The sequence below is a fragment of the Tachypleus tridentatus genome, chromosome 1, assembly GCF_004210375.1.
Source record: "Tachypleus tridentatus isolate NWPU-2018 chromosome 1, ASM421037v1, whole genome shotgun sequence".
Taxonomy (NCBI): domain Eukaryota; kingdom Metazoa; phylum Arthropoda; class Merostomata; order Xiphosura; family Limulidae; genus Tachypleus; species Tachypleus tridentatus.
Genome location: NC_134825.1, coordinates 17,046,825 through 17,191,003, shown reverse-complemented (window position 1 = coordinate 17,191,003; position 144,179 = coordinate 17,046,825). Strand labels below are relative to the sequence as shown.

Genomic DNA, 144,179 nt, shown 5'->3' with positions numbered 1-144,179 from the left:
TTTAAGAGAGATGGTATAACTTTAAACACTTGAAACTGCAATCACAAGCTACTCAGGATATCGAATTATTCAGTATGAGTAAATACCATACTGCACCAGTACATAATGAAAACCATAACATTAATTTTTGATGGAAAAATAGATGGTTTAAACACTTTTCTGTTATGAAAGAATAAGCAGGTGTATGTTTACTCCACCCAATGGTAAGTTCTAATGTAATGTGAGAAATGTACCCAATGGTAAGTTCTAATGTAATGTGAGAAATGTACCCAATGGTAAGTTCTAATGTAATGTGAGAAATGTACTACTGGATGAAATAGTTTAAAACTTCAAAACTGTTTCAAAGATTACTTAGTTTCTAAAAAAAATATATTATTCCTAAATGTGATATTTATAGTTCTTAGCTTATAAATTTCAGAAATGTATCATTGTGATATGTTTTTTAAAGAAACTATTAAAATTACTTACTTTTTTGTTAATTGTAATTAGGAATTTTTATTTTTCTAAGTTATCCTAAACTTCCCTTTTAACTTTTTATTTTATAAAACTATAATTTTAATTTTTGTTTTGATTCAGAAAACTCACTATGTAGTTTCATTGTGTTACAATTAATGGCATGCAGTACAAATAACATTTTCACCATACCAGAATTATTACCAAACAGGCATATTTAATTGTTAATCAAAAAAATTACAAGTATTTCAGTAGCATAAAACATCCAGTTTAACTAATATTGTCAATAAACTGTGAAGAATATGATGTATTTGACTGTATTTACTCAGTAGATTAAAAAACAAGTCAAGGCTGCATCAAGGTGTTGGTTGCTGAGTCAAAATATTTTTTGTCTTAGAATTGTCTTTCCAAAATTAGAGCACATCTTCCACAATGTAGTAATGTCTTACAAGGCATAAAATACAGTATAAATTTTGTTTTTTTACATTTCCCATTCAGGCAGTTCCTGAGGTTAATGGGGCTTAATGCAGTGGCTATGCTGGCAAATTTAAAATTGATGCAATTGAGTATAAAGTAATTTAAGTAAGCCTGTCTCATCTTACCTTGTAGGAATTTTTTTTTCTGTTGTACAGCAAGATCATAAATTAAGTATAATGTGATGAAGCAAGTTTTTTTTGCAATCCCAATATATACCAAGCTAAGCTTTTATCACTTTACTCTGACATCTACGTAGATCTTGGCTGAACTGAAAACTGTATTGATCCACATAGTTTGAAAGGAACAGAAATAAAAAGCTTTCATTACTTGTTAAGGTCACTAACCTGTGGCTTTTGTGAGGCTAAGTTAAAGGAAATTATGTCAGATGATGAAAACTAAGATTTAGAAACAGAGATTAACTACAGATGAATAAAAGTATACATGTATTCTAGTTGCAAAGTCAAATTAGACCAATTATCTTCTAAATTTTCCTTCTAGCTAAGTAGGATATGTGATGCAAAGCTACATAATAAACTATCTGTGCTCTGTCATTAGGGACCCAAGAGAACAACAGCCTAGACATAAGTATTACATTTTTGTTTCTTTATGTTTATTGTTTATTTACTGTTAATGCTAACTATGTAGATTCTTGCAAAGAAATTCACAAAACCTAACTTGTTTCAGAGCATGTTGACCCCTTGGTGTGGATTCCTGTAATTGGTGAGGGGACCTCCTAGGGAAGGTTCTGTTCTTTCAGTTTACCTCCTCTGGGTCCAAAAACAACCACTTATGTCTTGGCCGTGTGTGGCGACCTGTGAAGGAGAGGAGAGGATCCTGGTGGTTGATGAATCCAACCATAACACATCACTTTGCCCTTGAATTTCTGTAGATGGGCAGCCTTTGGGTAGCCCCCCTAGGGTCAATTGGCTGTTCCATTTGGGCTGAAGTCAACCAAGTACCAGTGTTGAATGTTCTCAACAGGTATTGTATCTGATGTTGATGTTTGGGTATAGTGCTCACGAAACCCTGGTGTTGCTGCAGTGTCCTTGTTTGTCATTGTAGTTTGTCCCTTCATAGTGTTTCATGGTGGGTGGGGTCAGTGAGCATCAAAATATTCCTTTTTTATTGTGGATCCTCCAAATAAAAACATAAATAAAATAGTGAAAAAACAGTCCATAGGTAAACGACCACGTCTTGAAGATTCTGAGCAGCAATCTTCAACATGTGTAACACCTGTACTTCATTTTCTTATACTACATTATCTTTCAGACAAATGTTTAGGGCAAATGTCTCCCTTTTTCACTCAGTTGATACAATGGAACTGTCAAGATTTACATTATAATCTGAATGACATGAAAGCACTGATTGCTTTCTACCATCCTGTACGTCTTTCCTTACATGAAATTTGTCAATACAGTCACCTTTTGACGGTTTTCTTTGTACAGAAATGACAGGCTGTGTGATGGAGGGGTAGCACTGTTGGTTGATCAGCATGTGCTCACCCTGTCTTTGGCATTCGACACACCCTTGGAAGCTGTAGTTATTTGTTTTTTTTGGGTCGTATCATCACCGTTTGTTCTCTCTACCTTTCACCTGAAGAGACCTATGATCAATCAGAACTTGATGCTCTCATTGAACAGTTGCTGTCTCCCTTTTTAATCCTGGGGGACTTTAATGGGGAAGTGCTGATATTGATGGGAGGAGTTGCTCTGTGGAGTGTATGCTCTCTGATCCCAATCCTTCTCTTTTCAGTAGTGGTTCTTATACTTTTCATGCACCTAGTCAGTCCTTTACTGCTATTGGTCTCACAGTTTGCTACCTTTCACTATTCTCCCATTTTTTTATGGAGGGTCAACAATAATCCACAAGGCAGTGATCATTTTCCTATTTTGAGAGACTGGCTGTGGTTGATGCCACCTGACCCCCGTGGCCTGGTGGAAGCTGGATCAAGCAAACTGGTCTTCTTTCACTGCTCTTGCAGAACTTGATCCTGCTATCCTCTGTAGGCCATCAATAGAGGAGTGTGTAGCAGCAGTAACTGACTCTATTATATAGGCAGCTGCTCAGTGTGTTCCTAAAACATTGACACATTTTCCACGGTATCCTCATTCATGGTGGAATCCTGCCTGCCACATGGGGCATGAAGGCTTAAAAATGGGCCTGGGATACCATCTGTAGGTATCCCACACTCTCGCATGGCATCACTTTCCAGCAGGCCTGTGCACATGCCTGGAGGAAAGATGTCAAAGCCAGCAGGATTTTTGGATTAAGTTCACAACCAGCACATCTTCTACCACCAGTTCCAAAGTCATATGGGACAAGATTCAAAAGGTCAGTGGGCAATATAATTGTCCTCCTCTCAATCGTGCTCTCTGATGGCCAGGAAGTAGCTGATACCTGGAGCATTGCTGATACTCTAGGTGAAAGCTTTTTCCAGGTACTGAGCACTTCTGCTTCTTCCTCCACCTTCTTAGCCATCAAGACTCGGGCAGAGCGGTCACCTCTTTCCTTTCTAGCTGATTGTCTTTATGACTGTAATCGTCCTTTTATACAGGTGAAACTCAAATTGGCCTTTCATCAGTCTGGCAGTACATTGGTTGGACCTGATGATGCGCACTATGAGATGCTGCACCATCTATCTCCTGCTTCTCTTTCTGTTCTTCTGATTGTTTTTAACTGGATCTTGCAAGGAGAATGTTTTTTCCTAATGTCTGGTGCTAGGCTATTGTCCTACCTTTCTCTAAGCCTGGGAAGGATCCCAAGATTCTTTCAAACTATCATTGAATTGGTTTAAAGAGATCTCTATGAGAACTTAGAGATGGTGGTTAATGCTTGTCTTGTGTGTTTCCTCAAATCAAACAACCTTCTCTCACCCATCCAGTGTGGGTTCCAACCACTTTGCTCCACCATGGACCACCTGATTCAACTTGAAACGTCAATCAGAGAAGCCTTTCTCAAATGACAACATCTTTTATCAGTATTCTTTGATAGTTAGAGGCTTATGATACAACAGGGAGGGTATGGCATTTTTCGAGACCTCCATATATATGGGTTAAGTGGCCATTTGCCCATCTTTATTAAACAATTTTTAATGGACAGGTGATTCCAAGTTGTGTGGGATTGACACTTTCCTGTTCTTTTCTACAGGAACTTCGAGTCCCTTAGAGCTGTGTTTTGAGTGTCTCACTTTTCAGTATAAAGACTAATGCCATTACTGAACAACACCCTCTTACTGTTGCAAATGGGCTCTATGTCACCAAATTTCACATCTCATGTCAGTAGTCAAATGTGAGGTATATTGAGCATCAGCTACAGACTGCCCTCAGTTGTTTGTTGAAGTGGACCACAGCAAACGCCTTTAACTTCTCTCTCTCTAAAGTCATTTGCATATACTTTTATTGCCAACAGGGTATCCATCCTGATTCTGAACTCTGTGTTGGTGAAGTTGTGCTGCTTGTGGTTCCTGAGACAAAGTTCTTGGGGCTTATTTTTGACAGTAAGCTGATCTTCACACCACACATCATGTAGCTACAGGTCAAATGTATAACAGCACTGAACATCCTCCGTGTCCTGTTTTCCACCACTTGGGGAGCAGATCGATGTTCTATGCTAAAGATATATTGTGCTCTTACTTGATCAAAACTAGACTGTGGATCACTGTTCTCTGTCTCTGCTAGGACTGCTGCCTTAAAGATGCTGGACCCCATTTATCATCATGGACTTCGGCTCTGCACCAAGGCTTTCTGCACTTTTCCAGTTTAGAGCTTATACACAGTCTCATGAACCTTCTTTGCACCTCTGCTGTTTGCAAATATACTATATGCTTTGAAACTTCGTTCCTTACCAAAGCATCACATCTGGGGTTGTGTTTTCCTTCCTTGGTAGGCCATTCTCTTTCAGAACAGATGATCTGCCATTGCTCTGACTTGCTTAATTCTCTGCTGACCCTGAAATCACTTCACATTAGTTCACACCCTGTTCTCACCAATATTCAAAACTGACTGGCCCATTTCTCTTTAACTTCTACTTCTCTGCAGGTTTTCTGGATCCTGGTCCAGGTTTGTGGGAATGAGCTTGCCGACACCGCAGCTAAATCTGTCTGTTTTGGCACTATCTCTGGTCCTGTATTCAAGGCTTGGCTCCAGAACAGTTGGCAGTTGATTATAAATGAGCAATGTGAAGCAAGCTTTTCCTAATAAAACCCTCTCTTAGACTTTAGCTGTCTTGCTTTTGTAAAGGTCAGAAAGAAGTTGTTCTAACTAGACTACACATTGGTCAGTTTTTTAACTCATTGTTTTCTTTTATCTGGGACTGATGCACCAGTGTGTTATCTGTGTAACATTCAGGTCACAATAAGCCATATTATACTATCTTGCTGTCATTACAACTCTGAACGACGGCACTATCTTAAACATGTTCTGTTCCAAGGTTTATCCATAACATTAGACAATGTTATTGGTGATGTTGAAATTGTCCACCTTAGAAATGGTTTTAGTTTTTTAAAGGTCATTAACCTTTTTAATGCTATTTAAGTTTTTAAATTTATATATTAGACCTTTTCTAATGTGATTCCCTTTTAAGAATTGAAGTACATCTATGATCCATGATGATGAGAAAACCCACTTGTAGACAAAAGTATATATTTAAAAATGGCTGGTATGGGTAGAGAAAGCACTAATATAGGAGCGGACAACATTTTGACCTTCTTTGGTCATCATCATCTATTAAATGAGTGAACCTGATAATGACCAAAGAATGTCAAAACATTGTTTGCTCCTCTGTTAATGCTTTCTCTACCCATGCCAGCTGTTTTTAAATGTATAAAGTACATCTAGTTCAGTTTGAAATTGGAAAATGGCTGTAGCTTTCTCTACTCAGGACTGGAAAGGCCAACATAGGTGACTAATGCTGCATTTTGAACTACCCATTAGTCATACTGGTGAGTTATAATTTAAAATTTTGCTACAAGTTTTAAAACCTTTATTACTCTTTGAAAATGGCCATAACTGCAAATAATGTAAAACCAGGACTGGAAAGGCTAATTTCAAGTGACTGACGGTGGTTTTGACCGTACATGTTAGTCTCCCTGGCAAGTTATGGTAATTACAGTTATGCAACAGAAAGTCCTTTACAACTTGTATTACTGTAGTTTTTCTCTTACTGCTGCAGACTAGATATAAAAATTAGGTTTAATGTTATTTATGTTTTTAATTCAAAAGTTAAAGTTTGTTTTGTTTTACCTTAATTTCTTTTATGTATTTTAATAATTTTACTTTAATATTAACTTTTTCCCAGATGTTTGGTGCAGATAGCCTAGTTGCATTGCACCATAAAACACAAACCAACCAACCAATCGGAGCATGTTGAAGTCGACCATAAATCAAAATTTGTAATTTTTGATGTTGTTATGTTTATATTGAAATGAAATTAAATAAATGAAACTTTATTGAATAAATTTTACTCCAAGAATATTTTCTTAAATATGTGGAAAAATGACTGTGAACTTATTTATAACTTTTAAAATTCTGTTGTGCAGTTTTTCTTTCATGCATTTGCATGGTTATCGTAGAATTAAAAATACTCGGATAATTACACCTTGGCCTGGACATTAGACCAACATGTTCAACAATATATCTTAACTAGTAACTGTTATAAGTAGCAAGAAAATGTAGGTTGATGTATTTCATAAAGATGTACACTAAGTTATTCCTAGTGTTCTTACTATTATTTATTTCCATGTTTCTGATATCTCAGTACATTAGCATTCAGTTATGTTTCTGCCTCTACAGGTTTTATCTGACCAACGTGTTGCAATTTTCCATTGTAAGAGGAGTTCTTTAAGTTCAAAATAATAGGAAACTTGATTGGAGTGACACATTGTGTGTGTGTGTGATAATTATTAGGGACTTGGGATGTAGACTTGAATGGATTATAAATATATTATGCACGTAACCTGTATTTTTTCTTGTTTTCAGGAACCGAGTCAGTGTTGTATGTAATTATGAATTTAAGTCGTAAGCTTGTAGTTTAACTAAAAATGTTCTTGCAGATATAAATGAACTGAACCTACCAAAAACATGTCAGATGGATTTTCCTGATCCAGATGACCTCCTTAGCTTTAAATTGATCATATCACCTGATGAGGTAAGTACACACATGTACATGTTATGTGTTATAATTTATCTTGGATGAGTATCCAATTTAGTATGTTACGTACATTACACATTACCATTTCAAATAGCTAGAAATTTTAATGTAGAAGTCAATTGAATGTCAGTGTGTATCAGTGATGATATTTGCCAACAAGATTGATACACATTTTTGTTTCTCAACACAAATATATTTTAATGTACAAACAACAATACAATTTAAATAATAGTTATTACACACAATAATTTATATACAAAAATTTTGCAAACTTATGAACAACATTGAGTCTTCTATTTGATCTGGAAATGAATACTTTGTTGACACTTCATGAGATGTAAGTTACTTTTGTGTTGATACAAAGACACACTTCACTTGATTGAAATACTATCTAGCTCCGTTCTTTGTGTGATTTTTTTCAAAATGACAGTATTTAATGTACAAAGTTATTTTCCTGAAGTTTGTAATGTTGGAAATATATAAATGTTACTGGCCAAATATATGTAATTTTTTCTGATTAGTAAGTAGTTGCAACAATTATACCTTCCAAGACTTATAGTATATTGGCTGTAATCACCAAACAATATTCTATTGCTGTCGTGCTGTAGCTACATTTTATACTCATTAAGCAAGACTCAAAAATTCACTTGGAAACTATATTTGAAGATTGATAGTGCTTTCATTAACCATATTGTTGATTCTTATGCTCGAGAATCTTCTACAAATTTAGAGAAGAAATGCAACTTGCACAATATACATTTAATATAGGTAATGTGTAATTCTAAATATATATTGAACTGAGTATTGGTACAAACATTGGTATTAAAATAAATGCATAATAGTAAATCCATTACAATACATAAAGATTATTTTTCTCACAAAGAAGAATTACAATAAAAATCCATTGTGTTACAATGTTGTATTCTTTCAACTGTGACAAAATATTTTACTTTATGATTTTTTTTCCTTGTTTTTCCACATGAAGGAAATTGTACTAATTAGCAACGTCAAGTCTCCTGCTGGTACAGCAGTAAGTTTATGGATTTACAACACTAAAATCAGGTGTTCAATTTCCTCTTGGTGGATGCAGTAGACAGCCCAATGTGGCTTTACTATAAGAAAAACCCAAAAACATAGCTATTGTACATCAAAGTAATATATCAGCTGAAACTAATTTGTTTGTTTATATATTTTTCCTCAAACAAAATGGATTTTAAGTGTTTATTAAAGGAAAATTTATAAATGTAAACATAACTTCAATTTTCATTCACATATTGTGTGTTAATTTAAATATGTATATTTATATGTGAGAATTAACCATGCTGCAGTAAATGTAAGTTAATTATTAGCTTGTGTATGATGACTGACTTCTGTAGATTTATTTATCTTACTTGGACTTTATGATTTCAAAAAAAAATTTTCAGGGATTTTACAGAGGAGGGCGATTTGTTTTTAGTTTTAAAGTTAGCCACAATTATCCTCATGAGCCTCCAAAAGTGAAGTGTGAAACCATGGTTTACCATCCAAATATTGATTTAGAAGGAAATGTCTGTTTGAACATCCTAAGGTAAGAACTTGTAGAAAAAACTGTTCTTTTTTTAATCTTCTCAGCTTACAAGTATGAAAAAAAACTAGAAATTTCATAAGTTTGAAAAGTTTTTGATTTAATCATGTGCATTTCAAAATTACCCAAAAAGAAAGAATGACATCTCTGTTTGCAAGTACTCATTCTGTTACATATTTGTACAAAAAAATCCTTACTTTTCTTTAATTTGAGTTTTTAAAATGTGGAAGTTTGGTTTACATATAAGTAAGTTTCTATTATAAAGCCCCACTAAATTTGAATTTTTGTAGACATGTTCTGATTTAAAAATATCTAAATGGGTTAGAATAACAGCTCACATCCAAAAACAAGAGAACATTTTGTTTAACTGATAAGCCAACAAAATAATTACAACAATTTTATTAAATAACTAGGCTTTAATAGTTTCATACTATAACCCTTGAAACTTAAATACCCATTGTCATTCTGGTTATTTCATCCCTCAAGCAGGCCTACAAGGACATCATTCAAGTCCATAATTTTAAACAGCTAAATTAAAATGTATGTTTACATTTTAATTCGTTTTCTTTAAACTTGTCTTTTTCTAACAACATTGTATACAGCATTCCAGATGATGAGTTACTAATGTTGTATACAAGTTTAGAACATGTTTTTTATAAATAAGATTTGTTAAAAAAAATATCCCCATATTCCAATAATTTCTTGACTTACAACTAATGGTTTCATCAATAATCTCAAGTAAATCACTTTCTTTTTCCATAATGCTGGCATTCTTCAGGTGCAGGAACAACATCAATACACTTATTTTATTCTTATAAATGTCTATGAACTTGCTTCAAAATCCTGTACTTATTACCTCTCATGTTCAGTTACATTACCATTCTCATTATTATAAGAGTGAAAAGGAGGGAATCAATCAGGTAGTATTTCTTAATTTTTCATTATTCATATCCAATAAAAAGGAAAAGGAACTTAATCTTTTGATCCTATTCTGGCTGGTTAAATTTTTTATATAATAGACATTATCTAGGTAGCTCTTCTTTAGGTCTTGTTGAGAGGTTAACACTCATAAGAATGGATCAGATGCTGCAAATGAGGCATCTTGGAAACCTTCTAAACTACTGAATTGTTCTTGAGTTTTATTATACTCAAATTGTTGTGAAAACATAAAGGTCATGTGATTTATAATGATAGAATAACTTTATTAAATTCTGAGAATAATAATATTAACAGAATTGTTCATTAGGTAGATGAGGGAGGTAATGGGACCTTGTCTAGCCCTTACTTTAGCAACAACTTTAGTTATAATGAAAGGAAGTGGTATATTTATGACACTTTTGTTTAGTTTAATAACCACAATGAAACCAATTCCTATCAAGTATACTTTAATAATTATTCTCACAATATGAAATTTACCATTGAATTGGGAGGTGGATTTAAATTTTATCTTCTAGATACCCTTCTTGAATAAAATTTATCTGGTTTTCATGCTAGTTGCTTTCATATTTAGACTTATATGGGGCTTTATGATGATTTTGAAAGTTTTATATCTAAATTCTTTAAAAGGAATTTCAGTTTTATTTTCACTAAGCATGCACAACATATTTATAGTAATCTTCCCATTTTCAAATATTTGGTGAATATTAAACTTGTTGCAAAAAATTGGTTTCCATTTAACCCTTTAATGTTGGGTAAGGTTAAAGCGTGCATGTCACAACCTCCTGCAAAGCTATATTCATAATATGATTGTATAACTTTATTTTCAATGTATGTTAATAAGCTTAGCATCAGAATGTAGTTTATGATTTAAATTTGTAATATGAATATTATATAAGGATTAACTTCTTTATTTCAGAAGTAAATATAAAAATAAATTGTCTTCTCATCACACTCCTTTACTCCAAATTGTCTATTATATTTGTGTGTGTGTGTGTATATTCTATCTAGACCTCTGGGAGCATCACAAGTTACATGCCTCTATCACATCTTGCATTTCAAACAATATCTGTAATTCTTTCTGACATATGCTATTGGGAATGTTAATAACCATTAGAAAGAGGATTTTTATTTACTGAATTGTTTTTGAGCCTACCTTCTTCTGACAGCAGGTTTTAATTAATTTTACCTTGGTTTCTTTCTTTTCCATTTTAGTGTTCACATCAAATATCTAATGGAATTTATTAAGTCTACTTATTGCTTAATTAAACTTTTATGTTCTTAATTGGATATTTAAAATAAATAAAAAATTTATATTAAATATTACTACCAGTGTTACAAACTAAAGTAGTTTTAAATTTCATCAGGGACCAGAGAACAAATCAACAACAGCCCAGACATAAATACTAAAGTTTTATTTTTTTATGCTTATATTTTATTCACTCTAAATGTAAAAATTAGAAACATTTTATACTAAATAAGAAAACTTTAATGAAAAAATTAAGTAAGCAAAGTACTCATAAAGCACACATTGTGAAAATAAGTTATGTGTAATTGTATGTTTCAGAAAGGTTAATTTAGAGGTATTCCTTATTGTTCAACTTTGTACTTTACCATTCATTGTTGATTTTGTTACAACTAGTGATATAGGGTAAAGAAAATAACAAAATATAAAATGTCTGAAAAATTATTATATTCATTTAAGAGGTTCTAGAGGCCATTTATTTATAAATACAACAATCCTTTATGTTTTTAAAGCCATATTGTGTTTACAATTAAGTACCTCCAAGAAGGGATATTTAGATGTGCATCTTTCTCTAATTATGATAACATGAATTTAGGCATACTCAAGATGAACATGATTTTGTTGTTCTGACAAAGAAGTTTTTTTATATTCTGATGAATTAATTCTTAGTTTACAAGGTATTGGCTATCATGGCCTACCAACCAGAACTGAACCAAATTGATAGTTCCACTAATCTTAGAGTTTAATAAATAATTAATGTCTATACTTCTTGTTTTTAAAATGGTGCAATGAGAATTATCTTTGAATCTTAGAAAACATAACACAGTGCTATGCCACTAACATGAAAATTAAGGTCATAAGATTAAGTTTTAGGCAGTTGAAGTATAGTGGATGAACCATATGATTCAAAGTTACACTCTGAAATTGTCATTTATTTAAATTTAATATATTAACATATATATCAACTTATTGCAGTAGTAGATTTTTGCAGTAGAACATTTGTTAATATACTTTCATGTTTTAAAAATAAAATAATTTGTTGCTTAATTTTAGGCCATTTTAGTACATGTAGAACTGATTTAAAACTAAAATATTGTCAATTGTTTAAGAAGTGCATCTCTCATACATTTAATAATGTTAAAAAGTAGCATTGGAATACAAATTTTCTCAGCCCACTTAATGTGTCCTGTTAAATATATATGTAGAATCACAAACGAAACGCTCACTTTTGTGCTTGTCACAAACTTTTCACACCACACCTACTTTAAACCAGCTCACTTTCAACTAATTAACATCATCAAACTTATAAAACAAAAGGTTCAACTGCAACTTACCCGTTTAGCTGAATTATTCATCATACTTCTATATTAGCTACAGCAAAGTTGAAAGCTGCAAGTAAAAGCAAAAAAAATTCTTTGAGGAATGAGCTTATTAATATGATTTACTTTTATCAGTGAACAGGTATAAAATTCATGGTTATCTATTATACTGTATGGTTCTTTTTTTTAAATTTTAAGTTCTGTATAAGGCAAAAGTAGTTATAATTTCATTGTGGAGGTGATTATTTAGACCACATTAGAAGAATTATGCCCAGTCTTGAACTGCTAACCTGAGGCTGGACATCAAATTTTTGGAAAGGGTTCAAAAGAGGACTACTAGGATGATAATGGATATGGAATGTTTGTCATACAAAAACCTGTTAAGGTTGCTGGAATTGATTTCTTTTTAAAAAGAAGAGTTAAAGAGGATTAACTTCACTCCCAAATTCAAAAAATGTACTGATAACAAAATATGTGCCAAACCAGCTGTCTTGATTTTAGGACATCCACTGTGTTGATTATCTATTCCCTCAACTTTCTTATGGTTTCCTTTCTCTTGCCTGTTATCATATGGTGCTTTGTCTTCTTGGGGTTTAATGGCTTGTCATCACTTTTTCACCTCAACTGCTTTATTGCACTCCCAAAGTTTACTATGGAGTCTTTTTCTTTTTTCACCATGAGATGGGTGTTTTCACCTGGATTGTATGTGATGTTAATGTCTTCATTGCCTACCACAACCTATGATTAGCACTTATGTATTGGCTTTATCTTTAGTTTGTCCATATCTGGATGGTTTATGAAATTCAGGCTTTCTCTTCAGACTTGTTTTGGTTTTAAATATGTGTTTTGTTTCATCATACTTACAGTTGCTCATCATTTTCAGACTGGAATTATAATTCTATTATTACATGAATGAATGACTCCTTTTAGCTCACTCACTTACTCACCACCTCCTTTTATGTAGCAACTCTAGTGGACTGATTGTTTCAACTAAGGGGTCCTTCCTTTGATCCACTTTATCCTTATGCATTCGGGGGTCTTTTTCGACACCAATATCTGTTGTAGTCAACCTTTTAATGCCTCCATTCCACAGACCTTTTTAGTTCACTATGTCCTCTCGGTTTAGTCACTTCCTACTTGTGAGGCTCTATCATTTATCAGGGTATGGTCCTCTTTGATCACTTGGATCCTTCTTGGTCATGTCCATGTGAGATTCCTACAGTGAACACTTCATGTACAATAGAACCTTGTGTAAGATCCTCTTTTGCCACCATTTACTTTTCTCCTTACCTGAGTAATGATATGCAGTGGTGGTTGGACTAATCCCTTACATCAGTGGGTTTTCCAGTTCCTAACCCACATATGGTTGCACATTTGCTCACAGACACTACCCCTCAGGGATAGAGGACTTGGGTCAGTCACTATGATGATTCAGGCTATTGGTCTGAAGCAAGTACTGTGTTGCTTATCTATTTTCTCTACCTTCTCTTCCATGATGCTTCCTTTCTCTTGCTCTTCATTATCTGGGGTGATTCATTTATACAATGCTATGGGAGTGAATTTTATTGACCACAGAGGGGACCAGAGATCTTTGTTTTCAAATCTCATTCATGCCTTTATGTGTACCCTCACATTTGAATACTTCATCAAATGATTTTTCTGGTACAGTCCACACCTTGTTGAGTTTTCCTTATTGTCACTCATTGGTCAGCATGACCTTGGTTTTTTTAGGCTAGTGTCTACTCCTTTCACAAACTGTCCCTCTTTCACTGTTTTTTCCCTTCTCTGTCAATTTTGATCACTTGCTCTACCATTCCTTTTGTCCTACATCTCTATGCTTTGCTTTGGTTTAGACCTTGGTATGAAGGTCTGGTTTTACTCCTAGTCTTTTCCCTCTTAGCTATTTCCAATTGCCCATCTTACATGGAAATGTATTAGCATGGGTGGAAGGTCTTCTGTGTTGGTCAGCTGGCAGTGAATGTCCTGTTGACTTGCCTTTTGTGGCTTGGGTGGTGGAATTTCTCACCTGCTTCTCTGATCATTTGTTTTCAGTCTACTCACTTGTGGATGTTGCCAGTCTGTTTAGTTTGTTGAAATTTTGCTTCATGTTTATCCTTCTACTTATCTTTTCCTTTCTCCTGATTGTTACTTTCTTCTCAGTACTGCAACAGCTTAGGTTGTTCCTATTTTTCTCTTCTTTTCTTACCTTCTATCCCAATTGTATCCTCATCCAGAACCTGATAGGCTGCTGTGTCCAGTCTGGACCCTGTGGTGTGATGTTGCATGCACAGCTATCCTCTGGTGTACATGCAACTATTTTTTTTTTTTTTTTTACTAACAACCTTCCTACCTTCATAACCTTTCTCCTTTATAGATATGGTCTGTTTGGCTTACTCCTCTATAAATTCTTTGTTCTGTACCTTATTCCATGTTTCCTATCATCTATTCCATCTTCTAACATTTTCTTTGCTTCTTGTCTTCATCATCTGTTGGAAGAGAACCTCCATGCTTGTGTGTGGACTATTCCCAGTGCATTCATCTCCAAATCTCTTCACCACATCACACTTTTGTCCACTTTGGGTTTTCTATCTGTTGTCATGCTCCAAACTTTGATGCAACTTTAACTGGTACATTTTATTAACTTTCTTTTCAGGGGCCATTCTTTCTTTTGTTACATTGATCTTGCTTTATGGCAAGGGGTTCCTGGCAAGGTATTCTCTAATGATAAAATCAGCACTGTACAGTTTGATTCAGTCACTTTCATCCATGGCTCTGTGTGGCCACTGTAGAGATGGGGTGCTCCACAAGATTGCTGGAAGATTATCTACCTCATAGTACTTGCTTAATAGATATGTTTTGTACCAGACCATACCACCCATAGACTGCATTGCTAAAGCAGAAAGGGATAGCTGTCCATCACTGCCATGCCTTGAGTTGAAGATCTTGATATTGTCTGCTTTCCCAAATAGGATATCATGGTCACCCATTGTACTGTCTCCAGTAAGGATGATCCTTTGGACTTTCCAAAGCACTTCTACCCCTTTAATTGAGTGGAGTATGGGAGTCCCTATCATTTTCCAGTTTCAAGCTGTTGTTGTCCATCAACATTCCATATATGTTACCTTACAGTGAGTCAATTATTTTCATCTCATATGTGTTAGTTTTCTTTGTGATGTCAAGAGAGACCCATACAACATCTTGATGCAGCAGCATTGTGTTCCACCACATACTACCAGATTATTTTATGGATTTGCTAGATAGATTTCAGTCTTCTGAGTTGATGCAATGAACAGAAAAATTTAAGAGGACATATATATATTCTTCCACTACAACTACTCTCTCTCCCACTTCATGATGTTGTGGTTGTTGCTCAGCTTGTTGGTGACTCTCCTGTTTTGTCTGGCCAAATGGATGCCCATCTGTCTTGCTTTTCTAGCCTTTAGTCTTCATTTTCAGTCAACAGCTGAGTTTTCAGGATCTCCCAAATGTCCTGTCTTTCCACTACTCTTCTTCTCTCCTTCTATCTCCTTCCAACCAAATTTATTTTTGATGTCTTAAAAATATGACATCAGATATTTTGACTAAAATTGATATCAAAGTAGTATTTATTCCTGCTTCAGGAGATTTCTTGTCTTTTCATGTGTTCAAGAAGAATGGGAACTGATGTCCTGTTATTGACTTGTCATCTCTCAAATGGTTCTGAATGTAGGGGTTATTTTCTCTTTGGTTGCCCTTTTATCCATGTATGTAAATGATGAAGGTTGCACTGTTCTCTGAGACATTTTCTCTGTTTTGCCCTTTTTCTTCTTGGATGTGGTAATCATCCTTTGGATATCTATGCCATCTCAATGCTTTCAGCATTCTCTTTCAACATACCTATTTACTTCTTTACCCAAACTGGGCATTTAATTCCGAGACTGGTTGCTCAAGAATATGCTTTTTTTTTCTCTTCTCTCTTCCTCCTCTGTCTCTTACCTCCTGTGCTTTTTCAGACCCATATTGTTAATTGTGTTGTCTTTTAGCTGTGTAATATTATTTGGTTCAAATATCTTTTTAGAATTCTCACCATTATTTTTGTCTTGAGTCCACTCTACATCCAGGGACATATTGCCTTTTACTCATGCTGGATGGATTCCCAATTCCTTTGGTTGGTGTATACTTCACTGAATATTGATGCTTATAGGCTTTTTCACATTTTATCTCATTCTTGTGTCTCATTTTTGCCAATCCTTAAACAAAATTCTTCTTCAGACTCGTGGATAAATCTGCACATGTCTGTCTCTTGCTATCTTTATATTCTGACTTTCATCTCCAACTGGATTTCATCTCCTCATGGTTGCTATACACCATTTTTAAAAGGGTAAGTACATTTTGTTGTTTACCATTCTCTTCTCTCATATAGAATCCTGTAAGGTACTTGATGTTGTTTCACAGAATGTGCATATGTTTTTCTAATCTGAATTGTTCTTTTGTATTTCCCTCTTTCTCCCTTCCAGCCAAAAAAGGCATAACCTTTTTTGAGACTAGATTGTACCCCTATGGAGCTTCTACCACCTGGGATCACACTCTTTGAACTTTCTCTTCAAGAGCTTTATGGAAGGAGCTCATGTAGGTTTGATTTTTTCCACTGGCCTCTCCACTATTTTGATGTGGGCTGTGCCAGAAGATATCATCTTTGTAGTTAACATTTTATTTAACTGAAAATATATTTCTGACATATGCCTCTTCTCATCCTGCCCACCTCTGGTGCACTTCTTCCTTTTATATTGAAGGTATTTGTAGTGCAAGCACTAAGGGGTATTACTGTGCAAGAAGGCACTTTTACTCTCCTGTCGGTAGATCTCTATTATCTCGTGATGATGATGATGTCATGACGCACTAATGCAGTTCTCATTAAACGCATGGTTTTTAAGCAGCTGTTAGTTAGCTCAAGGTTAGCGGCATGACAGTTTCATAGACGGATGTGCGACAAATCAAGCTATTCTATGTGCAGAGGTGAAATATTTATTAAAAATTCGTTTTTAGGTAAAAAGTGTATTAAAATTTAGGATACAAAATAATAAGTACATATGGATTTTTGTATTAAGAACTATAAAACATAAATAAGTTCTTATTCCAGAATGCCTTCCTCATAAAAATATAATTCATAACTATTTAACTGTTATTAGTATTTGTAAGTGGCAAAATTAGAATGTTACTAACAATACTAAATTGATGTAGTATTGCCATATACAATCAACAGACAGTTTTATATAAATCAACTGTGTTAATTCTGCCATCTAGTTTGATCACAACTATTCAGATACTGTGTAAGGTCTTAACTGGATTGATGTAAGTTCCAGCTGTGTTTGTGTAATAAAATTTCCAAACCTTTTCTGTGGTAACTAATAGTCCAATCAAATAAAAACACTGACATCTAATGTTTGTTTTTGATAGTAATGTAAGGAATTATGGCTATTTTGTATTCATTTATGAAAATAATAGATTGGAATATCAACTTCCTTAAATCTGTCTACTTATTAGTTTGTCAGTTATCATAATGATGAACAAATTTAATACAAATATATATATAATAATGAATAATTGGTGTTAAAACAAATATGTGTTATCAAGCCTTACCATAATTCTGATATGTAATACAGATAAAATATTGATAAAAATTACAATCCACCAACTTGTTCACACTGATATAGCAGATAGTGTTTTTTTACCTTCATTCAGTTCTTGAAATATAGAATAATTTAAAGAATAAGAGCAATTAATGTCAGATTTTACATAAAGAAACATGTTCTAGGTTGAATTAAATGAATGTATTAATGCTGTTTGTGGGTAATTAACTTTATGATACACATCTTTATAAATCATGTTTAATCTCATAATGGAGAGATTTTCACAAAATAAAATTACCAATTCTGGAGAATGTAACAAACTAACAGGTCATTACACATCTTTTTAACAGAGAAGGAAAATTGTTATAAGATGAAGTAATAAATTTTTGGGAAAGAAAATATATAGATGTCAATTGTGTGATAATTTTCTTATATCTTCATAGCAATTATTTGAGAGCAATGAATAATGTATAATTATGACAGACGTGTTAAGTTGCACATATAAAAGAATAAAAATAAATATATTATTGTATTACTAATTAATCCTGAAAAGAATTTTCATACAAAGTACATATCTCTCTGTAAATTGCTTTAAAACAGTTTTCACTTTGAAAAAAACAAAACTTATTCTGTTTCTCAGCATTAGATTTCTAGATTTGTTTTTACTTTTGTAGGGAAGATTGGAAGCCTGTATTGACCATCAACTCAATAGTGTATGGTTTACAATATTTGTTCTTGGTAAGTATGCTTTTGTTGTTCTTATATACGTACATGCATATATTAAAAGTTTTTAACTTTGTAAAAGAAAGTAAAAAAAATCTCTTTTTGAATCATGAGATTATACATGTCTAAATATATTTGTTTGGGGTCATCTTGTTATTACATTTCTAAAAACTGGGAGGACAGAAACTAGGTTCTAAACTTTCATATGAGTTGTTGCTGAGAAAACATGATTACCTGGTATCCTTATACAGAATTTTTGAATTTCTTATTTTTAATTATGTTACTGCCAAATTAGATTTGTAATAGGAAATTTTATAAAGTTCTTACAGAAAACAATTTTATTGTTTGAAGTTATTCATGCTATAAATAAACTTTTGTATACTTGACTATTTGTGTACAGGAAAGGAATCTTGAGAACTAAAATATTCTTTCTTACATGATATCTTATCTCCTCTCGCATAATAGCTTTCCTTGGTTCGTGTTTCCTTCGGTATGCACAATTTTTGTGTAAATGAACATGCAACACAACCCCTAGTGCAGTTGATCACCCTAATCATTTCTTGATTTGGCATTAATATGTACAAACATCTGTTTCTTTTTTTAATCATGAACTTTTCATAGTTAGGCCTTTTTATTTTAATGAAAATATTTGTACAGATATTACCTATTGTTCAAGAATTGATTGTTGGATATTTGCTTTCCATCATTTTCTGCATTTGCAGTTCTTGTGACCTTTATCTCCATATTATTAGTATCATTAACTTCAACTTTATCTATTGTGAGACAAGAAAACATTCATCCTGCTGGTATAAAACCTACTTTGCCATCAAGTTTGTCTTTGTCCATTGGGAGATATAGCAACTTTTTTTGTGGTGGGTGGTGTAGTAGTTCATGTGGTTTGTACCTTCTTTTGTATCTGACATACCTTTATCTTTGTTTTTCCTTCATGATGGAAGGAACTTGATAGGTTTTGCACTCCATATCTTTACCTTATCTTACACCCATGCTATTTTGGATCTACCTAAAACATTTTTTTGTAATTTTGGAACTATGTTTTTGGCATGTTGAACTTCATTTGTAAATCATTTCCTGTTTCTTTTTATATTTTTACTTTCTACCCAGATATGATAGTCCAGCTTCAATTCCACTTTCTACTCAGATATGATAGTCCAGCTTCAATTCTTTTACTACTACAATGTTGCAGACATTCTTTGACCTCTTTCCTTTGTTACCTCTTAAGACTAGGCCTAACTTTGTTCTATAAAGTCTTTTTGTTGGCTTGTGTTTCTCATCTTCATCATGCACTCTACACTTTTTCATTGTTTTTCCTCCATCCACTTTCTTTCCATGGTATTCTACCATTCCTCTCAGGAGTTTTTAGTGGATGCTAGTGTACTTATCCCTTCATACTTGATTGATCTGTTGATATAATGTTTGTTGGAGAATGATGTCCTTGTTATTCAAATTCTTTTACCTCTCTTTTCTATCACACACCTTCTTCCAGCGTCTTTGATCTGCCTTTATGATTTTCCTGGAGTACTTATTTATCTGGGATCATATGCTGAGGCACATGTTAATGTGTGTTTCCTTATCCTTTGTTTTATTGACTTTCTTCTTTACCTGTCTCTATTACCTTTTATCTTCCTTGTCACCACTTTTTATCTGTCCTCCCACCACTCATAAAATTCAGTACTGTTTTTTGTGGTAACTATAGCCTCAGAGTTGTTGAGTCTTGTTTTTTTTAGGTATGTGGAACTTTGCCATTCATTCACAGACAAACTTGAGGTACTTGTTCTATCAGAGTGCCTTATCCTTCATTTTTTTTTTCTCCCTCATTTCTTAATCTCCCATTTCCTTTGTTTTCCCTCTTCCCAGAAATCTTGTTACTTTCCAAAATGTGTCGGTGTTAATGGCTAAAGATTCGATTGGATGGGTTTTTAATCCTTTTATGATTTATTCCCATCTTTTGGTGGTTTCTGAGGAATCCATAGATGGGTATATAGTCTTTATTTTATGTCTTGGTCAAATTCTCAACTTTTCTCAACTTACCATAGGGACTTCTCATGCTACAGTAATTTTTGCCCCAGGTTTTGGGATGATCACAGTTGACTTATCAGATGCTTATTTTCTTACCATTTTTTTACTTTCATTCAGTTCTTACATTAAAGAATACTACTACCCATGTTTTCTCTTAAGTTCTATTTTTGTCTGTAGAAGACTTGACATGCTTGCCATTGATGCTTCCCATATTCTTTACATTCATTCTTATATTTTTGTTATCCTGCTTATGGTTTTCACTGTGAAACATCTATGACTAGTAAAGGAGAAAGCATATTCACTCCTCTTCCTCTTCCTTCCATTTCTTACTTGTATTCTTGTCACCTTCCTTCCTTCTGTCACAATACTAATCACTAAGTGACTCTGTCCCATCAAGATTTCTACACTCATCCTCTTTTCCTTGTCTGGGAAATGGCAAAGCTGGGTTGGTCATCAGTGTGAAGATGCTTCTCACACCCATTTACTTTCTTTTTCATTTTGATATTTTGCTACTTGCATCATTGAAGGACTCATCCTTCTTTTGGAACAGTTAAGTTTCCAAAGCTGTTTTATCTCTCTTTGAGATTTGGACTTACATGGAACACAATCTATTCCTGGTTCATACTGTTTTGCAAAGTCTACAATTAACTCTACATGATCAAAGTTTTCTTATTTGGACTCTCTTATTCTCTATCATTTTGCTTACTCAATGTCTTCATGTAGTGGCTTGATACATCCAATACCATAAAGGATGTTCTTTCTTCCTTCATTTCATCTGGATTTCCATTTATTCCCAGGTGCCTTTTGGATGAGTTGGAGGGCTTGTCTTGATTGTCAAATGATTTTGCATCACTGGTCTCATGACCAGTTGTCCATTCCTGTCACTCTCGTAGACCTTTTTGATGGTGCATCAGACTTTGAATAATTTTCTTATGATGGGTGCACCAGGTCATGCTCTCGTTGTTTTTGTGCTCTCAGTTTCTTTTCCTGAATCCATTCTTTACATATACATCAGCTCTGCCCAATGGGACAGTGGTATATCTGCAGACTTGAATTGCTGGAAACTGGTTTTGATACTCATCATGGGCAGATCACAGATAGTCCATTGTGTAGCTTTGTGCTTAATTACAAACAAACAACCTGTACATCTAATAGCTTGTCATGTTCTAGGTGCCCTGAATCTTGATCTGGATTGTCTTTTCCAGCCAGTGAAAATACTATCCATGAAGTAATCCCCATAATCCTTTGGTGTTCTAGTGGCTGTGTTCCTGTCTGAGTAATCCTCTCTTGATGCTTTTGCTCTTCATCTCAATACCCTCTGCACTGGTTCGCTTGGCTATGGTTTCTATTATTGAACCTTGTTGTCTTCCTGCAAGATTTAAAATTCTCACTGATGAAATGGGGTGTTCTACAAGACTTAGGGTTTTTTTGTGTTATGTTGCTTCATAAATAAGGTCCATTTCAAACCATATCAACTCATGGACTATCATGAGTAAAGCAGTGTCAGAATTGCTGTCCATCCCTTTGGTCCCAGTTGAATAAACAGGTACTGGCCTGCTTTTCCAAATAGGGTTTTCATGGCTGCCATTGCATACTTTTAAGGTCTTGTATTGCTTCAGATTCCCCATCATGATTTTCTTCCTTCTTTTATTGGAGTACAAAATTCCCTGCCACTTAGCAGTTCCTTATTGGTGTGATGATAGACCAAGAAGGCTTTCTTCTGAGTGTGACCACTTCCACTTAGTCAAGAATAGTGTAGTGGTGTAGATGGCATGTACTCTCCTTTAACCTCAGAGTGGAAAACTCTTATCTGCTGCCTTGGTTTGGACTAGACAACTCTGCCACATGCATTTCACCCCTCTGGCTGGCCTTTCCTCATCCTACCATCACTTGGATTGCAATTTCTGTGCTGTCTGGCTATCAGTGTATAATGAACTAATATAAGTTCTCACACATGTGGTTGGTAAGGGTTGTTTTACTGCAGACTGGATATAAAATAACCTAGAACACCTCGTTTTGGCATGGAGCTGATCCACTATGTTCTCATTCCCTCTTCCTATCATTGCCTAGATATTGGGATCCTGGGTAGTCTAGTGTTTATTGTGTATTGAGTTTGCAAATGTGTTCTGTTTAAGTTGCTGGAATGGAAGCTGCTTTTACCTTCTGTTTCATGGTATTGAGGTGAAGATATTTTTGGGACTGTCCTCTTACTGTGGGCTGGAAAATGCATACTTGATACTGCCTGATTTTGGACTGAAGTCAACCCATTGGGGATAGTCTAATGAGCACTACTCAGTCAACATTTGTCATCTGTTGCACCCATTTCCTAAATTGAACTTACAACCATTCTGCCTGGCTTTGACACTTACCTTCACTATAGATGAAGAGTATACCCTGGTACAGATAAGGTGCTGTATACCATGGGTGTGACACTATGTATTAAAGTATCATGCCCCATTGGTTGGGCACCTAAAGGGGTGGGGGGCTGTCTTGATAGATTTTGCACCAGTTCCTCTACTGTTTGAACATGGGATTTTAGCTATTATGTGAGAAGAGCTTGCATTGTCCCATCATAAGTTAATATTTTCCAACACTGAAAATGTATTTCTAATAAATACCTTTTCACACTTCCCACCCATTCTTTGCACTTCCAGTGCATTTTTCTTACCCAATCTTGAAGTGATGTGTAATCTATAGTATAGAGGGAATCAACTGAACTAGAAGTGTGTCACCCTCTTATTGATAGAGATTTGTTGCATGCTAGAATGCATCCATACTGTATGTAATAATGTGAAGGTAGGTGGGAACCTCAAGCCTATTAGCAAATGAAACTTGTGCATACAGATGGCAGCTCAAATTGAGGAAGGCTGTTATGTGAGTAGAGGTAAGTATCTACCAGAAAAATATTTTCAATGTTCAAAAGTGTGAACTTTAATTTGGTATTTACAGTATCTTAGCTAATTCTTTTTCTCAGCATTCTTAAACTTGTTAGTGGTGGTTCATTGGAGACTTGTAGACATAGATTTATGTGAAATTATTCTATGAATGTAAGAGCAGTTATATAAAGTAAAAAGAAAATAAGTAAACATATTTTTTTTGGGGGGGACTTTATTTGTTACAATATTTATTACATCACACGTTTTGCTTGATGTAATTTTTTTTCCTTCAGGAACCTAATCCTGAAGATCCTCTGAATAAGGATGCAGCTGAAGTCCTGCAGAGCAATCGAAGGCTGTTTGAACAGAATGTAAAGAAGGCCATGTTGGGTGGTTATGTTGGCTCAACCTATTTTGAACGTTGTCTGAAGTAGTGATGATATTTAACATATTATTTTCACTGAATTTATTTTAGAGCAACTGAAATACTGCAAGCCAGGCTGTACAGTCTTAACAACATAGGTCAAAGAAGACTAGTTCTTTTCCTGCTTGTAATATATTAATATAATTTTAAGTCTAAAGATGCTTGATTATGTTGCCATGGCGGTTTGTGGTTTCATCTTCCTGTGTAGGCAACAATAAATTGGAATGATTGCAAAAAAACAAAACAAAAAAATAATTTCTTATGATAAAGGACTGTGTTATCATCATCTTAGAAAGAGCTGTGTCACTAAAAGCAGTTTAGTATTTAAAGAATTGTTGTATTGTTATGTTATAATGCAACAATAACTGGTTAATCTCTCAAATATTGTATTTATGAGACAAACATAAATGTGCCTGTAAAATACGTTGAACTATGTTAAATTAAAATCATATTTGACTAGTTACAAAATATAGAAGTGTTACATTTCTTTTTATGTTTGAAATATGACATTTGGACCACTGTGAAATTAATTTTATGAATATTTCTTAGAAAAAGATTCAAATAAAATGTGTGTGTGTGTGTGTGCCTGCGTGTGTGTGTGTGTGTGTGTGTATGGAGTTAATTCTGTAGTGGCCAGTACTCTGTAAAGCAGTAGAAATGAGAAAAATCTAAATGTGGAGTGTGTTGCATGTACACCATTTGTAACAAACTGAAATAAATAAATTAAAATCAGTTCAGTTTTTCATAAAACTTGATTCAGAAGATTTGAATGTTTACACTTCATACATAATTAAAACTGTTAATAAAGTATGAGGCATTGTTACTGTTAATTAACTGAAGGGACTGGCAATATTTTACAATCAAATTATAAATATTTATATACATAGAGATTATGTTACATTAAAATGATTTTGATCATGCAAATTAGAAATCCACATGACAACTACAACCGATGAAAAGGTGCAGTGGAATAGCATGTATCAGAACAACATTGAAATTGTTTGGCATTTTGTATGTAGTGCAGTGTTGACAAGCATCGATCATATACAGGAATGGTATATACAGCCCTTTTCAATGCAATATATACATGCAATCAGATAATAAAGATGTGTTTGAATGTTTAAAACAAAAATGAATACAAATCAACTTGTAAAATAGAATCATACAGAAATAGTTGTCTACATTGTACCCAAGCCATGCAAAGTAAAGTGTGACATCTTGTAACTGGTAATCTGTAACACAAATGTCAATTGTTAAAGATTTTTTGTACCTTAAGTAACAACATGCAATATGTGAGTGAGGAAATTCATTGTGTTAATAGAATAAATAGGTAAGTAAATAATGATTTATAAGCTAAAGGAAAATTTTTATTGTTAGTTAAACACAACCTGTTTTCAATAGAACATTGGTCCATCTTGCACCTGAAGAAGACAGACCAATGTTCAGTTGAGACATATGTTTCACCATTGATAAAACCTTTTTAATGCTTACAAATCTTTATTTGCAAACAAAGTTTTATTAATGGTGAAGTATACTACATGTCTCAGCTAAACATCAGTAAAACCTTTCTTTAAGCTTGTAAATCATTTGCCTACTAATGATAAACAGTATGCAATATAATAAAAAAGGATCTAGGAAAGTTGCACAACTTTCTTCCACAAAATATTCATTAATCTAGTGCATCATGTCTCAAAGTTGGAAAATGAAATGGGTATTCACACATGAAGACAAACTAACAAAGTTTCTAGAAGCAGCACCTTTGAAGTTCTGTGCGATTAGAAACCTTCATCTTTATATGCTACAAGGATTATGGAAACCAAGAGGGAGGAGTGGTGGGCTTTGAATATGAAAACTTCACGACATACTCTTTTGCAATAAACTATTATAAGGCTATTGGCAAAATGTATGGTTATTATACACAGTGTAACTATATTGATGACTTCGTAAGGCTTGAAAATTGCCTTAATATAATGTATTAAACTTCTGTGTACAAAACTGAAACGTAAGCTTTTATAAAAATATCACTGCATTGGTAAATTGATACATTTAAAGTTTTGTTTATTCGTGTTCTTTAATTTTGGGTAAACGTGGTGCTATGCCGTTACATTAATAGATTGTTGTTAAAATACAAATAAATTTAACAACAGTGTAAGTTCTTATCCTGGGTTGCCAAATAAGTGAACGAGTTTTTTATGGGGATCCCTTTTAAATGCAATAGCATGCCATTACAGAATGTAAGCAAATGTAAATTTCAACACTACGGTAATTATTCTCTAGCCCCTTCAGACAACTGAATGAGCCAGGGTGAGAATACTTATCATTCTTTAGAATTCCTGTATGCTTGTACTAAGGGCATACCATAAAGGTTCTGTTTGAACGAAAATACTGACAAGTTTAGGGTCTGAAATAACTGTTGTGGTAGCCAATGCAGTGCCATCTATATAGAAAGAAGCTAGCATATGGTGCCGGTATATGCTAGAATAAATCAGTTTAATAGCTCTCCACAAATAAACCTCGATAAAAACAGTGTTTAACATTATATTAAATTTTGTTGTCATGTCACAATCCAAAAAGTGAAGAGAATTGTCAGTAGAGTAGAAGGTTTTGAATGATGCTGGTTGGACTCCCCAACAAATTACTGCATATTTTAATTGTTCCCCAAACATTGTCAAGTACACCCTAGATTTTTAAACTGAGACAGATAAATCTGACGTAGGAAAGGAAGAGGTAGAACACCTAAACCTAATAATACTGATGTTAAGTATCTTTTTATGCAGCCTTCGGGATAGAAGGAAGATTGTCACTGATCTCAAAAGCTTTTCGGGGAATATTATTTTCCACTTTAGTTTTTCTCACTTTTAAATGTATTAATGATTATTAAAATGTGCTTCTAACGTTTTTAAAATATTTATTAACGTAATAGGTCTTTATTGTATTCTAGAGGAACAATTAAAATGCTGGAGAATGTGAATTGAGTAGCATTTAATAAGATACCATCTGTAAAAGTGAAATAATGATAGAGTACAGGAATTTTTACGTACCAATGTTATATCAACTACTAAAAAAATGACGCATGGCAACATATATTGGTCTGAGTTCAATCAAATCTACCGCTAGGGTTTGGTTTGGTTTGAATTTTGCGCAAAGCTACACGAGAGCTATCTTCGCTAGTCATCCCTAATTTAGCAGTGTAAGACTAGAGGGAAGGCAGCTAGTCATCAACACCCACCACCAACTCTTGGGTTACTCTTTTACCAACGAATAGTGGGATTGATCGTGACATTATAACGCCCCCATGCCTGAAAGATCAAGTATGTTTGGTGTGACGGGGCTACCACTAGGGAAAATCATAGTCTTTTTAAAATTTATTAAGTATATTGCTGCCGGTTTTGTTAAATTTGTTTCTTTGCAAATGTTTTGTCCACTACTTCTGTTTGTTCTCCCGAATGAGTGTTTCTCGTACAATTACACAGGCAGAAGTGCAGTTAAAAATATAATACAGTTTTAGAGTAACCAAGAGTTTTATTGTTAACACTTTATTTCCATGTGGTGTTTTATTGATTTCTTTGGAAAAAAAAAAAACAACAGCAAGTGAACATATAAATATTGTAAACATAAAAGAAAATCATGTCGTACCCTCATAGGAAGAACATGTGTTTCGAGACTGGTTACAAACTCGGCCATTACTGAACATACCTGTATAGCACAGGGCATGTAGCGGAATCGGGGCTGTTACCTAGCAACAAGAAAGCATGTATTGTTTGACACGTATCCGTCCTCGGAATAAAACGAAAAGTGGGGCTTGTACAATAACACTTAACACTCTTGGTACAGAGCCATTTCCTAGCTGCCAACTAAAGGTCGTTTTACATAATTCATTTGTGGAGTTAGATCTATGAGTAAAGTTTGGACCCAACACTAACGAAAAAAAACAAAAAATCCAGCATGCAGGAAATTACGGTAAGTTGAACTGGAATATTCAGGATTATAAGGTAATACCGTACAATTAAAATAAATAAATATATTTCTTGTGCACAGGTACAGAAGTATGACTTATGAATTATAGACATCTGTCCGTGAGTAAATGGGTGTATAAGTGTTGGGTAACAACCAATAATTGTGTGGAAGTCAGTCGAGTAAGTGCCCTACCGATAGACACTTTTATATGGATAACTGTCATAGGAATTTATCTTATTGCAGCGAATGGGGAAGTAACTTGCTGATGGATACATACGTAAGACCATGGTTGTTAAGAAATACTGTATCGATAAGTGTTATAACGAAATCAGAGGCTAGTTTTGTGTATGTGTGTTTTTGTATAGCAAAGCCACATCGAGCTATCTGCTGAGCTCACCGAGGGGAATCGAACCCCTGAATTTAGCATTGTTAAGCCATAGACTTACCGCTATACCAGCGGCGAACGAGTAGATTTGTAAAGGGAGTTCAATGAATCAAATTAGTAGATGGCTGAGTGTTTTTTTTTTTTTTTTTTTCTCCAAGTCACCTGAGATTGTGAGTATTTATGCTGGTGGTGAAATTATTACTTAGTAAAATAAGTTAATACTCTATTTAAAAAAAAAATATATTGATTGAATTGGAGAACACAAATGGGTCAGTCATACTCACTTAAGGCTAAGTAAATAAACAGTTACTAGTGGTTGCATATGTCCTCCGAAATACCCTTGTGGTATATAACCTTTTTTGTGGTAAATAACCTTTTTCTAGGCTTTAAACCATAATTAATTATTATTTTTAACCTATTTTAAGACTAGCAGTTTGAATTTAAATATCCTTCTGTTAACTTCTTCTCTATTGGTTAAAATGTTATGATAGAAATAAAGCTAGCGAGCCGAATTGTTTTTGTCTCAATTCACTTATAAATTATTTGTTTTAAGTAACTGAAAGTGATATGTTAATTTCAGTAGCCTCTGGTGTATTTATAGCTGTAACATCTTAAAAAAGATGTTAATTTCAGTGCCCCTACCCGATGTTAATGTCAGTCACCCCTGATGGAACAGAAACTAGTAGGATTCGGTAAATGGCCTTACGAAAAAATCGTAATATTTTAAAGCCAGATCAATGACCTCGCCTAGTAGATGACACTTACACTCTCTCTAGATCGATATAACGGTTCTGTAGTGAGGTGTATTCAGACAACGTCAACCTCTGGTAGAGACGAAATGAAACACAAATATACAGAGGTAAAATAACTGTCAGAAACAGTGTTTTTGTACTTTTATATAAAAGTTGAACAACTTGGTTAGCAGTAAAAACATTATACATTGATATAGACGTTGAACAACCTGGTTAGCAGTAAAAACATTATACATTGATATAGACGTTGAACAACCTGGTTAGCAGTAAAAACATTATACATTGATATAGACGTTGAACAACCTGGTTAGCAGTAAAAACATTACACATTGATATAGACGTTGAACAACCTGGTTAGCAGTAAAAACATTACACATTGATATAGACGTTGAACAACCTGGTTAGCAGTAAAAACATTACACATTGATATAGACGTTGAACAACCTGGTTAACAGTAAAAACATTACACATTGATATAGACGTTGAACAACCTGGTTAGCAGTAAAAACATTACACATTGATATTGAACAACTTGGTTAGCAGTAAAAACATTACACATTGATATAGACGTTGAACAACTTGGTTAGCAGTAAAAACATTACACATTGATATAGACGTTGAACAACTTGGTTAGCAGTAAAAACATTACACATTGATATAGACGTTGAACAACCTGGTTAGCAGTAAAAACATTATACATTGATATAGACGTTGAACAACCTGGTTAGCAGTAAAAACATTACACATTGATATAGACGTTGAACAAACTGGTTAGCAGTAAAAACATTACACATTGATATAGACGTTGAACAACCTGGTTAGCAGTAAAAACATTACACATTGATATAGACATTGAACAACCTGGTTAGCAGTAAAAACATTACACATTGATATAGACGTTGAACAACCTGGTTAGCAGTAAAAACATTACACATTGATATAGACGTTGAACAACCTGGTTAGCAGTAAAAACATTACACATTGATATAGACGTTGAACAACCTGGTTAGCAGTAAAAACATTATACATTGATATAGACGTTGAACAACCTGGTTAGCAGTAAAAATATTACACATTGATATAGACGTTGAACAACCTGGTTAGCAGTAAAAACATTATACATTGATATAGACGTTGAACAACCTGGTTAGCAGTAAAAACATTACACATTGATATAGACGTTGTACAACTTGGTTAGCAGTAAAAACATTACACATTGATATAGACGTTGAACAACTTGGTTAGCAGTAAAAACATTACACATTGATATAGACGTTGAACAACCTGGTTAGCAGTAAAAACATTATACATTTATATAGACGTTGAACAACCTGGTTAGCAATAAAAACATTACACATTGATATAGACGTTGAACAACCTGGTTAGCAGTAAAAACATTACACATTGATATAGACGTTGAACAACCTGGTTAGCAGTAAAAACATTATACATTGATATAGACGTTGAACAACCTGGTTAGCAGTAAAAACATTACACATTGATATAGACGTTGAACAAGGGCTTACGTATACTATACAGCAGTAAATAAAATGCGTAAAAATAAAATCAATCCATTTATCAACTACACTAGAAAATATTTATTGTATTATTCAAATTACGATCAAAATTTGGTGACTTGTTTATGACCAGTGTGTAATGTTCATACTTTAGTATTTCGCTATGACTAACCAGTGCAAAGCCAGCCCAACAGAAATGTAACAAGATATTTTTGATTAAATTGAATCACATGTTTACAATTAGATTTTTGTATAGCCTCAGGGAATCGAACGCCACTAAAAGCTATATAGTTGACATGAACGTGGATTTTTTAGTAGCATATAATCCGGGCTATCACAGGTTTTATTATCATATTCCAGTTAGCCATCTGAGCAGGATTAGTGCATGACTTATAAAATCGTATTTCATTTGGTCACTTCATCAGAGCTGTCCAATTTTCGCATTGTAATTGGCCCTCTAATCCGGGCTGTTACATAGCTATTAAACTCACTTTTCAGCTGGGCAGTTTATCTAGGTGGTCAAAAGCTGCTCACATTATATATTTGGTCACATTATCTGAGATAATGTTCTGTCATTTCATCTGTTACTGATAAAAACAAAGTATGAAACATGAAGGTGCATATTTTACTATTTGAGTTATGTCACTGTATCTGAATTTGCTGAAAACGGAATAATTTTCCAAGGAATTCTTCAAATATAGTCTTTCTGGTTATTTATAACTTAGTTTATTGTTATTTTCCAGTAATTTATAATTTTGTTTTATTGATGTTTTCTGGTAACTTATAGTTGTGTTTTGTTGTAGCTTATAATTCTGCTTTGTTATTGTTTTCTAGTGGTTTACAGTTTGTGTTTTCTTTCCATTTCTAGTAGTTTACAGTTTAATTGTGTTTTCTTTCTATTTCTAGTATTTTAAAGTTGTGTTTTCTTTCTATTTCTAGTAGTTTACAGTTTAATTGTGTTTTCTTTCTATTTCTAGTATTTTAAAGTTGTGTTTTCTTGCTATTTCTAGTAGTTTACAGTTTAATTGTGTTTTCTTTCTATTTCTAGTATTTTAAAGTTGTGTTTTCTTGCTATTTCTAGTAGTTTACAGTTTAATTGTGTTTTCTTGTAGTTTAGTTTGCGTTTTGTTAATATTTTCTGGCAGTCTATAGTTTAATTGTGTTTTCTCGTATTTTATTTTATGTTTTGCTACTATTTTCTGGCAGTCCGTAGTTTAATAGTGTTTTTTCGTATTTTATTTTGTTTTTTTACTATTTTCTGGCAGTCTATAGTTTAATTGTGTTTTCTCGTATTTTATTTTATGTTTTGCTACTATTTTCTGGCAGTCCGTAGTTTAATAGTGTTTTTTCGTATTTTATTTTGTTTTTTACTATTTTCTGGCAGTCTATGGTTTAATTGTGTGCTCACGTTTGTAACACGTTTTTATACGTTCAGTTTTCATACGACGACTCGAACTTCTTATAACAACTGAGCAAGACCATGGATGATGAAGATTCATTAGATATCCGTCAGAGAGCGCTGAGGAGGAGAGAACGACGATTGTATAGTTGTGCGTCCATTGAGCAACTCTTGGAGACCGAAACTTCTTCTTTAAGAAAGGTACACAACAAAACTTTCTGCACTACAGTTTTTTAAAAGCTCAAATTATATAAAGCCATTCTGTATTTCACCTTACTTGTGTTGAAGGGTCCTAAATTATAAGAACTTTCATTTACAAGATATTTTCTAAAGGTTTAATGTTATGATCAGTACTCTTTATTACTTTATGTGTTTATCTAGTCCAATGAAATTATTACAATTTATTTATTTACAATATAAAAATTGTAATTTAAAATCAATTCCAGTAACCTTTACAATTCTACGAGATAAAATTATCATAACTTTCAAGTGTCTTAAAGAAATAAAAAACATCAGTTTATTTGCAACTTCAGGTACTTTACGTTTACATAATTCATATCAGCGAAAATACTCGTGAATTATAAGCTTCGCTTAATACAAGGCAAGAACCAACGCCACTGTTCACTTATTATTACAATCTGATCATGATATTACAAAGAATAAATTGTTTTTGTTTGAAGTTATCACAAAGCTACACCGTGCTATCTGTGCTCTGCCCATCACGGATATCGAAACCCAGTTTTTTGCTCTGTATGTCAGCAGACACGCTACTGTGCAACTTGTGGAGGGAAAGGGGTTTTATTTGAATGAAATCCAACTCATTTACCTTTCTGACGTAGCCTTCGAGCTCTGTGTTTGGAAAGAATTCCAATAGTTCTTACGTTGATAAATGACTTATTGTTTTCAGCGAAGATCCAGCTCTTTCGATACTCAGAGTTTTGGAGCTGATTCTGTGAAAAACAAGACTGTTTTGAATGCCATGGCCATCACGCTGTTTGAAGATGAATCTAGGCTGGGAAGAATGCACGTGCCACCAATTATTAAGTGTGAGGTAGTGTGCCTTTCTTATGGCTCTTGTTTAACGTAACAGTAATAAATAAAAACCATTTCGTTCACGCAGGTAACCATTGCTGATAATTACTTATATTCACGCTAAAGTAAATAATTGAAATGAATTCACTGGTAAGTTGACGAGTAGCTATATCACAGCACCGACTGCTTCTTTAAGATTGTAGTTAATTATCTGAACTTTTTAATATTTCAATAAAATTTTACATACCTAAAACAGTATCAGTAGATACGGAATGAAAAATAACAATAAAATCATAATACTTAGAGTGGAGTGAGAAACACTGTGTAGAATAGAACAACAGCTTTTTACAGCTATAAACACTTGTATATTTCATTGTATTGATGTAAAAACTATGCTCTAATCAAACCAAGAGCAATGGTTTCATCAGTAATATTACTCTTATACATTAATTTCAGTGTAATGGTGTGAAGATTTATGCTCTAATCAGCACAGAAGCAATGGTTTCATCAGTATCTTATATTACTCTTATACATTAATTTCAGTGTAATGGTGTGGAGAGCTATGCTCTAATCAACACGGGAGCGATGATTTCATCAATATCAATGAAAATGGTTGAAAAGCTGAGGTCAGTGTTCCGGAACGTTATGTTTAGCTCTCACGTTACTGAGTTATTCACACTTTATTTTTACCTGCTACAAAACACTGTGTAAGAAACTGATTGAAATAAATGTTTGGCTTACTAACAAACGAATAAATGTTGCAGTGCATAGATAGTTTATAAAAGATGTGATTAATCATATTAATAGCTTTACATGGACCTTAACGGTAAATACAAGGATAGATATTTCTATATTATGTGTATTATACAGCAAAAATCACTTTAATTTTTTGTTCTTAAAATATATGTTGTAAACAGCACAATTAAGTTAGTAGATGTAATACGGAAAATAATATTTTGTTATAGCTTAAAAAACGAAACTTAAAAAGGGAATTGTTTAGAGCATTTGAAAAAAAAAAAGGAATAGATTCTGAAAAGCTTGAATGATAAATAGCGTCACGTGAGAGTTACTTCTTGTAAATAATGACACGTGACAGGGTATTAGTACTATTTGTAAACAGTAACATGTGGTAGAGTGATGTCTTAGCACTGTATTTAAAGACTGATAAGTAATAAAGTATGGTCTTAGCATATTTGTAAAGATGGACATTTGGTAGTTTGGGTCTTAGCACCTCTTCTAAATTGTGACTTGTGACGACGTACGATTTTGGCAATAGTTAAATAGGGACATGTGACAGGAGGGTCTACCTTACAGTACTGTGCACACGTGTTAGAACAAAGCAAAAAATAGTTTTCAGGCTACTTTAAAAAACAATGGAAGGTAAATCACAGGTTAAACATCAACACCTTAATTTTCATATTTAGTACATCAGGAACTCGGTATTCATATTTAGTTCATCATGAACTCAGTATTCATATTTAGTACATCAGGAACTCAGTATTCATATTTAGTACATCAGGAACTCAGTATTCATATTTAGTACATCAGGAACTCAGTATTCATGTTTAGTACATCAGGAACTCAGTATTCATATTTAGTACATCAGGAACTCAATATTCATATTTAGTACATCAGGAACTCAATATTCATATCTAGTACGTCATGAACTCAGTAGAAGTACTTGATTTTAATTTTCATATTTAGTACATCAGGAACTCAGTATTCATATCTAGTACATGATGAACTCAGTAGAAGTGTTTGATTTTAATTTTCATATTTAGTTCATCATGAACTCAGTATTCATATCTAGTACATGATGAACTCAGTAGAAGTGTTTGATTTTAATTTTCATATTTAGTACATCATGAACTCAGTAGAAGTGCTTGATTTTAATTTTCATATTTAGTTCATCATGAACTCAGTAGAAGTGCTTGATTTTAATTTTCATATTTAGTACATCATGAACTCAGTAGAAGTGCTTGATTTTAATTTTTATATTTATACATCATGAACTCAGTAGAAGTGCTTGATTTTAATTTTCACGTTTATTACATCATGAACTCAGTAGAAGTGCTTGATTTTAATTTTCATATTTAGTATATCAGAAACTCAGTAGAAGTGCTTGATTTTAATTTTCATATTTAGTACATCAGGAACTCAGTAGAAGTGCTTGATTTTAATTTTCATATTTAGTTCATCATAAACTCAGTAGAAGTGCTTGATTTTAATTTTCATATTTATTACATCATGAACTCAGTAGAAGTGCTTGAGTTTGACAAACAGTTAATAATTGTGTGCACTCCTTTTTATTTTAATAACTGCAGACAGTCTTTCAGGCATTGTTTCAACGTATTTAATGAAAGTGACCTTTGGAATTTTGGTACGAACGTCTTTAATACATTTCTATAAAGTTTTATTGGAAGTAACTTTTGATTTGTCAACGTTTGATCTATCAAGTTACGGATTTGCTCAACTGGATTGAGATGCGGACTGTGACATGACAACAAAACTTTATATATGTATATAATGTTAAACGTTGTTTTATCAAAGTTTATTTGTGGAGTGTTATGAAACTGATTTTTTGTAGCATATCATGGTACCATATGTTAGCTCCTTACTAGCTTCTTTCTATATAGTTAACAAACTACATGGGGTACATGACAGTTATTTCACACCTTGAATTTGCTCAGTACGTTCATTCAAGTAGAACCCTTGGTACAGGTATATGGGAATTATAACGAATGATAAGTGTTTTCATCATGTCTCATTTATTTGTCAACTGGGATCAGTGAAGTATTACCATGGTGTTGAAATTTACATTCAGTTATAACTTGAAGAATTATTCCCATAGAATGGAAAGAATGACAAAATATTCTCTTGTCTTAAGACTTACATGATACTGTAAATAGTGATGTGTAGCAACATTCGTTTTTAGTACTAAATGTTTGTTTGTTTGTTTTGGAATTTCGCACAAAGCTACTCGAGGGCTATCTGTGCTAGCCGTCCCTAATTTAGCAGTGTAAGACTAGAGGGAAGGCAGCTAGTCATCACCACCCACCGCCAACTCTTGGGCTACTCTTTTACCAACGAATAGTGGGATTGACCGTCACATTATACACCCCCTCGGCTGGGAGGGCGAGCATGTTTAGCGCGACGCGGGCGCGAACCCGCGACCCTCGGATTACGAGTCGCACGCCTTACGCGCAGTACTAAATGTAAAAGTGATTTGTAACTGTATTGGGTTTTAGCGGCATGCTTGATCAATACGTATGACAGGGTTCAGCTTTACTCTGCTAGCAATTAGTAACAAGTAATAAAATGATAAATATGGTATTTCTGTTGTTTATATCATTTGAATCAAAATAAATAAAAAATAGAGTTAATACACTGATTTCATGAAGGCAGATTTCCAATATAGTAATCGTATTTTAAGTATTTGAAATTGTGAAAACCATATCAGTTTTCTTATATCTTTTATATTAAAATAAATTATTTCCAAAAGTAATTTGAGTCGTTAATAAATCAGCAACTTTATTCATTGTTGTTTTTCACTTAGTTAAGTCCAGTTATTCTAGTGCACGTTGGTAATCAAAGACCCTCCTTTTAAGGGACATATTTGATAATTAATTATAAAATAAAACTCAATGTAACTTTAACGTGAATCCTTTGTAGGATGTGACATATTCAGACATTTTAAACCGCAAATAAGGTGTCATTACTGGGAAGATATCGAAATTAGACATTTCTAATTAAAAGAACGAATTATTTTTAGGGAGACACCTCAATTAAACATTTCTAACAATAAAGTAGGTATTGTTACTGGACGACATCTAAATGAAATATTTCTAAGAATAAAGTTGGTATTGTTACTGGGGAGACGTCTAAATTAGAAATTTCGAACAATAAAAGGGGTATTGTTATTGGAAAGATATCTAAATTATGTATTTCTAAGAACAAAGAAGTTATTACTGAGGAGACGTCCGAATTAGATAGACATTTCTAACAATAAAGATGTCTAAATAACTTGTCACGTCTTCATTAATATCTCTTGAGACAGTTAAAGTGCCTACTATTACAAAATATAATTGTTCTTGTTTGATGCAAACACGATGAATTTTATATAACAGAAAAACCTTGTGAATATTATTTGAAGCAAATATGCCTATACGTTTTCGAACATGAAGTTTTATTCCTATAACATAATGGTCAAATATTTTTTTGTGTACTACAAGTCTGACAGATGAGATAATTCCTGACTCTACCTCGACGTCTATAACTCTGGGGATCCCACATCCCTATATCAAAGGAAAAGTTAAATACTTGGATCTAACAATAGGAAATTGGCAGCAAGTTTCACAGTTCTGCGTAGGTAAGGCAATAATTCAACGTGGTGCACGATTTAATTAAAAATATGTACAATAGATCTTATCGCCAACCTAGTGAGCTGGTAAAAGCTACTTTACGTCGAAACTGCAGTTCTCACATAGGTAGATATTAACTGTAGTCTGAGGTATTCACAGATGTTTTAAAAAGTGATTGTAATCCACGTTTACAATAGTGTAGTAAGTTCTTGCTAATCGCTACATCGAATTTTTATGAGTATAGCCTAAATTTTGTAGAGTTCCTACTCTTTTTGGCATGATGTACAATACATGTTTGAGAATTTGTTTAAATATCAGTTGTTCTTGAATATGGCATTAAATAATAAAGACAGTGATATAACTTAGAACACAGTATCGGTATCCATTTTCTGGCCTTCTTATAACTGAGCTGGTACAAAGGTGTATCATAAGAAGATAAAAGTCCATGAGATTGATGTGAGTGTGGCATTATGAGCTGATGGTAGGAAAGAAAACCATCTTCAGTAAAACACATGAGAAGTAACAAATAAAACATTTCAACTATTTCATTGGGCAACTTCTTAAGAACGGTTGAGAAACGATACCAGTTTCATCTTTTTGTGATAGTAGATTCACAGGACCCTGAAAGTGACGAACTGGTACCAATAGTAGACTAACCTGCAACGAAACTATTTTGTTATACGTACATATTACAAAGTAGGGTTTCTTATGTACGATATAAATGGACATCATATCCAGTAAAACTGGTGTCAGATGGGGGGACATAAGGACTAAATAAACTAGGATACCCAGATATCTGGATGACTTAAAAACCGAAATGGTCGTTAACACTTATAGTTGCATTTATTAAAGCATCACAAATATCACGCCTAAACTGTAATGTAGGCTTTCAAAAAAAAATTTCATTTCTATTATTAGTGCTCAAAGCATCTTTAACAGCGAGAAAACACGTATGATAAATCGTTGTTTTCTTGTCGTAAAAAATTTCTGTTTTATGATTTTGAAACCTAAAACAAAGTTTCCGATTGTTGACTACCATAAGAAGCTATTATTTAGCTAACATTCCTTCCTCTCCCACCGTCTCAGTCTCGCCACATTGTTTCTTTGGTGCAAATGTACTGTAGAAGTGGGCGTGCGCAATACGAACAAAACCATCTTTCTCTATGGCAAAGAGATCCGGAAGAGATTCTGAACTAGATATAGACAGGTAACATGATAAGTAGGATTCCATGATGTTCTTTCCACAGCTTGCCTGAGATATATGACGTTAAGGCATTCCGCAAGAAAAAAAAAAGCAAGGAAAGAGAGCTTGTCAACAATATGACTGTTCTTTAGTTAAATTCATGGAACATGAATATTTCATACAATATAAGTAAAATAGTGTTAAAGTGTGTTTAATGTTTGATCTTCACATCTGTTTATACTTCGCGTATACAAAGGTTACGTTCATTTAATACTATGAAGCTCGAAGGAATTCTACGATAGATGAAACAGTGATAAATACTTTATGTATGAGGTTATAATAAACTGCTCAAAAATTAAAGGAACAAGTACGTTTTCTTATATAATTTGTCTCAGTGTTCAAAATGTGATAATATTTTTAGTCTTTCAGGTAATTTGCCTCATTTCAGTTCCATCTTTATCCATTTTTTAATGTGTGATGAACGGTAAAATATGGAGAAATAAAATTTTTAAAAATGACCAATATCACCAAAACTGATATCCCTTATGAAACAATACTTTAAACAGTTTACAGGCGTTTATTCAAGAAATTTTTGAAACATTCAATATCTAGTGTGACCTCCACGGGCTGTGACACACTCCTGACACCGATTTGGCACACTTCGAATCAGTCCATCGATGTTATCTTGGGGTATGGTAGCCCATTCGTCTACCAAAACTTGTTGGAGTTCCTGCACATTCTGAGCAGGGTGCTGACGTTCACTTACACGCTTTGACAACATATCTCAACAATGTTCAATCCTATTTAAATCTGGAGATCTGGCGGGTCCCTCAAAAGTCTCTATTCCTTCTTCGTCAAGGAAGTCCATACAGAGTCTGGTGAGATAGGTTCGAGCGTTATCCTGCATGAGAATGAACCCATCGCCGACAGCACCGACAAAAGGCCTCACAATGGGTTTTAGAATTTTGTCTCTATGTCGTCGTGCGTTCAGAGCACCCATGTTGAGTATGAGTAAGTCCGTGCGGCCACCAAAGCATGTGTCTGTCCAGACCATTATAGAACCTCCTCCATAAACGTCGATTTGCACAATGTTACAGGCGGAAAATCGCTTTCCTTGGCGTCTCCACACTCTCGCACGTCCACCATCACGAGACACAGTGAACCTGCTCTTGTCTGTTCATAGCTCGGTGGCCCATTGACGAAGTTCCCAATCCAGATGCTGACCAGCAAACTCCAACCTGGCTGCACGATGTCGCGCTGTCAGAGTAATGCCTCTTGCAGGCCGTCTGGCTCTAAGACGTCCTTCCGTACATAGGACTGCGAACTGTTTGGTTCAAGACACGGGCTCCAGTGGAATGCTAAAGGTCATTTCGCAGTGACCGAACCGTAGCTAGCCTGTCCCGCAGGCGGTAGTCATGATGTATCGGTCCTCTTTGGCTGTTGTGCAGCGATAGCGACATTGATCTGGTCTTCCACCATAAGAATTATTCTTTTAAGAACGTTGCCAAAGTCAATTGAAGACGCCTGGTGACACACCGACGCGCTATACCACCCTCCTTTGGGTCTGGCCAACCTCCAGTATCTGGACTGCCTTGGCCATCTTGTTCTCTATCAGATGGCGCCTGACTGCTTGGGTACACAAGATGAAGGCACATGCTGACAAAACTAGCCACAAAAGATCGATGTTGGTGTTTGTTTCGATAATTAGTGAGGATTGTATAGTTTCACGTAACAGCCTTATATAGGGAACCTTGAGTTGTATTCTCCTTGAGTGAGGTGAGTTTCGTTTCAGTTGCTTCAAACTTGTTTGTTTTTTAATTTCACGCAAAGCTGCACGAGGGCTATCTGCGCTAGCCGTCCCTAATTTAGCAGTGTAAGACTAGAGGGAAGGCAGCTAGTCATCACCACCCACTGCCAACTCTTGGGCTACTCTTTTACCAACGAATAGTGGGATTGACCGTCACATTATAACGCCCCCACGGCTAAAAGGGCGAGCATGTTTGGTGCGACGGGGATGCAAACCCGCACCCTTAGATTACGAGTCGCACGCCTTCACCCACCTGGCTATGCCGAGCCCTGCTTCAAACTTTACTTGCAAGCTTAAAAAATATACTTGTATACGAAAGGATGATTTTCATAAATAAATTTAGTTATGACAAAAATATACTGAAATATGTACTTGTTCCTTTAATTATTTGAGCAGTTTGTAATGTAGCTTAAAGTTGTGAACGTAGATATTTCTTTTTTCATGATTTACGATCGTTGTTTCTATGTGAAAAATACCTAAATGAAATGGTAGAATATCATTGACATTTTTATATACATTTACTTAAGTTCTTTGATAAAGTAATAAATTATCTGTAAAAATAACGCTTTCTTGGTACATTTTATTCTAGTTAGTAATGGGAAAATCGTGTTGTACAGTAAACTACTTTATCAAAGTGTTTATACAAATGGAAGATTCTAGTGTGTTTGTTATTTATTACAATGGAAGATATCTAGTGTGTTTGTTGTTTATTACAGTGGAAGATATCTAGTGTGTTTGTTGTTTACTACAGTAGATGTCTCGTGTGTTTGTTATTTATTACAATGAAAGATATCTAGTGTGTTTGTTGTTTATTACAGTGGAAGATATCTAGTGTGTTTGTTGTTTATTACAATGGAAGATATCTAGTGTGTTTGTTGTTTATTACAGTGGAAGATATCTAGTGTGTTTGTTGTTTACTACAGTAGATGTCTCGTGTGTTTGTTATTTATTACAATGGAAGATATCTAGTGTGTTTGTTGTTTATTACAGTGGAAGATATCTAGTGTGTTTGTTGTTTACTACAGTAGATGTCTCGTGTGTTTGTTGTTTACTACAGTAGATGTCTCGTGTGTTTGTTGTTTATTACAATGGAAGATATCTAGTGTGTTTGTTGTTTACTACAGTAGATGTCTAGTGTGTTTGTTGTTTATTACAGTGGAAGATGTCATCCCAGAACTCACTCTTGGTGTTGATTTCCTTCGGAAAACTCAAGTAAGTGATTATATTTACGCAGTGCCTTAGCGACAAAATTTCAAACACCCTTCAGTCTATCTAACTGGTGGGCATAAATTAGGCTTAAAGTGAATATTTCTCTAAATATATAGTCACTTTTTATATAGTTATTAAAGTGTGAGAATTACTTTTTTAGTTATTTTTGGTGCAATTCCTTTAAAATACCCTGACTATTCAACCTTCTTGTGACATTCCTTTCAATGGACATGTCCAACTTTTTTAATCGCTTTTGAGAATATTAACTTACTTCCAACTTTGAAAAACACTTTTCAGCAGACACAACAATCACTGGGACTGTAAGTAGTACCACTGTAGCTGTATATAACACCACTGTAAGTGTGAACCATGAACACTTTGAACATACTACAAACATACGTTTAATATAAAGAGTATTAAAAGTCTCTGGATGAATTTTTGCTAGGTTGTAGAGTTTATCAGCTCAATCAATACTTTCAGCACCTGAAGTGATTCTGTCATCAGCGTTGGTTAGTCCTGGTTAGTATCTCACTTCTTCATTGTCTCCTATATTTTGTATTATGCACTGGTGGTCTCATCTGTTGGGCAAACTGGATACTTGCTCAGAACCCCACATATGGAAGGGCCTTCCATGATGTGCCTTTTAATCTACTTCTGAATTGTCTTGTCAATATGAAGCTCAATTCACACAATTCTCCCCAAGGTTAGAGAGTAACCAAGACCACCCCTGACGTCACACAGGATTCTAAAGATTTCCAAATTCATTAAATCACAGCTTATTTCAATGTAAAGAAACGTTTTGAACCCTTACTGTTTAGCGATGACGGACTCATTGTCAAGTCTTTGACCACCATGTGCCTCTGATAGCTCCAAAGCAACTAGTAACTCTTCTGTCACTTCTTCAACATTTTGTTTTCACGGTGCCCTCAAAACTGATTTCTCTACATTTAAAAATAGTTTACCTTGCGCCAGTTGTATAAATTTCTAGTATTATCCATTCACATAATTAAGTACTGTATTTTCTTTATAACTCCATTTATTTGTACCAACGTGTCATATCAAACTGCTAAATAACTTATAAGTCTGTGTGCAATATCTTATGTGTTAATTATCCAGCTCCATAACAGCCTTCATTAATTATACATTCCAGTTTCTTTCAATTCCTGTAATAACGCCAATATACCTTTCTTTTGATATCTTATCAATATTTTCAAATTTGCACTCCTATTTAGTGTCGGAAAAGGCTTAAGAATGATATTGTAAAATAAATTCAAAATAGCCCATCTGGTAGCTAATGCTGCAAAAGTAATACTTATAACTTTGCAGTAAATCAAAGAGTGTTTTATTTTTCTACCAGTTGCAAAAAATTCAACTATCACACAATACAATATTCAAAATTTGTAGCCAAAAGAAATAAATATACAGTATATTTGATTGCAACAAACTAGACTGGGTGCCCTTTGTTTAGGCCTGTCATATTTACACCGTTATTATACTCCTGACCTCAGTAAACTTTGGACGGTATTCTATTTTTAATAAATTTTTCAGGAATAACTGTTGATTATGAAAAACCTGTTATATGTGTTTTTCTTATAGCAAAGCCACAGCGGACTATCTGCTGTGTCCATCGAGGGGAATCGACCCTCTGATTTTAGCGTTCTAAATCCGGAGACTTACAGCTGTACCAGGGAGAGTCTACAATAATCCTATTTTCAAATATTTAATTTTTGAAAGAACTGTGATGGTGACGTTTATATTACATCAGTGTAGACTCCAAAGCTAAAATAATAACGACTTCATATGTTATTTGTGAACTCACAAATTTCTTCGTTCATCACTGGATGAAACTTTCCATCAACTTCACTTGACTTGAAAAGATTCAGTTTCCATAGTGATTTATCTAATGAATGGGCCTGCGAAAAGCGTAATTTCTTCTTTGATAAATATCTAACTGTTGCAATTATCCTATTAAATACACTTGTCAAATCATTGCCTTTTAATCTTTGTTAAAGTTTAAGATGTCTCATTTACTATAAAATTCATTTTTGAACGGAATTCTGATTCATTACATTCCACGTGTGAACTGTTTTCCTGTGAAGTTCTGTAGTTTTTAGATATATCACCAGCAACATAAACCTTTATCAGCCAGTTGTGCCTTTTTGTCCCAACCAATCATTAAAAGAAAAGCAGAACAATTCGTTTTGATTAAAACATACACCAGTCATGGGTGTGGATTTTTTCCAGATAATTTCCTGAAAATAATATTAATCTGAATGACCTTCATTAAGTGCAAAAATAACGCCTTTATCTTATACAGGTGTCCCATTCTGGTGTTACAACACCGTGATGGACACAATAAATAGCCCAGTGTTGGTTTGTTCTAAAATAAACAGTCATGCAACTTGTGCATGTTTCGGTGGGCTGAGCAGATAGCCCGATGTGGCTTTGCTATAAGAAAAACACACAAACACACACTTGTGCATGTCCGTGTCTAATTACGACGATTTCTTTGTTTCGTGGTTTGTATTTTATGACCATGAACCAATACGTGCAATGCATAAAATTCTCTTCTCCTGCTTTAATCTCCTTTGTTATCATTTTTCTGAAATTTATTTTTAATTATTGCTTCTGTCAATGTGGGTAGAGTATGATACTTATAAATGCGTCTGTTTGCTGTTGACTTTCATGTGATTATTTTTCCAATTGTTAGTGTGTTTGACTGTAAAACTGAAGATCTATGTTTTGTGTTCCATGTACACAAAATTTCTCTTGGTACTTTGGATCTGTGAGTGCATTATTGGAGTAATAGTCAAATCCAGATATTTAACTAGAGCGGCCCAAGAGCTATCTGTAGATACTATTGACTAGCTGCTTTCCTTCTAATCTATCATTTCAAAATAAGAAATGACTAGCGAAGATAACCTCTGCGTGAATATCTAAAACAAAAAGGAAATATGTATTTTCGTTACACCAGATTCATTTTGTAATTTAATGTATCAGGTCATCCCATAAGTAATGTCCGAAAATTCATAGCTTCTTTTATTTGTCTGAACATTTTTATATACGTCCTACTACATTAAAGCCTTCTACATCGACAGAAATGATGTAGGACGTATATAAAAATGTTCAGACAAATAAAAGAAGCTAACCCAACTCCACTTTTTCAGATGAAGATGGATGTGTTTGTTGAACACATAAGGCATATAATGCTTTATGAGTTTAGAAAAGGCAATAGTGCAACAGAAACTACACGAAACATTCAAGATGTTTATGGTGCAGAGTCTTTCAATGAAATAAAACGTCGAAGGTAATTTAATAAGTTCACATCAGGTGACTACAGCTTAACTGATGTGTCACATGCAGGTCGTCCTGTTGAGTTTAATGATGACTTGCTGCTGACTGCACTTGATGAAGATTGTGCTGTAACAGTTGAAGAACTAGCACAGAAGTTTATTTCAACCCATTCAACAGCTTGGAAAGGTGTCAAAACTTGAAAGATGGGTCACTCATGATTTGACAGAAACCAACCCTAGAGCAAAAGTGGACATTTGCATTTCTCTGCACTCTCGTGAACGTAACTAACCCAAAATGAACCTCTACTCTAAGAATGTTTTGTTAAGCTTTTGGTGGGATATTGTTGGTGTGATACACATTGAGTTTTTGCCATCCAATGTAACGATTACATCAGACATCTATTGTCAACAGTTCGAGCGCTTGAATGTTGCACTGAAAGAGAAGAGGCCTGCTTTGATCAATCGTAAAGGTGTTGTGTTACATCATGCACGGCCCCATACAGCAAGGATCATACATGCAAAGACTGAAGAGGTAGACTGGGAAAAACTTCCACATCCTCCTTATTCTCCAGATCTTGCCCCATCTAATTATCATTTTTTCCGAAGTTTCCAGAACTATCTTGATGGAAAAAGAGCTTGGAACACATGAAGATATCAAAACTACCCTCTCTACGTTCTTTTCCGCCAAACCCCAAGAATTTTATAGAAGTGGCATTTAGAAGCTTGTGAATCACTGGCAGGAAGTAATTAATAATAATGGAACATACATTATTAATTAAATAACATTAAAAGCGTTGGAAATCCTTTCTCTTTTTCTGAACTTAAAATCGGACATTACTTCAGGGATCACCTGATACGTTATATTGTTTACGTGAGCCTTCTGGTATTTAAGGAAAATAAATTAAATGAGACAAAGTAATTATTGTGTAACATATCAACTTTAAAGTTAATAATTTATTACTAAAATAATTACAGTAGTAGTATATATAATATTAGTTCAAGGTTTGAGCTGCCTCGTTTACTGTAAAATTCGTTTCTGAACGGAATTCCCATTTCTTGTATTCCATAACTAAACAGCTGTTCTGTGAACTTCGGAAATTATTTGAATATACTACCAGGAACGAAAACCTTGATCAATTAGCTGTGTCTTCTTGTCCAAAAAATACTAAAGCAAAAAGCATAACAATAAATACGGTACAAAAAACAACTTACACACTTATTTGTTATGCAATAGAATAATCCATTCATTTCTACAGGGAAAACTTTTCAGAGCTTTATATTTCTCGTGTTTTCTTTAGCCAGTGACAACTGAATAAAATTCAACTGTTCATTACTTTCGATTGATGTGAATAAAAATAATAAATTAAACATAACAATGTATCTTTCAACCTTCAACAAGAAAACTAAAACATTTGAATTGGTAAAACTGCCTATCAGGTTCCAAAGGTTTGAGGATCCTTGTGGCTTCAAAGTCACTAACCATGACATTTTGTGCACTTGTCATATTAGGATTTATCTGAAAGTTGAAATTGTAATCGGTGTGCGCGAGTAAATTCAGATATGCTGAATTGTCGTTCAACATCACAGTTTAAAATGGCTTAGTGTGTATTACAAACAAATCATTAATAGCCTGCGGGTTCACAGTAAAATGGCTAAGTGGTTAGAGCGCTCAACTTGCAATCTCAGGGTCGTGGGCTCGAACCCCCATCCCACCAAACATGCTTGCCTTTTAGACGTAGAGACGTATTAATGTGATGAAACATTGTTGGTAAAAGAGTACTTCAGTAGTTAGCAATGGGTGATGACGACTAGCTGTTTTCCCTCTAGCCTTTGGGCGATGACGACTAGCTGTTTTCCCTCTAACCTTTGGGTGATGACGACTAGCTGTTTTCCCTCTAGCCTTTGGGTGATAACGACTAGCTGTTTTCCCTCTAGCCTTTGGGTGATGACGACTAACTGTTTTCCATCTAGCCTTTGGGTGATGACGACTAGCTGTTTTCCCTCTAGCCTTTGGGTGATAACGACTAGCTGTTTTCCCTCTAACCTTTGGGTGATGACGACTAGCTGTTTTCCCTCTAGCCTTTGGGTGATAACGACTAGCTGTTTTCCCTCTAGCCTTTGGGTGATAACGACTAGCTGTTTTCCCTCTAGCCTTTGGGTGATGACGACTAGCTGTTTTCCCTCTAGCCTTTGGGTGATAACGACTAACTGTTTTCCCTCTAGCCTTTCTCTGTTGATTTAGGGACGGTTAGTGCAAATATCCCTCATGTAGTTCTGCGCAAAATTCAAACAAACAGAAAGTATAAAAAATTAACAGAGCAAGAACCTAACCCGACTGGTTAAAACTTTAAGTTAAACCCAGTCATCAGCAATGGTTGTACTAGAAATTCAGTGGTTGTGAATTGCTATTGTTGAAATGTTAACAGGAATCACCATAACTAGAAAGGATATAATGGTATATGATAAAATGACCTTACCTAAAATTACCTTTATCCTAGACAGTTTGAAATTACATAAAATGATAGATACTTTTATGCTATAAAACGGATGAATCCTCGCTGTGTATAAACGCTTTCTGGTTATTTTAAAATATTTTTGTTTGAAGATCAACACAAAGCTACACAATGGGCGATCTGTGCTCTGCCCACCAGGGGTATCGAAACCAGGTTTCTAGCGTTGCAAGTCTGCATAAATACTGCTGTGCCACTGGGGGACTGTATTAAACCACTTTGTGCTACATCTTAAGTACATTCTAATTATTTTTGCTGTCTTATATATTTGGCAACAGTTTACTCCAGCCCTAATTCCAAGTGTCCACCGAAAAGAGCTTCGATGATGAATTTATTTTATATTAATTCATTTTAATAACCATAAACCGCACAGTATAACATGCTCCCACATATGCACAGTGATTTGGAAAAACACATACAATTATAAGGCAAAAAAGTTGCATACATATTTGTTAAGCAACAATTCTACAGGAAATAAGTTTTCAAAGCCCGATATAAAATCACGAGTTTTCTTTAGCCAATAGTAATTATTTCGTGTGATTGAAAAAGTAGCATTGTATGTGTGTTTTTCTTATAGCAAAGCCACATTGAGTTATCTGTTGAGCCCACCGAGGGGAATCGAACCTCTGATTTTAGCGTTGTAAATCCGAAAACTTACCATTGTACTGGCGGGGGGGGGCGGTAGCATTGTAAAATTACATAATATTTTCTAGTTACAACAACATCGTTCAATGTGTAGTACATTCAGTGTTTACTTCATTATTTCATACTTAGTGTTAAAGTATGTGAAAATAACTCTTGTATGTTTTCCGCCTACTCTACAAATATTTTAAAAATTACTATTAAAGTTTTAAACCAAATTGATATACATGTATTCTTCTTTACTTTCTATTAGGCTACTGTGAACTTTGAAGATACTTTCCTTAGAATAGGAGGCCACGAAGGAGAAAGAGTTCCGTTTCTCACCACCAGGGAAGTAATAATGTTGACACGAACATCTCATGATATTCGGAGTTAAAGAAACAATACAGATTTAATAAAGTATCGTGGTCCATATTATAATAATTGTTGCATTTTACGCATATAAATTAATACTACCTACTTTTACTTGAGTAAGTGTTGTCTAGCATTTGTTATTGCGTGAACATAAACTTTCTTTTTGGAAATTCTGTTTCACTTTTATTATTATCAGTAATTTAGTGTTATATTCGTGCCTTATAAAATGAAGTATTTTAGAAGACTATATATAAGTTATCAATCATATATTTCTTCAACCTGTTTGCCACTGAACTATGATGGGTATAATCTCTGATAAAATAATAGAATTAAATAAATACAATTATATCCGTAGCGAATGAATCATACAAACAAATTTTCCAATGGGTCGTCGGTAAGTTTCCGACACTAAAATTCGGGTTTCGACAGAGCGTAAACCTTCCAAATTATATGTGTTTTATTCTCGTTCAATATTCAGAGAAAAACGCTTTGAGATATCACAGTGCGAGGCATAGTTTAGAGTAAAAATATGAGTACAAAAATTGAATTCCATAAATAAGCTTATGCGTTCTTAGCCTATCGACTGATAGGTTCTGGATTTCAAATATGTGGGATACCACAAAATATTTCTTGTATTCAAGCTGAAGGTATCTCATAAATGGAATAGCCGTGTAGTGGTACCATTAATAGAAACACAAGGGCTAAATCTCTCATCATATAAACATTAATAACTGTATTCATAGCAGTTAAAAATGCACGCCAGCAACTGAACTATTTAACAATGTTTGTAATTTTTAACGCTTATGTTTACTTGCAGATCTGCTATGGCGTTTTTCAGATTTTAGCCGCGGCACACCTCTTCATAGAATGTTTCTTAGCTGTTTTCCTTCTCAAATACAAAATTTGAGCTCGTATCTTCATATCTTGGCCCATTTGAGATCTAATTACAGCCGCGACTATTGAGAATTCTCTCACGTTATATTTGTGTTAATTTGTTGTTGTTTAGCACAAAATGACACAATGGGCTGTGAGTGTTCTGCCTAACATAGGTAACGAAACCAGATATTTAGGGTTGTAAGCTTGCAGACTTACTCGTGAATTACTGGGTAGTATCTACGCATCAAATGTCAGCAGTCTATTTGTTTTACTGTTCATCTTTTTACAAAATTCTTATAATTTTAAAGCTCTATCCAGTAGATTCTTGATAAAACGTTTAAAAGCTACTGGCATTTCTGATATAATACACGAACTGATAAAAACTAGTTCATCCTATTTTTTAAATAATTCAAATTGCCTGGTGGATATCATTGAAAACAAAATTTAGTTTTTAGAATTTTTATAAAGAATAACCATGTTTTAGAACGTCTGTCTCTCCTACACAATACTGAATGGCTTCACCGTATCCAGGTTCTAAGATCAAACAGATAACGAATTTCCAGTGCTAACTTATGACATTCTCGTTAGCCTGAGAAACTTACAAGAAAAAGTTAAACATTCAGTACTAATAGTATTCAGTGTTCAGTGATACTTTACATACGACAGCTTTGAAGGAAGTGAAAGTATTTTCATAAATGTGTTTGTATGACATTCAAGACCACACAATTGTTGTTACGTTTTGTTTATTAGATTATTGTAGAATCTTGTGTGCTGTGCTTTGCTTATTATAATATTAATATATCGTTTTCAAGGTATTTTTTTTCATATCTTGTTTATTATATTACTTCTGTGATGTTTCTTTCATCAGATCATTGGTGTACTTTGTTTATTATATTAATGTTAGGTTACGTTTATTAGATTAGTTTTGTGTTTTTTCATTATACTGTAGGTCTTGTTTATTAGATTAATGTTGTATTTTTCATTATACTGTAGGTCTTGTTTATTAGATTAATGTTGTGTTTTTCATTATACTGTAGGTCTTGTTTATTAGATTAATGTTGTGTTTTTCATTATACTGTAGGTCTTGTTTATTAGATTAGTGTTGTGTTTTTTCATTATACTGTAGACCTTGTTTATTAGATTAATGTTGTGTTTTTCATTATACTGTAGGCCTTGTTTATTAGATTAGTGTTTTGTTTTTTCATTATACTGTAGACCTTGTTTATTAGATTAATGTTGTGTTTTTCATTATACTGTAGGCCTTGTTTATTAGATTAGTGTTGTGTTTTTCATTATACTGTAGGCCTTGTTTATTAGATTAGTGTTGTGTTTTTTCATTATACTGTAGGTCTTGTTTATTAGATTAATGTTGTGTTTTTCATTATACTGTAGACCTTGTTTATTAGATTAATGTTGTGTTTTTCATTATACTGTAGGCCTTGTTTATTAGATTAGTGTTGTGTTTTTTCACTATACTGTAGACCTTGTTTATTAGATTAATGTTGTGTTTTTCATTATACTGTAGGCCTTGTTTATTAGATTAGTGTTGTGTTTTTCATTATACTGTAGGCCTTGTTTATTAGAATATTGATATGGCTTCTTTATTATATTATTGTTGTACGTTGTTTATTATATTATATTCAGATATTTTTTATTGTATTATTGATGTGTCACATTTAGTTGAATACTGGTGTGCCATGTTTATTATTTAAATTGTAATTTAGATTTTAAAGTTTAGTAAATGCTAATATGTATTAAATTTATGATATTTGCCAACTAGATTGATGCACTCAGTTTTCTTTTTTAACACAAATATATTTTAATATACAAATAATGATACAGTTTATAATAACGATTATAACAAAAATGATTGATATACAAGTATTTTACAAACAAACAATACTGAGTCTCCTATTTGGTCTGTAAATGGATATCTTATCGAGGGTTCACGACGAACGAATTAATTTTGAGGGAATTTCACGATATAAATTTAACAGTACGAGTTATATACATTTCTAAATGTAAATTTAACTTAGATAAACATCGATATTAGAACATATATATAATAGTAAATCCATCACAAATGCAAGACAAAGGGATGTAGTGTTCGTAAAAAAATAGAACCCAAATGTTATGTAAAGACACTGAGGTAGATTATGTCCAATGTGTTTAATACGTTTTAAATTACTAACCAATACGTTAGAAAAGTTTCTAGTACACTAAAAGATGAGTGCCACACATGATCTTCAAGTGTTTTGTCTTTTGCCATTATATATCATTGTTGTAGACTGATCCTATTCGTTTTAATACAAGTGAACAAAACCTACAATATTTGTTAAGTGAAATGTCATGGAACTCAAGTTACACACTGGAACAGTAGTGCCGCAGATAAATTCTTTATCACATCGAAGCATGATTTTAAAACATTGTGTTTAATGTAATTCCCCAAAAGGATGTATTGTTGAACAGAGGTTGAATGGAATAAGTTTTTAAAATATCCCCATACAGGGGCCATTTTGAACAAGCATTATTTAAGTTTAAAAAGTCCATAAATTCGTCAGAACTGTATTGTCATCAAAGATGTAGAATGGTCCAATTGGTCCTCATATCTTAATACTCTAGTAAAGGTCGTTGGCCTAAAAATATATTCAGAATCGTTTCTTGATGCCAAAACATGATAAAAGTAGTCCCGGATGACGGTGTATGCATACATATTTAGTTAATTATTTTAAGTAAATGAAACTGATATTGAACAATCTAATAATCATAAACTGGTATTAATTAAACAGATATTTCTATTGAACATGAAAACTTTTCGACATACAAGTAAATTTGTCTAACTTTCATGGAGAATAGGTCCGGCATGGCCAGGTGGTTAAGGTACTCAACTAGTAATCTGAGGGTCGCGGGTTCAAGTCCTCGTCACACCAAACATGCTCGCCCTTTCAGCCGTGGGGGCGTTATAATGTAACGGTCAATCCCACTATTCGTTGGTAAAAGAGTAGACCAAGAGTTGGCGATGGGTGGTGATGATTAGCTGCCTTCCCTCTAGTCTTACATTGCTAAATTAGGGGCGGCTAGCGCAGATAGCCCTCGAGTAGCTCTGCGCGAAATTTAAAACAAATTTTTTACTTGGCGCGCGAGTAAATGTTGTAAATAAGGTGTGGAGCGTAAACAATAATAACAGAAACAGTTTGACACTCTCAGTTTAACAGTTTTGCGTTATCTTCTCTCCGGTAAAAAATGAAAAATTAAACTTTCAGACTTAACAACACAAAAGAACTTTGTATCGAATATAAAAGTGATTACAATATATTTAGTAGTTAATATCCAGCGGTTAGAGTGCTGGACATTCCAAGAAAAGGGCTAAGGTTAGAAGTGGTAAGCTGCTGATCACGTTACACACGTTCAATTGTTGGTGTGTTGAAGGAGTGACAGTCAATCCCACTATTTGGATAAATGTGGCCATCTAGGCGGTGCAGTCTACTACTATCTCCCCCCCTTCTAACCACCAGGAGCTCTGAGTTAAAGATGGTTATGCCGGAATTTTAGGCTTTCTCACCTGGCCGTTTCACCAATGTGTTGTATAATTCATTTCTTTAGATTAGAAATACCAAATAACCAAAGAATGTGTCCTCCTGAGAACTGTTTTCGATCCTGCTATCATTAGAGCACACATAATGGCCTGTCATGTAGCAAGTACAAAATCACCTTTGTTTACCTTATAAGATTTTAAGAGCAAAACACTTTCATGTTATTTCTGTAACACACAGAAAGCATAACTATAGCAAGCATAAAGCAAGAATGTGATGTTAAAGCCTACGTAGAGATGTGAAATATTTACATCCACAGTGTTCATGCTATGATGTAACTAGCTTAGTGGCTAGTGTCATCAGAACTACTGTTCTAACCAGAAATTCTGTGAGTGTCAGTAACGTGATCTTGAAAGTGTCCAGAAAGCTGTAAGTGGCAGTGATGTAATCTTGAAAGTGTTCAGAAAGTTGTAAGTGTTAGTGATGCGACTTTAAAAGTGTCCAGAAAGCTGTGAATGTCAGTGATGTGATCTTGAAAGTATCCAGAAAGCTGTAAGTGTTATTGATGTGACTTTAAAAGTGTCCAGAAAGCTGTGAATGTCAGTGATGTGATCTTGAAAGTATCCATAAAGCTGTAAGTGTTAGTGATGCGACTTTAAAAGTGTCCAGAAAGCTGTGAATGTCAGTGATGTGATCTTGAAAGTGTCCAGAAAGTTGTAAGTGTTAGTAGAGTGATGACACATTTTCTAATTTAGGGATATATGCTGGTCATTCTAGAGAAACTCTTTTCTTTCTTCACTGTTCACCGGATTTAAGGACCAGAACCAGAACCAGGACCCTGCCATTATTAATCTTTCAGATAAACAATTTCCTTTAGAAAGTAACATTATGTCACCTACACCTGTAGTTTTTCATCACTCGTGACCACATATGTCGTCTTTACACTTTCATCACATGTACATACCACATTTGTTTCCACATATGATGAGTCTGTTATCCCATCGCATATATTGTGCAAATATTACGATGGTGCGTGCATATGCTCGATATTAAAAATGAGTCTGTTGTGTTTAAATGGCTGATGGAACACAGTATAACATCCATAACACACATCCAGTATCAACAGACACATAACACAAATCTTCGTACTGACTTGTTAGACAGTCGGGCTGTGCAGGGACTACCGAAGGTACTAATAACTAATTCCTTTCTCAGCACTATATCATGACCAAAACTTTCTTACTATAATGTCCTAATTCCTTTATTTATTGAGTTTCACATAAAGCTGAGCAAAGCTTATCAGCATTAGTCATCTCTGATTTAGAAGTGATAGACTAGAGGGAAGAGTCTTTACTACTAACGAATAGTAGATTGTACAGTCAGATTATAATATCTCTACAGTTTAAAGTACGGACATATTTAGTGACAATATTCGAACCTGCAATCCTCAGATTTCAAGTCAAGTGTTCTAATCACCAGGTGTACTCAACTACACCCAAATAAGTATTAACCACAAACACACATTAGTATCTCGAGAGCTGTGTTACAGATTAAAAACTAGACAACTAAACATCAAGCGAGACTGGGCAAATGTAAAGAAATGTGTGCATTTGGAATAATAGTAAACAAATTAGAAACATTTTTTCAAACCTTAAAGTGTAGTAACATCAATGTACACCCGTAAATAAAATGTTTGTGTTCTAACCGCCATCTTTGTCGTTATGAAGTTATTGTCAAGCTATGTATTTTAGTCTTATCAGTCACTCTCGTCTTACGAGTTAAAAGTATGTTGTAACAATTAGCTGGTTATGATAACATCCATATTTTAGGATGATGGATATAATATATTCCAAGAATACTCTATATTTCTAACTGCCAATTTCTTGATTCATTATAGGAAGTTGGTTTACCAAAGATGAAGATGTGATGTCATTATCTGTATAAATATAATAGTGTTGTCTGTTGCATCCCATGCAACTACCTCGTAGGGGCTAGATGGAGTTTCGTCAAAACCGGTTTGGAGGTTTATTACATCTATGGGGAGATAGTACAAATTATCAGTTATGTATTTTGCGTGTTGCGGTTGTTATTGGCTTTTTACATTTTTATACTACTACCAATTCCCCGTAATGAATCTTCACCAGATTTGACACAAAGGTTTGCTGAAATCATGCAGAAATGCCTGCGAAATTGCAACATCATATTTTGCGTTGTTAATCTTTTATCGCCATTTTTAGTTGTTGTTGTTTTTTTTGCAATTGCACATAAGGAAAATAAAATTCATGTTCTAAGATAATCTTTCATTAATCATAAATTTACATAGGTTCCGTCTAGTCACCTAATTAATTATAAATACGGTATCAGGTTTAGCTTTGATTTATTAATTGGGTACACTCGCTGCTGGTGGGTACTTTCTTAAGTTATTTATCAGCAAGAAATTGATATTGGATCAAAGCTAGTCACCTAATTAATTATAAATACGAATAAACCAGAATTATTATATCAGGTTTAGCCTTGATTTATTAATTGGGTACACTCGCTGCTGATGAGCGAACAACGTTTCGTCCTTCTTCGTTGTTATCTTTTCTATGTAAAATATTTTCTCAACCCAAACGAGCCGTTTTTGCATATAAACTTAAACTATAAAACAAGCTGAAATATACTCTTCAAACAAAGAAACACAAAAGGCAAAATATGACACAAATTGTTAACAAGTTTATTCTGGGTAGTTCTGTATGACATGTGTGAAACTTTGCACATTCACTGCTGAACATCCAAAGTCTGCAAAGGCGAAGTCCACGCTCACTAGGTGAAGTTTAACGTCACTCAACGTCAATAAAAGTATGCCCCCCGTGAGCATCATTAACTGCTTGGCATCTCCTGCCCATGGAAGCGATGAGATGACGAATCACATCCTGTGGAATGGCTGTCCACTCAGCCTGCAAAGCTGCTGCAAGCTGAGGTAGAGTCTGCGGTTGAGGTTGTTGCCATCGCAGACGTCGGTCCAACTCGTCCCAAAGATGTTCGATGGGGTTTAAATCTGGTGATCTAGAGGGCCAGGGAAGAACGTTGATGTTGTGGTGTCTCAAGAAGACAGTGGTGAGTCGGTCTGTGTGAGGACGGGCGTTGTCATGTTGAAAAACGTCGTTGACGTTCACCATGATGGGTTGCACATGGAGCCTAAGAATCTCGTCGACGTATCGTTGAGCCGTAAGATTCCCTCGAATGTGCAAAAGGTCTGTTTTGGCATTGTAGGCGATGGCAGCCCACATCATGACGCTGCCACCACCAAATCTGTCAACATCCTGCACACAGTTTGCTGCAAAACGCTCACCTCGGCGACGGTAAACACGGGTCCTTCCATCATGCCTACGAAGCATAAAACGTGATTCATCGCTGAACCAAACATGCCTCCCTTGTCGATGAGGCCATACCCGATGTGCCCGAGTCCACTGCAGCCGTGCTTGACGATGTTGCTGGGTGAGGATGACGCCTCTGACTGGGCGTCGAGGTCGGATTCCTGCATATCGTAGACGATTGCGTACGGTCTGATCGGAAATCCTACGCAGCCCTGGTATGGTTGAGGCAGTAGACGTCGCAGTGGTGGTCCTATCCCGAAGGTGACGTAACCGGATGTAGCGATCTTGTGCGGGCGTGATCACACGAGGTCTGCCAGATCGTGGACGGTCACGAGTTGATCCATGTTGTTGGTGACGATTCCATAGCCTTGTGATGGTGCTTGGATGGACATTCACAGCTTTGGCAACATCTGATCGAGATTCGCCTGCTTCCAAGCGACCAATGGCGTTGTTGCGTTGTGCTTCAGTCAGTCATGGCGTAACATTATTGCGTGTCAGTGGCTTAACATTGAGCTATGGAAACCGAGAACCCGTCACTTTTATAGGGATTTTGCACATGTTGCACTTGCAGAGCATGCAGATCTCTCAAACAAATTTATTGGACACGCATGCGTTTTGGCGAAAAATCCGATGTTTTCCTCCGTTTTCAAAGTGCACAACTTTTATTGTCATTTTGGTCTGACAATCAGTGCCTTAACACGTGTAACATCACATACTCTGAGCTTGTAACGTTATTACATATATTTCTCTTTAAAATAACAAAAATATCCCTTTTGCGTTTATTGTTTTGAAGAGTATATACAAGATACGAGAATGGCCAAGGTAATAATGGCACTTCAACAAAAAGTAACAACAGTGGGTAAATATTATAATTAACATAATCAAATGTAACAAAACTAATGATGTATTGTTGAAGAACGTAGAAAACTGTTATATGGCTTAAGTTAAACATCGATAGCACTTGAAGCTAAACACTAATGTTTATGTTTCCATAAGTAAAATATACTATATTATTACTACTTCGTTGGTGTAACTTTCATTAACTGTATTGGTTAAAATGGTTGATATAATTAGTTTTACTGTTTTTAATTAAGCTTTATTATAGTTTCATCACATACATTATTTTTATTGCTAGTTTAGTATGTATTGTTTTAGAACTAACTTAAATCTCTTAAGGTTGCCGAAACTTGTGAGGTGTTATTGGTTTCATAGTCAAAAACTTCGATAACACCGAGAACGTCCAAATCATGAACCAGAGCTTTTTAAATATTATTTACCGAACATTTTCGCCATTTCAGCTGTGGGAGCGTTATAATGTGACAGCCAATCACACTCTTTCTTGGTGAAAGAGTAGCCCAAGAGTTGGTGGTGCTGACTTGTTATCTTCCTATAGTCTAGTAGATTACTGCTAAATTAGGGACGACTAGCCCAGGTAGCCCTCAAGTTAGGTGAAATTCAATACACACCAATCTAATTATTACATAAACGTACGTGTGAGTGCGTACATACATGTGTGTGTAATTCATCTAAGTTCGCCCTCCTAGTATGACATTTATAATTATACCTTATGCAAAGTTTATCTCGCAGCTTTTCATGCATATAATTATTAACAACTTATTTTAAAATAATTTTATCATTCGATTAAAAGGTTTTGATTGAATACGTGGTCCAAAAGCTGATATTTTTTAAACGCTTGTTGTTACAATTTTAAACACTTTAACTTATCATTGAATACTTTCTTCGCACCCCAATGTCCCTCTATCAGCCAAGTTTGTCAACAACGGAAGCTCGTAGACTCGTATTTATAAAGTTATCGTAAGATAATGATTATCCGTGTGGTAGTTAACGTACCGCACAATAAAACTGCTCGTTTCAGTTCAAAGTAACTCGTAAGAAATGTAAGACTGTGTTTTAATTCTACAAAATATCATAGGTGGTGATAAAGTAGTTTTTAACATAACCGATAGGTGGAGAGATTCGACCAGTTTTGTTTTGTTTTTCAAACGACACAGAAATATCAACTGGACAATGACTGTTGTGTGGCTACTTGACTCTGTCCGATAAAGTCTGCATATTTTGCCATTAGTGTAACTGTAACTAATAAATTATATTACACACATTTTTTTTTTTTTTATTTTGATTTCTTGAAAGCTACTTGAGGCACATCTGAGCTAGTCGTCCCTAATTTAGCAGTTATACCTCCGACTACTATCTGTAGGGCTACTTTTTTACCGACAGATAATGAGATTAATCATTATATTATAACCTCCTTCGGATGAAAGAAAGAGCATGTTTAGTGACGGGAATTCAAAGAGGAGAATCGTAGATTGTGATCCTAGTGCCCTGGTCACCAGGTCTGTCTTTATTCAACTGGTAGTTATTTATTTCATTGCATATTTTCTTAATAGGTGACGCCACGGGCAAATATTTAAAGAATTCACACGATCTTTGAAAATATTCAAATAAAGCCATGCAAAGAGATATTTACGCATATACTACGAACAAATGTAGAAATAGCAGATTTTTTGTCCTGTTTTTGGTTACGTACAAAGGAGTAAACACACTTTGATCTGCCAATTTATAGTAAACATAAACTTTAGTTTTCATGTTGAGTTGAACAGTTTTTACTGCCATAAGACAAAGCGAGACTAAAGACGACGCTCAAATATGTCGTAACTATTATTCTCTCAAAGAAAAACTTCTGGTAGTTTGTTCCATTTACTGTGTTTTTTTTTTTTTTTTTGCTAAGTGTTGCCTATTATAATCTATCTCAGACGAGTCTCCGACTTATTATTTTAAGTATTACGATTTCAAATAGCCGGATATTTTACTTTTAATTTCGAAGATAATTGAATTTTGATATGCATCATACCTATTATATTTGCCAACAATATAGATGCACACAATTTTCTTTCTTAACACAATTATAGTTTAATATACAAACAATAATACAGTTTATAATAACGGTTATTATAAATATTGGTTTATACAAGAGTTTTACAAACCATAATGAGTCTTCTATCTGATTAAGAACTGAATATTTTATGGATGATTCAGGTTTACGACCAGCAAATTAATTCTGAGTTGATATTGTTACACTTTGCTTAAGCTAGCTAGTTGTCTATTCTTGGCTGGCTTCACACCACCTATAAGTTGACTTTTGACCAACGAAGATAATTAATGCCTTCGTATAAATACTAACGTTCGAAGTTAATTCACTGAAGTTGGATGGTTTGAATGCTCGAAATCTATAACCGCAAAATTCTGTAGTTTTCCGATTAATAAATGTATATCACAATTATAACTTTCTAGGCTTACAGTATACTGACTTTAGCTGACCAATAATATTTTAAAAATGCCTCTTTTTGTCTTGCTATAGCTACCTTTTATATTCATTACGTGAAATTCTCGAAAGTTCAACAATATTCAAAGACACGCTATAATGCTTTTGTGAAACATATATTCTTGGTTCTTACACTCGAGAATCTTTTACAGATTAAGAGAAGAGGTGGGACTAGCGCTATACACATGTAACAATATACGTTACATGCATTACACTGAAACAAACGTAGATATTAAAATAAATGTATGACACTAAATCAGTTACACTAAGCGACACATTACTTGTATAGAAGTTAACAATAGAAACAGTGGGTAGATGGACGCTAATAAGAGACACATTAATCACACAGATGTTAAAAAAGAAACATCAGTACATAAATGTTAGCAATAGATACAGTAGCTACTAACAAAGGTAACAGTAACTGCATGGATTTATTAAGGGATAGATATTCTAGTTACGTAGGTGCTAGCAAGGGAAGCAATACTCATGCGGATGTTAAGTAGATAATTAACAATTACATAGATATTAACAAGCTACACAGTTGTTACACAACTGTGAAAAAGAGATGTAGCACTTACATAAATGTTAACAAAGGAAACAGCAATTACATAAGATGTTAACAAAGGAAGTAGTACTTATATAACATAACATAGTGTTTACAGACAACAAGGGACCAAGAGGACTGTCCCATTCTATAAGCTAAACTAAAACTATTAAATAAATACATTTAAAAATTAAAGCCAGCCCCTATCATTGATATAACTATCAAGTTTTATTTTAAATTCACTCAGATTTACTGCCACATTGAAAGGCAACCCATTTCATAGGTCAGTCACCCTATTTGAAAAATAAAACTGGAGATGGCTTCTATCTTGCCTAAATATATATTTGTGTCGCCCAGTTCCATAATCGCCGCTGTTATGTATGAAAAAGGTTGAACCCCAAGACTGAACACGATGCTCCAAATGTGGCCAACAACTAGCAACAGCACACTGTTTAGATGGCTTTACAGACTGATCGACCATTACACCAGGATCGTTTTCTTCCAAGACACTGTTCACATTATTCCCATCCGAATTATGATAACTAACCCACATGGAATATCAGTTGTTAAAATGGGAAAGAAGAGTTTCATAAGATGTTAACAAAGGAAACAAGAGTTAAGTATGAAACAGATTTACTGTTGTGCATTTATTTTAGTGCCTACGTTTGTTTCTATATGGTTTTTTTTGCATTTGACGTATGTTTTTGACTTGAAATTTGTAGAAGGTAATAATAGAATGTAAGAATCAACAATGTACTAGGTGTGTATGTAATACTAGTGGTTAACAATATTGTTGACAAGCGAACTTCGGTGAATGTTTCAGAATCTCGCATGATTGGTATGTAAAAACCGACGCGCCGAGAGACAAATAGAATTATTATTATTGGTTAGCTACATTGAGTGTGCTGTAGGTCTCGTAAACTACAGTTGTGATTAACGCCTATTTTCCCGAAAACTACAGAATTGAATGATTTGGGATTTCGAAGAACATTATAAATCGTTCAACTTCAGTGAGTGACTTCGAACGTTAAAATTTCTGAGGACATTAAATATTATCATCGGTAAAAGTCAGCGGTGTGAGGCCAATCAAGCCAGCCAGCTTAAGTGAAGTGTGACAATATCCACTCATAATTAATTTGTTCGTCATGGACCTGGATTGTTGATAAAATATTCAGTTCTAGACCGGATATAAGACTGAGTATTGTTCGTAAGTTTGTAAAACTCTTGTATATAAACCATCGTTAATAATAACTGTTTTTATAAACTGTGTTGTTTTTTGTTTGTTTATTAAAATATATCTGGGCTAAAAATGAAAATTGTGCATATCAATTTTGTTGGCAAAACTCATAAAGTTTATACATATTAACATTTAATTATCTTCTAAATTCAAATTTCCGGTTATTTGAAATAATAATGCGTAACGTATGTAATATAATAAATCGGAGATTCGTCCGAAATAATTTATAATACGCAATAAGTATATGCTAACAAGAAAAAACAGTTACATAAAGTGTTAACAAGGGAAACAGCGGTTACATAAGATGTTAACAAAGGAAGCAGTATTTATACAGATGTTAAAAAGGAAAATAATAGTTAAATAAGATGTTAGCAAAGGAAAAGATACTTAAATAGATATTAACGTAAAAAACAAAAATTAAGTAGACGCTAACATGAAAACAGCAGTTAAGGAAGGAAAGATTAGTTAAACAGATTTTAATAAGGGAAATACTTGTTATATGGATATTAACATGGGAAACAGTAGTTATATAGATATTAGCAAAGGATGCAGTACTTACATAAATGTTGAAAAGGGAAACAGTGATTACTTAGATGTTAACAAGGAACATAGTAGTAGATGTTAGCAAGGGACACAATAGCTACTTAACTGTTAAAAAGGACACTGTTTACATAGATGTTAACAGGGGACATAATGGTTACTAGCATGATCAAAATAAACTGCTGACAGTCAACTGTCATTGTTGTTTAATAAAAACAAACTGTTAACATAAACAACCTCAAGTAGAGATATCAATAAATATTGTTAATTATTGCTAGGAGTATAACAAATGAACTGTTAACATAAATAGTCATTAGAGATATAAACAAAAATTATTAATTACTGCTGGTATATCATAAACAACTGTTAACATAAATAGCCACGAAAGTTGTAAAGAAACATTGTTAATTAATGCTGGTATATAAAACGAACTATTGACATAAACAGCTTGAAGTATAGATTTAAATAAACATTGTTAGTTATTACAAGTGTAACATAAACAGTCACTATAAATATAAACAGATGTTGTTAAATTGTGAATTACTGATAGTATAACATAAACGAACTATTCACATAAATCAGGTATAAATAAATGAACCAACATTGATAGTTTGTGCCATGAACAATTTGAACAGTATTACTAAGACGTTTTATTCTGTCACAGCTAAAACAGGCACTAGCTGGGTTTAAAATAACTTCTAATAGAGTTGATAATATCAAACGACTTAGTTATAAACACAGGATAATGCAATTAAAATATTAACTAGTACATTTAAACGACTATTAGTTTATTATAATAAAAACGGAACAAGTTCAAGGCAGTAATTAAGTACAACGGTTATCTTGGTTGACTTAATAATCTTCAGTTCATACATAAAACAGAAAAATAAACACAATAAAACAGAATATCAATATTTTAATAACTTGAAGTACACAGTTCACTCCCCAACTCACTTCGCCTCACCTTAGCTGAAAATCATCTCTTACTATCTCGAGGAAGTTTATCAGCATAAGCCAAAGAAAAAACAAACAGTACACTCACCCTAAAATACTTGGTTTCAGTGACTGATTTTCTTCACGTATCATTTAACCATCAAAAATGTAGTGTCGTTTCCTACTTCAAAACTGTTGGAATTTATTTTTCACGTGCCTTTAGAGTGTGTCATTGTTAAAGGATAGTACTGACAAATAAAACAACCCCATTTCTTAATACTGCGAGACTCATCATACAAGTATTACTTTCTACAGAATAGAAAACAGTGTAGTATCTACTTTATTCATTTTATTGACCATATCTGTCTAACCACGGGATCAAATCTTTTATTAGTTACTATTGTTCAAAACATTTAGTGAATGAGTTCATTCATTAATTTAGGTTATCTCTAGGCCTACTTGTTAGATAATATCACTGTGAAATAAGATCAGTGAAACAAGTTGATATTTCTTAACATAATGTGGTTTTTCAAACACTTGGCTATTTGTTTACATTGTAACATCAGTGAAACAAGTTGATATTTTTTAACATAATGTGGTTTTTCAAACACTTGGCTGTTTATTTACATTGTGACATCAGTGAAACAAGTTGATATTTTTTAACATAATGTGGTTTTTCAAACACTTGGCTGTTTATTTACATTGTGACATCAGTGAAACAAGTTGATATTTTTTAACATAATGTGGTTTTTCAAACACTTGGCTGTTTATTTACATTGTAACATCAGTGAAACAAGTTGATATTTTTTAACATAATGTGGTTTTTCAAACACTTGGCTGTTTATTTACATTGTGACATCAGTGAAACAAGTTGATATTTTTAACATAATGTGGTTTTCAAATACTTGGCTGTTTATTTACATTGTGACATCAGTGAAACAAGTTGATATTTTTTAACATAATGTGGTTTTTCAAACACTTGGCTGTTCATTTACATTGTAATTTTCTATGGTCTTGGAACAGTTGTTTTTTTCTTTCTTAGAGCATGCGTAAATGGAACTATTTTGTCATTTGTACTCCAGATTGTTTAACGGAAGTCCTGAAAGTTAATAACAACGAGAATCTGGGTTTGATACTTTAGTTAGACACAGTGTATGTTGCCCAATGTGTAACTTTTCATTTAAAGAATAGAAACAATACTTTATCGTTGATAAATATTATTGTGTACAGGTGTCACCCTCTGCAGTTTTACATTAAGTTAAAACTAGGGGTTGTTGTATTTTACCAAAATAAAAGTTGTGAAAGGGTTTGTGATTCAACACTAAATTTAATTTTTTTTTAAATATTAGAGGCAGGTGTGTAAACAAGTACTGATTCACAGTTTAAACAAAGTCTAAAAACTGAGTATTTAATCGAGTACGATTCTGTTAAAACCTAAAGGGTAAATTTTAAGAGATCATTAGCCAATCAATATTAACATACTATCACATGTTTTGTGTAATAATAAGGTTTTCGGCTCTACGAACTTCGTGTAATAAACTTCCCAAAATTTATGTCGAAACACCAATAAAACGTTAAGTTATATGTTTGAGTTGGGTAGTTAATACGTCAGCCACTAATTTTCGTCTATTTCTTAAAATCCATTTAGTGAAAAACTTTCCAAAGATTTCTTGAGAAAACAATAACCACAACAATAAAAAAGGTACTGAACAAGCACACTAATAATACTTACAATGTGGTATGTATATGGATTTCTATAGAAAAGTATATAGCTCAACATAAGAGTTTTAGATTTTTGCATGTCAGAAACTGCTTATTGTTGCTGTAAATCCAGCTCAAGTGACTCTGCATAATAGTAAATAATCCAGTTCAAGTGAAACTATGCAATAACAATAGAAGTGAATCCAGCTCAAGTAGCTTTATGTAATAGTAGTAGTAGTGAATCCAGTTCAAGTGACACTGTGTAATAGTAACAGTAATGAATCCAGTTCAAGTGACTCTATATAATAGTAATAGTAGATATTCTAGTTCAAGTGAATGTATATTCTGTTTTCGTGAATTGGAATTATATTCTATAAAATGTATGATTAAACAAGTTCATAAAGAGATAAACATTTAGTATACTAATAGAATATTTCGCTTATATTATTATTTATTCAGTAGTTTCTCTAAGCCTACGTAATTGATGTTTAGCGAAATGAAGTGACCATAGTTTCATTCCATGACACACATTTAAACTCTAACAGCGTTAACGAGTGGAATTGCAGGTATGCATCTCACTACACATTTTACCCCATTCTCATACGTAAAGTAATATCTAGGCCTTTGCAGGTACGTGTCAGCAGAAGGACAGACCAGGTGTGCTTTAGGACAACGACCCAGTTATGCTTCCTACATTTTTTTGCTTTTAATAATCCTACAGCCAATGGGAGTTGACCTTGGGTCTACGTCACAGGTGGTGCCGAACCAACTGCTTTTCTGTTAACTTCAAGATTTTTGTCTTGAACTCTTAGTAGGAAGACACGTATATCTTACCTGACTGAGATGTGTTAGGATTTAGCAAAGCGTATTAATTAAATGGTTTCGCCTTGTATGCAATAACAACATGATCACGGTTGAGGGTTAGAATGGTGATTGTCCAGAGATGCACTGGTAGTAGCAACCTAGCCTTCGTGTTCGATATATTTAGCCTAACTGGACGTATAATAATCATGCTGGAGTAGTAGTAGTTGGAAATACTCAAACATCAGAGCAACACTTGAAGATCTTATTTCCATCTTTTATCTACACTTTCATGTTTTACTCGCAGGTTATTTCTTCCCTGAACTTCTACAGTCGCTTCTGAGAGGATATCTCGTGTGTTTTTGTTTTTACACAAATGACCACTACGATATTGGTTTTTGTTACTGTATGACAGGTAAGTTATTGTTGCAATCATCATTCTGAAATATCTATAGATGTTTAAGTTATTATTATGAAAGTGAAAAACAGGAATGCTCGTTGTTGGAAAACTTTGTTTCTCAGTAGATGTATGAACTTGTATTTGTCATGATATGATCATTCCATCATATGCCCTCCACGTTCCAACGCAATTTTATGCAACATTTGAAGAACACAAATTGTCTTAATAGTGCACATATATACAACATACACGATTACCCCTTCCCCAGTGGTAAGTTTGTAAGCTTACGACGTTAATAATTGGATTTCGATTTTAAAACCATTATCTGTGTTCTAATTCATATATCAAGAACAACACAGTATTTATTCCAAACTGAAGAACTGTTAGTGTGAATGCCATATAAATTTCATGATATTTGAGGATAATCTGAACTTCGACTTTGCACTATCGAATCTTGATGTGAAAACTATGAATATTTGTTGTTTTAAACTTTTTGTCTTGATATTGTGAAACAAAATATCTCTGTTTTACTAGCATTTGTTCGTCAGTTGACATTAAAAGAAGCATTGTTTTATTTCCAATTAAACAACTGGCATATGAGAAAGCACATTTATTTTACTATTTTAACATGTACAAAACCTAGCACATCAATGCTACTATAACATGATTATTTCACCTCAGTATTTTAGAGGGCTCCGAAATAAGTCCTGGACTAATTTGTTCCTCGCAGGTCTAAGTCCGATTAATCTTAGCCTATTTCTAAACGTTCAATGGAATGTCTTATTTTCTTTGTAGATGACAGCTAGAGTCTGTTCTACGTTCATTTCAAATACTTTGAAAGTAATATGTCTTTATCCAACCTTTCTATTATCAATATTTCAAAAAAAAATCTTTTTATTCTGAAAAAAACGAGATTAGTGCACAGACTAATAAGAAACGACATACGTCTTTTACACAATATAATGCTAAATAAAGTAACATGACCCTACTTATTTCCTTTGAACAGCTTTACTGTTCAGAGCAGTAGCCCGCAAGTTTCTCTGCAGATTAATAACAATAAAAACTGGGCTTCGACACTCGCGGTGAGTACGGTTCAAATATTCCCCTTGTATAGCTTTGCGTTTAGCTACAAACAAATAAATTAGTAAGAACATATTTACTTCTGTTGAAAATACTAAGAAACTAATACTTCTGTTGATAAAGAAACTGCTTTGCAGAGTGCCAGGAAACAGTTTACTTCCTCTAGACAACATCGATGTAGAGAAGCATAAACAATTTATTTCTGTTGGAGAAGTGAAAAGTAGCAAGGAACAATTTATTTCTGATGAGCAACATACTGTTAAGCAAAGTAGTAAGAAATGGTTTACTTCTCTTGAACAAACAATTCCAAATCACTTTAACTTGCGTGTAAAACTCTACTGAGTCTTCGATTATTTAGTTTTCAAAAACAGGACTGCCTAGAGGCACTTGACTGGCTTAGATACAACAGACCTGTTTGGTAAGGCTTGTTGTTTTCTTGGCACTTGTATGCTTGTTTTAAATTAGCTGTTGTTACGCGGATATGTTACATGTCCTCGAGTTTTAAAGATTCATGTAGAATACTTAATTTACATTGAAACACCAGTGGATGATGCTACATTTCATTGTTTTCCAGAACGATACAGTAGATAAAATACGGTATTATTTCCATTAAAAATTTAAACTTCTATCTCGTCCAAATTTTACCTTGAAACTAACACAACTTATTCTATCTCGTCAAAATCTTATATTAAAACTAACAAAAATCGTTTATAGAACCATCTGTTAAACCTCACACTCAAAGACAACTTACAGAATTTTTATGTGTTTGAGCAAGGTCAGTGGGTGTAACGTCCACAACGTATGAAAACAAATTTTGAGTGGTGGCGAAATTAGTAAAAAAAATATCTTAATACGGTGTTGATGAAATAAGCACAAAAATGACTTAATTGTGGGGTTATAATTAGTACAGATATATTGCACAAGAATATCTTAATAGAGTGATGGGAAAAACATTATAAAAAGAATTGGAATGGATGGCTAAAATTGTACACAGTTTGAATACTTATAGAATAAGCACATCTCAAACCAGTTCTGAATTATCTTAACCCTAAGCAAAGCATTCCTTGATGTTGGTCTTCTGAGTTGGCCCGGCATGGCCAAGCGCGTAAGGCCTGCAACTCGTAATCCGAGGGGCGCTGGTTCGCGCCCGCGTCGCGCTAAACATGCTCGCCCTCCCAGCCGTGGGGGCGTATAATGGTACCGTCAATCCCACTATTCGTTGGTAAAAGAGTAGCCCAAGAGTTGGCGGTGGGTGGTGATGACTAGCTGCCTTCCCTCTAGTCTTACAGTGCAAAATTAGGGACGGCTAGCACAGATAGCCCTCGAGTAGCTTTGTGCGAAATTCCAAAACAAACAAACAAACAGTCTTCTAAGTTTAATTCAAACCTATTATGTGAACTCGACCAACACCAGCGTTTCATATATCACAGATAATGACAAACTTTATGTAATGTATTTAAATAACCAGATAAACTAATTATTTTTAGTATTTTGTTTAAAACGTTCGTGAACATAACTGATTAGAGAAACTGATAAATGTTCCTATTTTATATCAAAAGAATCGATATGTTATAGAATTTTATTTAAAGTACACATGGAATCTATAAATAACTGATATATTTTCGTGTTTTATTTCAAATGTTTGTTGATGTTATAAATATCTACAGAAACATATGAATTTTCATGTTTCTTTTGAAATAATTGTGGATATTAACAATAACTACAATAACTGATAGAAATTCGTGCTTTATTTAGAACAATCGTGAATGTTACCAATAACCAAAGAAACGGAATTATTTTTATATTTAATTTGAAACTTTTTGGAAAGTTCGCTGAGGCAAAAATTAATCTTCTGGCACATAACAACATTCACTAGTAGGTTACTGTTTCACTAATATTTGCATCATAGAGAACTATGGTAGAGTTTTATCCTTTCACATCCTTTTGTCTTCTTTCTTTCTCTTACTGTTGATATATTCTATCACATTTCACTGTTTTTCTTTATTACTGCAAGTCAAGCCTGTATTTACATAGTAACTCGCATAACTTGTCAACAACAATATCAAAAGTATTTTATCAAAATACCTTAATTTTGGTAGTTTTCCTTATAACTGGTAGAAGTTTTTCTTAAGTCGTACCTGGATCAAACTTAGCAGAGAACAGTTTCGATTAAGTCGTACTTGGATCAAACTTGGCAGAGAACAGTTTCGATTAAGTCGTACCTGGATCAAACTTGGCAGAGAACAGTTTCGATTAAGTCGTACCTGGATCAAACTTGGCAGAGAACAGTTTCGATTAAGTCGTACCTGGATCAAACTTAGCAGAGAACAGTTTCGAGACATAAGTGTTTAAGGCACAGTCTACTTTACTACCTAACCAGCTTATCTTGACTACTTGTCACCACGTTTTCTACTGACTGTTGCTGTTTCTTTATAGTATCCCCACCTTTCCCATAGAGTACAATGAAACACACGGGTTTTCAAAACATCGCATTAATGCCACGTGACCTAATGTATAAAGGTCTTCAACAAATACGGAAATGTTTTGTTTTAAATAACACGTCCCAACGCTACGATACCTTTTACAAAATTATTTCTAATAACAGGACTCTAAAGCAGAATCAAAATTAAGTCAATTAAAAAAGATAAAAACGTGCAAAACCCACGTGTGAGTAAAGATGTGAAGACTGAAAGGTTTTGTTTCGGTTTTAATTTCTTCAGAAACATTTCAAGTATCAAACATTAACACTTTTTTTATTACCCGTTGCAAAATGCTTGAAACAAACAATCAATTTTATGTGATTTCTATTTGCGGTGTGAAACCCGAGTTCCTATAAAGCTGATAACGACACACCTTTATTTTGAACAAAATAGGATGGTTTAAGTAAAGATAATCCGTTCGACACAAAGAGTCTCACGTTCTAATAAAAATTCCAAGTCCGTCTACACGGTGGTGACTTTGTTTTGTTACTATTTTAATGATCATATAGGTTTTTTAAATTTTGTCTGGTTTTCCTTTCAGCATACACGATGTACGTCAAGCTCTGCTAATTATCTTATATACAGCTTTTATATGTTTGCGTTTTAAACCGACAAGTTCATAGCTTGCAAGACACAATTCCTAAAATCCTGCTTAAAAATGGGTCGAAGGAGGGGAGGGGAGGGGGTAAAAACACGTATTTGCATTTGTCCAGGATACACCCTGATTCATGTGTTCCACTTGACTTTAAAGTCTTCTGACCTAGTTTATGAGTGATTTGAAACGATATACGTATCGATATATGGCGCTGTTTTACTAACATGGCTTTATCATTTTGAACTTATGAAAAATTGTCAAAATAATAGATTAGTGAATTATGAATTTTAAAATACGACGAAGAGATAATCAAATTTACAGTATATTTATCCTTTAAATTTGAAGTAAACACGTCTTCGGATTTATCTAAGTAGTTGCTTTTTCCATATATTTAGTTGCTTAAACTACGGTTTTATTCAGTTATTTATAGCATAATATTTGAGAACATTATCTGAAAAGAATTTTCAAGCAACTTTATCAAAATCCAGGAGGTTAATAAAAATATCGTACTAAAAGTAGAAAAAAATATCAATATTAAAACAATGATCATAAAATAAGACTAGAAATCTGGAAAAGTTTTCAAACTGTTAATATAAGCATTGTAAGTGTAGTGATGGATAAAGAAATCTAAGTTCGAACTCCAAATCAATGTTGGAAATTACGAATGTAAATATAGTGAAGACAGCAATGATAAAATTAGAATATAAATAACATTGCGCTAACAACATTAGTGTAGTAAAAACAACAGTGACAATAAGATGAGACTGTAAATCTAGTAAATGTTTGAAATTAAGAACATAAATATACCAAAGACAATAATGATGATAAGATAAAACTAAAAACATAGATATTGTTTAAAACTAACAATCTAAATATAATAAAGACAACAATGATAATAAGGTAAGCCTAGTAATTTGGATGGTATTCGAAGTTAAGATTGGAAGCATAATAAAGACAACAAAGTTATTAAGATGAGAGTAAAAATCTACATAATGCTGAAATTAACAATAAAAGTTCAATAAAGATAATAAAACGACACTAGAAAACTAGAAAATGTTGAAAATTACCAATTGTGGTATGATAAAGACAACAATGGTACTGAGATTAGACTAGAAAACTAGATAATGTTGAAAATTACCAATTGTGATATGATAAAGTCAACAATGGTACTGAGATGAGACTAGAAAACTAGAAAATCCTTAAAATTAACAATAAAAGTTCAATGATATGATAAAGTCAACTAATGGTACTGAGATTACACTAGAAAACTAAAGATAATGTTGAAAATTACCAATCTTGATAATGTTGAAAATTAACAATACAAACTTAATGAAGAGAAAAAAAATAATAAAACGACACAAGAAATCTAGATATTGTTGAAAATTAACAATAAATGTGATAATATAAATCTTGATAAGGACAATCAATGGTACTGAGATGAGACTAGAAAACTAGATAATGTTGAAAATTACCAATTGTGATATGATAAAGACAACAATGGTACTGAGATGAGACTAGAAAACTAGAAAATGTTGAAAATTACCAATTGTGGTATGATAAAGGTAACAATGGTACTGAGATGAGACTAGAAAACTAGAAAATGTTGAAAATTACCAATTGTGGTATGATAAAGACAACAATGGTACTGAGATTAGACTAGAAAACTAGATAATGTTGAAAATTACCAATTGTGATATGATAAAGACAACAATGGTACTGAGATGAGACTAGAAAACTAGATAATGTTGAAAATTACCAATTGTGGTATGATAAAGACAACAATGGTTCTGAGATGAGACTAGAAAACTAGATGATGTTGAAAATTACCAATTGTGATATGATAAAGACAACAATGGTACTGAGATGAGACTAGAAAACTAGATGATGTTGAAAATTACCAATTGTGATATGATAAAGGTAACAATGATAATAATATGAGACTAGAATCTGGATAACTTTGAAAATTACCAATGTAAGTATGATAAAGGCAATAATGGTATTAAGATGAGACTTTCGTAACATCTGAAAACATTTAGGATCATCAGAAAACAGCATTGAGAGAAAAAAAAGAAACAATAACCTTAAAGCTCTTGGGAAAGTGTACTTTTCAACATCAGATGTAAATAGCTATTGTAAGACTGTTGATCAGTTATGCAGTGGTTATGGAAAAAGTATAATACATCATGAGTTTCTAAGATTATGACCCATTGTGAATTAACAATGTGTGTGTGTGTGTGTGTGTGATGGGAAGGGAAGCAAAGAATAGTGATGAAATAATAAAAGGCTTAGAAAACTATGTTTTTCCAAGAAATAATGTTTAGAACAACTGGAAAATTTGTGAACAAAGGCACTAATAATATACAAACGGAAAGAATGGAATATCGATAAAACAACAACAATGATATCCAACAACAATGCACATAAAATAAATATAAACGTAATATATATATTAAATAAACTTACAAAAACAGATAAAAATAATTTGAAATAAACAATACAAGTTAAAACGTTATCAATACAATAAGATGCGACTCGAATTCTAAATTGAAAATTCAAAATTTAAAAGAAAAATAAAGTTGACAGTGATAACAAAATCAAACAAAATGTCCAGAGAGAAAGTGTAACACTGTATATGTGACAATAATTATAAAAATAGTGCTAGAGTAGTAACACGTAGCTCAATTTATCAAATAATCTCGTACCTGTGGTCGAGTACATTATGAATTAAACTACCACTATTTTGTGTGTTTACGACAAACATGTATAAGTAGTACTGTGGTGTTCGATATTCTTGTAAGGACTTTGGTTTCTGTTTTATTATCTGACACATAGTTACTCATTATAGTGTAAGGATACATGTCAAAAAGTTCTTCCACTGCTGTGTTTCATTACGGTGGTGGAGAACACTACTAAATAGTGCTCATTGCCCCAGAGGAATCTATGACTACCACAAACGAATATTTCTTCGGTTGTAGATCTCTAGAATAGATAGCTGCGACGGGTACGTCACTATTTTATAAATCAACTGTAGGTGGAGTCGTTGTTTCGTTTGCTGGCCTTTTTTTCAGTCTCTGAACATGTACATTTACTTGGATGTACTTCGTTAAGACTCGCATGTCTGAAGGCAAGGTCATTCGTTTTAAAATAGGTGACTTTGGCTTATGGGTTATCTTTAACCTCCTGTTATGTAAAGAAAATGTTTCTTCTATTAATGCTAGATAGTTTTCTTTCACGTTTGTTTGTTGTTAAGCACAAAGCGACACAATAAGCCACCTTTGCTATACCCACCTCGGGTATCGAAACCCTGTTTTTAGAGTTATAAGCCTTTAGACTTAGCGTTGATCAACTGGGTGAGGTTACTTTTGTCAACAACATTCTTCCTCAGTGACACAACGGACTGTCTGCGGACTCACACTGCTAGAAACCGAGTTTCGATACCCGTTGTGAGCAGAGCACAGATAACCCATTGTGTAGCTTCGTGCTTAATTACAAACAGTCAATCAGTTAGTCAACGAGATAATTTTGTTTGCATTTATATGAAAAGTCAAAATAAAAATTGCTGGATGAAGTAATTCAGACATTTTGTGTGATGAAAAAAAAACGACCATAAACTCCAGAACAATAATGTAATTATTTCACTCAAAGTTTCATTTTTATAACTTCTTTTGGAGCAAAGTTAGTAGCAGAATGCTCCAAATGAAATTGTAAAAATCAGAAAAATTAAGTGAAATAATTATGATCTGGTTCTTGAATTTATGGTTATTTTTCTATCATACAAAATCTACTTTTCTGTCAGGATGAAGCAACAGGTAATTTTTATGAGGAGAAAGCATCTGTCAACAATATATCATTTTGTCAGGAGGAAACAACCAAAAAAATGTATTTTGTTGTCAGAAGGAAATAAATGTCTTATTACTTTTGATTTACCACTCCTCTCTAATTATCACCCACCCCTGTATTTTTATAAAGTTTACCCTGTGTGACGTTTGTTTGTTTTTGAATTTCGCACAAAGCTACTCGAGGGCTATCTGTGCTAGCCGTCCCTAATTTAGCAGTGTAAGAATAGAGGGAAGGTAAGCTAGTCATCACCACCCACCTCCAACTCTTGGGCTACTCTTTTACCAACGAATAGTGGGATTGAACGTAACATTATAACGACCCCACGGCTGAAAGGACGAGCATGTTTGGCGCGACCGGAATGCGAACCCGCGACCCTCAGATTACGAGTCGCACGCCTTAACACGCTTGGCCATGCCGGGCCTAAACATATCCTCACACGAACACCCTGTGTGACAGCAATAGTGGTCCAAAATATAATCCATTTTTATTTCCGTAATTTTGATTTGAAAAAAAGAAGGAAAACAAACACATTATTAGCATTTCAATCAACAAATCTCATGTGAAAAACAGAATCTGGAACTACAGAAATTAGCGCCCTTATTTACAGTTTTCAATGGCCCTGGAGGTGTTGATTAGGATTACAGTTTTCAATGGCCCTGGAGGTGTTGATCAGGTAGCAATACGGTAGAAACATGATTTTGTTTATTTATTTTGGTACTTCTTATACCCACGTGAATACAGTTTTAATTTTGTAAACAACCACACAAAATTGTTACTACAAAACTAGAGGTAAATCTACGGATTTACAACGGTAAAAGTAGGGATTTGATTCCCTTCGGTGGACTCAGCAGATAGCCCGATGTGGATTTGCTATAAGAAAACACACACACACTATGAAATAAAACTAACAATTCGAAGAGTTTATATTTTTTCACTTTAAATTATTCCGAATGATATGAACGTCTTTACTTTTAACTTAATTGTGACAAAATGTTATCGAAACTTTTAACATTTGTTACTCTGTTAAACCTCTAACAAGTTTTCCTTCTTCAGTCGTTCAAACCGTTTAAAAACTTTAAAAGACATTACATTAAAAGCTACATGCTACCACATTAACTGTAGAGTGATAAACCAGGTGAAAGTGACTAGATCTAAGCATATTACATAATATATATAATTATTGTACAAAACAGGAAGACGACTTTAAACTTTTATTATGTTTTTAAAATTGTCGTGCATATCAGTGATGTCGAGAAACCCATTTGTTGAGAAATTTATATGCAAAAACGGCTCGTTTGGGTTGAGAAAATATTTTACATAGAAGAGCGAACAACGTTTCGACCTTCTTCGGTCATCGTCAGGTTCACAAAGAAAGAGGTAACTGACCGGAAGCTGACCACATGTTTGAAAGGGGTTGTGTAACTGAGTGTCAGAATGTAGAGGGCGGTATTAGATGTTTGAATATATAATTTTATTTATTTATTATATTAATATAGGTATAAAGGCGTTCCTTTATATTGGTTTATTTTGGGTTTAAGTTGTTGTATAAGTAAGGCTTCTTTAATTTTGCGTTTGTTTATGTTTGTTTCTTTATTTAGTATTTGAGTGTTTTCTATGGTTATGTTGTGTTTATTTGACTTGCAGTGTTCGAAAACGTGTGAAGGTGACTTTTTATGTTCTTTGAATGTGGTTTCCATTTTTCTACTTGTTTCTCCAATATAGAAGTCGTGGCAGTTATCACATTGTATTTTATAAATAATGTTGGTGTGGTGTTTGCCAGTGTAGTTTTTACATAGTATAGACCTCAGTTTTGTGCATATGTTTCGATTTAAAATATGGTAGTTGTGTTTCCATATATTTTTTAATTGAGTTTGGTTTGTATGTCGTTTACAGTGTGTAGTCATTTTGATGTCACAGTGTTGATTTACAGTGTGTAATCATTTTGATGTCACAGTGTTGATTGTAAATAGTTCCTTAGTATAGAACGTTATGTGTATATACATATGTCTGCTTTCATGTTTAACGTACTGAGTGTTTCAGAAGCCTTCGTGGCTGATATAATGAATAGCAGCATCTTACGTTTTTTAGTTTGTTTCGTCTGTCTTCATTGTGATTCTGTTTGATATGAACGTATGCGCTCAGGTGAACACTTGTGCATTAACAGAAATATAGTTCTGAATATAAACAGGATTAACTTGAAGTACACGCACAAGTTGGTGTTTAACATAAGATATTGTAAATACAGGCTGAAGTTGTGAATTAAAATATTCCAACTAACTAGAACAGGAACATAATGTTTTAGTAATTTTAAACGAACATTGGAGATTTTTAACCTCAGGAGCTAAATTAGGGTGTACGGTGTCTCTACGTGATAAGAATGTTCAAATAAGTTTGTAGAAGGTTCCACATTATTTATTATCCTACTGAGTAATAACTGACTAATACATTAAGCTTAGAATCTTTTACATATAATTTAAAGATAACAAAGGACTTATTAATCCATCTAGGCCTTCACATCCACTATACTAAACTAAAATCAAAGTGTAACGCTGAAACCCAACTATTATCAGTTAAATATTTATCAAACATTCCGTTAAATTTTCTTAGTCAATTGCTTTCACCACATCAGAAGGTAACGCACAATAAATGTTAATCGCCCATTCAGATACTTGTGTCCCAAACTCTCTCCAGTAAGTACAAGAAGACACGATGTATTAACACTACTAACACGATGTATTAACAATACTAACACGATGTATTAACGCTACTAACACGATGTATCAACACTACTAACACGATGTATTAGCACTACTAACACGATGTATTTATCAGCACTACTAACACGATGTATTAACACTACTAACACGATGTATTAACACTACTAACACGATGTATCAGCACTACTAATACGATGTATTAACACTACTAACACGATGTGTTAACACTACTAACACAATGTATCAGCACTTATTACACGATGTATTAACACTACTAACACGATGTGTTATCAGCACTACTAACACGATGTGTTATCAGCACTACTAACACGATGTATTAACACTACTAACACGATATATTGACACTACTAACACGATGCATTAACACTACTAACACGAAGTATTAACACTACTAACACGATGTATCAGCACTACTAATACGATGTATTAACACTACTAACACGATGTGTTAACACTACTAACACAATGTATCAGCACTACTAACACGAAGTATTAACACTACTAACACGATATATCAGCACTACTAACACGATGTATCAACACTACTAACACGATGTATTAACACTACTAACACGATGTATTAACACTACTAACACAATGTATCAGCACTTATAACACGATGTATTAACACTACTAACACAATGTAGAGTGCCGAGATCCATTTATTCCATAACACTGTTGAGGATATTCCCATCAAAATTATAGTTATAATCAAAACGTGATATCTCAAATATATTACCCTGCATTTATTACAACTAAAATACATCCGCCTATTATTCGTTGAGTTCACCAAATAATCCAACTCCTTCTACAGATTAGTACCATCCATCTCGCTCCAAAACTTTAATGTCGTCAGCAAATTTAAATAACGTATTGACCATTCCTTCAACTATGTCATTGATATAAATGAATAAGATCAGAGGTCCTAAACTGAGCCTGAACTATCCCACTTGTGACATTAATCCATTTTGACTGAGATAAATTTGTAACTACACTCTGTTGTTTTTAAAATCCAGTCAGTGTTTTTTCCAGTAAGCTAACGTATTTCCCCCACATCCACAAAGAAAACTTGTTTGACAAGCCTTTTACGTGAAACATTTTCAAATGCTTTCTGGAAACCAAAAAGCAACAAATTCACACCCATTCATTCATCTGTGTAAGCAGTAAATCCATTCAAAGAATGCCAGAAGAGTAGACAAGTAATATTCTCGCTAATAAAAACATGCTGACCATCAAATAAAAAAACTTTCACATCACTGACGTGAGACTAATTAGGCCTATAACTGCTTGGATAATTTTATCACCACCTCAGTAAATAGAAGTAATATTTGCCAACTTGCAATCTTCTAACACTAGTTCACTATTTAAGAACTTAGAATAAAAAAGGAACAAGTAAATCGCATGTCCACAACTTAACCTCCTTTAAACCCTTCGAGGAAATATTATCTAGCCAATTTATTCTTTAAACTTCCTAGTTTTTTCTTTCTTCTTGACAAGATGATAATTAATGTGATCTTACTGTCCAAGCTTGTTTCCATCTAGCAACTGTTCAGGTTGAGGAACGCTGTTTAAACCTTCATTAGTAAAAACTGAACGACAAGTTGAATTCATCAATCTAACCATGCAACAATCATCAAATACTAGTTTTTTTATCATCTGTCAAAAGCCCTACTTCCGTCCTAACGTTTTGTTTACCTTGAAGGTACTTAAAGAAATCTTTATAATTACTTTTACGTTTCAGCTAATTTTTATATCCTAATTTCCCTTTTGATCAAGTATCTTAATCTCCAGTTATTTTCCTAATAGGTTGCTTAACCAATTGGAAAAGAAAACCATTTGGACAGTTTCTGAAACTTGTCACATCATGATTTGCCTCTAACATTTCTCAGCCTATATACAGCAAATTAAAATTTCCCATAATTATAACCCCATTAAAAGTTTATTTATTTATCCAACTGCATAGTTGCACATTAATTTCATCGGCTTCATCCGATAATCTGTAACTCATTCCAATTAAATGTTTACTTCCCTTGTAAATCGCAACAGAAACTCAAACAGATTCAACCTCATTGCTCTTAACTTTGATATTCTCAACCGGAACAAGCTATAACTTCCATTTTACATATAAAATCACTTCAACCTTTTTCTTTCTCGGCACTCTGTCCTTATTATATAACCCATAACTTTGAATTTCAAACAAATTCCTTTAATCAAAACTGCCTACATTTAGCTAGGTTTTAGTCACTACCAGTACACCAAAATCCTCAGTTGCAACCAATTTTCCTTATCTCGTATACAACTAACATTACAATAATAACAGTTTAGTCTACTCGTATACAACTAACATTACAATAACAACAGTTTAGTCTACTCGTATGCTACTAACGTTACAATAATAACAGTTTAGTCTACTCGTATACTACTAACATTACAATAACAACAGTTTAGTCTAATATTCAGTTTACTTCTGTTCTTCGTTCTTACATTTTATTCAAGAGGTTTACTTTGCCCATGAGCTGATACCACAAATCGATCAAGCCATCCTGCTTGTCCTTCTGTACTAACCTAAGCATAGTATTCAGCCCTGGTAACTATTGAACATATATAAATTATCTCGGGGCTTAGTCTAGGTTTTTTTCTGAAACTGGCAGATGAATTCATAAAAGCTTTCTCTAAAAGCTTATAACGACAAAATTCCGGCTTCTATACCCGCAGTGGGAAGAGCACAAAAAGCTCATCGTTTAGCTTTATGATTGGTAATAAACAAACAAACAAATGTTCTAAAAAAGGGTATAGTCTGCTGGTAACTTGAATGGCTGTATAAGACTATGATAATCCGTCGGAACTATAAAGAGTTCTGTTGTCAAAATTTAGGAGAGAAGGAATACCCGCTGTTGGTTGTATTTAGTTAGCTCTCAAGAAAGTTTGAACTACTCACGATTTTCGCATATTTTCAAAAACTGATTTTATCTAATGATTAAAATCTGTCCCGTCTGAATCGTCGTGTGTAACTTAATAAAGCAAATCCCCAGGTCATGTACGAAACCTCTGTGAAGTAATTTCAAAGTATGCACATAACTGAAAGCTGACGTGTCTTATTCGCAATATTTCCATACAAGACATTTACACCTGCAGATTTTCATCTCGTTAAGTGTTACTGATGTTAACCAACAACGTCACCTTTCGTAAACGCTATCTTTATGAACAGAAACCACGATAAAAAAAGGAAGGAATATAATGTCCACCATTCTAGTTATTCCTAGAGCATCTTTGTTTGTTTACTACCCGTCTATTTTACAATACAACCGTATATTTTACAATACAACCGTCTATTTTACAATACAACCGTTTATTTTAAGGGTGCCCTCTACAATATTACCTCGTCTTCTTGATTCTCGTTGATAAAGCGGCAAGTTAATGGACTTACCTCACCAAAATTCGGGGTTCAATTCCCCAAGGTGGACACATGCCGAATGTGGCTTTGCTTCACAACAAATTGACAGTTGATTCGTCATCCTTTTATTGATTTCTCTAGTTGTATTTTACCTTATGGTCTTCCAAGCGTAGCAGTCTTTAGTATTCTATTTTATTCCATTCTAGTAACATGTTCAACCCATCTTATTCTTTTTGCTTTTACGATATTTGTGATGGGAGTTAATCAACTGATATCCATAAGTTCTTGTTTATGTTGTCTTTCTTATGTCCATCGTTCTCTTAGCTCATCGCCTCTACGTACATTTATAATATTTGTCGTTATGGTTAGTCTCTCTTCTTTATGAAATCCAACGATAATTCTGTAATCGCTTATTCGCTTTTAATCATGATGTATTCTTTATTCGTAACCTGCGTGGGCAACTATATATGTGATATGATTTTGGATGTCCCGTATCACACTCACTCTCTGGTCCCTTTGCAGAATTCATTGAACGACAACATATATTTAAAAAGGATGGCATAACAGATGCTGTTCATAGGACATAAATGTGTTCACTGTTTCACTGACCATTAATGTGAAAACCAGTACTAAGACACAAATAAGATATATATATTCACTTAAGCAATTTTCCATTCACCAAGGAATCTGAACCATAATTTTCCCGGCTCGTTCATATTTTTCTCTAATAAGAATAAGGCAGAGAAAACATAAGAAATAACATGGCTGGCTGAGAGTGGATCCAGCTAGATAAAAGATTATAATAGATTGAAAGTAAGCAAAAAGCTACACAATGGGCTATCTGTGCTTTTCCCATCTTATACTATAAGGTTCAAGCATGCTCATTGTATCAGGCATAGGAACCATCGTGAGGTCCGAGTATGTTCAATACATAAGGTACAGGAACCACCATGAAATCCGAGTATGTTTAGTACATCAGGTACAGGAACCATCGTGAGGTCCGAGTATGTTCAATACATCAGGTACAGAAACCATCGTGAGGTCCGAGTATGTTCAATACATCAGGTACAGGAACCATCGTGAGGTCCGAGTATGTTCAATACATCAGGTACAGGAACCATCGTGAGGTCCGAGTATGTTCACTAAATCAGGTACAGGAACTACCATAAGGTTGGAGTATTCTGTCAGGTTCAAGAATTAGATTTTACTTTTTGTGCAAAACTATATTGTGTTTTAATGATTACTGTAACCCCTAGAAAGAAGTCATTTGATTTAGAGTTTTAGAACAATATTTATGTACACATAATTTAAATCTTTGGACGTAGTATCATTAAACAATGTTTATGTCGTATAATTTAATAAAATACTACACAATATCTCACCTGCTCTTTTCACAGTATTTAAAACGTTAAAATCCATAAACTTATCCCTGACCCACTAGGATACACTTTCGCATGAACCATTAGTGTTTTTTTTTGTTGTTGTTCCAAGAGTTTGACTCCAATTGGAACGAATAATTAATCATTACCAAGCTTCAGGAAAGAAATTAATAGATTTGAGTTCTCCAATGGTATAGCGGTATGTCAGCGGAGTTATACTGCTTGATATCGGGTTTCGATACCTGTAGTGAGCAGAGCACAGATGGCTCTATGTATAGCTTTGTACTTTACTCAAAACAACAACAAACTGTAAGATATTTAAAATATTATAAATAAATGTAGTAAAGTGTAAGATGAATAATGATATTAAGTAACTTTGGTTTGTGTGGAATTAGGCACAAAGTTACACAATAGAATATCTATGCTCTGTCCACCATAAGTATCGAAACCTGGTTTCTAGCGCTGGTAGTTTGCAGACATACCACTATGCCACCAGAGGTGGATTAAATATAGCTGTCCATTTCATGGAACTTATATCACGTTTCTTTTTAGTTTTTGTTTTGGTTTCAAGAAAAATGATTTAATCAATAAAAATAGCATTTACTTTGAACATTTGTGAAACAGCTGTTAACATGTTAACATTCTAAAGTTTGTTTCGAAAATGTTAATGGAAGTAAAATTACAATAAAAAAATTGTGGTGTTTTTTTTTTTTTTAATGAGAAAACGTTTGTTTCAGGCAGCGAACATCTGGATAATATGGTAAGAGCAAAACAGAGGGATGAGACAACTGACCCTAACATACCACCGCCAGGTGGCGGTAAATGTAACTCTCAGGTCAGAGAATTCTACTGGGACCGCGCAGTTCTCGTGACTGGAGCAACAGGTTTCGTGGGGAAGGTACATAAGAACTTTCATTACCTTCAACTAACGTGTATGTGAATGTTACATAATATAGTACCTGAGATGTTTGAAGCCTAAAACAATATACGTTTTAAAAACGCATTTAATTTCTTTCCTGGACAGCAAATACATACTTAGTCATTATACGTAACTGTTTAAGTAGATTAAACTGAAAAATTAGCCGCAAATTCGTAATAAAAGTAAATGACAGCAGTAAACGAAACGACGTATTTGTTGTACTGTCACTAACAGGGTTTACAACAACCTAGCGTTTCAGCTCCAAATTTTTGGCCCGGCATGGCCAAGTGTGTTAAGGCGTTCGACTCGTAATCCGAGGGTGGCGCGTTCGAATCCCGGTCGCACCAAACATGCTCGCCCTCCCAGCCGCGGGGGCGTTATAACGTGACGGTCAATCCCACTATTCGTTGGTAAAAGAGTAGTCCAAGAGTTGGCGGTGGGTGGTGATGACTAATTGCCTTCCCTCTAGTCTTACACTGCTAAATTAGGGACGGCTAGCGCTGATAGCCCTCGAGTAGCTTTGCATCAAATTCAAAAACTAACAAACATCTCCAAACCATTTTATCTAACAGTTTAACATACAACTAAGACGATTGATAATTATTTTTCTTTTCAAAGCTTACAACTGTGTAAGTTCTGTAGTGCTAAATAGTTTTCTTTACGATATCATAAATAATAATATAAATGGTAAACCAGATCAATAATAAACAAAATGTCATAATAGCAATTATATTTAAGCCTTTCTCTATACGCTAAGCCTCATTTAAGTCAAATGCCCATGAAATCTAAATGAACATAACAGATTATTTTTCTTGCCCTAGATTTACTATGTTTTAGTATTACACCATGCAGTATATTTAGTTTCTTAATTTTACATATATATTTATCTTTAATGTATTCACAAATGGCTTTTCCGAACATTTTTAAATAGAATTTAATAAGCTGTCAGCAACATATCTTGTTTCCGTGTGGGCCGGGTGGGTTAAGGCATTCGATTGATAATCTGAGGGTCGCGGGTTCGAATCCCAGTCGCACCAAACATGTTCGCCCTCCCAGCCGTGAGGGCGTTATAATGTGACGGTCAATCCCATTATTCGTTGGTAAAAGAGTAGCCCAAGAGTTGGCGGTGGGTTGTGATGACTAGCTGCCTTCTCTCTAGTTTTACACTGCTAAATTAGGGGCGACTGGCGCAGATAGCCCTCTTGTAGCTTTGCGCGAAATTCAAAAACAATTTTTTTTGTTTCTGTAAATAAAATAAAAATAACGCAAAAGAAAATCTCTGTGTTTAGTTATTCGTGAAGCTTTTGACAACAAACATGTCTGATATACTGCAGGTCCTGGTAGAAAAACTTCTACGTTCGTGTAGTCGTTTGAAAACAATCTACCTCATACTTCGCCCGAAAGATGGCAAGGACGTGCGACAACGTCTGGATGAACTGCTTCGATCAAAGGTATGTAATTTAATTTTTCGAATTAGTACAAGCCGCACGAGACCAAATGTACTATCACACACCGTATCAGAAACATGACATGGTATACTATCGTAGAGTGTATCAGAAACTTGATATGATACACTAAACAAAGTCTTATGAGAGATGCAACACGTTATTTTTTAGTAAACACAAAATAATACACTCTAGTAAATTGAATAAGAAACTCGGCATGATTCAGACGAGTAATTTTATAAAAAAACAACAAAACACGACATGATAAGACATAGGACTGCAGTGTTTAACATGAATCGTGTGCATGTGTTTTCCATCACATTTTTCTATTTAAACAGCTTATAATTTCTGAAAATATTACCATAAGAATTTATGTATTTAAGGACATTAAGACGCTATGAAATTGTGATTTTTTTATAGTCTTTTAGTTTTGCTAAGATTTGAAACTTTTAGCAAATGATTCATTGTAACTTGGTTATACGAATGTCTCCACTGAGTTAACAGCTTACTGTTTCTCACGGATTAGAGGGGACTAGTAGCCAGCCATAACAACAATTTGGTTATCACCGTATTATTTTTATCTAGCACACATAAGTAACCTCTATTCCTAAAGCATGATACTGCTGGTTTATATCAAGAACAAAGTGATATTCACACTGTGTCCGCCACAGGGATCAAACCCTAATTCATAATATCACTAGGTTATATTTACTATAAAAATGTATTAATCTTAAAACCATTAGTAAAAAAAACTACATTTCGTGTGTTCTGGAGGCTTCATTTGATGGCCTAGAACTATAAAACATTAGGAGGCTTCTAGTGATGGCCTAGAACTATAAAACATTAGGAGGCTTCTAGTGATGGCCTAGAACTATAAAACATTAGGAGGCTTCTAGTTATGGCCTAGAACTATAAAACATTAGGAGGCTTCTAGTGATGGCCTAGAACTATAAAACATTAGGAGGCTTCTAGTGATGGCCTAGAACTATAAAACATTAGGAGGCTTCTAGTGATGGCCTAGAACTATAAAACATTAGGAGGCTTCTAGTGATGGCCTAGAACTATAAAACATTAGCAAAATAACGTTGATTACTTTAGAGAGAGTAATAAATGACATGACGTAAAACTTAAAAGTACTGAATTCATGTATAATTTGGCGAATAACACTAACGTTGTAAAGAGCGTGTACTAACATTCACACTGAATCTGAACAGTTTTTCAACGACTAAAGTTAAAACATAAACAGTTTATAAACATACATAATAAAATCAATACGTGTTTGTTCTTTTCTTGGCATATTTTTGTGCAGCATATCGTTTGATACTTACTCGAATGGACTCCTGCGTATTAATGAATTCAAACTGAAAGTAAAACAGTAAATAATTGATTTATTTTTAAGGTTGATTAAATCTTGAAATGGAGTTTTTTTTTATTCACTATTTTTGTTGTAATGCAGTTTGAAATTGACAGTTGATAATAGCCTATTTCCATTTACGTCTAACTATAATATACAACCACCTTTAGAACAACAAAATGATCATTTTCAGAGAACGTATTACCAATAATTAACGCCTTCTGGGGAGTTGTAAATTGTAAAAGGGTGGCACGAATTAGAGACTAATTAGGTATTACGATAATACCTCTATTATTAAGAAATATACCTAAAATAAGTGGAAGCAAACATAGCTTATTGATTTCTAGTTTTGCAATAACCATCAGCGCCATCTATTAGAATAAATATGGTGATCACTGTTTGTAAGAATAAAAAAACCACGTGAAACTGTTCTCTCATGCCACGGGTAACTTTCTTTGATCTGTACCGCCAAGGTGTCTTCGAAGTTTGCTGCTACGACTAAAAAAAATGGGAAAATCATGGCCCACGTGGTATTTATCAGTTGACTGTATATCTCTGAAAGGGTGTAAGTTATTAGAGAGGGGAAATAAATAATGGGCAATACAATGTGTGAAATCAATATATATATATATATATAAATACTAATAAGGAATTATAGTCTGTTGTTTTTATATATCATTACACTAGTAAAACAAGTTATAATCTGAAATTATATTAATATCCACAACAGGCATTTGATCAAGTTTCATCGGAAAACCGATCAGTTATGAGGAAGATCGTTCCAATTGCCGGTGACGTCACAGAAGATGGATTAGGGATCAGTTCTTCAGATGAGGAAGTTCTGGTGAATAACGTGTCTGTAGTCTTTCACTGTGCAGCTACAGTGAAATTTGACGAACCTTTTAAGTTAGTTTTCAACTTATTTGTTTGTTTTTTAATCGATGACAAAAATTATCTGTAACTGCACAATAAACTTTCACGACAAATATGGTATACCTTATCTGGATTTCTCCTACATGCTTATGGTTGAATGTTTTCGTTTTCAGTCTCATTAAAAAAACCCAACAGAAAACACATTTGATAATTTTAACGACTGTTCCTCTTAGAATGTCGGTAAATATCCAGTGCTTTAATAACTACATGTTATTCACTGATACTGGTGAGCGTGGATATATATTAATGTACAAGTAAATCTTGACTCCAAATCCACGAGAAACGAAACTGCGGCCTAACAAGTCGCGAATATTGTCTGTTATTTAAACATTTCAACCAATAAGTTACTAATAACTAAAGTTAATGATTTAAACTAATGTTCTGGTTGTTAGTATAATTCGTATGCGTGAACTGAGACTTTATTTTATCTATTTTAATTTATATATTCAAGAGACTTTAAGACTACAATGTTTTCATTGAACCTATCTCTGTAGTATTTGTAAGATAACATTAATCAGCAACATATTCCACTCCATAATATTTATAGAACAAAATTCATAATGCCATAAATCCCTTTTGGCAGTATTTACAGGTTAAGTTAATTAAATCTTAAATCTCTCTTTGTTGTATTTGTAAATTAAACTTGTTGGGACAGGAATCTCTTTTTTGCGTTTATATAATGTAAAACAGATCAGGTTATTAATCCATTTCTTGTTTACTAAAAATTATGGAAAAGAAGAGAAGAAAACCTTTATTACACAGCTAGTAACCATTTACTTTTCTGCTGGAGTTCTTTTTGAGGATAAACTTACTGTTCTTTACGACTGAAAATAACTAACATAGTCTGTCACAAAGTATTTGTATACCATCCTAGATTTCATTCTTTGTTAGATTTTGTTATCTTGTAGTTCATTATTTGTTGGATTTTGTTATCCTGTAGTTCATTATTTGTTGGATTTTGTTATCCTGTAGTTCATTATTTGTTGGATTTTGTTATCCTGTAGTTCATTATTTGGTGGAATTTGTTATCCTGTAGTTCATTATTTGTTGGATTTTGTTATCCTGTAGTTCATTATTTGGTGGAATTTGTTATCCTGTAGTTCATTATTTGTTGGATTTTGTTATCCTGTAGTTCATTATTTGGTGGAATTTGTTATCCTGTAGTTCATTATTTGTTGGATTTCGTTATCCTGTAGTTCATTATTTGGTGGAATTTGTTATCCTGTAGTTCATTATTTGTTGGATTTTGTTATTCTGTTGTTCATTACCTGTTAGGTTTTGCTGTACTAGATTTCATTATCCCTTGACTTTTGCTATCTTAATGTTCATTTTCTGCACAATTTTCTGTCGTATCTTTCATTATCTGTTAGATTTTTGTCTCCCAAGTTTTATTTTTCGTAAGATTTTGTCGTTTTAGATTTCATTATGCGTCGGATTTTGTAATCCTAGATTTATTTTTCTGTTGAATTTTTCATTCCAAATTTTATACCTGGTAGAGTTTGATGTAGTAGATTTCATTTTTGTTGAACTTTTCAATCGTTGGTTTTATTTTCTGTTAGAATTTACCATAGTAGGTAACATAGCCTGTTGGATTTTCCACTTATATTTCATTAGCTGTTATATCTTGTCTCCTACATTTTGTTTTTGATTCAACTTTATGGTGTTTTTAAACGTAGAAGCATCTATAAATCGAATTATTTTTTCATTAATTTATTTTGTTGTATTAGAAACTTGTTATTTACTGCTCATGTCATTATGTTGAATGTTACAGAACTGAAAGAAACGTAATGCTGTTCCCTTTTCAAAAAAAACTATTTAGGATTGTAATGGAAAACTAAGGAGAAAACTCGTACTTTGTTTTTAAATGTGGTGTTTTGTATTTAAATGCACGTAGTGTATAAAATATTGTGTATTTGAAATGATTGAAACAGTTAAGTGACCTGCCTAAACTGCTCACATAAGAGGTTAGGTATGTAAAGCTTCGAACGAATCTGATGGCCATGGGGGGCGTCTCAATGGCTGCGAGGCGTAACCATAATTGGTTGAACGTTTTCCACAGCACATGATGCCTAGAAACATCTCTTGTACAAGAGGCACTTTTAACAAATTGGACTGATCAAGTAGAAGAAGCCAGATACAGCGACGCTTTCAAACCTTGGGTTTCAGGTGCAACTACGAAAACTCAGTGATATTGCTTCCAGGTCCATATTCAACAGAGTACTAGCACCGGTATTCTATGACTCTACAAACAAATGAAGAAATAAACACAATCTTAGCACATAAACAAGGTTGTCTGAGATGGGGCTTTGAGGATTAAGAGGCTCATCTTTTCTTACTTTATTGATGTTTGAAATGCTTCCGGTTCAAATATGGTTACATTGCTAATATTTTACTACACCTAATTTTACATTTGCGTGACATTTAATGAAGTTTTTAAAAAAAATTCCCACTCAAAAATCTTATTCCTTTAATTATAAAGATAAGGGGAAACCATACATATAATAAAATAAAATAACATGTATAATGTGTTTTTACTTTACCACTGTCAGCAACCTACTCTTACTGTAGATTTGTCCAGGGTTGCTGACAGACATGAGAAGTGAGTAGCTAGATTATAATACAACGTAATAAGTTGTTGAAGAGATGATAACTATAAAACTTAATATTTTTCTTGTGATAATGTTTAGTACATTCTTGTATGAAACAAAATCGAGAATAAAAAACATCCAATCCAATAGTAAATGAAATTATAATGGGAAACAAATCAATGTTACTAATACTGAGCCTTAGAGTTTTAGAAGCTTGTCCTAAAGTAAAACTCCGATTTGTAAATGAGACTGTTAACATTATAATTAAATATATTTGAAAACAAAATATTAAAAAAACACCTATTTTCAATCCTTATTTTTTATTATTTGTCTTTTATTGATGTTGCAACAAACAGTTTGTTGGTATATATATGTGTGTGCACTGTTTTTATTTCCTTACCATAAACAGTCTGTGAAAAATAACGTCTGTGCAATTTTGTTTTATGGTGTTAGGCAGTCAGTTGATATCAATGTAGTTGGAACAAGAAGAATACTCCAACTGTGTCATAAGATTAAGCACCTGATGGTAAGTTTATCAAACACTAAAGTCTCATAATCTAAACAAACGTTTCACATTCTGTTTCTATTTTATTTTACACTAACTCATTATTGTTATCTTAAGGAATTAGCTTTATGATATTTTAATCGAAAGAAAATAATATGTTTTATGTTGCTTGATATGTTGGAGAAATTAATACACACAATTTCATGCCACCTTCGCTTTTTGAACTTTTACATTTTTAAAAAGGTTTAAACTATTAACTTTTCGGTTAAACTATCCGATATTAGGATAAAACTAAAGGAACATCTCGCTTTTTGTAACAAGTTATCTATGATTGAATATTGTGCTTCGTTGTTTTGAGAAAAAAAACACGAAAAACAAAATGTTATTTGGTTCCTGTAGAGTAGACGCGCACAATGATCTATCAGATTTTTTTCCGCCAGGGAAATCGATCACGAAGTTTTAGTATTATACACATTGAGGCTTAAATGATAAGGAAGTTGAGATTCGTTAAGAAACTAACTTTAAAGCACTTAAAAAACAGTTATTTAAGTTTTGAAATATTGCCAATTACAGCCAGATATTTAATATATTTTATATTTCTTGTTGTTCATGGAATATATAATGCCACTACTGTGTCTGTAGTATCCCAGCCGATATGATAATGTTGTACAAACAATCTTGTCAGTACTGTGTCTGTAGTATCCCAGCCGGTATAATAATGTTGTACAAACAATCTTGTCAGTACTGTGTCTGTAGTATCCCAGCCGGTATGATAATGTTGTACAAACAATCTTCTCACTACTGTGTCTGTAGTATCCCAGCCGATATGATAATGCTGTACAAACAATCTTGTCAGTACTGTGTCTGTAGTATCCCAGCCGGTATGATAATGTTGTACAAATAATCTTGTCAGTACTGTGTCTGTAGTATCCCAGCCGGTATGATAATGTTGTACAAACAATCTTGTCACTACTGTGTCTGTAGTATCCCAGCCGGTATGATAATGTTGTACAAACAATCTTGTCAGTACTGTGTCTGTAGTATCCCAGCCGGTATGATAATGTTGTACAAACAATCTTGTCAGTACTGTGTCTGTAGTATCCCAGCCGGTATGATAATGTTGTACAAACAATTTCGTCAGTACTGTGTCTGTAGTATCCCAGCCGGTATGATAATGTTGTACAAACAATCTTGTCAGTACTGTGTCTGTAGTATCCCAGCCGGTATGATAATGTTGTACAAACAATCTTGTCAGTACTGTGTCTGTAGTATCCCAGCCGATATGATAATGTTGTACAAACAATCTTGTCAGTACTGTGTCTGTTGTATCCCAGCCGATATGATAATGTTGTACAAACAATCTTGTCAGTACTGTGTCTGTAGTATCCCAGCCGGTATGATAATGTTGTACAAACAATCTTGTCAGTACTGTGTCTGTAGTATCCCAGCCGGTATGATAATGTTGTACAAACAATCTTGTCACTACTGTGTCTGTAGTATCCCAGCCGGTATGATAATGTTGTACAAACAATCTTGTCAGTACTGTGTCTGTAGTATCCCAGCCGGTATGATAATGTTGTACAAACAATCTTGTCAGTACTGTGTCTGTAGTATCCCAGCCGGTATGATAATGTTGTACAAACAATCTTGTCACTACTGTGTCTGTAGTATCCCAGCCGGTATGATAATGTTGTACAAACAATCTTGTCAGTACTGTGTCTGTAGTATCCCAGCCGGTATGATAATGTTGTACAAACAATCTTGTCAGTACTGTGTCTGTAGTATCCCAGCCGGTATGATAATGTTGTACAAACAATCTTGTCACTACTGTGTCTGTAGTATCCCAGCCGGTATGATAATGTTGTACAAACAATCTTGTAAGTACTGTGTCAGTAGTATCCCAGCCGTTATGATAATGTTGTACAAACAATCTTGTCAGTACTGTGTCTGTAGTATCCCAGCCGGTATGATAATGTTGTACAAACAATCTTGTCTGTACTGTGTCTGTAGTATCCCAGCCGGTATGATAATGTTGTACAAACAATCTTGTCAGTACTGTGTCTGTTGTATCCCAGCCGGTATGATAATGTTGTACAAACAATCTTGTAAGTACTGTGTATGTAGTATCCCAGCCGGTATGATAATGTTGTACAAACAATCTTGTCAGTACTGTGTCTGTAGTATCCCAGCCGATATGATAATGTTGTACAAACAATCTTGTCAGTACTGTGTCTGTAGTATCCCAGCCGGTATGATAATGTTGTACAAACAATCTTGTCAGTACTGTGTCTGTAGTATCCCAGCCGGTATGATAATGTTGTACAAACAATCTTGTCAGTACTGTGTCTGTAGTATCCCAGCCGGTATGATAATGTTGTACAAACAATCTTGTCAGTACTGTGTCTGTAGTATCCCAGCCGGTATGATAATGTTGTACAAACAATCTTGTCAGTACTGTGTCTGTAGTATCCCAGCCGGTATGATAATGTTGTACAAACAATCTTGTCAGTACTGTGTCTGTAGTATCCCAGCCGGTATGATAATGTTGTACAAACAATCTTGTCACTACTGTGTCTGTAGTATCCCAGCCGGTATGATAATGTTGTACAAACAATCTTGTCAGTACTGTGTCTGTAGTATCCCAGCCGGTATGATAATGTTGTACAAACAATCTTGTCAGTACTGTGTCTGTAGTATCCCAGCCGGTATGATAATGTTGTACAAACAATCTTGTCAGTACTGTGTCTGTAGTATCCCAGCCGGTATGATAATGTTGTACAAACAATCTTGTAAGTACTGTGTCAGTAGTATCCCAGCCGGTATGATAATGTTGTACAAACAATCTTGTCAGTACTGTGTCTGTAGTATCCCAGCCGGTATGATAATGTTGTACAAACAATCTTGTCAGTACTGTGTCTGTAGTATCCCAGCCGGTATGATAATGTTGTACAAACAATCTTGTCAGTACTGTGTCTGTAGTATCCCAGCCGGTATGATAATGTTGTACAAACAATCTTGTCAGTACTGGACATGGAAGTTGTCTGAATGATGTATTGTTATACTTTTGTTTCTTTAATTTTCACTCACATGTTTCTAAATTTACTAATGTTTTTTTTTTTTTTTCCATTACAGTTTGATCTGTTCCGAGAACGTTAAGGCTTGATCTGTTCCAGATACATTAAAACTTGATCTATTCCTGGAATATTAAGATTTTATCTGCTCCTGGAATATTACGGCTTGATCTGTTCCTGGAACACTAAGACTTGATCTGTTCCTGGAACATTAAGACTTGATCTGTTTCTAGAACACTAAGACTTGATCTGTTCCTGGAACATTAAGACTTGATCTGTTTCTAGAACACTAAGACTTGATCTGTTCCTGGAACATTAAGACTTGATCTGTTTCTTGAACACTAAGACTTGATCTGTTCCTGGAACATTAAGACTTGATCTGTTTCTTGAACACTAAGACTTGATCTGTTCCTGGAACATTAAGACTTGATCTGTTCCTGGAACATTAAGACTTGATCTGTTTCTAGAACACTAAGACTTGATCTGTTCCTGGAACATTAAGACTTGATCTGTTTCTAGAACACTAAGGCTTGATCTGTTCCTGGAACATTAAGACTTGATCTGTTTCTAGAACACTAAGACTTGATCTGTTCCTGGAACATTAAGACTTGATCTGTTCCTGGAATATTAAGACTTGATCTGTTTCTAGAACACTAAGACTTGATCTGTTCCTGGAACATTAAGACTTGATCTGTTTCTAGAACACTAAGACTTGATCTGTTCCTGGAACATTAAGACTTGATCTGTTTCTAGAACACTAAGACTTGATCTGTTCCTGGAACATTAAGACTTGATCTGTTTCTAGAACACTAAGACTTGATCTGTTCCTGGAACATTAAGACTTGATCTGTTTCTAGAACACTAAGACTTGATCTGTTCCTGGAACATTAAGACTTGATCTGTTTCTTGAACACTAAGACTTGATCTGTTCCTGGAACATTAAGACTTGATCTGTTTCTTGAACACTAAGACTTGATCTGTTCCTGGAACATTAAGACTTGATCTGTTCCTGGAACATTAAGACTTGATCTGTTTCTAGAACACTAAGACTTGATCTGTTCCTGGAACATTAAGACTTGATCTGTTTCTAGAACACTAAGGCTTGATCTGTTCCTGGAACATTAAGACTTGATCTGTTTCTAGAACACTAAGACTTGATCTGTTCCTGGAACATTAAGACTTGATCTGTTCCTGGAATATTAAGACTTGATCTGTTTCTAGAACACTAAGACTTGATCTGTTCCTGGAACATTAAGACTTGATCTGTTTCTAGAACACTAAGACTTGATCTGTTCCTGGAACATTAAGACTTGATCTGTTCCTGGAATATTAAGACTTGATCTGTTTCTAGAACACTAAGACTTGATCTGTTCCTGGAACATTAAGACTTGATCTGTTTCTAGAACACTAAGACTTGATCTGTTCCTGGAACATTAAGACTTGATCTGTTTCTAGAACACTAAGACTTGATCTGTTTCTGGAACATTAAGACTTGATCTGTTCCTGGAACATTAAGACTTGATCTGTTTCTAGAACACTAAGACTTGATCTGTTCCTGGAACATTAAGACTTGATCTGTTCCTGGAATATTAAGATTTTATCTGCTCCTGGAATATTAAGGCTTGATCTGTTTCTAGAACACTAAGATTTGATCTGTACCTGGAACATTAAGACTTGATCTGTTCTTGGAACATTAAGACTTGATCTGTTCCGTGATGACCAGGTGGGTTAAGGCACTCGACTCGTAATTTGAGGGTCGCGGGTTCGAATTCTCGTCACACCAAACATGCTCGCTCTTTTGGCCGTGGAGACGTTATAATGTAACGGTTAATCCCACTATTCGTTGGTAAAAGAGTAACCCAAGAGTGAGCGACGGGTGGTGATGACTAGCTGCCTTCCCTCTGATCTTACTCTGCAAAATTAGAGACGGCTAGCGCAGATAGCCCTCGAATAGCTTTGCGCGAAATTAAAAACAAACATCTTTTTTGGGGATAAAATATAAAAATGACGCTTTAAATGTTTTTTTTTTTGGACTAGGTAGGGATATATGTGATAACATGGCTCGAGTCCCGTTGCTCCCAAAACATGCTTCGAACTTTGGGTTCAGGGAATCTGAATGATGGACAAGTCTCATTATTCGATGAGAGCAGTCCAGTAGTTGATAGTATTTGTTGGTTATCTTTCTCTCTAATCTTCTACTTCGAAATTAGACGGCTAGCGCAGATAACCCTCAAGTAATTTTACCCAAACTTCAGAAACAAATAAATAAACTTTAGGTGATGAAACACTACTATGTTTCAAGATCTGTACCATAAACGACTGTACGGAAGTGTATGTATGTTTGTAAATTACTGTTTAGTTTCCAGATGACTTGTACTTTTCTGCAGCCGGTTTAAAAGTAAGCCTCACTTTAACATATATAAATATTACATTCTTTACTAGGCCTTGATTCACGTGTCTACAGCCTATAGCCACTGTAACCGACAGGAAATAGAGGAGACTGTCTACATCGAGCATGTTTCTCCTACAAGTGTTATAGAAGCTACCCAGTAAGTAGCACTAGTTGGTGTTATTTTTTCGAATCAGTCAGTACTAAACATGTAACACAGTAAGAACGTGTGTTAATTGTAACCTTTACGTTGGTGAGGAAGAACCAACCTACTTATTAGTTACTATTTGTGTTACTATACCGAACTAAAACGGTGTCGACCTCTTCTAACTCTAATGTAAAAATTTCTTACACGTGTGAAAAGACAATCAAGGCACTCGTTATGTAACATTAACTTTTCGTTATCCAGTACTAAAGGCCAAGAACTTGACATTAACCTCAAACGTATCTCATTTTCATGGTTATATGAAGGGCAATCCATGTTCCAAGAACGTAGCCCAACGAAATAATCAAGACATTTGTCTGGTTGATATTGGATGACGCTTTGCTTTAAAAAAATAAATAAATTGATAACTAAAGTGCTTTTAACTTTTCAAGTTTTCCAAGTGTTCTATGTTTTTGTTGTTCAGGTTCTATAGTTCATATGTGGATATATCTATTGTTGCTTTCTTTCAAGTCCTTCTTATTTTAGGTGGATGTCGGACAGTCTACTGGACACTGTAACCCCTCATCTCCTCAGTGGTAGACCGTGTAGTTATCATTATACCAAAGCCTTGGCTGAAAACCTGTTGGTAGAAGAAGGCATCGGATTGCCGATCGCTATTATCAGGCCTTCCATCATCACAGCGTCTTGGAAAGATCCTGTTCCAGTAAGTAAACCCTAATGAAGTAAGTTTGAACGTTTTCTGTCCCAATATAAAATATTGGTGTGATTTGTTTCACCCTTTAGTCACAAGAAAGGCAATTTGAGAACATGCGTCTATTTTGATCATCCTAAGTCTTCTATAAAATGGAATGTAAGACAAAATGGACGTTCTTCAAACGCAATGCATGATTTATAACAACCATATAGTTTGACTACTGTAACATTTATTCCATTGTAATAGGTAGTATATAGGGTCTCTCGGAGCATTAAATAGAGAGGATAACATTTTAATGTCAACCCCAAGGCCCTTGGATGCATCCACGTTTGTTTGATTTTGGTCAAAAAAAAGCAAAGGCAGATACAAACAGATAGGGTTCCAGATGAGTGATATTGCAGTCAGATCCGTATTTTATCTGCTTATGTTACCCACAAGACTGCCCTAAGGGTGTCTTCAAAGGGATCAACAGGTCAGTAGAATAGTATTGAGAACACATTCCCTTGGAGTGAGTAACTGTACATCCAATGTTCAGTTGATATTTGTAAAGAAACAAAGACAACACTACCCTAGGGTCATTTGAAAAAAAGAAAAATATAGAAGCATCACTTCGACCATGAAACTTGCCAGAAGACTCTAAGACCACATGTTAAGAATGGTTGAAATCAACCAAAAGATATTTCCACTTTATATGTATCCAGATCATAAGATTTGTATTTTTTTCTGTCTTAACGTTCTTAGGAATGACTGGTTATTTTTTATGTCAGTTCTCACAATTGTTCTGACATTATTTTCTGTTGCTTTACATATATAGCTCTCTTATAACGTACAATTTATACCTGAGAAGTTGCAAAAGAACTGTGTTTGTTGAACATTTTTGTAATTATTTGTGTGGTCATGAATTTACAATTCAAGTAGGACGTGCGTTGTTAAAATGGCTGATGAACGTCAGAGAACCGAGAGATCACAAGTTAGATCCCAGTGTTTGCAGTGAACACCAACAGATTAATAATAAAATGTGGAAAGTGAGAAGTTTTCATTTCATTTTTAAAATATCTGGATTCGATGCATCATGCTACCTTAAAACTCAGAGTATCAGATGCGACAATAAACCAAGCATTTGTAGTAGGTTCTCCTGAAATGAGTCTAAATTTCATGAAACAAAAAAAATAATAAAATGATCCAAAACTAGTCTTGGAACATCTAATAAGGCGAAGTGAATTCCACACATCTGTGAAGATATTGCAGAAATATGCAACCCTTAGCAACTAAATGATCAAATAGACGCAAAGAAGGCATTCTATAATGTTGTTACAACTAATAAAACATGGTGTTTAATCTTTGAATCAGCTGACAATTCTAGTAGCTCCGATAACTAAAATTCTACAAACATTACACAATACAAATTTCGGACTACACTAGAGAGTATTTTACACTACAGCCAACAAATCACACTCCAACAGTGATATGAATGATTGTGTAAGCACCTCATGGACTGAATCTGTACCATGGGGAAACTCCATCTTTGAATCATGGTCTCTTTTTTTTTTTTTTTAAATATTGACAGACCTCTTCCTGAAACTGGCCCTAGTAATCGTTACATTCTCGTGATAACTGATTAATTCATTAAATGACTGATACGTTAGCTCAAACATTTAAGAAACATTTGCTGAACTGTGAATAGCTCTCACTTCGTATGCACAGAGGATATCCAAACTGACGAATGAGGATATCCAAACTGACTAATTAGCAAACAATGTGCTGTTGCTGAATTATGTAAGGCACTGTATGTGGTAAAAACTCACATTTCACCTTATTTTCCTCATTCCAGTGAACTGAGTTAATGGCTTAGCCTAACTGTGAAACAAGTACATTCTAGTTTGAACCTTATCCTAACTCTAAATCATATACATTCTATGTCTGAAGCTTATCCTAACTGTAGCCCCATAGTGGCACAGCGGTATGTCTGTGGACTCACGTCACTGAAAACCGGATTTCGATACTTGTGATGAGCAGGGCACAGATAACTAATTGTGTAGCTTTGTGCTTAATTCGAAAACAACAACAACAATTCTCACTGTAAAACACGTACATTCTAAGTTTGGAGCTAATCCTAACTATAAATTATGTACATTTTAAATCTGAAACTTATCCTAATTGTAAATCACGTACATTTTATGTTTGGATCTTGGATAGAACCAGTTTGGATAATCATGCGTCATGTATAATGATGGTGCACCATGCAACAAAGTAACTGGTTGTTCTCCAAACATGCGTTAACAGCAGATATCACGTATGGCCCAAGACCAGCTGTGGAGTTCCATATTGTCTGCAAAAATACGTGGAGTGACTGCAAACAATGTTAGTTGACATGCACATGTTTATACGTTGGCAAATGATAAAGTGGGTGAAAGACAAATGAGAATGCATTAAAGGTGATCAGAGATAGCCAAGTTTGAACAAGGAGATTCGTTTTAGCCAATAGCACAATAACCACTCACGTCCAGCGTTTAGTCACTAAAACCCATCAAATTGAGAGATTTGGCATTCGCATGATACGTGAACGTGCATTGAGCCCGCTGATAAGTTGATATCGTATGTCACTGATGAGGATCTACGAATCTTACTTCATCAGGAGATGGATTATTAACAAGTTAAAACAATAAACAACACCCGAAACACTATTTCTATTGAAACATATACGTTGTAACTGATGCTACTGTGACTGAAAAATATTCTTTTCTATTGTTGTAATGACATTACACCTATGTTTATGATTAAATGGACCCTATGCTAGGACCGAGAAGTCACGATCTTTCCTGTATCACTGGTTCTCCTTCCCCCTTTACCGTACATGTTTACACATGTTTTAGTTTAGTATTACTCTGTATATTTTGTACGTAGTCTAATAACTCGATTACCTCTCTTTTTTCAGGGCTGGGTAGACAACTTAAATGGTACCTCAGGGTTTATAGTAGCGGTAAGTAAATTAAAATACGCAGAAGTAAAACATAACTCAAAACCCTATACGTATAATATACACTCCACTACTGACAATACATATAATATAAACTCCACTACTGACAATACATATAATATACACTCCACTACTGACCATATATACAATATACACTCCACTACTGACTATACATATAATATACACTCCACTACTGACCAATATATACAATATACACTCCACTACTGACCATACATATAATATACACTCCACTACTGACCATACATACAATATACACTCCACTACTGACCATACATATAATATACACTCCACTACTAACAATACATATAATATACACTCCACTACTGATCATACATATAATATACACTCCACTACTGACCATACATACAATATACACTCCACTACTGACCATACATATAATATACACTCCACTACTAACAATACATATAATATACACTCCACTACTGATCATACATATAATATACACTCCACTACTGACCATATATACAATATACAATTCACTACTGACTAAACATATAATATACACTCCACTACTGACCATATATACAATATACACTTCACTACTGACCATATATACAATATACACTCCACTACTGACCACATATACAATATACACTTCACTACTGACGATACATATAATATACATTTCACTGCTGACTATACATTAACATACACTCCACTTCTGACCATACATATAATATACACTTCACTACTGACCATATATGTAACATACACTCTACTACTGACCATATATGTAACATACACTCCACTACTGACCATATATGTAACATACACTCCACTACTGACTATACATATAATATACACCCAAAAACTGTATGAAAGCTAGTCCTATTCTATGGCTATGTCCTTATCTAAGGTTACTGATGATGGATTGAATTCCCCAAACCAGTATAACTCAGTGATAAGTGATCAATGGAATATTAGATTGGATCTCCAAACACACGGGTATAATTCAGTTTCAAGTGGAAATCTTTATTGTCATGTGAAGGCGTCTGACGTCATTAAATTACTGGTTCTGACCAGATTAATTAATTATTCTTGTAGCCGGAGGCTCTGTCCCCTTATTCACATGACCCAGATTAATTAATTATTCTTGTAGCCGGAGGCCCTGTCCCCTTATTCACATGACCCAGATTAATTAATTATTCTTGTAGCCGGAGGCCCTGTCCCCTTATTCACATGACCCAGATTAATTAATTATTTTTGTAGCCGGAGGCCCTGTCCCCTTATTCACATGATCCAGATTAATTAATTATTCTTGTAGCCGGAGGCCCTATCCCCTTATTCACATGACTAAAATTAAATTTTCTAAATTCACCAAAATCATCACTTCGAGTTAAGATTTAGTCATTAGTTATTTATCTCCAGGTTGAATATATTTTTCACTTGTGAATTTTGGCAGAATACATATATTTAGAATCACTCTTTACTAAAGTGGGGTAGGAGGGGGGTTGTAAAGCTATCTAGGTTTAGAGCTAGATTTGGCACTTTTTTATTACTTTTTGATAAAAGATTTTGTAATGTGAGACACGGTAGATAGTATAATCATTATTGACGTTCCAAATAAAACAAACATTTTGTTAGAAAAAAAATATCAGTGTATTTTGCAACACTCGAAACTATTAAGGGTCATGACATTAAAATTTGACCTCACCATGTCAAATGCTCCTTGGTGCGTTGCTAACAAAGTGCAGTAACTTACAGAATATAGTAAATTAGTAATTTACTAGTCTGATAACCATTTCTTCAACATGATGATCGAGTTAATCTTAGCACAGACTGATTATCTCATGATAGCTAACAGACGTTGTTAGATTAAGATAAAATGCTATATTGTGTTTTACGGAAATTTCAGTTCAGCTAGATTTTATATGTTTATTTTTAGAAAACGGTCATTGAACATGAACTAGGCTAATATATTTTAACTTTAAAAGACATGACTGCTACTTTTAGTTCACTAGTTCTTTTAAAAAATAATCCCAGACTGGTAAAGGAATTCTGCGAACAATGATGGTACAGCGTAGTATAGGAGCTGACGTCATTCCAGTGGATACAGTGGTCAACATGATGATATGTGTAGCCTGGCAGATGAAAACACAAAGGTCAGTATTTTGTGTAATAAACGTGATAATGTCTGTCATTTACAGAATATCATTACAAAAATCAGTATTTTTAGTGGTCAGTAGTATGCTATCTGTAGAATAGCACATAATAACATTAAAGTTAGCACATTACACGAGTAATTTTGCAATTTCAAGTATATGTTCATTAGGCCTTGTAAGTTTGATCGGTAATCAAGGTCATATGGTTCGTCACTGCTGGAACAGCGGTAAGTCTACGGATTTACAACGCTAAAATCAGGGGTTCGATTCCCTCGATGGACACAGCAGATAGCCCGCTGTGGCTTTGCTATAAGAAAAACACACACACTGCTGTTGTAATAATCTAAACCATCTTTACTGCGATAATTTATTAAGTCGTGGGGGAGTTATAATATGACGGTCAATCCCACTATTCGTTGGTAAAAGAGTAGCCCAAGAGTTGGCGGTAGGTGGTGATGACTAGCTGCCTTCCCTCTAGTCTTACACTACTAAATTATGAACGGCTAGCGCGAATTTCAATAAACAAAAAACACACACATTTCCAATTATTATGATTGTTTTATTACAGCATGAATCCAAAGGTTAACAGAATCTACAAATAACACAAGTGAAGCAGTTTCCTTTCTTTCTGAGTTTGTGTTCCTGTCAAGACATTTTACAGATTTCACTTATGAGTATTTTTTTTCAATCAAAAAAAGTTTTTTTTTTTTTTTTTAGATTATATTATTGGATTACGATTACGTAGTCTGGCACATCCAATCCATTTTCGGTTCTGATATTTTTCATGTAAATTTGGGTCGGGTTTTTTGAAACTGAGAGTCTTTTAAAACATTTGTATATTGGTAATAATATCTTGTAATGACATCAATAGAAGTGATGGCAGGATTTTTGAAGATGAGATATTAAAAAATAGTTCCAGACTATCGTAAGCTAGTTGAACAAACAGTATCAAATTTGTCGTGAGAAATGGGTTTATACAAGTTAGTAAGTGAACATTTTCATGGTTTACTTTAGGCCAGACAAAGTGATGGTGTACAACTGCACCTCAGGTCCTATCAACAGAGTCACGTGGGGAGAGATAGAACGACTTGCTTATCCTTTCATCTTATCACACCCAAGCATGGAGGTTCTCCGGTACCCTGGTGGCAGCTTCAAGACCAATCGTTTACTGAACAGGATCTGTGAGGTCCTGGAACATGAAATACCAGCAAGGATAATTGACTTCTTAGCTAAAGTACTTGGTTACAAACCCGGGTAAGAACTTTCGTGATATCTGGCATGCTTGTTACACGATTTAGCCTCACGTAATTTAACCAGTAATCTTAATTTGTCGTTTCACGTGACATCAAAACCGGACATTGAAAATGTCAGAAAGTTCATTAATGAAAATATGTGTAAAAGAAAATACTTTTTGGATAAGATTATTTCTCTCTGCGCTGTTATCAGGAATATCTGAATTTTGGCCTCAGTACCCAAGGCTATGGGCCTCATTTAACATTTATTTAAATAACACAGACGTATGAACCTAAAATTCATAAAAACTGTTTTGGTTTTGATAACGGATTTTCCATAATTCAGATACACAAATTTCGAAAGAAATACTTTTTTTTTTCTCTATCAGGATATTTTACAAATCGAAAAGACAAAAAAAACTTTTACATAGTTTAGAACATTTACACAACCTCTTGTTTCTATAGCAACGAATATATAATATTGAGAAGAAAAATAATGTAGAAGTGTATGAATAAACAAATGCTGTTTAGAAATCACGCGTCACGCGGCCTGTTAACCGTTGATACACTATGGGTGTGATTCTCGTGGGTTATAGAACGATTCATAACGCTCTCACGTCGCGATTGGTTTAGACAAATCCATAGTAAGTAGTTGCCAACATTTTAAGCATAACAAAACGTAACCTAATTTTAATTAAGATAATTAATTTATGTGAAAGTGCATAAGACGTTTTGTGAAAAAAATCTGTACGTGATGGAGAAAAGTGGATGTCGAGCATGTAAATATTTCAAGACAGTAAATCCATTTCAGGCCTGTGTTATCAAATAAAATGGCTAACGTCATAGTTTTACACTAAACGGTTATGATGTTGTAATTTAATGATTTTCATAATTAATTTTTCGTTATTAAGCTTTGCCTTCGTTTATATATTCCACAACTTTGTATATAAATCACACAACGAACATGTACATATATTTTACCCTTTCCGAAATATCAGAGAAAAAAACAAGTCTTATGAAGTACCATTATTGTTCATAATCTCTCCTAATTTTAATTTTTAATTTTAAATCGGTTTAATAAAACAAACTTATCTTCTTAAACTGTGCACGTATTAAAATAAAAGGATCAAAGTAGCTGAAGATCGTATAAGAAAGGTTTAAGTATTGATGTTCCATTCCACGATGCCTATCCTTGCAAACGAAAGTTTAGTCGAATCAAAAGTTTGAATTTGCTTTAAAAATGAAAAAAAAAATCGATTTTACTGATAAACTGTCTAGTTTAAAGCCAGTTTTATTAGTAATCTTTATTGTTTATAATTAAAAAATCAACTTTCATTGATAAACTTTCTGGTTTAAAAAAATTAAGTAACTGGTTTAAGTAACTTTAAAAAGTTACTTATATTGGGCCCAGAATGGCCAGGTGAATAAGGCACTCGACTTGTAAGCTAAGAGTCGCGGGTTCGAATCTCCGTCACACCAAACATGCTCGCCCTTTCAGCCGTTCAAAGTTACGATCAATCCTATTTTTCGTTGGTAAATGAGTATCCCAAGAGTTGGCGGTGGGTGATGATGACTAGATATCTTCCCTCTAGTCTTACACTGCTAAATTAGGGACGGCTAGCGCTGATATCAGTAGAAACAGTCCAGTTATGACGATATTCCACCTATTGAAAAGTAATTATTCTTCACTACGCCAGTAAGAAACAGTCTTACTAGTTTTATGGTCCCACAAGTAATTCATATCATAAACAGTTTAGAAAAATATGTTTCAGGACATTGACCCCATCGGTAGTTGTGAGGTTAAATTACTATCATATGCTTAATTGTTTCTTTGAAAGAAGGTCTTATAAGATTTTAGACTAAAAAAAACACTTGCTTTTTAAAACACACAGCAACGGATGACGTATTATCTGTATCTCTGTAAAAACAATATTATTTTGTAATGTTTTTATTTAGGTTGGTCCAAGTGTACGGCAGACTTCATAGGGCCGTCCATATTCTGGAATACTTCACCACACATGAGTGGACTTTCCACGCGGATAATGTACTCAAGCTCATGAACCAGCTGGAGGGCGAGGACAGAGAAGTAAGTTATTCAATAATCATCTTAACCATGATAAGTGTACGTCAAGTTATAAAACTATTAAAATTGTGTGAAACACAGGGAATGGAATCTAACTCAAGATGGCGCCACTTCCGCACGTTGTATATTTTTGGATTTGAACAGTAAAACGTCAGATTTCAGTAAAAGCAATATGTTTGTTTTGTTTTTTTTAATTTCGCGCAAAGCTACTCGAGGGCTATCTGCGCTAGCTATCCCTAATTTAGCAGTGTAAGACTAGAGAAAAGGCAGCTAGTCATCACCACCCACCGCCAACTCTTGGGCTACTCTTTTACCAACGAATAGTGGGATTGACCGTAACTTATAACGCCCTCACGGCTGAAAGGGCGAGCATGTTTGGCGCGACGGGGATGCAAATCCACGACCCTCAGATTACAAGTCGCACGCCTTAACACGCTTGGCCATGCCGGGCCAAAAGGCAATATGTAGGCGATCATAACGTACGTAGGTAAAATATACGTATTTATAAATATTTATTTTGTCGTATTATTTTCCTTACTTAATTGCCGTCTGTCCCTGGAAAGTTCGTTCGCACTGAAATAACCATGTATTGACATAGAGAACGTTGGACACAATTTCATGGCGGTTATCTAAAAAATATCCATTAATAAATTTAACTGTTTTTCTCCATGTCTAATGAAGATTTATCACTGTTATTTTTGTGTATCTTTTTTATCGATGTGTTTGTACCAAGACATTGTTTTTTGGGTTTTTTTTTCACGATATGATCACAAATATACTGCAGTAAAACCTGTTTAAGGCGGAATCGCACGGGACCGATTACAATTTCCCGCTTAAGCAGGTTTTCTGGCTTAAAAATAGTGAAACATACATTTCCTTAATTATATATAATATTTTAGTAGAACGTTATACTTGCTTGACTTAAGGAAAATAAAACGTTGGTGAATAAAGTTATTATACTGTTTATGTTATATTTATTAGAATAAGAACAAAAATAGACATTCAAAATATATATATACAAGTCCACAAAATCTTAATCAAATTTATTTGAAGAAAATGTCCAATTTCAACTGTTTCGTTTTCCAATGGACTTTCTCATGCGGTTAAAAGTGAACGCCAATTCTACGACCATTTCATGAAGTTCATTTTACCTCTTCATTTTTGCATACAATTTGATAGAGTTAATATAACTTAACACTGGCAATGAAGTAAGAATTTCTATTTCCTCACTATCTTTTCCATTTTGTTCATCTTCTGAATCTCTCACACTGTTAACATCTTGAGATTCCATTATAGATTTTAATTCAATTTTATCAGTTTATGTTGAAACATTCTTGTCAATGTTCACAAAACTTTCCACGTTCGCAGAATCATCTGCACCAATCTTCTCAGTCAGAGTTTGGATTTCACTAGAATCATCATAACAAACAACTTCTCCACAATCTCCCAACATTAACAAGAATAAATCCACAGTTTCGACAGCACTTTATTACGCATTCATCTTTTGCACATTTGATTAAATAACTTATAAATGCAATTGCATCTAACACATCAATTTTCATGGTTATTTCAGATGCTCTCTTACAGTTGTCCATGTGTGTAATAATATACTGAAGCATCAATTTTCTGTATTTCAATTTTATACACTGTATAATTCCATTATCTGGTAGGTGTAGAACTGATGTTGTAAATGGAGGTAGAAAGACTAAACGTACATTTGAAAATTGAACTTTTGAGAAGAATATTCCTATTTTCTTGTTCCATTCTTTTGTTTAATTTAACTGCAAAGATAATGAGACCAGAAAAAAGAACAGAATATATTTAACCAATACTTACTGTAACAGAATGTCCGAGAATTTATTAATATTTAAACAAATTATTAATTAAACAGGAATTTATTAATATTTAAAGAAATGGTTAATTAAATAAGAAATTAATATTTAATCAAAAACATTTTTTTCCGCTTTACTCAGGTTCTTGGTTTGGTTTCTTTTGAATCTCGCGCAAAGCTACTCGAGGGCTATCTGCGCTAGCCGCCCCTAATTTAGCAGTATAAGACTAGAGGGAAGGCAGCTAATCATCACTACCCGCTGCCAACTCTTGGGTTACTCTTTTACCAACGAATAGTGGGATTGACCGTTACATTATAACGCTCCCACGGCTGAAAGGGTGAACATGTTTGGTGCGATGAGGATTCGATATTTAGGTTCTAATTCTACTTTTTGACAGATGAGGTAGGTGAAAGATAGTTTTCCGTCCGCGTTACTCAGGTTCTGCCATATAGAGGGCGTTTTATAAGAGAAATCTTAAGATAATGCTGCAGAGTTTTGATATTTCCGGCTTGTACAGGTTTCCGCCCTATATGAAATTTCCGGCTTAGACAGGTTTTATTTTACTGTATGTGGTATGAATTGGCAAACATTTGATTGTTTTATATTAACAGTGATTACAGAATGGTAAACCATCGAAAATTAATATTCTGATATTTTTATTAATTTCTACGATTATCGAATATTTAGAAAGTGTAGTATTATATATATATTAATTACAATAATTGATACTTAATATCATTTATGTTTTAGGGTGTGTTTTTTTCAGCCAACTGGCCATCAGAGATAACGCTGTTGTCAGACAGCAATAAATATATCAGGTCTTGTTTGTTACATTGTTTAATTATTTTTTATGATAAAAGATAATTATGAACAACAATTATATGATGTAGCAATAAAAATATAATAATTTATTTCTTATATTCCTTTTAATTATTTTGTACTTAATAACTCTAGACTCCACAAAGTTTTGTTGTGGAAGTTTTAACGGCTCGTGCTTTTACGTAGATATTTGATCTTGATATTCGTAAAATTGATATGCACGAGTATATGGAAAACTACGTTTTGGGAGTGAGAAGATATGTATTAAAAGAAGATGACTCGACTCTTCCAGCAGCTAGGAAAAAAACTGAGAAGGTTAGAGAAGATTACAATTGTACCAAATAATAAATGTTTCCTTAAAAATTACAGAGATCTAACGACATCCATTGTTGTTCAAGTATTGATTTACATAGCTGTTAAAATCATTAAGATAATATTCTAACTGTTAATGTTTGTAAATACCAGTAGCTATAATTAGTGAAATCATAATTAATTCAGTTTAATTTATTATTTCTACAGTAAACAGCTAATAAGCTGTGTTGATACCACTGAACGTGATTATAATAAGTACAACAATTCATGTTGTTAAATAACAGTTTTTGCATTTATATTAGTAATCGACTTTATTTTTCTACAGGGTACACTACTTAGGGATTCTTTTCCGTCTGCTAATATTGTGTGGTTTCCTTCGAATTCTTTTCAAGTGGTCAAGGATGGCTAGAAAACTGTGGTGGTTGCTAGCGTCGTATGTGTTACAGCTAAGACAAGTAATTTTATCATCAAAGTTGTTCCTGTGAATAAGGCTGAATAAACTTCAACGTTATCATTGTGAATAAGGATGAACAAACTTCTGTTTTCACTCTGTCAGGAATGGAATAACTGAACTGAAAACTCGTGTATCTCACTTCGTGAAATTTTCTAATTTTACAACTTAAATCTTAAGTTCATATGAAAAAATAACCTCTATTCATATTCTAACTGGAATATGGTTATTAAATGTTATATTTGCTAACCTAAGAATACAATTACGAAATTAGTTTAAATAAGAGAGCGACCTCTCTGGGAAAAAATAATATTTCGAGACTAAAAATTAACCAACTTTCATATTACTAAATTCGAATAATAATAACATAGAAAATGTTTTATTGTATCAATGCTATAACTTAAGCCTACACACGTCTTGTTATGTTTTTAAATAGGGGGTCTAGATTACATTTTAAAATTTGTTTATTACTTTCTTACAACCCAGTAAGCAAGATTTATCTTCCAGTATTTTAAGATTCGAATAGAAAAAAGAGGTAATCAACATAAAATAAAATGTAAAATCATTATTATTTTATATTTACCAGAATAAATTTATGTGTTCCTGATCCCAAGGTATCATTTTCACTTCAAGTTATGTTGGCAGATACTTTGTCTCAGCGTGTCGCCTTTTTTCTCCAGATCCATTTTCTTGTTGAAAATTTCTTTTTGAAACTCGGCATGTCACTTTTTACTACTAGATATGTTTTGAACTTATTAAATTCTTTACTAAGCATTTGAATGTGTAATTTTTCCAGATACGTTCTTATGTTGACACATTCTCCATGAAGCTCAGAGTGTCACTACAGGTGATTTATTATATTAAAGGTTATTTATGAATTTTAAAGGGTCACTTTTTCTCACTTCAGGTTTGTTTACAGATTGGCGAGTTCTTTACAAACTTGAATGTTAAGTAATCTCCAAATTATGTATAAAATCTCCCAAAAAAAATCCAGAACATCTCTAGTCACACATGAATAATTCAAGTAAATAACACTAAGAACAAGTGTTGGTGTTAAATATATGATAAATATCAGTAATTTTTATATACAATATGGTTGACGAATGATAGAAAAATGCCTTGACACGAAATTTAGGATGTTTCATTGTTTTGTTAATAGATGGTAGCACCATACAGTTTTTGATTTTTGCGTAGGAATCCTGATACTGTAATTCAAATAAAGCCTTTTGGAAACATTCGTATGATTAATACTATTTGGAAATAAAACACATTTTTTATTTTGAAAAATTAACGCTTTCTAACGCTCAGTTTAAACGTATTGTGTATTTTCTCACTATTCTCACTGTTTATTATCTTTATTTATGTTTTAATACTTTTTGCAGTAATTTGTTGTGCTGCCTCGTTATATATATATATATATATATATATGAATTTAAATGTAATTTTTATAGTCTTATTTGAGATACCTAATACAGAATAACAATGGAAGCAAACATTTTATTTTGAAACAATTTAATAATACAACCTTACTTTTTGTAACTTTATAAAATGTATGACATGAACTAACTGAAATGTTACTAGTTTTAACATCAGAATTACTTCTGGTACCCCCAGTGGCACAGCGGTATGTCTGCGGATTTACAGCTCTAGAATCTAGCTTCCGAAACTGGTGGTGGGCAGAGCACAGATAGCCGATTCTGTAGCTTCATACTTAAAACAAACGAAAAATTACTCGTTGTATTAATTTAATACTGAAATAATCATAGTATAAAGAAATTATAAAACATTCTAATTACATATTTTAAATAGAAAGAATTAACTGTATATTGTACAATTCAGCAGTTTTATGAGATTGTGGTCTCTGTAAAAAGCTGGCTTTCCCTTTTCCATGACGTTAATATCTCGAGACTTTGTTTAAGAATCAATGATATTTCAGTTGCTATGTATAAAATTCTTCAATCAAGAAACTTCATAATGTTTTCCTCAATCTTCAACAGTTATATTTTGTTCAGTAAGATGAGGAACTTAGTCTAATCATTTGAGGATCTACTATCTGTGTTCACTGTTGTTCGAATAGAAAAACTTGTAAAATTCTATTGGTTTTTTTTATTCTACAACCCAGATGTTTATTTGAGGTTGAAAACAACTGAAATTTGAAACGTAGGAGTACAAAATTATCCGAGTCATATACAAATATGAAATAACTTATCAATATTAGTTGACAAACGGAATTTCAATATATATATATTTGTAATATAACACTTGTTCTAATAAAATGTTTATTGCTACATTACATCTTGTTTGTTTTGAAGTACAAACTATTTTACACACTTGCAAACAAACAACATGGACTTAGTGGGCTGAAGTCCGGAGCCTCACACTAGTTAGGTGGCCTCAAGCTATGACTATAAATCTATTGCACGTAGTTTTGTCTCGGGGGCCTCTATAAATTGAAAATCTTAGGGCCAATAAACCCTTAATATCGTTCCAATTTCTTTAAACCGTAAACGTTCTATACACTGTCACTTAAGAAACAACAAAATTATAAAAAAAAAACAGCCAAAAATTAGTTTGAACTTTTTATTTTTTTTTAATAAATATTTACCACAAAATTCACCAATTTAGTGGCAATAATGCATTATTTACCAAGAGGTTTGACAAACATGTTAAAACACTAGCTTTTAGAGTAATCATCTTTCAATTATTTATCGACGTAACTTAATGTAATCGAATTTAATGAAGATGAATAATATATAGAAATTACTTCTCTTGTTTCGAATGAATTGTTTATTATTCATATGGTATACGGCTTTTATAATTGGGAATATATTTGTCAACTGAACCAGCATGTTTCTAAAACTTCTGAAAGAAAACACTTCAGCTTCCCTAGGGAGATTTGAATGAAAAACAAAGATTTTCATTTCTTCAGCGAAGCTTCCTCACTTGGTAAAATGATTGGTACAGAATACACGTTGGCTTTCGTATTGTACAGAACTCACGTGTGCAGAGGGCGTCAATAAAGGTAACGAGAATGTATTTTATAAATGTTTGTATTATGTTTGTGTATTTTTTGTTTATAGAGCTTCCTCTGCGTTTATTTTCTCTAGCATTTTGTTTTATATATATATAAGAACGACGGTTGATTGTTTGTTTTGGGTGTTCTTGGAAAGCCATGCTAAAACTACCTCTCTAATGTTGAACATACCAGAGTAAAAGCAGCTACTCAACAGTACCCACCGTTGATTCTTAGACAATTCTAATCGGCATGGTGTGGCCAGGTGGTTAAGGCACTCGACTCGTAATATGAGGGACCCGGATTCGAATCCCTGTCACACCAAACACGCTCGTCCTTTCAACCGTGGAGGCGTTATAATGTACGGTCAATCTCATTATTCGTTAGTAAAAGAGTAGCCCGGGAGTTGGCGATGGGTGGTGATGACTAGCTGCCTTCCTAGTCTTACACCGCTAAATTAGGGATGGCTAAAGCAGATAGCTCTCATGCAGCTTTGCGCGAAATTCAAAACAAACCAAACTCCCTTTCAAGAAAGTCATGGTACGCACGTTGGTACCACAGGTACGTTATTTGATTATAGCAATTACAAGTTAGAGTTTAGTTGTTTTGAATGGGTTCTTTAAGTCGAGTCTTTCACTTCGAAACCATCGATTTTCTTTGCTCAAAATTCCAGAAACGACTACAACTGAATTTTAGTTTTGAACAAAGTACTTGTATATCACGTATTCTGTGACGATATGATATTCCACATTTTCGATTTTGCTATAAACTTTACAGATAATTCGACAATAAATGCCAGTCACTTACAAGTGGGGAGTCTCTTTAATGTTGATGGTGTCTGTTTTTCTGATGAATGATTTATTTTCACTGACAGGTCAAAGTAATTAGACAGAAAACACTGAAAATCTTTTTTGTCTAAGTTCATGCGCTATATTTGATGCAGAAGTCTAACCCAGAACTTTATTGCCATAAGTTTGCATGTTTACTACTCAACAAATGAGTTAACTGGAAATTTCTTCAACATATTTTTGTGGTTGAATACTCTAGACTTCAATTTTATGAAAACTGATGATAGCCCACTTAAAAGAGGGCTTTTCTTTACAATGGTTAGTAAAATGTAAATATGGTCCACACGTGGCTCAGTGATTAATTAACGTGGCAGGATGCAAACCAGTGGGCTCAAGATTCGAGCAGCCACGAAATACCACTGAACAAACTTTCAACTGTCAACCCTGAAAGTCAACCCGCTTTAGTTGTGCTTCCTCTGTTTATTTAGTTCTTTGTCATTAAGCATAAACCTACAAAATGGGCTTCCTGTACTGTGCCCATTACGGGTATCGAAACTCTACTGTTAGCATTTTTATCTCTCATACTCACTGCTGAATCATCAGAATCCCCTTTCTGGTCAGCAGCTCGAAAGTAATGATGATTATATCTGAACTTCTGGTGCCTTAGCTTGGTCGTTTCACTCATATGTCCATAAGATGTCATTTAAGTTGAAAATACCAGTACAAATATATACATATACATTGGATATCAGTTGAAAAGTACCTGAAAAATATCCTTGAAAATTTGGCATTGGCTACTTGATATGTTATTGAAAGGGAACTTCGTGTTTATAAATCTAGAAACATACCACACCGAATAAGTGTTAAGAAGTATGCTAAAAATGTCAAAATATTGTGTACTAATTGCACTAACACCAAATAATAGTATTTCACTGTGGGATTCAAAAGCTTTCCCATCAATTACAAAGGCCTTAATGTTTGAGTTAATTTCATCCATTATCCCCAATTACTTCTATGGCTACTTCAATAGGAAGGGGGTCTGTACCCTAAAAATAAGAAACGTTAGGACGTCTGCGTGGGGTACTTGAGCATTTATGATAAATTGGATCCTGCTAGAGTAGGAGTTTGTAAAACAATTTCATAGGTAGCGCCTCCAGAATCCCAAGTTGGGTCAGGAACACAAAATTAGATATAGATTCGGTTTTAACGACCCTAAAAATGTATTCCTATAACCCCATCGTACGTTTTAGCTCCTTTTGGTAGAAGACTAAGCCATATAGGTAAGAACATCTCCCTAGCCCTCTTAAGTCCAGAACATCTAAATACTCTAAGATCAGTCAAAGAGGTGTCAAAGTTGACAGAACAATTTCACTATCTAGGATTTTGAATAAGTGCTCGAAAACATTCTTACAACAAATTAACAATGACTGTATTACATGTATCCAATGTGGCCACATGAAAGTTGACGCCTTTTGTAAAGTATGTTCGGTATATTCTTTATGAATACGATTACATTGGAATGATCTGACTATACAAATCCTACTTCACCCTAAAGAACACTCGATACTGTTGTTTGTAACACAGAACGATAAACAGATTTTATTAAAAGGATTTTGCATATGATAATCAATAAGCCGTGTAACAACAATGTTTCATGTAAAGAGGCGATGAAACAATGTATCAGAAGTACACATTGTTTGTCGTTACGATGAAACAATGCATCAGAAGTACACATTGTTTGTCGTTATGTAATCAGTGCGACGCCATCGGAAAGTGATCACTTTTGAAATGGAACATGGTAACTCTTTTCATTGTCTTATATTTATACACTTAGAACATAAGATGTGTTCATATCAAGGATCTGGAATTTCCCAGAACGGGATAACCCTTTGTATTTAATGGCGTTGGAAAACAAAATAGCACAGTTTGTAGAGACGTGGTGAATAATGGACACTCTACGGCTAGTAACAAGTGATATTTGTAGAGAGATGTAAACCACTTTACCCGGCTTCTAAAAGTAGGTAAATTCTACAGTGACCGCGAGTTGTGGGACTACTACTGGGTAAAAGATTCGTTCTGAAGTACCAATAAACTACGTAAATAGTAAATCTCCCACTGGTTTTAAATCAGTGTATTCCAGGAGTCATAAAGTTCCTTTCGACCACAGTAGGTTTGGTTGTTTTTGAATTTCGTGAAAAGCTACATGAGGGCAATCAGATATAGTCGTTCCTAATTTAGTAGCGTAAGACTAGAGGGAAGGCAACTAGTCATTACCACCCACCGCCAACTCTTGGATGTGACTGGGATTTAAACCCTTATATTATGAGTTGATCTCACTAGCCACCTGGCCAGGTTTGAGTAATTTCTAGTGTATTTTGATTTCTATAAAACATTACTAGCTTCAGTTGTTATTTAAATGAATTTTCTCTAAAATTACTCTCCTTTTTTATATGCAGTCTTGTTGCCTAACTTAGTTTAACAAAGTCTTAACCGACATTAATGAACTCTAAAACACATGAAAACGATTATTTTATGTAATATGGACTAACATAAGGAGGCAATACAAACAAAATCTTGATTTTGATGCATTTTTGTTTTCTTCGTATGAAATCCTGGATTTTGGCGTTGTAAAAAGGTGAGCTTACCAATATCCCACTGGGAGGGACATTTTGAAAAAGTCGTTCTATACTGTAAACATAAGATGAGGTTTATGATAGGAAGATGATTTAATAAATATTGTGTAAATTTCACATTCTGTACTACAATGATATTTAATAGTAAAAACAAACACAAAATGTAAGAGTTTGCATCAGAATTATCGATCACAGCTATGTAAATGATTATTTGAGCTTAGCAGACCCTACTTTTGAACTGATAGATTAGACGAAATGAAGTTAGTAAACAGCATCCATAGCTTCATCAGGGGCTCCTCTTAACGGGACATGATTGTAACTCCTATAACCTATTTTCATGGCAATGGGACGCGAAACACAAATCATTAGATTTATAATTTGAGCATGGTAACCATTATTTTACGCCCAGTCACGTTTATAAGTAGAATATGGTATGGCAAAAAAAAAAAAAAAAGCCAACAACAAAAGGTTAATTCTGAACCACACTCTAACTATCAGAATCACAAGCAGTTGTTGTTGGTTTCCATACAGTTTTTGGTTATTAAGCACAAAGGGCTATCTGTGTTCTACCCATCATGAGTACTGAAACCAAGATTCTAGCGATATAAGTCCGCAGACATACCACTGTGTTATTGCTCGCTAACATAAAAATATGCTACAATTACCTATCAGTTGTAAGTTAACTCACTTGTCTTTTGTTTAAAGATTCTTCTCATTTTAACGGCAACAGACGTAGTATGAAACAGCAGTTCTCTAACTTGTTAAGTTTTGTTACTTATTTTTCAGGAACTCGTTTCACGAATTTTTATTTCATTTTCAGCGAGATGCGATCGGGAGTGAAGATGCGACATGTATTAGAGAATCGAAATTGTGATTAACAGCAATGTAGTCATGGGTGCTAAAAAATAGGAAAACAACAACAAACAAACTTAAGCCTAAAAAATAACCATTAGATGAAGAACTGAAGTGTGCGTGATATATCTAAATATATATAAATATTTTCTATTACACCCTTTATAACGAACTGTACATGTTGATAAGTGAAAACATATTTGTGTATACTGGTGTAAGAGTGATCCTACAACTAACTAACTCCAGGTTGTAAGTTCAAGGAATTTGCTCGTATTTATTAGAATGCTGTAGATTCTTAGAGACTCGGTATTACATGTAGCCCCAAGTGGCACAGCAAGGTGTCTACGGACTTACAACGCTAGAAACTGAATTTCGATACGCATGGTTAGTATAAAACAGGCTGACCGGTGTGTGTCCCTCTGCTTAAATACAAACAAAATTACGTGTAGGACTGAACATAGCTACCTTCCAAAATAGCAGGAATCCTGATTTATGAACATTCCATTTAACCAAAAAATAATTAGTTGGTAGTTTTCGTATCGATACTTGAACCTTTGTAACCTATTTGATCACGTAACTGGTGTTTACTTTCCTTGTCAGTAAATAGAAGACCAAGAGTTGATGGTCGGTGCTGTTGACTAATGCTTTCCCTCTAATTTATCATTGCTAAATTAGGGGCAGCTAGTGTAGATAGTCGCGAGCAGTTTTGAGCGAAATTCGATAAACTGACCATATCTGACCTTGATTCACTGTGGGTATGTAGTTTACTTAGTAACATTGTTGCAGTAATATATCCTTGATAAATCTATGTATATATATTGCAAACTAGAACATTATATCTTAATGACACGTCCTGTCAACGTATAGTTGCTATTTGTAGTCCATACAAACGCCTCGTCTGTTTCAGCATAGAAACTCACATTGGTTTTGACGCTCCTCGAAACACATTTTAAATTTATAGGTATTCACTGTTATGGTAAACTTGGCAGGTCTAAATCTTACTGCTCTTTATCTTTCTGTTGTGATAGCCCAGGTACGTCTTCTTTAGTTCTATTAATCGTGGTCGGTCTTTATCTAACTATTTCATATCTTTCTATTATGATAACCTTTAAAGAATTTTTTGTTTTAAACAAACGAACAATGGATCTGCTTTCAATTTTTTAACACCATCAAAGTTCTAAAAATTTTCTCCACTAAGATAAAGTCAAATTAATTCAAGATAATACCACTAGAGTGCGTTAACAAGCAATGTGAACATTTAATCAGTTAAATTATCGATAAATTGATTACAGTCACAAATATAATAAAACCGATAAGTTATTGTAGTTATGATAAATAATGTCTGATATTAATATTATACAATTTTTACATTAAAAATATATTGTTTAAATAGTAAATAAAATGAGCTAGAATATCTTATTAACAAGTTAAACAGAGAAAGTTTATCTCGTCTTCTGGTAGACTAGATCAGAATTACTCATCTATAGCTCTATCTATGACACGGATTATCCAATCACGCAGATGATGTTGGCATGTTTCATCGCTTAAACGTATCCATCAGGTCTCTAAATTTTAGTTTCTGTAATAATTTTCTAGAATATATATTTCCATAAATACACAAACAGAGGTTTAAAATAACTTTTAATTATGGAATTTTTACACGTCTTCCATTCAAGTTATTCATCAATGCAATCATGCATTTCCGATACACTGTTTTAATTGAAAATAATGTCATACTAATTTATTTTAGACTTTAAAAAGAGTTGTTTTATGTGTATAATAATAACAATTATAACAATGAAACACAACAGAAATAAGAAGACTGTTATTTCGACAACGACAAATAAAAACCTGGTTATACTTTGTCCCAGCCCGATCAATTAAAGCCATAACTCTAGGAAGGTAAAAACTGTACAGTTCGTCTCGTGTGTCTAATCTTATTCCTTTAAATAACCCTAAAAATATAATCAACAACTGTAAAAATAGTTTGAGTGTCGGTTTGTTTTCTATTTTATTTAGATACGAAACACAAATCTGTCGATATCATACGAGTCCTGACGTTAGCTTAATCACATATATAACGTTATTACCTTGAATATATTGGTGATTTATAAAATTTAATTTGTATCTTTGTTTGTCTTTATGATCAAAATTGAGCAGTAAGTTTCTACACTGTGCTCATCGAATTTTATCCCCAAAATCAAAAGTTTTTATTTTTATATAAACAAACATTTAAAAAATGTTCAACAACTGAATATGTATAGTTATGTTGCAAATACATAAACCAGTAGTTATGAAATTCTTTAGTGTGAATCACTCAGTGGGTCCTGACAATTCTGAGGACTTATAACACCAAAATCCACGAATCGATTCACTGCGGTGGGCAGACCGAAGATAGCTTGTAGGGATTTGTTTTGAATTTTGTGCAAAGCTACTCGAGGGCTACCTGCGCTAGCAGTCCCTGATTTAGCAGTGTAAGACTAGAGGGAAGACAGCTAGTCATCACCAGCCAACGCTCTTGGGTCATTCTTTTACCAAAAATAATGGGATTGACCGTCACATTATAATGTCCCCACGGCTGAAAAGGCGAGCATGTTTGGTGTGACGGGGATTCGAACCCGCGACTCTAAGATTACGAGTCGAGTGCCTTAACCACCTGATCATGCCGGGCCAGCTTGTGGTGGATCTTCGTGCTAAAACAAATAATATTTGGATGTGTGTCCGGGTAAAACAGCGGCACGTCATCGGAGTTACAACATGAAAAATGCAGGATTCGATTCCTCGCATATAGCCCAATAGTGGTTTTGTTGTAAAAACAAGTTTGGACGTATTAAACATGTTTTGGAGTCACATGATTAAAACCTATAAACTGGATAGGTGAAGTGAAGAGAAAGTACCATTAGCGACTATGTTTGTTTGATACTTTTCACTACGATATAGGCCGAATTTACCTCCCTTTGGTTAACTTGTGTTTAGGGTTGCTAAACAGAAATCCTCAGAAACTAGTATAACCCAATGAAACACGTTACTTGAAATGTAAATAATTATGTCTGAATATATTTTATGAAGAATTGTGACTATCGGAAAGGGCAGAAATTAATATTGTTAGTCCTATCGGAAAGGTCAGAAATTAATATTGTTAGTCCTAAACTAATTTCGAACATAAAGCAAATTTTTACTATGCATTTGATTTTCTTTCGAAGAACCCTAGGTTGTGTACTTCTTCAAGGTTTTAAAAAATACCAGATTAAAATGTTCTTCGGCGGAAGAATCAAATTTTTTTTGTAACTATACAAATATTTTATAAATGAAGTCGATTATATTACGGAGGAACTAGAATTCTCGTTTGTGTAACGTTTAGAAGTACGTCAGTTTGCTCTAGCATATTCTTTTTTAATAAACCCTAAAAGTTAGTAAGCATTAATTATTTTTCACATTGGCTTTTTTTTTTTTTAATCAACAGCACTTCATTGGGCCATTCTGTAACAGCATAATGATATTTCACGGGTTTGATATTTGATTTGTTTCATTTTTCCAATTTCTTGAAGATTGTTTAAACGTGTCTACATTTCAGATTTGAGTTTAAAAGTTTTTCCAATTGACCTGTTTTACTGAAACGTGGTAGATCGTTCAGTGGATCTACTAGTTTTACTCATAACACTATTTCAACCAGTTTTTATTGGTAATTAGTGCACGTATTAGTTTTACTGACAACAATTACTTCAACCAGTGTGTACTACTTTATGAAGTATGTTTTAATTAAGATAAACAGTAGTTCTATTAGTTTTACTGATTTCAGTTTTGGCGGTGGTTCAAATAATATACAAAGATAACTTGAAGTGATGTAATATTGTTTCTTGTTGACCTTTAAAACCTGTCATTGTAACTAGATATATCACTTCATCACCACAATATCATTCTTGGTCTCTCATTGTAACTAGATATATCACTTCATCATCACAATATCATTCTTGGTCTCTCATTGTAACTAGATATATCATCACAATATCATTCTTGGTATTAAGCTTGTTATCAAGTGAAAAACTACACAATGGGCTATCTATGCTTTTCCCACAACAGGTATGGAAAATTCAGTTTCTAGTCATGTCCTCAGACTTACCAATGAGTCACTGAAGTGCTCCAAGTATTTATGAAAAAATACTCTAAGCCTATATTTGCCACACATTTTAGAGAGATTAAACACAATAGAATATCACATGTCTAATGTATTTATTAACTTTACTCACAGTAACAATACCATTGTAATGAAGTATTTGAAACTAGTCACATTTGTCCTTTACAAATAAGAAACATCTTATACATTGTAAAATCAAATATGATTCAGTACCCAAAAATAATTGTCCACATATTCAAACAAAAGTATATCCTTGTTATGAACAGTAATGTTTATAAAACCAGACATACCATAATAATAATGTAACAACAGAACATTTGTATTTATTATAAAACCTAGAAACTAAACGTTTTCTGACATGCATGTAATAACTTCAGTGGAACTATACCACAGTAACAATACACATAATAAAGTTAAAGTGTGCTATTTTATAAAGTATGTTTAATTAAACAATGACACCATGTGGACAACTGTATGAAGTATATTTAAAGTGTGAAATTACAGGTACTACGTTATGAACTATGTTTAAACAGTGACACAACATGTACAAATTTATAGTGTATGCTTAAACAGTGATGCAAGGTAATTACTTTACAAAGTATATTTAAACACAAAACATTTATTAATTTAGCATGTTTAAATAATACTAGTTGTAGTAATGTTTGATATTGACCTGAACAAATGGATTGTAAGAAAATATCTTTGTTATGCAATAATATATAATTGTGGTTTGAAACATATTTCACTTTTACTGATTGAATACCATAAGATACATATGTAAATCATATGAAATTAGATTCTTACCTTTCACATATTGCAAAAATGTAATTCTGTTTGATAAACAAGTCTCGTTCATTGAAAATGAGTATGCTTCAGTCTGATATTGAAGTGGTTCATATCTAGCATGTGCATATTACATCCCTGTTTATCTTATCTTTGGAATAAAACTATATGAACTCAGTGGTGATCATTAAGCACATTTCATATAAAAAATGTCAGAGTGGCCCAGGGGTGAAATTAGGAATATTATGATGTGCAAACTGAGTGGTCAAAATATTTTTCTGCAGATGTTTTCATAGAAGTGTTTACAAAATTTGTTAACTTCCTCATGATAATCTACTACTTTAAATTAACCATCTGATAATGTAATATTTCCCATAACAGTTTTGATCTTCTACAAGTGATGTTCTGTTTATATTAACAGGTTTGTTTTTTTGAATTTTGTGCAAAGCTACATGAGGGCTATCTGTGCTAACCGTCCCTCCTAATTTAGCAGTGTAAGACTAGAGGGAAGGCAGCTAGTCATCACCACCCACCATCAACTCTTGGGATACTCTTTTACCAATGAATAGTGGGATTGACTGTCAGATTATAACACCCACACAGATGAAAGGGCGAGTATATTTAGTGTGATGGTGATTCGAACCTGCGACCCTCAGATTATGAATCGAACACCTTAACCCACCTGGTCATGCCAGGCCTATATGAACAGAACAAATCTAAAATATCTGAACAGTAACTGTTTAACAAGTTTGTATCAAGATACGAGAACCAGAATGTTAACAACAACAGATAAAATCTGTACAGTATCACATCACTTTCTCAGATTGAAATATTCACATACATAGAATGACATCATCTTATATTGTTAAACTTTGTGAGATGTTTTCTGTAAATTATTAAGACTTATATCTTGCTGATATCTTAAAGGCATCCATTAAACATATTTGAAAGGTTAGTACTCAACACACTGACACTTTGTCTCAGATGTCTTGTAGTTACTTAAAACTGGAATGGTGAAAGTTCGTGTTCAGAATTTACCAGTAAGAATCACAGTGAGTGAGGCAAAAAAATAACAGAATATTAGTAACACTGAGCTCTGTGAACTTGATAGTTTATTGTGTTACTTCAATACATATGTTATTGGTATTTATCAACTGAGATTTGATGAATAAAGGCTTAGACAACACAACAGCAAACACACTTGCACTTACAACTATTCTGAAAAAGTGAAACGTGTATTCATTGTTTCTATACGGATATGGTCTAATAAGCTCAGACACTTTTATTCTTACAGAAACAAGTTTTCTCTTACCTATGAACATATCCTAAATAAATACATTTTGTTCCATATTATTGTAAAGTTACAGATTTATAAATACAGATAGCTATAACATAATTTTTAAAAAAAGTACCTTTTCCTGAATAGTAACCATTACATGTTACATTTGAACAAAAATGAAAGATGCATACTTTACATTAATAGCGATATTTAGTGGAGTAGTCTTTTGGTGATACGACAAGACCTCTACCTTTTCGTGCACCTCTGTAAACAGTTTCTACAATGTCTATCATTTCTTGTTTGTCTTCCATGGCCCAGTTTATTTTATTATTGTTACCTGTTCCTAAGTCAATCATAATATGTTTGTTCCTGAAAAAGAACATAACTGTACATGGGTCGTACAGTTCGTACATTTTATTAAAGTCTGGTACTTCCGTAATGTCCACCAAGTACACAACTGCAAAGTTTTTCACCTTTTCTGCAATGCTGTAAAGTACCTCATCCATTTTCATGCATGTAGGGTCCCAGTCATGACCAAACCTTATTACCACAACACGGTCTTCTTCAGAAAGAATGGCTTGATCAACTTGCCAGCCATTGTGTAGGTGCTGGAGCATGTAAGACATTTTCTAAAGATGGTGGATATTCGTGCTTTCTGGTTTGTGTTATCAATGCTGTTCTGTTCAGTGGATATTCTTGCTTTCTGGTTTGTGTTAACAACACTCTTCTGTTCAGTGGATATTCCCACTTTTTGGTCTGTGTTAACAACACTCTTCTGTTCAGTAGATATTCCTGCTTTTTGGTCTGTGTTAACAACACTCTTCTGTTCAGTAGATATTCCCACTTTCTGGTCTGTGTTAACAATGCTGTTCTGTTCAGTAGATATTCCCACTTTTTGGTCTGTATCAATGTTTCTATTCAGGAAGAAAAAATAAAGTTGTAGTAACATTAACACTTTTTACCACTTATACCAACATAACAATTAATGAATAAACAAAACCCTACATGTAAAATAAACTAGAATGAAACTTAAGAGGTTGGATCTTTATCTGTAGATAAATTTTAAATAAAACAGTGCATTACAAAGGGAATGTAAACCATACTGCTTAGTATTTTGTTTGTTTGTTTTGGAATATCATGCAAAGCTACATGAAGGCTGTCTGCACTAGCCATCCCTAATTTTACAGTGTATGACTAGAGGGAAGGCAGCTAGTTATCACCAACCACCGCCAACTGTTGGGCTACTCTTTTTACCAATGAATAGTGGGATTGACCATCACATTATAATGTCCCCATGGCTGAAAGGGCGAGCATGTTTGGTGTGACAGGGATTCGAACCTGCGATTCTCGGATCACAAGTTGAATGCCTTAACTCACGTGGCCTACTGCTCAGTAACAGAAACTATATGTACAATTATATTTCAGCTTAGACAAAAAGAAATATATATATATTGTATCACAGTTTGGACATTATTTCCTGATATTTAGGTAATAATGAATGTATAGCTTATTTTCCAAAAATATTATATTTACATCATACCTAGTATGCCGTTCCTAACTTTGTTATTATGTTTGATTACCACATTAAACTACTCAACAGGGTATATATTATTCAGGATTTGAAAATGGCTGTCCAAAGATTTTTAAAGTGTAGGATAAAAGTTTGGATACTCTCAGATATTCCACTATAATTGTGATAGGAAGTTTCTTCAGTTGTTCCTTTAAGTTTTTTAATTTGTATGTTAAAATTACATTGTGTTAGAAAGCTACGCGTATTTTGTCAAATGAGAAAAATCATGCAAGCTAAATTAGCTTCAGTGAGTATAGTTGGCAACAGCACAGTATTGTCACAGCTCAAATCCTTATTTATTGAGTATTAATTGATTATATTAAAACAGTGCACATAAATAAATGAACTTCTAATTTATTTAACAGAAACTGTATGATTACACATAAAGGATCTAAATCAAAACTACTGTTATCAAATATACTGATAACATTCCATTTTAAAAAATGTGCGTGCAGGATAACTGACAAATCTTTGACACTTTTTGCCACGTTTTTTATGATCTACAGCTAAAAATAGTGAATGCTATAACCAGCAAAATAAAGAATCTAAAAACATTTCTTCATAAATATCAATCTAGTTGAAACTGAGTGGATACATAAGATTGGCCTTTCTTATTTAAGGAGGTGAAAAATTGGAATTATAAAATAAAAAGAAGTATTTCTTGACATTGTTTTAGTTTTATTAAACTTGTCCCCAAATTAACCATATCTGTTCATAAAAATGATCATTAATACGCAAGTCATAAAATTTGTATGTTATATTAAAATATGGTACTCCCTTAATGTCCCCCAAATATGTGACTGCAATGTTTTTCACTTTACTTTTACAATGCTAAAAAACACTCAATCCACTTTCACATGTGGCGTGCCAGCCATGGGAAACCCGATTACCACAAAATGATGATCTGAAAGAATGGCTTGTCAACATGACAACCACTGAAGATTCTGACACAGATTTCCAGTTTACTATATGTATATATCACCTGGATATAGTGTACTGATTCTAAGTATTTCCTGCTGAGTATGCAATATGCCTTGTTATTAGCTCTGGTATACAAACTTTCCTCTACCAAAACATTGTGACCTAGGATTACTTCATTCAAACCTGGGAAGGCCAGTAGATATCACACTGTCTACATATAACTCAATACACTTCTTTAAGTACTAATAACTTGTAGTACATCAATCTGCTGAAAAGTCATGTGCATGTGGGTTCTTACCCTTTGAATAGAATTATTTTATCAACTGTAATATCCTGATTATGGCATTCATCTGGGAGATAATGGAGTAGAAAGCCACCCATGGAGTAAAGCTTTTAACTTTAATTATCTTTAAGATACATTTATCATACTTTAACACTAATTCCATGGGTCAAATCACACCCAAAAGTCTTGATTAATTAACACACTATACAGAATAGAATGACTTTTACAGATGTTTTAGACACCTTGGTCCATTTCAACAGCCTCCAAATTGTAAGAATAGTATGTTTTTAAATTTCATTTTGATAAACATATAAATCATAAAAAAACAGTAAAGATAAATAAAAATTAATAATTTAAAAACCTGTACACTAACACTGTAACAAAATTAAACAAACAAGGCTAGAGATACTGTAGATGTTATTTATTCAAACTACAAACCTCTAACTGGGCTCCATGATGTCACTTTTGGAGGAGTCAAAACTGGGATTTGTAGTTGGAGTAAATAACATATACATCTTTAGCTTTGTTTAATTTTGTACAAATATTAATTTGTAGGGTTTTAAATTCCTGTTTTTTTCTATTTGTCATGTTCACTGCTTTTTCTTTATGCTCGACTATGGACAAAAGATTGCTTGATATGGTGGCTAACTTTATACATTATAAAGATGATAAACATGGTAGTTAGATGATACTGTGGTTCATGAGAATGTATATATGACTAATAATAAATGTGAATTCATACATCCACCTGTTTCATGGAAAAAGGTACATTACTTTGTGTGTAATGACAAGAGAATTTAGATTGTACCTCATATATTTCCCAATTTTGCTGATAAGAAAGTGTGAATTATTTACCTCCACATAACAAATAACTGAAAATCCATTATATTTCTATGGACATGAATGGAATATTTTTTGTAATAATGTGGCTAAAATAACAAAAAAAAATTGAGGGAGTGTTTTCCATAAGAGATTTAGGTTTACTTGAAGATTTAAGTTTTTCTTGGCTAATTTTGAGCAGAGATAAAATAAATAAATAATAAAAATGAAAGTAAAAATTTGAAGCTTTCACTGGGCAGTCTGCATTTATTATAAAAGGATTGATTTATTATTTATAATAAGTTATATATTTTTAATAGTTGTTCAAATACAGCAACTCATCTTGGATTTTATTAAACTGTCTCACTCTTGTCAAGATCTTGGATGCTAAGGGCTACTCTTACCTTCTCTTAATTTCTCCTAGTTCTAAGGACTATTTTAATTAATGCTATTTTTTATACTATTGCAAATGGGTAACTACAGTTGAGCTTTATAGCTGTCTTGCAAGAAACCCTTGTGAGAATATACATCTAGGAACTGTTCATATGTCAAATAACAGCAATTACAGTTTGTCAGAAAGAAAACTCATCAAATGTGTGTCTGTATTTATACTTCACTCAGACTCAAACGTCAATTTTTTTCAGGGTTCTTAACAGCTCCTAAATCTTTGGAATATTTAAAATACCAAATTTAAGCTCTTGAAAATTTGTTGAATATTAGTATTTGGTTTTAACATTAAGCACTATAAACAAACATTATGTGCCACACAGCTAGATTGGAGAAACTATAAAAACATCAAGACACTACTGTAATCTCTACATTCTCACACTCAATTACACAACCACCTTTAAACATGTGGTCAGCTATCAGTCAGTTACCTCTTTCTTTCTTTGTGAACCTGACGATGACTTAAGAAGGTCAAAACATTGTTCGCTGTTCAACATAGAGCTTTCTCTACCCATACCAGCCAGTTTTATATATATATATAATTCAGTACTATCTAATCATAGATAAGCAATTGTGGTATGTAATGTAGGCATGCCATATATATTTGACCAGTTTTTATGACTAAAGGAATTTTTTTATATTTTTCAGATAGTTTCTATCTGTTCCAAAAAATAACAATAAACAGTCACTAAAACTAAATAATGAAAGTTTATTTTAATTAATTAAAATATAAAACTTCTTTGCATAAAGTTAATCACTAGGGTTCCAGTATTATGAAGGATTACTGAATTTTATATATACTGTTGTTGCAGTTTTCCAACACAAAGTAATGAGTTACAATAACTGAAGGAAACATGTCATTAAACAAGTTATACCCCGCTGTTTCCTTAAACTTATTTTATTAACATGTCCCTCAAGAGCCAATTTGTTGAATATTAAAAGTTTTAGATGTCTTTTTCCAGACAAGTTTTAATTTGTTAACTAATACATTTTAAAATGAAATACAGCATTCTTTAAGTCTGCATACTAGCTGGTACTAAGCTCTACCCACTGGAAGTATATTTAGTATATATATTAAGATACTAGTTGGTACTAAGGTCTACCCACTGGAAGTATATTCAGTATATATACTCTTCAAAAAAAGAAACGCAAAAGGCAAAATTTGAGACAACTTGTTAACAAGTTTATTCCGGGTAGTTCTGTATGACATGTGTGAAACTTTGCACATTCACTGCTGAACATCCAAAGTCTGCAAAGGCGAAGTCCACGCTCACTAGTTGACGTTTAACGTCACTCAACGTCAATAACGAGTATGTCCCCCGTGAGCATCAATAACTGCTTGGCATCTCCTGCCCATGGAAGTGATGAGATGATGAATCACATCCTGTGGAATGGCTGTCCACTCAGCCTGCAAAGCTGCTGCAAGCTGAGGTAGAGTCTGCGGTTGAGGTTGTTGCCATCGCAGACGTCGGTCCAACTCGTCCCAAAGATGTTCGATGGGGTTTAAATCTGGTGATCTGGAGGACCAGGGAAGAACGTTGATGTTGTGGTGTCTCAAGAAGACTGTGGTGAGTCGGGCTGTGTGAGGACGGGCGTTGTCATGTTGAAAAACGTCGTTGACAGTTGTGTACGGTCTGATCGGAAATCCTACGCAGCCCTGGTATGGTTGAGGCAGTAGACGTCGCAGTGGTGGTCCTATCCTGAAGGTGGCATAACCGGATGTAGCGATCTTGTGCGGGCGTGGTCACACGAGGTCTGACAGATCGTGGATGGTCACGAGGTGATCCATGTCGTTGGTGACGATTCCATAGCCTTGTGATGATGCTTGGGTGGACATTCACAGCTCTGGCAACATCTGATAGAGATTCGCCTGCTTCCAAGCGACCAATGGCATTGTTGCATTATGCTTCAGTCAGTCTTGGCGTAACTGTATTGCGTGTCGGTGGCTTAACACTGAGCTATGGAAACCGAGAACCTGTCACTTTTATAGGGATTTTGCACACGTTGCACTTGCAGAACATGCAGATCTCTCAAACAAATTTATTGGACTCGCATTCCTTTTGGCGAAAAATCCGATGTTTTCCTTCGTTTTCAAAGTGCACAACTTTTATTGTCATTTTGGTCTGACAATCAGTGCCTTAACACGTGTAACATCACATACTCTGAGCTTATAACGTTATTACATATATTTCTCTTTAAAATAACAAAAATATCCCTTTTGCATTTCTTGTTTTGAAGAGTATATATTAACATACTAGTTAGTACTAAGGTCTACCCACTGGAAGTATATTCAGTATATATATTAACATACTAGTTGGTACTAAGGTCTACCCACTGGAAGTATATTCAGTATATATATTAACATACTAGCTGGTACTAAGGTCTACCCACTGGAAGTATATTCAGTATATATATTAACATACTAGTTGGTACTAAGGTCTACCCACTGGAAGTATATTCAGTATATATATTAACATACTAGCTGGTACTAAGGTCTACCCACTGGAAGTATATTCAGTATATATATTAACATACTAGCTGGTACTAAGGTCTACCCACTGGAAGTATATTCAGTATATATATTTACATACTAGCTGGTGCTAAGGTCTACCCACTGCAAGTATATTCAGTATATATATTTACATACTAGCTGGTGCTAAGGTCTACCCACTGCAAGTATATTCAGTATATATATTAACATACTAGCTGGTACTAAGGTCTACCCACTGGAAGTATATTCAGTATATATATTAATAAAGCCACATTCTCAGCATCATTAATTAAACAACTGCCAACCTTTTATGTTCCTGCTACAACCTTCGTATGTTTAGCTTTTAAGTGAAATATAAACAATTTCACCTGCAATTTTGTAAGGAAAGTTGAAGCATTGGCATTAGGATGAACAAACAGGAAGACTTTGAAAGTAGCTACAGGCATAATATTGTACTCGGCTCACTGCACAGCATCTACCAAGGTGGTTCCTGTGTGTGTCATTTACAGACTTCCATACTTCCTGTGCTTGGCTGTAAATCCTGTGATGCACTGACACATTTCAATCGTCTTACACTTTCAACTAACTTTATGCATCCCCAGCAATAACAGTGTGAGAAATGCCTTCATTCTAGACAATTAAAATGTGAAAAACACCTTCAGTTCACATTAATAATAACCAGGTTGGGTAGAGTTCCCTCAACAACAATGTCCACCATTGGTTATAAGATTTATATATGTTTTTAAGCTTTAATTTTCAATAACCCATGAAGGTTATTTTGTGCATAGGGATTTAGGGTTGATATAAATTTCATAACCCTAAATAAACAAGTGTCACAACACTTTAGGGAATACCATTTAGCAGGATATTATATATTTAATGTCACAGTTAAGAACTATTTGCTTCTACCCTACATTACTGATCTGATAATTTATGGTAAAGTGAATAACAAGTACAATGTACACAGATACAGAACTTATTTAAATACAATACACAAACTGTACAATGGATAAAAGTATTTTCATTCTTCACTTGAAAATCATCTTGCATTTTGACTTGTCAGTTTGGTTTGTTTTGAATTGCACACAAAGCTACTTGAGGGCTATCTGCACTAGCTGTCCCTAACTTAGCAGTATAAAACTAGAGGGAAGGCAACTAGTCATCACCACTCACTGCCAACTCTTGGGCTACTCTTTTACCAACAAATAGTGGGACTGATCATAACATTATAATGCTCCCACAATTGAAAGGGCAAGCATGTTAGGTGTGATGGGGATTTGAACTCGTGACCCTCAGATTACAAGTTGAGTGCCTTAACCACCTGGCCATCCCGAGTCCTGACTTGTCAGATTTAAGACTAATATCATCAATACAGACATATCTTACACGCAAATACATTTGTAAAACACCAAATATTTTGTGCACAACAAACCTGTACATTTTACTAAGAGTTTGCTATATTTCATGCAGATAGATGTTGTAAATTTATAATTAAGAGCATTCCTTCTCCAATACAAAGGTTGTCTAATCAATGTTTCATTTCATGACATTATCTAATCCTAGTTAAACCAGTATAAAATTAACAACATTAATTACCAAGTTATTTTTTAGACGTGATGTGTGTATATTTACAATATAATTTACAGATTACACTCAAGTTGAACAACCAACCGCCAAGGCCACATGGCTCCGTACTGCAATTAGTATCCTCAGAATAAGCTAAATTTAAGGTTAACATATTGTCTAATATTACTTTTTAAAACTAAAAAAACCTGCAAGTACTAATAACAACAAGTACACCGGATACCCTAACAGCAATACTGTAGTAACACATCCATCCAATATACCAAAACCTTTTATCTGGCAAACCACGTTTCTCTCAACTTTAACGTTTAATCGAAAAGTTAAGGAATTTAGCTCACATACTTTAACATATATTTCGATTTGAAAATCTGGAAATTAAATTGTATTATACCTATATTCATACCGTAATAAATTATTTTGATATTGACTTCCAATGTTGGTTAGAATATAACTTTTTAATTCATATTACGTTCAAGGTTCAAACACATACTGGAAAAAAAAAAAAAAAAAGACAAAACTTTACTGAACATCTAGCGGAGTAATTACGTTATTCTCGTATTGTTAAATTCAAAGGCATCAAGCGAATAAAATTATTTGAGGTTATTTTTGTTGCTCTGTAATTGAGGGTTAGAATAAAAAACAACTCACATAATATAAACTTAAAATAGAAACAACGTAATATTGTACCTTTTTTTCATTTATTTAAACATTTGTATTACTGTTTGGTAATTAGTTAAAGATAGTCTTACGCTACGAAATGAATATTTAGCTGTCTGGAATTTTCTTGGAAGCTTAGAATAATACTTGCCTATTTGTGTTTAAGCGCAAAATTACCCAAAAATTTACCAGTGTTATGACATCCTCCTGCCCACACGGATATTGAAACTCGAATTTTTAAATTATAACTTTGTTACCACTTGGTTCAGTATTTTTCAGTATGCTGACTTGATTTGTTTTGAATTTCACGCAAAGCTACTCGAGGGCTATTTGCGTTAGCCGTCCATAATTTAGCTAGCAGTGTAAAATTAGAGGGAAGGCAGCTGGTCATCACCACCCACTGCCAACTCTTGAGCTACTCTTCTACCAACGAATAGTGAGATTGACCGTCACATGCCCCTACAAATTTTCAGCCGAGCATGTGTGGTGTGACGGAGATTCAAGCCCACGACCCTCCGATTACGAGTTGAGTGCCTTAACCACTTGGACATGCCAGGCCTGCGGGCTTAGCTTTTGATTTCAGCTATTAATATGGGTTTAGCTCTATCAATGTGAGAAATTTGATTAGAATTTAACTAGATTATTAGCGGTGAATGTGATCATAAACAAAAATTTTTTCGAGCCAAAGAAACTATAATTTAGTGGTATAAAAGTTTCTTGAGAATGGTTCGGTTATAGTTTTGCTTTTTCGATGCCTGTGACTGTTGCATTTTCTTGTGCGTTATGTTATTCGTGTTAGCATATTCTCTACAGATAATTTTAAACTTTATCCAGAATATTGATGGGTGTGGCCTATCATTTACTACTTAGACACCAAAGGTGTTCCATTTGTACCGCAGTTCGTTATTTATTAATTGGTCTATTTCTTGTTTAATTTTGTTTGTTTCAAGTTTAAGGGTTACAATGAAGTCACGGATGTATACACATTGCCTTCGTAATTTTCTTCATTGTTTTATTAGTGAAAATATTTGTGGGGGTAATTGTCTAAGCGTTCATTTGGGGTTTGATTGTTTTGATGATCATTCGTGTTAAGTTTATTACTTATGTGTCATTTGCTGCTTCGGAGGAGACAAAAGCTAGAAATCAGGGAAATGATTGCTAAACCATTGTTAAAGATTTACCAATCAACTCTTTCATGGTTGTGTAATATCTTTTCGGGTAGTGATGTGTTATGTTTGCTGCATAATTTTAGATGGAAAGAAATATCAAATCATGATCGCTGCTCAAGTTTTATTATTCTTTGAAATTAGTAATTAAATGTAACAGGGAAATTGTTACAATGACTACGTTCGAAATATTGGCGGATTCATTGTGACGAATATGTGTATATAAATATATTGATAAAAACTAAAATATTATTATGCATAAATAGAATTATTCTTTCATTCTGATTAGTTTTCAGCGATTAAAATTTAAGTGCTTAGAGCTAAGGTCACCTTCTATTATGGTATGGCTATAGGTTTGTACTATGGTGTTTACGAAATTGACATCCGGTTGGATTTCACGATTTATATATTGAGCAGGAATGGTAACCACAAGAAAGTTTGGAGCCTGAGTATGCAGAGACTGTGCTCATGTGTAATGTGAATAGAGCTACTAAACTGATTTACCTTAAAGTCATTTTTATAAAAAAACTGTAATTCTTCTCTTATTTGGTGTCTTATGCTTTGCTATGATTTTTTTAAACCCTGGTAGATTAAAACATGATATGTTGTTGAATATCAATTCATTGGCTGTAATGATATTAGCCTTAATGTTATCACTTAAGATCATAAGCCGACATATCTTACTGCATAGATCTCATTGAATATGAACATGAAGTACCGTTAATAAATTCCAAAAGATTTATCTGAAGTAAAGTTTTGCAGAGTAGTTGGGGTTGCAACTTAACCCTCTGCTTAAGTTGTATTTCAGGAGGCCTTCAGAGCCTGATTTTTGGATGTGACGTTGAAATGCTATTGTTCCACATAGCTGGCACAGAAAGTATGCTGGATTCTTCACGGTTGTTTCGTTGCTGGCGATGATGAACTAGTCAAAAACGTAGGTGACCAGGTTCTTGGGTTGTATTTATGCAACACATGAAGGTGATGGCAGCAGGTGGTAGTGAGCGGACCACATTTTTTGTAACTTCATGGTTGAGGTGCTCCTGTCTCGTGGTAGTACTGGATTTGAATCTACAGTAGCCGGTTTCATTCAGTCCTTGGAATTTTTCTCCTATGCTACTTGATGATGACCTGCATAAAGTTAAGGCACCCTTCGTAGGAAGCACTGTGTGGATTTCGACAGTTGAGGCGATTTGTTTCCTCTTGCTGTTTAAGACTTTTAGTAACAGTGTGGCTACCTAAACACGTAATCCACTTGGTGGTGGTACTACATGCAGCATCGGCATGTACAAAATGCTTTATTACCACAAGTTAAGTGATTTTAGTTTATTCAACACGGAATATGGAGTTACAGAGATCTACTTTAGATGTGATAAGGAGCATTACTCAACTTGGAGTTTTGAGTATGACTCAGATGACTTATGCAGGCTCACCAATCACTGAAGGTTTGATTCTGGTGATCTTTTCCTCATGAATGCTTTGTATCAGTTATTTTGTATTCTACGAATATTGATGATCCTTCTTACTGATGTGTCGCTGGATATGTGAATAAGAACTTTCATTTAAGAGCATGTTGTAAAAGCATGATATGATGACTTTTAGGAAAAATCTAGGATCAATGTTCTTCATCTGTCGATTCGATCAATTCTAAACAAGGAATCTTTCTTCTGTTTTTTCTTTTTATTAGGTAGAGCAATCTTTTGACATTTCGAGCCAGTTTTGAAGCTCCGTTTCTTACAAGGAACCTTTCTGGTTTTTCTTGTTGTTAAATAGACCAATCCGTTTGACATCTCGAACCTAGTTCATAGCCACGTGTTTTGCTTGTCATTTTCCATCATTGTCAGAAACGTCTCCTTGTATGATATCAGTAGTAGTCGATCCATGGTATACTTTGTTTTTGATCCTTCATAAACAATAACCATAGAAACAATTTGTTTTATGCGCCATGTTAAGACACAGCTAATATTTTCAATTTAAAATATATTAGTAATTCTTTACTGAGTCAGAACAGTAGACCTTTAAATACAAGTTATGTCTGAACATTAATCCGTGTGAACATTTCTAGACACTTGTTTCATAATTACAACTTTAAAGAGAGTGGATAACAATTGGAAGGAAAATGGCACTGAAAAGAAACATACTAACCAATCACTTGACGTGAATAGTGCTGCCACCTTTAGTCTTTATTAAAAAGGATTCGTATAAAACAATTTCAACAAATCCTGGTTCAGTATTTCTTCTTCAAGTAAAATTTAAAATCCTAAACAGTTATAATGATTTTATTAAATTTAGCCCAGATTTGATATCGATGTATTTAATTAATTTGATATTATTCCAGTTAACACTATGATAATAATGATTGTTAACTAAATGTCCTGCTACAGTTTATTCATTTCATTTAAATTGTTTACAGCTCCATTATGCTCTTCAACTAATTAAAGTAATGTTATATTATTTACTTGACTATGTTATAAAATATGACTGTAATGTTAGTTCTATACCTAACAAACAATACAATTGTAATCAGTGATGAGGAGAATACAATCTTACACAACTCAAAGGCAACCTTGGATTAAGGCATGGGCCTACCGGGCCCCACGCTAATTAGGGAGCCTCAGGTTATGACTATAAATGCATAGCACATAGAGGTTATGTCTCAAAGAGACTTCTATAATGTATCTTAAAAGGAGAGAGCGACATTTCGACCTTCAATAAAAGTATTAATATCCATACCAGCCGTTCTAAGATGCATTTTTATTTCAAGTGGGTTTCTCGTCATCAAGAAGGGCTTCTATAAGTCGGAAAGCCTAAGGCCAATAAAACCCTTAATCCGACCTTGCTCAAAGGAAATATTTTAAACAAATTTTAATACACTATACAGGCAGACAAATTCTTTAAATGTGATATAAAAATAATGATTTAGACAAGAACATGTGATTATTTCAGTACGTTAACAATGTATAAATTTATTTACTAAGACTTTCTATGTATCAATTCCATGTAATAAAATCATCTTGCAAGATGATGTTATGTTATGTAAACAGAATTCAGTTTCTAAATTCAACTATAAATACCAAATATAAGGAACCACAAAGAAACAATTTAATTTATATCAACATCTTATTCTAGAGACCAATTTATAATTCATTGGTGTGTTATTTTACTGGTTTACGTGTAATTATTAACTTAACTTAATCACCAACTCTTTCGTAAGTTAAATGCAAATGGTAAAACATGCCTAATTTTTACATTATATAACAAACTTATATATATATATATATATTGAAATCAGTTCAATTTATTACTTCTAAATTTTTACCACACTTTTCCAATTATAAATAACATTATTTTAGAACCATTATAATTCTGACTAAATTCAAAAGAAATAAACTTACATAATTAAAAATATCTACATTAAAAAATTATAGCTTCAACACCATGATAATCACGAAATAATATATACTAATGAAAGTTTATAAAACGGTATAGTGTGAAAGAAAACAACGTTCAATGTAACAAAAGTACTCTAGATTTATGTCTATACACTTATGATATATCATTCATTGCACTATTTTTTACTAAAATTTGGCATCGTTATTTATGAACTTGTATAACCTAAAAATCAATTATAAAAATTCACTAATACACAAATAAGAGTTATTTATTAGAAGCTGATAATCTGATAATTATGATGTAAGCAACTCTTTCTATTAATACGCCAACTAGGTATTTAGAACTGAATGAAATATGGAGAAATTTACGTGAATATAGTAAAATAAAGATATGATATTTCCTGTAGTATGAAGAAATAAAATAAAGTTCTTTCCTAACAGCTATCTATAAAGAATGTGTGACATTTTCTATATTGCTTCTCAGTTTATTGTTTGTTTTCTCAGAGTACAATAATTGTGTTTTCCATATGATTTTAAATATCGTTACAACTTTCTAAGATATTTAGTTGTATTTCAGTTTCCAATTGTTTAGTATAAAGGTAAGAAAAAGTAATTCGATGAATAGATGTGAAACAAGTGCAGTATTTGAATAATGAAAAGTTATTATAGAAAAGAAACAATTAACAATATTGGAACTCAAGTGGATAAGATGTTCTAACACACTTGAATAATTTTAACCTTAAACCTTAGGAAAACAGCTAAGCATTTTCAAGGTTCATAACTCAGAGAACATTTCTAAATTAAAAAAGTTAATATTCTATAAACGCTAAATTATATTTTTTCTTAGTTTAGAGTTTAGTTTGTTATGGTTTATTTACTAGCATGGATAATGTGAATAATAGATGAGGAGTGTGACCACGTGACTTTAAACATGTGATTAGAGACAGAACACAAGTTAAAACAACTGAAGTTCACGAGACTTTAACAAACACTTCTGTTTTTCCAATGTGTCTTAGATTAAAACGTCATCTTATTTTGAAAGACATCAGTAACTTATGGCAGTTATATTAACGAAAATTTATTTTAAAACGTAAGTTTGTTTTGATATTGTCAACAATAGAGGGATATTGTATATTATTTAAGTCTGTTAGTTCTATATATGAATATTGTTATGTTGTGAATAATTCTACGTCATTTGTTGAATGTTTGTTTATTTTATTGTTAAACACGAAGCTTCACAATAGGCTATGTGTGGTGTGTCCACCTTGAGTATCAAAACTTAGGTTATGGTTCCTCAAATTTATTACAGTCCGTGAAAAAAAATAGAGATTACTGAGTATTTAAACATTTAAATATTATGTCAGTAAAATAAAGTATTTTATTAGAATAGTTGTAGTTTAACTAGATATTAGAGTTGATTCGTTGTTTTTTTCTTTCTGTTATAGTAAAAACTGGACGCAGTACACTTCTACATCATATAACTCTGCTGAACAATGTAACAAAAATCTTATAGTTCATGTACGTGTACAACAAGAATATCCAAAGATATATTAATGTGAATCCTGCTATTGTTTTATTCTACATAGGTCAAACAGGTTGTGTTATTTCTGTATATTTATTTAAATTACTTACCTTTATTTTTTACATTAACTTAATCTAACCCTAATAATGTCTTAATGACATACAAAACCTTCCTTACAATCTATGGGTACATAAAAGAAAATTAAAAATCAAAACTAAACGTTAATTGTATGAACTTCATATCAGAGCTGCAATCAGTAACATTTCATATTTTGTAGTTGGTTTATATTACTTACCACAAACATTCTGTTTTGTATTGTTTTATTTTTCATAATACCACCATTTTATTAACTGTATATTTCATAAAAGTTTCTGTATTTTGTCTGTTAGAACCATTAATACAATGTTCTTTATTTTACCGTATGAAGAAAAATAAGTATTTTTCAAATTGATTACATTCGTCTTTATTTGGTTTGCTTACTTGGTTAATCCAAGGTTTGGACCAGAGACCGTCCAGAAATACTATGAAGAGACGTCAATAACCGGAATAGTTGCATCCATCGACTTTCTAGTTTCTCTGGCCAAAAAAATCCTAAAACCCAGAGATAAAGGTTCTCAGAAAGTTTATCTAGAGGTGTTACTGCTTTTTATTATTGACTGTTGTTAGAGTTATTTAAATTAAAGAACCTTATACATTACTTGTGTATTACAAATCTGTCCCGAAAATCATCTAGCCCAGATGTTTTCTGTCAGTATAATTATTGGTAACATAATAAAAAGTTATTAAAATAATACAATGTTATTATTGTTACTTGTTGAATGATGGTTCTGTTACATATGAAGAATGTTCAATTGTACAAAATGAGTATTATTGTTCAATAATAGTATTGTTTAATATACGAAATGTATGTTCATGAAAGCTTTTATAGTTCATTATTTAAAGTTCTTTGATGAACATAAAACTAACTAAACTTTCTTTCTTTCCTGTCGCTATGAGGCAAGCGAGATTCATGTTGGTAGTTGTATAGGCGTTTGATATTAAACGCAAAGCTACACCAAAGGCAAACTTGGTAAGATAATAAAAAATGATTAGAAGAAACAATACAACGTTATTATGTGGAACTTCTGTTCATAAACGTTTTTACAGTTTATTTTTTACGTTCTTCGATAAATAGTTTTCACAAAGTATATCTAGAGGTGTTAATACTTTTTTATTATTCACTGTTAACATAACGTAAAGTTTTATAACAGCATCTCGGTTCTTCCATCTGGCAAAATAAATTAAAACTATTAATAAATTGATTGCAAAAAAAAACATTCTTAAAGGTTGTTCTAATCATTAATATACTTAGCAATACTTTTTTAAAACCCATTTATATCTACTGCCTCCACAACATCCAACGACAACCCATTACAAAAGCCAACCAATCCGTTAGAAAAATAAAATGATGATGAATCAACAGTACCAACACAATCTTAAACATTCCAATTAAATTATTTCTAATTCTTCTTTTTCAAGATAAAAACATTTTAAGATGTTTCATCCACTCCTCGAATGACAACCCTTCCTTTCCAGGTACCATTCTAGTAAACATTCTATGAGCCCTTTCCAGCAATCTGATGTCTTTCGTAAAGTAAGGTGACCAAGACTGAACACAGTATTCAAAAAATAACCTAACCAGTGACCCATACAATGAAATTATAATTTCTTTAGACTTTTACTTTTGTAGATACAGTTTAAAATCCTATCACTAGCAACAGAACATTGCTTGGATTTATTCAGAAACTCATAGTTACTTCTCCTATTGTTTTATTTATGTGTTTCTTTATTTGTCCAACTACATTAGCAATGGACGGAAGTAATCAACATAACTGAAGGAAGTTTAATCCTGGTTGTACAAGATAACAAACAATTTCTAAATTATTCACTGAGATAGAAACTTCTAATAGAACTCTGATGATTTTTACTAAACAGAACCAGGACTAACTATCTTCTTGGTAATATATGGTAACCTTGTGCTCAGAGTGTCTGTGTCTGACGGGTTTGAGTAACTAGAGATGGGATAAAAACAACACTGACGATAAACATAATGTTCCTTTTAATAGAATCAGGCTTCTGAGGATCTGGTCATACGCTGTGTAAACAAAATTCCCTGTTGGTCAATGTTAAATATAAAGGTTAGACTACAGTGAAATAACATCAACATGGGATCGGTTCTTCCTGTATTGTTTAGTACAGTTTAATAAAGGTAGTTGTAAGAAATGTTAAAACATTGAACGTTACAGTTAGAAAATAAAATTTAAAGACAGACTTAAATGAGTTTTAAGGATCTGGACCATTCTTTTGTAATTGCTTAATAATTTATTGATACTCATTTAATATGATAGTGTTTGTATTATTAAACATATTTACTCAACCGAGAGAAGGAATATAAATATGGTATTTGAAATATAAGATTAGAAACAAATCATTTAAATATTCATTACACAGTTAACTGAAACTTGGTAGAATGATAAACCAAGTGTTAGGATAAACGTGAATAAAATTGACAACTATAATCGATATATCAATAAATAAACAAGTATGATTGTACTATATGGTAACGTGTAAGTATTGTTTCAACTACATTTATAACAAAACTAGAGGCCTGCTTGAGGCCACCAACGAAATTTTAAGCCTAGGTTTAAAGATATTCGTTGAAGTCTCGATATAAGTGAATTTGTTTGTGTATTCTATTATAATTTTATTTTGCTATGTATTAATTTCAAGTTACATTGTATATATTACAATAAAGCCTTCAGGACGGTGTGCATTATATAACATAAATCAACAGGTCCTGGTTAACAGTTTATTACTTTCATAAACATTTCTTATCCATACATAATGATCATAATTCAACACTGTACGTATTTCAACAATTAAACGTTATTGGTAAAACAATATAAAATATTGTCACATTGTGGTTACAATATATATTAGACACATAATTACTGTACTAGTACATTACTGTTATTAACAGAAACGCCACTGCACGGCAGGCTGATTGTGTAATAATTACATCGTAGTGTTGAAACGTCATTGTGAAAACTGCAAGAATGTGAGCACTATTTTAAAAGATGTTTTCTGATAATAACTATACGGGTAAAGTGTTCACATTGTGTTCTTTAGTCATATACGGGTAAAGTGTTCAGTTTGTGTTCTTTAGTCATACACGGGTAAAGTGTATGAACAACGTTGTTCGCTCCTCTACATAGAGTTTTCTCTAACCATACCAACCGTTTTTACATATATATATTTTTCTACAAGTGGGTTTTCTCGTCATCACGGACAAACATTATTATTTCAAAGGATTGCATGGGAAAAATAAAATCTACAAAATGTTAGTTTCTGAAACGAAATAAAATTAAAAGAAATGTAACTTTTTATTTTCATTATTTATATTTTATTGTCATACACATTTATTTCAAAACCTGAACTTTCTTTCACCTGAGCAGCATCTGACCGTGAATGTATCAGTGAAAAATAAATTAAACATTTTCTTACTCACGATGATGCATTAAATTTATCATTGGTTATGTCTACAGTTCCAATTTTGAACATAATATCTTGTTATGCTGATCAAACAAGCAGTGATAACAATAGTTTATCAGATCTGGATGATCACAACCTGTTTTAACAATTCTGAGTTTTCTCAGTGGTGTCTCTGTAGATACACTTAATCCTATCACGCATGTAGAATGTTGTTATGTAGGAACGTGTTTGAATAACTGAAGGGATGAGTGACTAGAATCAGTGGTTTAATAAGGTTGTTATTGTGTCACTGCCTCTCCCGATGTGCTGAATCTTCAAAATTTTAAAACATATCTTCACTGTTTACTTCAGGAACATCTTCACTGTCAACACCCCAAGTTTTTCTCACATCTTCTTTTCGGTTGACTCTGAATGTCTCTTGGAATTCCAGCAACCTCTTTGTCACTTCCACTGCATACAAACTATAGTACTGACATGCTCTATTTTATCTTCCCTATTTATGGTTCACCATCATGACTCTTCATTATTCTGAGCTTCTTGATAGGAATATCTGCACGAGTATCATGAAAGGTTATAAACTGATTTTTATCCTTTATAACAGTGTGCCATGCATTGTCAACATCTTCGTATATTTTACTAAACTTAAGTTTCCAATCTTTCAGTAGATGTGTTGAAACATTTAGAGTTATTGTAACTGATTGCAAAACTCGAGAGGCTGGTTCTATTACTTCAGAGACTGCAAAGAGTTCATCATGTTTTGAAAATTTGAAAACACTGCCTCCATTGATGTCTGTTCCTACGTTTCTGTATTGCTTGTGTTATTTTTCTTCTAGTCTTTGATAAAACATTGTTTTGCTTATGGCTACTCATAAAAACCAAATGTATTTTAAATATCTGAACAAACGCTGACTGCAATGCTAGGCACAAGATTGAATTTTTTGACATGATACAACACAATCGTTGCTTGAATAAGTTTGGCCAGGTCCTTATATTTGCTTTACGTGTTTCAGCCTTTGTTATAGCATTATTCTACAGGGTGTTTGGGAATATATATTGTACACGGATTCAATCTCCTTTTCTATCAAGCCAGAAGCACCACTTTCATTACTGATGATTGATTGGTTTGATTTGGTTTTTTGAATTCAAAACGAAATTCAAAACAATCTTCTACAGTAGGTATCTGTAAGTTGATGGTGATAAATTGAAACAATAAATGGATAGAACACAATCTACTTGTTTTGAGATGATATATATATATATTCAAAACACTATAAGAAATCAGAAACTTATCTAAAACCCAAAATAATTATATTTTCTAGTCAAGAACCACTTATTAGTCTGATTCAATTACTCTACAATCCAAATGACAATACTAACTATTTTTTTACTCTTATCGAAATGGTATCAGCGAATAATTCTCCCAACTTACTCCGTAACTTAAGGCGATATTTAAAGAAGTTAAATCACTGACATGCTGGCTAAATTCGCGTTTTACCTGTTTAAACTGCACGTGGCTTCACTTTACTTTTTATTTCGTCTTAAATTGCGTTCGCGAGCCATTTATTGTTTGACTGACACTTTCATTACTGATGATTGATTGGTTTGATTTGGTTTTTGAATTTCGTACAAATCTACACGAGGGATATCAGCGCTCGCCGTCTCTAATTTAGCAATGTAAGACTAGAGAGGGAAGGCAGCTAGTCATCACCACCCACCGCCAACTCTTAGGCTACTCTTTTACCATAAATAGTGGGATTGACCATCACATTATAACGTCCCCACCGTTGAAAGGGCGAGCATGTTTGGTGCGACGGGGATTCAAGCCCGCGACCCTCAGATTACAAGTTGAACGCCTTAACCTACCTGGGCATGCCAGGCCTAACTAAAAAAAGAACCATATTTCTACTGAATTATAACTTTATTGAATTTCATAATCTGGTAAATATGAATTTTTTTTTTGTTTGGAAGATGTTTGTTTTGGAATTTCGCACAAAGCTACTCGAGGGCTATCTGTGCTAGCCGTCCCTAATTTAGCAGTGTAAGACTAGAGGGAAGGCAGCTAGTCATCACCACCCACCGCCAACTGTTGGGCTACTCTTTTACCAACGAAAAGTGGGATTGACCGTCACATTATAACGCCCCCACGGCTGGGAGGGCGAGCATGTTTGGCGCGAACCCGCGACCCTCAGATTTCGAAGCGCACGCCTTAACGCGGTAGGCCATGCTGGGCCCTTGTTTGGAAGAACTATTCATCGCTTACTTAATTTGAAGTTAAAGCAAGATAATTTTAACCCTCCCCTGTGGATGGACCTGGGTATCATTACTTAAACCGCATATCTATTAGAGAAATTCCTGTCATGAATGGAAGTGATTATACAACTTAGTTTGAAGTAATACATTATTTAAACAAGTGTATTTAAAATTAGGTTTCTTATTATCCTGTGGTGATGGCAGAACAATTCTGGTTTTGACTCCTGGCTTACTTTTGTTGAAACGTTTAAAGTAATACATAACATTTTTGTAAATTATAACACAATTTTTTTTCTGTGAAAAATAAAAACATAACAAAATCCAAGAAGGACAAAAAAAGTTATATTATAAGAGTTATACTGAATTTCTTTCTATTTTGTTTTTGTATGAAGATAAACACAAAGCTGTATTATGAGATGTGGGTGCAACTCAAAGCTGTATAATGAGATGTGGGTGCTCTATCCACCAGAGGTATCGAAACATGATTGTGAACAGTGGGAGTTTGCAGACATACCGCCGAGACACTAGAGACAGAATTTCTAGAACCATGAGGGAAGGCTTTAATAAAAGGAACATTTAAAGAATATTATTTTTATATTTATTGGTTTAAGTTACAAAATAAAGGAAATAAACAGTATTACGTTTCTCTTCGTTAACTATTATTAACCAATGAAAGAAGTTCGAAACATAATTTTATTGTTATTGTTCAACGGGATAACAACAAAAATTTGTTTACTAATTTATGTTGTTCAGTAGAACGTATGATATTAATTCTTATTCTATTTATTATTCCATTCTACATTAAAACGTTAAAAATACAAGAAAGTTCAAATCTAATTTTTAAAATGTCTTCTATTTTTAATTAACTTCATTTATAGGTTTATAACAAGTTTGTCTACTTTATCTTTTATTTTAACTAATGCTATAATTTAGCTTCCCTCTTTGGCTGTCATTGTGATCCATTTTGCCAAATGAAACAGTCTAATGGATACTGCTGACTTATCTCCCATCTGAATGTTCTCCTGGTTTCTGAACGTTTTCTATCCAAGCAAATTGGAAAATAAATATTTTGTTATTAATTGTAATCAGTGATATAGAATTCAGCTTTCAGGATGGATTTTGTATCAAAGTCTTCTCATTTCACTTCAGTATTGTTTTGTTCAATCCACAAGTTTTATGTATTCTTACACATACTTCAACTTCTTGTTCAGAGACTCATTCTGTGTATGACTACACTACATAAATATGATATTTATTTTCCTGTATACTTCATCTACTCTACACTACAGGGTCTTTGTCTATGTTGATTTTTATAAGTTTCTGTAAGTCTTATTTTTAACCTGTTTGACGCCTTCTGTGTTTAGCTTCTCCAGTTTATTTCGCTATTATAAAAGCCACATCCTGACCCTGGACAAATTTTAACTATTGTAATAATTTCTGGAACGTTCTTTAGCTATCTGAAATAACCTCATAATTATTTACTATATTCTAGTAATATCCAAGTTTATAAACGTCTAGAGTGATGCTTCAACCACGTATTATTTACAGTATTTACATTGACTTCTCAGCTCTCTACTGACCCTAGAGTCTCTTTATGTTAACCCTCACCCTGTTATCATTGATATTAAACAAATATTAGGACATTTTTCTTTATCTTCCATTAATATCCAGTTTTTCATGTCGGTATTTACAGGAACAAACTCAATGATACCGCAGTTAACTCCATCTACTTTGGCACCATCATAACCGTACCTTTTCCAAATATAATCCACAGTCCTGTAATTGAAGGCTCAACTTTGTGCCAGTAGGCAGACGACTTGGAATGATCAGCGTGATAACATGATTTTCTAAATTAAACCTTCTGTTTCTCGTTAGCCATTTTATTTCCACAAGAACCATAAGAAAGAAGTTTTCCTGTCTAGGCTACGCATTGGTTACAGTTTTTAATTCATCATTTTCTTTAATTTGGGAATCTTCCATCAATGTGTAGCCTTTGTGAACTTCAAGTCACAATATCCAACATTTTACTGTAATGCCATCGTTCGGACCGTGAGCGACTGTCTTTTCTAAGACTTTACCCCTGAAGCTGGACAGCGTCATTGGCAATGGTGACAATGCCCAACTTACTTTTATTTTAACTTTTTACGAGCGATCGGTCGTCTTAATTTTGTTTGATATTAAACTGCAACCTAGATATCCTACAGTCATCTGGTTTATATAAACGATTTTATTTCATATATATATATATACTCTTCAAAACAAGAAACTCAAAAGGGATATTTTTGTTATTTTAAAGAGAAATATATGTAATAACGTTACAAGCTCAGAGAATGTGATGTTACACGTGTTAAGGCACTGATTGTCAGACCAAAATGACAATAAAAGTTGTGCACTTTGAAAACGGAGGAAAACATCGGATTTTTCGCCAAAACGCATTTGTGTCCAATAAATTTGTTTGAGAGATCTGCATGTTCTGCAAGTGCAACATGTGCAAAATCCCTATAAAGGTGACGGGTTCTCGGTTTCCATAGCTCAATGTTAAGCCACCGACACGCAATACAGTTACGCCAAGACTGACTGAAGCACAACGCAACAATGCCATTGGTCGCTTGGAAGCAGGCTAATCTCGATCAGATGTTGCCAGAGCTGTGAATGTTTATCCAGGCACCATCACAAGGCTATGGAATCGTCACCAACAACATGGATCAACTCGTGACCGTCCACGATCTGGCAGACCTCGTGTGACCACGCCCGCACAAGATCGCTACATCCGGTTACGTCACCTTCGGGATAGGACCACCACTGAGACGTCTACTGCCTCAACCATACCAGGGCTGCGTATGATTTCCGATCAGACCGTACGCAATCGTCTACGATATGCAGGAATCCGACCTCGACGTCCAGTCAGAGGCGTCATCCTCACCCAGCAACATCGTCAAGCACGGTTGCAGTGGACTGGGGCACATCGGGTATGGCCTCATCGACGATGGAGGCATGTTTGGTTCAGCGATGAATCACGTTTTATGCTTTGTAGGCAGGATGGAAGGACCCGTGTTTACCGTCGCCGAGGTGAACGCTTTGCAGCAAACTGTGTGCAGGATGTTGACAGATTTGGTGGTGGCAGTGTCATGATGTGGGCTGCCATCGCCTACAATGCCAGAACAGAC

The 144,179-nt window shown here is 33.8% G+C and overlaps 4 protein-coding genes across 6 annotated transcripts in view; 3 read left to right on the top strand and 1 right to left on the bottom strand.

Moving 5' to 3' along the window:
* LOC143243948 (NEDD8-conjugating enzyme Ubc12-like) overlaps positions 1–24,561 on the top strand; it is a 31,912-nt gene extending 7,351 nt beyond the window's left edge. The window contains exons 2-5 of the mRNA XM_076487804.1: positions 6,980–7,074; positions 8,502–8,644; positions 18,426–18,489; positions 23,681–24,561. Coding sequence (XP_076343919.1) covers positions 6,980–7,074; positions 8,502–8,644; positions 18,426–18,489; positions 23,681–23,821 — 443 coding nt within the window. The 3' untranslated portion in view covers positions 23,822–24,561. The remainder of the gene's footprint in view (positions 1–6,979; positions 7,075–8,501; positions 8,645–18,425; positions 18,490–23,680) is intronic.
* A 3,073-nt stretch (positions 24,562–27,634) lies between these two features.
* LOC143243943 (nuclear receptor-interacting protein 3-like) lies at positions 27,635–50,347 on the top strand. The gene is made up of 7 exons (XM_076487790.1): positions 27,635–27,771; positions 31,858–32,022; positions 32,729–32,872; positions 33,397–33,479; positions 37,086–37,222; positions 41,361–41,416; positions 48,112–50,347. Exons 2-7 carry the CDS (start codon positions 31,903–31,905, stop codon positions 48,232–48,234), a joined length of 663 nt encoding a protein of 220 aa, XP_076343905.1. The 5' UTR covers positions 27,635–27,771; positions 31,858–31,902; the 3' UTR covers positions 48,235–50,347.
* Positions 50,348–65,070: 14,723 nt separating this feature from the next.
* On the top strand, positions 65,071–109,187 carry LOC143243933 (putative fatty acyl-CoA reductase CG5065). 2 transcript variants are annotated; one of them, XM_076487766.1, is made up of 13 exons: positions 65,071–65,494; positions 81,723–81,883; positions 83,239–83,355; positions 85,434–85,609; positions 88,678–88,750; positions 94,243–94,349; positions 94,881–95,058; positions 97,985–98,029; positions 100,052–100,170; positions 101,185–101,424; positions 103,359–103,488; positions 106,323–106,451; positions 106,774–109,187. In XM_076487766.1, the coding sequence occupies exons 1-13, from the start codon at positions 65,488–65,490 to the stop codon at positions 106,855–106,857; spliced, it is 1,566 nt and encodes a 521-aa protein (XP_076343881.1). In that variant the 5' UTR covers positions 65,071–65,487; the 3' UTR covers positions 106,858–109,187. The 2 variants fall into 2 exon arrangements, with proteins under 2 accessions (XP_076343881.1, XP_076343891.1); XM_076487776.1 differs by lacking the exon at positions 106,774–109,187 and having other exon boundaries at positions 106,272–106,337.
* A 9,214-nt stretch (positions 109,188–118,401) lies between these two features.
* Dim1 (thioredoxin-like protein Dim1) lies at positions 118,402–129,014 on the bottom strand. Of its 2 annotated transcripts, none has more exons than XM_076487744.1 (2): positions 128,901–129,014; positions 118,402–121,296 (listed from the first exon to the last, which is right to left on the bottom strand). In XM_076487744.1, exon 2 carries the CDS (start codon positions 121,006–121,008, stop codon positions 120,580–120,582), a length of 429 nt encoding a protein of 142 aa, XP_076343859.1. In that variant the 5' UTR covers positions 121,009–121,296; positions 128,901–129,014; the 3' UTR covers positions 118,402–120,579. The 2 variants fall into 2 exon arrangements, with proteins under 2 accessions (XP_076343859.1, XP_076343870.1); XM_076487755.1 differs by having other exon boundaries at positions 128,889–128,987.
* Between the last annotated feature and the right edge of the window lie 15,165 nt (positions 129,015–144,179).

What these genes read in the sequence shown, in the direction of transcription:
- LOC143243943 (XM_076487790.1), top strand. Translation starts at nt 31,903, where the DNA reads ATGGATGATGAAGATTCATTAGATATCCGTCAGAGAGCGCTGAGGAGG. An exon ending in CACCAATTATTAAGTGTGAG is followed by an intron (nt 32,873 to 33,396) that starts GTAGTGTGCCTT and finishes CATTAATTTCAG; the next exon opens with TGTAATGGTGTGGAGAGCTA. An exon ending in AGTTTCACAGTTCTGCGTAG is followed by an intron (nt 37,223 to 41,360) that starts GTAAGGCAATAA and finishes TGTTTATTACAG; the next exon opens with TGGAAGATGTCATCCCAGAA.
- Dim1 (XM_076487744.1), bottom strand. Translation starts at nt 121,008, where the DNA reads ATGTCTTACATGCTCCAGCACCTACACAATGGCTGGCAAGTTGATCAA.
- LOC143243933 (XM_076487766.1), top strand. An exon ending in TGGCAGATGAAAACACAAAG is followed by an intron (nt 100,171 to 101,184) that starts GTCAGTATTTTG and finishes GGTTTACTTTAG; the next exon opens with GCCAGACAAAGTGATGGTGT. An exon ending in GTACTTGGTTACAAACCCGG is followed by an intron (nt 101,425 to 103,358) that starts GTAAGAACTTTC and finishes GTTTTTATTTAG; the next exon opens with GTTGGTCCAAGTGTACGGCA.